This window comes from Semicossyphus pulcher, unplaced genomic scaffold (assembly GCF_022749685.1).
Source record: "Semicossyphus pulcher isolate SPU_LCO1_2020_fin unplaced genomic scaffold, fSemPul1.0.p SCAF_22, whole genome shotgun sequence".
Lineage (NCBI taxonomy): Eukaryota > Metazoa > Chordata > Actinopteri > Labriformes > Labridae > Semicossyphus > Semicossyphus pulcher.
In genome coordinates, this window is record NW_027211696.1 from 21962668 (window position 1) to 22104846 (window position 142179).

The 142179-nt window shown below is 43.2% G+C and overlaps 11 protein-coding genes and 1 pseudogene across 16 annotated transcripts in view; 5 read left to right on the forward strand and 7 right to left on the reverse strand.

The window, feature by feature from the left end:
• atp6v1g1 (ATPase H+ transporting V1 subunit G1) overlaps positions 1-1449 on the reverse strand; it is a 3524-nt gene extending 2075 nt beyond the window's left edge. Inside the window, exon 1 of the mRNA XM_069673919.1 lies at positions 1264-1449. Within this exon, the coding sequence (XP_069530020.1) occupies positions 1264-1345 (82 nt within the window). The 5' untranslated portion in view covers positions 1346-1449. The remainder of the gene's footprint in view (positions 1-1263) is intronic.
• A 4916-nt stretch (positions 1450-6365) lies between these two features.
• On the reverse strand, positions 6366-22234 carry prpf4 (pre-mRNA splicing tri-snRNP complex factor PRPF4). Of its 2 annotated transcripts, none has more exons than XM_069673925.1 (15): positions 22179-22234; positions 17665-17889; positions 17399-17585; positions 17080-17167; positions 14813-14892; positions 11594-11687; positions 11389-11483; positions 11077-11135; positions 10777-10900; positions 10592-10681; positions 8848-8970; positions 7207-7314; positions 6908-7026; positions 6629-6735; positions 6366-6534 (listed from the first exon to the last, which is right to left on the reverse strand). In XM_069673925.1, the coding sequence occupies exons 2-15, from the start codon at positions 17834-17836 to the stop codon at positions 6448-6450; spliced, it is 1533 nt and encodes a 510-aa protein (XP_069530026.1). In that variant the 5' UTR covers positions 17837-17889; positions 22179-22234; the 3' UTR covers positions 6366-6447. The 2 variants fall into 2 exon arrangements, with proteins under 2 accessions (XP_069530026.1, XP_069530027.1); XM_069673926.1 differs by having other exon boundaries at positions 17665-17886; positions 22179-22199.
• A 3-nt stretch (positions 22235-22237) lies between these two features.
• On the forward strand, positions 22238-24019 carry cdc26 (cell division cycle 26 homolog). Its single transcript, XM_069673927.1, has 3 exons — positions 22238-22342; positions 23272-23375; positions 23520-24019. The coding sequence occupies exons 2-3, from the start codon at positions 23295-23297 to the stop codon at positions 23715-23717; spliced, it is 279 nt and encodes a 92-aa protein (XP_069530028.1). The 5' UTR covers positions 22238-22342; positions 23272-23294; the 3' UTR covers positions 23718-24019.
• On the reverse strand, positions 24013-52450 carry fer (fer (fps/fes related) tyrosine kinase). Its single transcript, XM_069673924.1, has 20 exons — positions 52160-52450; positions 51297-51509; positions 45209-45340; positions 42687-42860; positions 42342-42441; positions 42048-42231; positions 40655-40792; positions 39593-39712; positions 39238-39360; positions 36157-36358; positions 35906-36004; positions 34644-34850; positions 34312-34434; positions 34157-34213; positions 33915-34033; positions 33698-33792; positions 33505-33628; positions 29277-29431; positions 26035-26157; positions 24013-25877 (listed from the first exon to the last, which is right to left on the reverse strand). The coding sequence occupies exons 2-20, from the start codon at positions 51363-51365 to the stop codon at positions 25741-25743; spliced, it is 2481 nt and encodes an 826-aa protein (XP_069530025.1). The 5' UTR covers positions 51366-51509; positions 52160-52450; the 3' UTR covers positions 24013-25740.
• An 8056-nt stretch (positions 52451-60506) lies between these two features.
• Positions 60507-66076, forward strand: rnf224 (ring finger protein 224). Its single transcript, XM_069673670.1, has 3 exons — positions 60507-61030; positions 61908-62150; positions 65061-66076. Exons 2-3 carry the CDS (start codon positions 61914-61916, stop codon positions 65394-65396), a joined length of 573 nt encoding a protein of 190 aa, XP_069529771.1. The 5' UTR covers positions 60507-61030; positions 61908-61913; the 3' UTR covers positions 65397-66076.
• On the reverse strand, positions 65537-80316 carry pisd (phosphatidylserine decarboxylase). Of its 3 annotated transcripts, none has more exons than XM_069673667.1 (9): positions 80257-80316; positions 79307-79347; positions 78149-78285; positions 71445-71579; positions 70681-70782; positions 70474-70597; positions 67959-68036; positions 67660-67820; positions 65537-66637 (listed from the first exon to the last, which is right to left on the reverse strand). In XM_069673667.1, exons 1-9 carry the CDS (start codon positions 80298-80300, stop codon positions 66368-66370), a joined length of 1092 nt encoding a protein of 363 aa, XP_069529768.1. In that variant the 5' UTR covers positions 80301-80316; the 3' UTR covers positions 65537-66367. The 3 variants fall into 3 exon arrangements, with proteins under 3 accessions (XP_069529768.1, XP_069529767.1, XP_069529770.1); XM_069673666.1 differs by having other exon boundaries at positions 67896-68036; XM_069673669.1 differs by lacking the exons at positions 78149-78285; positions 79307-79347; positions 80257-80316 and adding exons at positions 73496-73633; positions 74977-75138 and having other exon boundaries at positions 67896-68036.
• Positions 80317-80622: 306 nt separating this feature from the next.
• On the reverse strand, positions 80623-87991 carry LOC138601872 (uncharacterized). Its single transcript, XM_069673153.1, has 11 exons — positions 87867-87991; positions 86971-87102; positions 85893-86864; positions 83598-84057; positions 83177-83515; positions 82956-82979; positions 82556-82730; positions 82225-82313; positions 82083-82154; positions 81875-82005; positions 80623-81713 (listed from the first exon to the last, which is right to left on the reverse strand). Exons 2-11 carry the CDS (start codon positions 87092-87094, stop codon positions 81550-81552), a joined length of 2550 nt encoding a protein of 849 aa, XP_069529254.1. The 5' UTR covers positions 87095-87102; positions 87867-87991; the 3' UTR covers positions 80623-81549.
• LOC138601874 (UDP-glucuronosyltransferase 2A2-like) lies at positions 87599-93188 on the forward strand (annotated as a pseudogene).
• A 203-nt stretch (positions 93189-93391) lies between these two features.
• ythdc1 (YTH N6-methyladenosine RNA binding protein C1) lies at positions 93392-114717 on the reverse strand. 2 transcript variants are annotated; one of them, XM_069673155.1, is made up of 16 exons: positions 114553-114717; positions 112352-112453; positions 110921-111222; positions 108698-109094; positions 108501-108563; positions 105483-105577; positions 105281-105389; positions 103992-104109; positions 101992-102076; positions 101758-101912; positions 97826-97905; positions 97423-97459; positions 97086-97125; positions 96740-96805; positions 96475-96666; positions 93392-94489 (listed from the first exon to the last, which is right to left on the reverse strand). In XM_069673155.1, exons 1-16 carry the CDS (start codon positions 114578-114580, stop codon positions 94301-94303), a joined length of 2058 nt encoding a protein of 685 aa, XP_069529256.1. In that variant the 5' UTR covers positions 114581-114717; the 3' UTR covers positions 93392-94300. The 2 variants fall into 2 exon arrangements, with proteins under 2 accessions (XP_069529256.1, XP_069529255.1); XM_069673154.1 differs by having other exon boundaries at positions 108698-109097.
• Positions 114718-116440: 1723 nt separating this feature from the next.
• ufc1 (ubiquitin-fold modifier conjugating enzyme 1) lies at positions 116441-117363 on the forward strand. The gene has a single exon (XM_069673066.1). It carries the CDS (start codon positions 116554-116556, stop codon positions 117067-117069), a length of 516 nt encoding a protein of 171 aa, XP_069529167.1. The 5' UTR covers positions 116441-116553; the 3' UTR covers positions 117070-117363.
• fktn (fukutin) lies at positions 117300-138047 on the reverse strand. Of its 2 annotated transcripts, XM_069673064.1 has the most exons (10): positions 137807-138047; positions 129933-129989; positions 129506-129706; positions 129198-129344; positions 127689-127819; positions 127470-127602; positions 125672-125801; positions 118848-118981; positions 118556-118680; positions 117300-118378 (listed from the first exon to the last, which is right to left on the reverse strand). In XM_069673064.1, the coding sequence occupies exons 1-10, from the start codon at positions 137906-137908 to the stop codon at positions 118165-118167; spliced, it is 1374 nt and encodes a 457-aa protein (XP_069529165.1). In that variant the 5' UTR covers positions 137909-138047; the 3' UTR covers positions 117300-118164. The 2 variants fall into 2 exon arrangements, with proteins under 2 accessions (XP_069529165.1, XP_069529166.1); XM_069673065.1 differs by lacking the exons at positions 117300-118378; positions 118556-118680; positions 125672-125801; ... (4 more) ...; positions 129933-129989; positions 137807-138047 and adding exons at positions 122455-122973; positions 123216-124670 and having other exon boundaries at positions 118902-118981.
• Positions 138048-138976: 929 nt separating this feature from the next.
• Positions 138977-142179, forward strand: part of apc (APC regulator of WNT signaling pathway) — a 28310-nt gene continuing 25107 nt past the window's right edge. Inside the window, exon 1 of the mRNA XM_069673904.1 lies at positions 138977-139195. The gene's annotated coding sequence lies outside the window, so the exon portion shown is untranslated. The remainder of the gene's footprint in view (positions 139196-142179) is intronic.

Genomic DNA, 142179 nt, shown 5'->3' on the forward strand with positions numbered 1-142179 from the left:
TCTCCACATAACTTCCAGCTTCATGTAGTTTTGACACTCATGTTTACATATTTGACTTCAGTTTCTGAGAATATAAAACAGTAAGATCCTGTTCACGTTCAGGTGTTAACGTCTGTATGATTCTGTGACATCTTCACATCATCACAGCAGTTTATGTCCGTACGAGTGAAAACACAGGAGAGGACACGGAGCTGCTCGTCCTCTGTGCGAGGACACAGACAGGCAGACAGACAGAACATCTGTCTGCCTGTCTCACAGACTTCTGTATAGTGTTATCTGACTCTATTAAAGTGTATTAAGGGGTTTTATTCTGAAGGTGTTTCTGTGACTGAGACCACTTCCTGTCTGTGTCTGAACTGATTTACGAGCTGATTGATCAACTCATTGATCAACTGATTGTTCAGTGCAGTCACATCTGATTCAATCAGTCATCCTCATTCCTTCTCTGTGACTCTTCATCATAAGACTCTGTATCCCATGATGCTCAGCGGCTGACTCACACCAGCAGGAAGTGTGGGAACAAAAAAAACCCTGAATATTTGAACTTGTGTTTTAATGAGCAGAGCTTTAAAAACATGAAGAATAAATGAAACGTATTCAAATAAACACACATTATTCTGTCATGAATAAGACTTAACTATTGAGATATATTTACATGTATCAGTAAGATGTTTACAATTTACACTCGCGATATGATCTAACACACACACACACACACAGATATAGATTTATTGTCCTGATGACTAATCCAAACTCTTCTATGGAAACGTCCTTCAGCCACAGAGACCAATCATGTAGTGATGTTACTCTTTATATATTTACTTCATTAATAGGTTATATTTATACGTATTAGTTTGTATTATGCAGAGAGCTCAGGCTACACAGGAGAAAACAGTGACACTAAACAGGAGACAGGAGGAGCAGCTCCTGGAGGCCGATTTAAAAGAGGAACTAACTGACTCTAAGATGATCTCCTGTTTGAGTCTGAGCTGATTAAATATTAAAACAAACTAAGTTCCAAATATCTCTACACAGAATCCCGCTGAGCTCAGCTACAGGCCGGCGGTCTGCCGTCCAGCAGGCTTTCAACTGGTTTCACTGGTCTCTCTCTCTCTACTGGTGTCTGTCTCCTTCTCTACTGGTGTCTATCTCTCTCTCTCTCATTTCTCACCGACACTTCGTTATTCTGTCCGTTACCAGCCGTCCAGCCTGCGGACAGTGCAGCGGGCCTTTGCTGGCTCGAAGGCCGCCTGTCGTACTCACGTTTGCGGGCTTCAGCCACCTTCTCGGCCGCTCTCTTCTCGGCCTGCAGCAGCTGCTGGATGCCCTGAGACTGACTCGCCATGTCGGATCGGAAGCGGAGGAAACACCGGAGAGATTCACCGAGATGAAGGTCGACGGAGGATTTGTCTTCTTCTGTCCGCAGTCAGCTGATGTCACGTCACGCTAATGGCTGCACACGTGACGCAGTCACGAGGGGGAGAGTTTTTTTCTCCGTTTCATATAAACTTTATTTACAGTCATATAAATGAGCATTTGACTGAATCAGCTCGTTGTTTCGTCATTTAATCAATCAGCAGACAGACAATCATCCTGTCTGTCTCTCTATCTGTCTGTCTGAACGTGATTTGTTTTATTAATAACAACATATAAGGCTCATGTATATCATGTATACATATATCATAAGACAAAGCGTCTGCCTCAGGTGGAGCATACATTCAGAATGAAAAACGGTCAGAAATAAATGCCATAGATTAAACACATCACTAAAAGAAGGGCTGTCTCATATTAATGTTCTTGTCTTTGACCAGATGACTCACTTCACTTCAACACAAACAAACTTCACTGTGTTCACAGTCAGAGGTCAGAGGTCACAGCTCTGCACACGCTCCGACAGACTGCACTGATTCACAGAGAGAAAACAAGTGTTGCACATTTTCACAGAATGAACAACAGTTCAAAGTTCACCTCTTTGACTTCAGGGGGAAGTGGAAACATATCTGTTCATATGTTCTCTACCTGTTCAGCTGCGTGTTCTCTACCTGTTCAGCTGCACGTTCTCTACCTGTTCAGCTGCGTGTTCTCTACCTGTTCAGCTGCACGTTCTCTACCTGTTCAGAGCTGTCTCAGCACAGGAGAGACGGTGGAGTAATGACGGCTCTCAGAGATCCCTGCGGCTCTTATCTTCTGTTGTCGTTCTTCACAGTACATTTTTTTCTCCATGTTGGAACGTGTTTCCATTATCATCCATAAAATGAACGACAGCCTGAGTCTGTTGTTCCACCCCGAAATGTTACGTGGTGTGAAGTTATGTTTATTTGCTTTATTATTATTCCTCTTCCATCACATGTTACCCTTTAATATAACATGTGAACAAATGTTAATATAACAACCATTGTAAACAACACAGGTGAGCTGCCACAGCCTTGACGTGTTCCTCTCTTATCCTGTGCCGTATTCTACAGCTACAGAGCCTTTCACTATACAGCTTCGTATTAGATTATAAATCTCTCTCCAAATCCAAAGTAACGCAGCGTCTCCGGGAATAAAATATGTTCAACAAATTCAATGTCTCTCGGTCTTTAAGGTTTGCATAGTTCATTATTTTGTTTCTCCAGGTCACCGGCGTTCTTTTTACATTCTTTTACCTCCTCTGAGTTAAACTGGACTGCCCTCGCTAAGCTAGCAAGCATGGCGCTGCTTTTTTATTTAATTTCAGTGAACCTGTAACCATGTGACTATCAACCTCGGGTCAGGAGCATGAACCAAATTAATCACACCTGTAGGTGCAACATATGTCACCTGCTGCACGCTATATGTAACTCACGCACCCGCACACTCTCTCTTTTTCTATCCTCCTGGTCGGTAAGAGCTTATACAAGTTTGTTCTCTGTCTTGCCACGCTGGTCCCTCACAGTTCGGCTTGCCTTTTATTGTGCTGCCTTGTATTTGGCACCCCTTTGGTGTGCCGTAAGTTTGGCTGTTCTGTTTTCAGGTGACGTTTGTGCTCGTCACGTGCAGGGCATAATCTCACACATAGATTCGGTAAGTGGGTATGTTGTGAAGATCATTTCTTTAAGTATACTCGAGAGTTAAGAGCAACAGCTCTGCTGTGTCGGAGCCATAGACTGTATAAATAATGGACGTAGTCTCAGTGACGTCACCCATTGGTTTCTGAAGAAGCGCTTTAAAGCCCGAATTGCGCCGCCGCTGGGGGTCGCCATATTGGAAATGCCAGAAACAGCTAATCCAGAGGCAGGCAAAGAGGTGGAGCGCGACCGAGCTACAGCCTATGGATGAGCTCTATGGGCGGGCTGCATGAATCAGCCAGCTACGGCTATGAAGCTAGGCTATATGCTCCTCAGCGTAGCTAACGGTTATTATCCATAGACTGTATAAATCATGAATGAGCTGGTTTGACTTTCCCAGGAGGAGATTCTGTCGGTGACTGACTGCAGGTGTTTAGTTATCAGACTAAAGAAGTAGCGGACTCGCTGCTCGCTCGCCCGGTGAGAGAGCGGCGAGTCGACACGTAACGGGAAACTTAAAATAACCAGTCTTCTCATCACTGCACTTCTAAACACTGCACAGGCTAACAAGCAGCTAAAGCGAGCACAGTATACCTGCTACTTAGTGCTAAAAATATATCGACACAATAACACGAACATTTAACTCGCTTAAAGCTGGAGCTCAGACTGCACGGACACAAAGTTCCATAAACACACAGAGAGATTATTTGTCCTCTAAAGTCTCCAACAACACAAACAGGTGAAGGTAAGCTCAGTGACTGTGTGTCTGTGTTGACGTCTAGCAGACAGCCAGCAGGACCCACCTGTCACTCAAGTGACCCCGCCCCTATGATTTAAGGCTTAATATAATTAAAACGAGTGTTTTATTAAGAAATTCACCCCGTACAGTTATCTTGAACATAAAATTAGCTATTTATAACACAACCGTTTTTTGTACCAGGCTGTAAACATGTTTATTTCAAGTGGCCACTCGAGGAACTGCAGTTTTTTGCATTTTTCAACACCGGATGTTGCCGCTTGGTCGGCGCGCATTAGCTCTGGCTCTGCTGTTTTTGCCGTGGACTGACGTCATGGTCTTCCTTGGTGGTAGGTGGTGGACGCTTCGCATCAACAGGAGTTCTGAGTGTTATTACACTCAGGTTTGTCTCTTTTTCTCATTTGTTCTGATGCAACAGTTTTGTCTAGCATGTTTGCATGTTTCTACTAAGTGTAAAAATTTACTCAGAGTATTCAGTGAGAGACGCATTGTGTTTTTCCTTGAAACAAAGACAGCATGGCGTCTAAGCAGGGGAGTGATGAGAGGGGCAGTGGCCCGGATGAAAGCGTGCCACCTGCCTAGGGTCCAGTTCCACCGAGCTCGCTTGCTCCAGCTGGAGGGTAGAGGAGGAAGAAGCTGAAGTGGGCTGAGTAGGAACAGATCTGTGTGGGCGATGTTCCCAACAATCAATCAAACAGCAACACTTACTTTCTAATGATACTGGAGGTGGTGAGCAAGCGTGACAAGCAGCAAGCGTGACGAGCGGTAAACGCGATGAGCTCCCTTTTGGTCTGTCCCTGTCACCGCGGACATTCACAAAATACATGGATGCTACAATTGTTCCTCTCCGGCAGAAGGGCATTTGGGTGTTCAACTACCTGGACGACTGGCTGGTGTGTGCTTTGTCATAGAACCTGGCGCAGAGACAGGTCAAAAATACTTACCCTCTCCCATGGAGGCCTCAGGGTCCTCACCTGGAGGCAGTCACCGGCCATCCAAGAAGGTGTCCCCCTGGGCCAGGGGGGCTGCAGGGTCACCCTAACAACCAATGCCTCCCAATTGGACTGGGGCACAGTCTGGGAGGGCAGGTCTGTTCGGGGTCATTGGGGCCCTGCACAGCAGGGGCAGCATATAAACGCCCTCGAAATGGAGGCAGTTTTCATGGCCCTGAGACACTTCCTCCCAACTATAAGGGGGAGGCAGGTCATGGTAAGGACAGACAGCACGGCTGTGGTGTATTATATCAACCGTCAAGGCAGGTTGAAGTCTCCATCTTTGCATGTCAGAGTGGGACAGCTGCTCCTGTGGGCTCAGTCTAAGGGGGTGTTCCCGAGGGCATTTCATCTTCCGGGGCCCCAGAATGCAGCAGCAGACCTACTTCCGTAGGGAGGTCCTCACCCCGCTGAGTGGTGCTTGCACCCACAGGTAGTGGACCAGATATGGCTCCGCTTCGGTCAAGCAGAGGTAGACCTCTTTCGGAAGAGAACGCCCCCAGGGGAGGAATGGCTGCTTTAAGGGCGCTGTTTTGCGGTGCGCCCTTGGAAGAAGTGTGAGATGCGACTGGCTGGGCATCCTCGTCTTCCTTCGCCATGTTTTATCGTTTGAACCTGGCTTCATCTACTGTCCCCTGCATTAATTCTGGGAGCTGCAGCGGACGCTTGAGTTCTCCCTTTGTTTTTCAATTGAGCAGCATGGGCTCCCCTCCTCCAGGATGTTTTTGGTTTTCTTTTTACGATTAACCTGGAGAGACTACTTCGTTCACAAACTTTTCAGATGTTGACAATAAAACACTTTAACTGAATTACTTGTGTTCTTTTGATATGGTTGCATCCCCCTCTGTATGGTGACCTGTAGGTGGTGCCACCTTACTCTCCTTGTGACTGATTTGGTACACTGTTGTCACATAGTTAGGTTCACTGAAATGAAATAAAACAAATGTTTACGTATGTAAAAACGGTTTTATGAATAAAAGTGAACCTGTAACCATTCATTGTAACTCGGCGGTGAAGGTTGGCCTGGTCTTTTCCTTCCCAGTTGATAGAAAGAGGGAGTGTGTGGGTGCGTGACATACATATCGTGTGCAGCAGGTGACGTATGTCGCACCCACAGGTGTGGTTAATTTGGTATAATGCTCCTGACTCGAGGTTGATAGTCACATGGTTACAGGTTTACTGTCGTTAATAAAACCGTGTTTACATACAAATGTGTTTTGCCTGCTGCACATCCACTCTGTGGTCAAGGCTTAGAACTGCCTCCAACATTGTGTTACTGGACATCTCAGCACTCTCACCCTCTGCTGTTGACTCTGCCTTCTTACGTGGTGTTGATGGAGTTGAGTCGTCTCTGCGGTCCCTCTGAGGCTACATTCAGACTGCAGGCAAATGTGGGCCAAATCCGATGTTTTTGTTCATATGTGACTCGGGTCTGTTTCTTTCATGACAGTGTGAACAGCACAAATCATATGGGATCTTTTCGAATCGGACTTGGGCCACGTTCCTAATCAGATACAGGTCAGGGACCGCTCGGTCTGAACGCGATGCTTCTGCTGATCTTCATAAAAACACCACACACGTTTTTATTATCTTTATTTAAAAAAGAACAAAACAAAACATTTCACATGTTCATCCTCTGACACGACCTCATCATGACCTCATCGTGACCTCACTCAGACAGCCAGAGTTTGAAGGTTCGGTCATAGGAGCTGGTAGCGATCAGTTTCCCGTCAGGTGACACGTCGACGCCCATCACCTGAGAACAGAAACACGTGACTCGTTAATGTAATGCGAGGTATACCCACCAATTAGCAGTGTCTAATCGACCAATCATTACGCAGCGGTTGTACCTTCCCCTCGTGTCCAGCGAGCGTCTTCAGCGGTGTCCAGCCCGGGTGACTCCAAACCTTCGCTGTGTTGTCGTACGCTCCCGTCAACAGGAAGTGACCGTCTGTGGCTGCACACAAAATAGGAAGTGAGGTCAGGGCAAACAGGAAGTGAGGTCGAACCATGAAAACAGATCATTTAAAAGATGTGAAGTTGAATAAACTGAAATAAAATCAGGAAGCAAAATGTAAAAAATAAAATATAGTAGAATAGAATAGAAACGAGGTGGCGAGGGCGTTTACGCTGGAAGCGAACAGCTGACAGCAGGTTCTGGTGGGCGGGGACTGTGTACAGGCACTTCCTGTTTCTCAGCTCCCAAACTTTACAGGTGTTATCTCCACTTCCTGTTGCCAGGTGATACCTAAGGACACACACACACACACACACACACACACACACACACACACACACACACACACACACACACACAGTTAAACACAAAGACACACATTTAGATTTGATTCTTTTGTGTCTGTGATGAGGAGCGTGCTGCTCTGTGATTGGCTGTTTTTTACAGCGTGCTGCTCTGTGATTGGCTGACCCGTTGGGAGAGAAGTGCAGGCTGTAGATTTCCTTCAGGTGTCCCTCTAGGAAGACAACACAGCGTCCTGTCCGAAGGTCCCACACTCTGCCGAACGCATCCAGCCCTCTGATTGGACAGCAGCAGAGAGGGGACAGGGCAACAGAGACAGAGAGAGGTGATTGGCCAACAGACAGGGGAGGGATGTTTAAGACATTTAATACAGACAGAGAAACACCAGAGAAAGTACTTCAAATATGTTACTGCAGTAGGAGCACCGGGGTTGCTTCTCGCTGGTATCACGTGTAGTTGTCAGCAGATAAAGGTATCAACGGCCAAAATGTCCGGAGGGAAAATATGCCAAATAAATCATTTAAAAATGAGTTTGGCATATTGAATAAGCTATTGTGTTAGTTAAAAGACCAAGTGTTGCCAAGAGAACTTAAATATTAACTTAACTTTACTTCCACTGTTGAAACATGGAGAGATGGACAGGCGGAGATGGACAACAGCACAGCGTTGCATTTGCATCTCGGTACTTGGCCAGGTGCAGTGCTGATGATGACAGCACTGCGTAGCTATGGCGGATTGAAATTCCCCGCGGCCTGTTAAACTATCATCTGGGACTTTGGGGAAAGATACTCCGACTGAGCAAAGTTGGCAAAGATTGCGAGCACAATTCCCGTGTAGAGTGTGGCCGCAGAGCGTGGATTCTCAGCCGGAGACCGTCAACAAGCTCTCTCTCTCTCTCTCTCTCTCTCTCTCTCTCTCTCTCTCTCTCTCTCTCTCTCTCTCTCTCTCTCTCTCTCTCTCTCTCTCTCTCTCTCTCTCTCTCTCTCTCTCTCTCTCTCTCTCTCTCTCTCTCTCTCTCTCTCTCTCTCTCTCTCTCTCTCTCTCTCTCTCTCTCTCTCTCTCTCTCTCTCTCTCTCTCTCTCTCTCTCTCTCTCTCTCTCTCACACACACACACACACAAAACTAAGAGGTAAGCAACAACAAAAAAATCGGTCGGCTGTAAATAAACAACCTTTCTTTGACGGTAACTTTTAGGGAGGCACCGATACCGATACGGAATATCAGTACTTAATAATATCATTACAGTTCTCAAAAAGACGTGTAAATGTCATTATGAGAATGCAAATAAATGTTTCATTTAAAGGGGCTATGTGTAAGATTTCACATATATTCATCAATCAAATTTTGCTGGAACCTTTGGTTACGAAGCACAATGCCGGAGTCATGCAGTGTATTTATGTTAGAGCTAGTTGGCTAGTGTCGCTAGGAATGAGGATTTTCTGAAAGTTACATAGAGACCCTTTAACAAACATGACACTGCCACACATTTTACTTTACTTCTGTTGACTGTGAGACCTGAACAGAGAATACCTGTCAGACAGAGGTCCCAGGAATGCAGAGATGTGCAACAATGCTTTTCTTTTTTTTACTGTTTAAACGATAGAATTAATAGGTCAACTTATTGACGGTTAAAGGTAAATTATTAACATCCTATTAATCAATTAGGTATATACTGCTATTCAAAGCATATGCACGATAGTTTTGCTATATGGTCGGACAATTACTATTCGGAGTATGCAGTATAAGTACATACTGTATACATAATGCAGTATAAGTACAAACTGTATATATAATCAGTACAGTCAGTACCCAGTAGCAGTCAGGGAGCCGTCGGGGTGGAAGCTGAGGTCATGGACTCCTTTACTGTGACCCTCCTGATGCAGAATCTCCTCCTGCACCTCCAGATCCCACAGACGCCACGAGTTATCATAGCTGCAGAGAGACAGACAGGCATGAGTTATCATGGCTGCAGAGAGACAGACAGGCACGAGTTATCATAGATAGAGAGACAGACGCCACGAGTTATCATAGCTGCAGAGAGACAGACAGGCATGAGTTATCATGGCTGCAGAGAGACAGACGCCATGAGTTATCATGGCTGCAGAGAGACAGACAGGCACGAGTTATCATAGCTGCAGAGAGACAGACAGGCACGAGTTATCATGGCTGCAGAGAGACAGACGCCACGAGTTATCATAGCTGCAGAGAGACAGACGCCATGAGTTATCATGGCTGCAGAGAGACAGACAGGCACGAGTTATCATAGCTGCAGAGAGACAGACAGGCACGAGTTATCATGGCTGCAGAGAGACAGACAGGCACGAGTTATCATGGCTGCAGAGAGACAGACGCCACGAGTTATCATAGCTGCAGAGAGACAGACAGGCACGAGTTATCATGGCTGCAGAGAGACAGACAGGCATGAGTTATCATGGCTGCAGAGAGACAGACAGGCACGAGTTGTCATAGCTGCAGAGAGACAGACAGGCACGAGTTATCATGGCTGCAGAGAGACAGACAGGCACGAGTTATCATAGCTGCAGAGAGACAGAGAGGCATGAGTTATCATAGCTGCAGAGAGACAGACAGGCACGAGTTATCATAGATAGAGAGACAGACAGGCATGAGTTATCATAGATAGAGAGACAGACAGGCATGAGTTATCATAGGTGCAGAGAGACAGACAGGCACGAATTATCATAGCTAGAGAGACAGACAGGCATGAGTTATCATAGCTGCAGAGAGACAGACAGACAGGCATGAGTTATCATGGCTGCAGAGAGACAGACGCCACGAGTTATCATAGCTGCAGAGAGACAGACAGGCACGAGTTATCATAGATGCAGAGAGACAGACAGGCACGAGTTATCATAGTTAGAGAGACAGACAGGCATGAGTTATCATAGCTGCAGAGAGACAGACAGGCACGAGTTATCATAGCTAGAGAGACAGACAGGCATGAATTATCATAGGTGCAGAGAGACAGACAGGCACGAGTTATCATAGTTAGAGAGACAGACAGGCATGAGTTATCATAGCTGCAGAGAGACAGACAGGCACGAGTTATCATAGCTAGAGAGACAGACAGGCATGAATTATCATAGGTGCAGAGAGACAGACAGGCACGAGTTATCATAGCTAGAGAGACAGACACGCATGAATTATCATATGTGCAGAGAGACAGACAGGCATGAGTTATCATAGGTGCAGAGAGACAGACAGGCATGAATTATCATAGGTGCAGAGAGACAGACAGGCACGAGTTATCATAGCTAGAGAGACAGACACGCATGAGTTATCATATGTGCAGAGAGACAGACAGGCATGAGTTATCATAGGTGCAGAGAGACAGACAGGCATGAATTATCATAGGTGCAGAGAGACAGACAGGCACGAGTTATCATAGCTAGAGAGATAGACACGCATGAATTATCATATGTGCAGAGAGACAGACAGGCATGAGTTATCATAGGTGCAGAGAGACAGACAGGCATGAATTATCATAGGTGCAGAGAGACAGACAGGTGGAGAGACAGGTAAGTACTGGGAGTACCTGGTGGTTCCCAGGAACCTTCCAGAAGGATGCCAGGACACTCGTGACACTCGCTCACTGTGACCCTCGATGTCCGCTACCGGCTCGTCGCTACGGCAACAAGCAGCAGACAGACAAGAATGAGTGACCATATAAGGAGCAGGGAGGGGTTTATATTATTGCCCCGCCCTCTTGACCCCCCTCACCTCTCCAGGTTCCACAGCTTCACAGATCCGTCTGCAGCACAAGAGGCCAAGCTAACGTCTGATTGGTCGAGAGAGACTCCGGCCTGTGGGCGGAAGACAACCGCGCCCACGTTGGTGTTGTGTCCTGCAGCCAATCAGAGAGCAGGGACAGAGGGAGGGGGCGGAGTGTCAGTGATTCAGTAGAAATACATGTGTTAATATTCTTTATGTCATAATGATAATGTAAATAATAATCTCTCATTATGATCAAACGTGAACATTTGTTTACAACATTAATAAAGAAAATGAAGCTCCGCCCACCTCTGAGCGTACGGATCAGGTTACAGTCGGGGACAGACCACAGCTTACACAGACCACTCCTGTGGGGGGGGGGGTTTAGCATGTTAGCATTAGCTTCATCATAACATTAGCAAGGGTGATGTGTCGCTAACAGACATCTAAAAACTAATAAGAGATGCTTATGCTAATGCTATTTTTACATACTAGTGTTTGTATGTGCCAACGCTAGCTCTTCTCATGGCAATGCTAATTCCCTGTGTGCTGATGCTAACTCTGTAAACGTGTGTGTTGCAGTTTAAGTGTGCTAATGCTAATGTGGGCGGGGCTTGTTACCAGGAGGCGGTGGCCAACATTTTGGAGTCTGGGCTGAAGTGGCAGAAGCTGATTGGTCGATCATCACCGATCTGACTGCAGAAGTTGTTGAGATTCTGAAGAAGAAGAAGAAGAAGACATAAAGACACCTGTCTGTCTGCTCCTGCTGTCTGTCTGTTATTTATACAATACAGTTATTGCGTGTGTGTGTGATGACCCGTCTCACTCTCAGACTCTTGTGCAGCTCCTGCTGTCGAATGGTCCTGGTTGCCTCGGCAACGTCCCTCTGAGCACGTGCAGCCTCCAGACGCCTCAACGCCCTGATCAGCCAATCACAGACAGGATATGTTAGTCACAACCAATCATCTTCCTCCTCCCCTCTGACTCAGGATCAGAAGGAGTTGCTGATAAAAAGGTGTGTCTGGTTCTAAGCAGCACAGAGCGTGAACACGAAGTTGATGTTTTTATAGCTTTATTTATGGAGTGTTGCATTTACATGACACAAACACACACATAAACACATGTACATACTGAACTCTACAGTCTGAACTACTGTACAGACAGTACCACACATGTACAGGTGTGTGTTAAACAGGTAACAGGACACGGACAAACACTGTTACTGTGTTTTATTAGAATGAAATGACATGGTTACGTCCCTGACATGACGTCTCTGACATGACTTTTACATGACGTCTCTGACATGACGTCTCTGACATCACTTCTACATGACGTCTCTGACATGACGTCTCTGACATCACTTCTACATGACGTCTCTGACATGACGTCTCTGACATCACTTCTACATGACGTCTCTGACATGACGTCTCTGACATCACTTCTACATAACGTCTCTGACATCACTTCTACATGACGTCTCTGACATGACGTCTCTGACATCACTTCTACATAACGTCTCTGACATGACGTCTCTGACATCACTTCTACATGACGTCTCTGACATGACGTCTCTGACATCACTTCTACATAACGTCTCTGACATGACGTCTCTGACATCACTTCTACATGACGTCTCTGACGTCACTTCTACATGACGTCTCTGACGTCACTTCTACACGACGTCTCTGACATCATTTCTACACGACGTCTCTGACATCACTTCTACATGACGTCTCTGACATGACGTCTCTGACATGACGTCTCTGACATCACTTCTACATGACGTCTCTGACATGACGTCTCTGACATCACTTCTACATGACGTCTCTGACGTCACTTCTACACGACGTCTCTGACATCATTTCTACAGGACGTCTCTGACATCACTTCTACATGACGTCTTTGACATGACGTCTCTGACATGACGTCTCTGACATCACTTCTACATGACGTCTCTGACATGACGTCTCTGACGTCACTTCTACATGACGTCTCTGACATCATTTCTACACGACGTCTCTGACATGACGTCTCTGACGTCACTTCTACATCACATCTCTGACATCACTTCTACATAACGTCTCTGACATGACGTCTCTGACATCACTTCTACATGACGTCTCTGACGTCACTTCTACATGACGTCTCTGACGTCACTTCTACACGACGTCTCTGACATCACTTATACATGACGTCTCTGACATGACGTCTCTGACATGACGTCTCTGACATCACTTCTACATGACGTCTCTGACATGACGTCTCTGACATCACTTCTACATGACGTCTCTGACGTCACTTCTACATGACGTCTCTGACATCATTTCTACACGACGTCTCTGACATGACGTCTCTGACGTCACTTCTACATGACGTCTCTGACGTCACTTCTACATGACGTCTCTGACATCATTTCTACACGACGTCTCTGACATGACGTCTCTGACGTCACTTCTACACGACGTCTCTGACGTCACTTCTACACGACGTCTCTGACATCACTGCTACATGATGTCTCTGACATCATTTCTACACGACGTCTCTGACATCACTTCTACATGACGTCCCTGACATGACGTCTCTGACATCACTGCTACATGACGTCTCTGACATGACGTCTCTGACATCACTTCTACACGACGTCTCTGACATCATTTCTACACGACGTCTCTGACATCACTTCTACACGACGTCTCTGACATCACTTCTACACGACGTCTCTGACATCACTTCTACACGACGTCTCTGACATCACTTCTACATGACGTCTCTGACATGACGTCTCTGACATCACTGCTACATGACGTCTCTGACATGACGTCTCTGACATCACTTCTACATGACGTCTCTGACATGACTTCTACATGATGTCTTTGACATGACGTCTCTGACATGACGTCTCTGACATGACTTCTACATGACGTCTCTGACATGATGTCTCTGACATCACTTCTACATGACGTCTCTGTCATGACGTCTCTGACATGACGTCTGACATCACTGCTACATGACGTCTCTGACATGACGTCTCTGACATCACTTCTACATGACGTCTCTGACATGACGTCTCTGACATCACTTCTACATGACGTCTCTGACATGACGTCTCTGACATGACGTCTCTGACATCACATCTCTGACATCACTTCTACATGACGTCTCTGACATGACGTCTCTGACATGACGTCTCTGACATCACTTCTACATGACGTCTCGGACATCACTTCTACATGACGTCTCTGACATGACGTCTCTGACATGACGTCTCTGACATCCTTCTACATGACATCATGACATCACAGACATCATGACATCACAGACCCCCTCCTGGACTCCAAACTAAGTTTTATATCACGTCGTCACTCTAGTCCGCGATCACCCACTCCCTCCCTCTGTGCTCGTGTGCAGGAGCTCACCCCCTCTCTGTGCTGCGAGTCTGCATCACACTTTCTTTCATATGTTTTATATTATCATATGATCAGTCTAATGAAGGACACTGAGCCTCCGTGTTTATTTGCATACAGAGCGGGAAAGCGAGATCCCATCACAAGGGGTCTAGATGCATTCCAAGGGCTCTTCAATGCCAGGTGTGAACTGCAGGCTTAGAGCGGACCGCCTGTGATCGGATCATCCAGGACACATGCGTAATACCAAAAGAGAACAGAGCCAGAGAGACAGATATTAAGAGGGGGGCGGGGCCAGCAGCTGTGCAGAGGGTAATCCAGACTGAGTCTACATGTGATGTGCTTCTCAGAGAAATCATTGATATATGCGATTAATTAATTACAAAGCCCGTAATTAATGAGATGAATCCGACATTCAGCGGCAGCGACGTGCACAGCTGCTACGAATTCATCATGAATTCACAGTATGCCCATGGCGCCCGACATCACTTATTTTATAAACATATTAGACTTTTACCCACATATGGCGAGGGGCGGGTGCTAATTATGGACCCTGGAGACACCTGTCAATTCGAGTCTGACAGGGAATGAGACAGGAAGTCATGTCCGAGTCTCTGATTGGTCTGATGCTGCAGACTCACCGTGGCAGAGAGTATTTGGCCAACCAGAGGCGAGCTTCTTTCAGGGAGGCGGAGCCTTCGTGGTACCAGGTCTGCTGACACTGATTGGTCAGAAAGAAGAACATTTTTAAACAGTTTAACACAACGTGACAAAAACAAACCATGGTTTTCTGTGAGAGAAATCTGTGAACCCATGGGCTGTCATCTGACGACCATTCATCCTCTGCCAATGATGGAACGTCTCTGTTTCCAGTGTCGTCCACGGTTACAGATAAACAGCTTCATGTTTACAGTTAGCAGCTTGAGAAGCGACCGTGTGTTCAGATCAAAGGTAAATTCTCCCTCCAGATATGTATATACTGCCCATCGCTCCACTGCCAGCGAGGCTTACACTACAACGACCGTTACACCGTAGAAGACACATGAGGAGAAGTAGGCTAAAGAGAGAGAGTTGGACCGAGTGGCGTTTCTGAGGTGGAGAGAGCTACGGGAGCTGAGAGGATCAGAAAGCGATGCTGAGTTAGACAGGTCTGCTCCACAGGTAATTACCCCAGCTTCATTTCTGCTGTCTTTGTTTCACATTGCTGAGATGTCTGCGGTTACTGTGACGTTACATTGATGTTGCAGTCGGGCTAACGTTTGCTTGTTCTCAATGCTGCTGCTGTTCAGCGTTGTTTCATGGCGGCGTGGCTGAACATGTCTCTGTGACGTGTCCAGGCAGTGTGACCGTGTCAGCCTTTCTCCTGACAGTTCTGTGTGCCTGTGCTCTCACAGCTAAATGTTCACATCAGTGAGTTACTGCTGAGCTGGCTCCGTTTTATCCACAGTCTCTGTTGGCAAACGAAGCGCTGCTGGTTCTGTTAAATAGAATTAGCTGTAGATTACCGTCACAGCAGAAACACTGATTTCTGCTGGTGTGATGTGTCTCTGCTTCGATCGTGTTGGTGGTGAAATACAACGGCTACGGTTGTTGTCATTTCACATTTTTACCAGTGTGTCCACCATATCGTATATACAAACTGACTACAAACGGATTACAAACTACAAACGGACTACAAACGGACTACAGACTACAAACGGACTACAAACTGACTACAGACTACAAATGGACTACGGCCTACAAACTGACTACAAACGGATTACAAACTACAAACGGACTACAAACGGACTACAGACTACAAACGGACTACAAACTGACTACAGACTACAAATGGACTACGGCCTACAAACTGACTACGAACGGACTATAGACTACAAACGGACTACAGACTACAAACGGACTACAGACTACAAACGGACAACAGACTACAAACGGACTACAGACTTCAAACGGACTACAAACAGACTACAGACTACAAACGGACTACAGACTACAAACGGACAACAGACTACAAACGGACTACAGACTTCAAACGGACTACAAACGGACTACAGACTACAAACGGACTACAGACTACAAACGGACAACAGACTACAAACGGACTACAGACTACAAACGGACTACAGACTACAAACGGACTACAGACTTCAAACGGACTACAAACGGACTACAGACTACAAACGGACAACAGACTACAAACGGACTACGGCCTACAAACTGACTACAAACGGACTACAGACTACAAACGGACTACAGACTACAAACGGACAACAGACTACAAACGGACTACAGACTACAAACGGACGACGGCCTACAAACTGACTACAAACGGACTACAGACTACAAACGGACTACAGACTACAAACAAACTACAAACTGACTACAGACTACAAACAGACTACGGACAACAGACTACAAACGGACTACAGACTACAAACGGACTACGGACAACAGACTACAAACGGACTACAGACTACAAACGGACTACGGCCTACAAACGGACTACAGACTACAAACGGACCACAGACTACAAACGGACCACAGACTACAAACGGACTACAGACTACAAACGGACTACGGACAACAGACTACAAACGGACCACAGACTACAAACGGACTACGGACAACTGACTACAAACAAACTACAAACGGACTACAGACTACAAACGGACTACAGACTACAAACGGACTACAAACGGACTACAGACTACAAACGGACTACAGACTACAAACGGACTACAAACTGACTACAGAGTACAAATGGACTCCAGGCGGACTACACTTCCTGTACTAAACAACAACGCCCTGCAGAGTTTATATATATATATATATATATATATATATATATATATAGTCTATCATTATATGTAGTATCTTTAAATAGAGGTGTGTGTGTGTGTGTTTGTACCTCGTCCTGGGATCTTTTTGCTCTCTCTTCGTCTCTCCTTGACTTCTTCAGTGCGTCTGGACCGACAACAGAGAGAACACCACGCAGCCTGATCTCACACACACACACACAGACACAGACACACACAGACACAGACACAGACACACACACACACACACACACACACACACACACAGACACAGACACAGACACAGACACACACACACACACACACACACACACACACACACACACACAGACACAGACACAGACACTGTAACTTCTCTCTGTGTTGATCATTTACACAGGAAGTGAAATGTTTTGAGTGTTTTTTTCTCACCTCTCTCGGCGGTCAGCTGGTCCCTCTCCAAACAATGTGATTGGCTCTCCGAGCGCTCGGAGGCCGGCCTTCACCTCTGCGTCGTCGGTGGAGACGGTGATCTGTCGTGCTCGACGCCGCCTCTCAAACGCAGCAAGCGCTTCCTGCTGCCGCTCGCTGACACGCTCTTCCATCTCCAGGGTCTCTCCTGCAAGGCATTGTGGGAAACTGATTCTCACTCACACATCACCTTTACATCAGTCTGTAGTTTATGATGTTACACTGACCTGACGAGATGTTGATGTTTCCCGCCTCAATGCCCGCCTTCACCGCATCACTTCCTGTCGCCGCACTGCTCGCCTTCTCTGAACTCAGACGCTCGCGCTCTTTTTCCTCCAGGCTTCCGTAGAAAACTCGACTCCTCTTCACGGCCGGAGCCGCATCCTCATCGTCTGACATGTTTATTGACTTCTTCTACTGTTGCTGCTGCTGCTGTCGCCCCCCAGAGGCTGCTGGGAAAAGAACAGAGAGTCAACAACTAAATGATGAACTTGTTTTTCTTTTAATCCAAAACTACATTTAGAAGTGAAGAACACGTAATGACCATGTGACCACACAGAGAGTTACACCCCCCAGTCAGTGTGAAGGAGGTCAGAGAGTAAACAAACACACGTGATTTATAATGTTTAACTGTGTTACATTCAGGACTTTAATGTCACAGACGACGTGAGCGAGCGGGACATAAGGAACACGATGAGAGCCAGGCGGCGGGTTTTATCAGCGTAACGTGATTTCTGAAAGCCTAATCAGTAACTTCTATTTTAGTTTATGAGTCCATAAAAGTGTTAAAATAATAATATATTGTTATTTATGTTTATAATTTTATGGGTCTAAGCAGGACACAGACTGCAGCCTGTTCTTCATGTGCAAGTGTTTGTTAAACAGGATACAGAGAGCAAACACTGTTACTGTGTGTTTCATTAGAGTTCATACAGAGCACGTCAGCAGACACAAACAGCTGTTAAAGCCGACTGACAGCTGATCCAGCTGTGATCACATCATCATCACAAACGGACGTCGCTGTACGCGACACTTTAGAGGAAGGACGTCTCATGTCTCTTAAATCCTATTTCCTTGTTTCCTCTCTCCTCTCCTGGTTTCCTTGCGTCTCTTCATGCATCTCTGTTGGGAGGGACTAAGACAGTGATTCTCAAACTGTGGGGTGCGCAGTTTGAGAATCACCGCTCTTGTGTTTTTTTTTCCGTTTGGAAAATGTAGCAGGCGGAACTATGTTTTGACGTCGGACAACCCGGACTCATTTTCGGGTCGCACAGCACACAAACGCGTTGCCCTCGCATACGTCAATCATTTCTGTGAGAAGCACGTCACATGTCGACTTCCACACTTTAAGTTTTAATTCACAATCTACTTTAATCTGATCACTTTGCTTTGCTTCACTCCCCCAACACACCTGCTCCTCTGCACAGCTGCTGGCCCCACCCCCTCTATCTGTCTGTCTCTCTGTCTGCTGTGTTGACTGCCTTCATCAGCAGTCTGTTTCATTAAGTTACAAAAGTTTAATATTTTCTCTCACAATTCAAAACAGCACGTGAGCCGCGTGTGCACGAGGGACGTTATTAATGACGATGTCGGACCCTCTTTTACCGTTAGAACACTGTGAGGAGTAAACTGGTCCCGCTGTTGCCACGACTTCACGTGTGATTGATGTCCTGTGACTCCCGTCACCGTTTCAGGGCCGCCGCTGCAAAATGTATGCACTGGTGTTCTTAGCACAGATTAGGGATGCACGATATTGGATGTTTTGCTGATATCTGATATGCCGATATTTTACAACTCATTTTGCCGATTACTGATATCGATATTTTTTTCCCACACACCTAATTGCAGAGATCATCAACTCTCTTCTGTATTGGAATTAGTGTACAGTATAATGGTGATACTCTTATCACATGTGTTACAACGGTCGTGGTGACGGGTCTGAGGTCGGGCATTTAATCAAGTATGCAGCCGCCCATTATTTTATCGGTTAATTATATCGGCGGATATCGGCGTGTTGGCCGATTATCCGTTCATTTTTAAAACAATATCGGCCGATACAGATAACATGCCGATAATATCGTGCATCCCTAGCACAGATCGAACTTTATTGTTATTGTTCTGAAAAAGTTATTGCACATTTTATTATATTTCTATTTGAAAAAGTCTGATGGATTGAAATAGTTGGGTTTTTTTGCACAGCAAATGACTCAGAGAAAAGTGAAAAGAACGGTCACGACTTTCTTTCAATGAAAGTTCAACTTCACAGAAAATGTTTGAGAGACACTGGACTAAGACTTAAGTGAAGGAAGCATGGATGTAAGCCGGACCGGACTCTGTCTCCCCCTCCACCCTGAAGCACTGTGCCGATCAGCTGTCTCAGGTGTTCACAGACATCTTCAACACCTCACTAGAGACCTGCCACGTCTCAGCCTGCTTCAAGGCCTCCACCTTCACTCCTGTCCCCAAAAAGCCAAGGACCACAGGACTTAATGACTACAGACCTGTCGCCCTGACCTCTGTGGTGACGAAGTCTTTTGAGCGCCTGGTGCGCTCACACCTAAAGGACATCACAGACTCTCTCCTGGACCCCCTGCAGTTCGCCTACAGAGCCAACAGGTCCGTAGACGACGCAGTCAACATGGCCCTCCACTTCATCCTCCAGCATCTGGACTCAGCAGGAACCTATGCCAGGATCCTGTTGTGGATTTCAGCTCTGCCTTCAACACGATCATCCCGGCTCTGCTTCAGGACAAGCTCTCCCAGCTGAACGTGCCCGACTCCACCTACAGGTGGATCACAGACTTCCTGTCCGACAGGAGGCAGCAGGTGAAGCTGGGGAAACACGTCTCTGACTCCAGGACCATCAGCACCGGCTCCCCTCAAGGCTGCGTTCTTTCCCCTCTGCTCTTCTCCCTGTACACCAACAGCTGCACCTCCAGTCATCAGTCTGTCAAGCTCCTGAAGCTCGCGGACGACACCACCCTCATTGGACTCATCTCTGGTGGGGACGAGTCTGCCTACAGGTGGGAGATTGACCACCTGGTGACCTGGTGTGGTGAGAACAACCTGGAGCTTAATGCTCTGAGGACAGTGGAGATGGTTGTGGACTTTAGAAAGACAGCAGCCACACCCGCCCCCATCACCATCAGCGACTCGACTGTTTCCACTGTGGAGTCTTTCTGCTTCCTGGGGACCATCATCAGCCAGGACCTCAGGTGGGAGCTGAACATCGGCTCCCTCATCAAAAGGGACAGCAGAGGATGTACTTCCTGCGGCAGCTGAAGAAGTTCAACCTGCCAAAGACAATGATGGTGCACTTCTACACCGCCATCGTTGAGTCCATCCTCACCTGCTCCATCACCGTCTGGTACGCCGCTGCCACTGCCAGGGCCAAGCGCAGGCTGCAGCGTATCATCCGCTCTGCAGAGAGGGTGATCGGCTGCAATCTGCCATCTCTCCAGGACCTGTTACCTCCAGGACCCTGAGGCGTGCAGGTAAGATGGAGGCCGACCCCTCTCACCCCGGACACAGTCTCTTTGAGACCCTCCCCTCTGCCAAGAGGCTGTGCTCCATCAGGACCAAAACCTCCCGACACAGGAACAGCTTCTTCCCCTCGTTAACAAGGCCCCGACCTCACCCACCCCCCCACGTGACATGGAGTCTCATCCAGCCCCTCAGCCACTCAACACTTAACGAGTGTTTAAGACTCTAATTCAGACTTTGTGTTACATTAACGCACACAGAACTTTATATTGTCTGTACACTGCACTATTTTTACATTATACTGTAAGCTCTTTACACTGCTCAATATCCTGCACACCTGTACAGTTTTTAATCACACCTGTTGTACATATTTTGTATTATACATATTGCTTTTTATATTTGTATTCTTATTGCCTATTTTTTTTTTATCATATTCTTTTTTTCTTATTTTTATTCTGTTCTGTGTTAATTGTTCTGCACCAAAATCACCAAAACAAATTCCTTGTATGTGTGAACCTACTTGGCAACAAACCTGATTCTGATGCGGGCGGAGTAATACGTGGACAATGAGATCCGGATCTATGAGTGTTATATGCATGTTGTGTGGACTACGATTGGCGGCGTATATTATTAATAAAGTGTTGAGCATGCAGTTAAAGTCAGCCTCTGGATATTCATCTACACAGTTCTCAGGTCAAAGGAAGCTGTTTCACATAGGGGGTCATGTGTGGACCGCACAGCCCTTCTCCAGTGACTCGAGTTCTTCTTCTGCGGTGTCTGTAATATTCCCCGTCTCTTCTTCTTCATTATAATCAATACTTATATAGTCCCCAATACTTTGACAGTTAATACTAGCTCAGAATAACAAAGGAAGTCCATCGGGATCATTTGAATCCTAAAAATCTGATTAACAAACAAGGTGAGTTTTACTGCTGCCGAATCGCAGAGCATCACACACAGGTCCACCTGTGAGGAGAGGGTTTGTTCTGATCGATGAGAAACACGATTTTCAAACGGATTTTGGTGGAAACAAAAAAAGGTCAGAATATAAAGCGAGAAAACAGGAGGGAAAAACGCGGTACACTGCTAATGTTAGCAATAGCATCAGCTCATACTCACACACAAACACACACACACACGTTAGAACAGGCATCGTAACACTGCACCACAATGACAGACACACCTGAGCCGTCACGCGACAGGTTTATCAGACAGGTTAGTTGAAGTTTCAATAAACATTTCTTAGTTGGAAACTTACAAGTGAACAAACGAAGCAGCTGCGTCTCTGTGCGAAATGACCCGGATGTAAACATGTTATCAGCTTCCGGTTCAAAAGTTGTAATTCCGGCTCACTGACTTGCAGCAAACATACACAAGAGGAGGAAAACCCCGGGGAAATACAGCAACAACACACCTTTTAAGGTAATTTTAAACATATTTATTAAAACTGATGAATGTGTCGTGTGCAAGGGAGGGCGGAAACTCTGCTTCCGGTAACATTTCATGTCAATATACGTTTAAACAGACGTTAGCCGGTTAGCTTAGCTTCTCTGTAACGATCAGCAGTTATCGAGGCAGTACTACGAAGGTGGTTCACTTCTTACCGGGGTAGATCACCATAATAACTGATGCTGAACTCCTGACCTGCTCCGGGGATGATAGTCAGCATCTGCATGGCGCTACATAAAGTCCACACCTGTAATCACTGTACTTCAGAGTAAACACATCACGTTGTCTCGTTTCACTGTAGCTCTGATCAGTCAAACTGTTTCACACCGCGATTACTGAATAAAAAAACGTTGCGTCTCTGTGCTGCTCTGACCCCTTTGCAAACGTCTTTTATAATTATAATAAAATAATAAAGAGACAAATCTGTGTCAAAGTCATCATTTGTAGATTTTCCAGCACCACTGCAGAGAGCGCTGAGGTAAGACAAATGATCATTTGTTTGGTCCTCTTCATTTCCTACCAATACAAAAGCAGCCGTTAAGTAATTGGAACAACATTTAAAAAAACGAACTCAATTAAGTTTAATCAATTAAACAGGATTTAGGTGAGAGGACATAATGTATGTGAAATCAGCATTATGTTAGGGATAAAGCTAATGCACATTAAAACAGCCACTGAACTGAGACCCTCCCCTCTGGCAAGAGGCTGCGGTCCCTCAGGACCAAAACCTCTCGGCACAGGAACAGGTTTCTTCCCCTCTGCTGCCAGCCTCGTCAACAAGGCCCCGACTTGACTTTCAGCTCAGGGTAAATCAAACCACAGTCCAGGGTTAGACCGAGGCTTTGTTGAACCTCCTTTCTGAAACTGACCCCTGGTGTATGTGTGTTGTATCCTATGTGAAGGTTTCCTCTGATTTAAACTGAAGATGTTGAGGAGGAAACCGACTCGTCTGGAGCTTAAGATCGACGACACAGAAGAGTTCGAGAGCGTCAAGAAGGAGCTCGAGGTTCAAATCACTTTTATCACTACTGTCTGTATTGATTATTACAGTCTGTATCCATTATTACGGTCTGTATCAATAATTATGGTCTGTATTCATTATTACTGTCTTATTATTATTTTCATTTAATATTTTTGTTTGTTTTTTCAGGCCAGGAAGCGCCAGCGAGAGGAGGTGGAGTCAGGCGGAGGGGCTTCTGTGATCAGTGTTGACATAATCGGGGGCGGAGCCTCTGCTTCGTCCTCCACTGGGGCTTCAAGGGCGGAGCTTATTAATGAGCGAATTGGCTACAAACCCCACCCCAAACCAGCCACGCTGCCGACCTTATTTGGAAGTTTACAGTTTTAATAATAAAAATGTTTAAACAAAAAATCAGTTAGTTTTTTTAATCTGACGTTAAACTAAAGAACTGTGAATAAAAAGACGACATCCTAAAACTAAACTTTCTAATTGCTTTACTTTTAATAGTTTGATTCTAAACATGTCAGCTGTCAGCTACAAGCTAACACTCAACAGTTGCACAGCTGCAGATTAAACCGGGTTTGAAGTGTGAAATCTCCCAGAGTAATGTTTCAATGGAATATTCTGAACGCCATGTAAAGCAGGTTTAATGTGGAATAAAAAACCCTGTCTGTGTGTTTGTATCATTTCTTTTATTTTTATAGTAAATGCCACGATAATGTTCTTATAAAGAGTTTAAACATATAAAATACAAACAGAAGATTAGTGTTTGAACACAAACTGTAAAAACATCTTGAATTTATTTACAGTGACAGTAGGCAGCGCTCTGAGCTCTGACATCACCACCACCACATAGGCTCCGCCCTCATACAGTCTAGGAAGTGATGCTGACCAATCAGGACCCATTCTTATACACAGATGCATTGTTTTTTTCATTTGTAGTTTATTTTGAACTTTTTCAGCTGCTGCAACATTATTTTGGTCACCATGACAACCAGGAAGTAAAGTGCTGGAGAGTTTTCCTCAGATTGTTTTTATTTTTTTCACTTCCTGTGTCACTGTTTTTTTCAACACCTGGAATCACTGATTGGTCAAAAGCATTTCCATACACCAAAGGCCTGTATAGGCATGGTCTTAGTGATGATTGACAGCTGGGTTTTTCAGAGTAAAGGTCAGTTTTCCTTCAGATTCATGTCAGTTTGATCTTTGACAGGAAATCTGAGTAAGATCAAAAGTAAAAACATAATAAATAAAATAAAAACTATTACTTTTAGTGAACAGCTGATTGGTCCTCAGCAGCGGACAGTATGCAAGCATTTGCCGGGGTTACAGTAGTGAGGGGTGGTGTGACAAGGGGCGTGGCTTAATGTACACCTGTAGACGTTTGTTACATTTTAGCTTATTCCGTAAAATGTTTTTTGTGTTTTTAGTGTCAAACGAGTTTATCAATAAATAAAAAGTGTCAAGATTCAGTTTTAATAAAGTTTCTTTGAAGGGATCCACTGCTTCGTTTCAGGAAACTCCGCCTGCACAATCAGCTGCCTGAATGTTGTAGCCACCTGTTGAGAGTCTCTGGCTAAGCTAACGTAAAGTTAACAGTTCAAACAGCTCAGACTGTCTAGAACCAGGTGTGATCAGAACATGCTGTCTTAGTAGAACTTACAAGAACCCTTGCTACAATCACGCTAAGCTGTTAGCTCCATTAGCATCACCAGGATAATTGTGTTCCTGTTTGACAAACAGGTTTTAGTGTCAGTGTGGTCTGAGAGTTAGCATAATGACTGCTTCTAACATGTTTTCAGAGGCTAAAATACCTAGCCACAGCCATGCTAACCTGACAGTAGTGTTTTGGCGTGTTTACTCTTTACACGTATGCTAAATGCTAACTGCTAACTGCCTGAAGAACCACTGGTTAGCATCACTTTAGGACACTGATCTTTAGCTCTTATGTGTTTCGTGTTTACGCTAACAGACATGCTCAGTGTGACGCTGTGACATTATCGAAGTTTAAAAATGTTCCAAAAAGACCACGCCCACCTGCTGACCACACCCACCAAACAAACAAAACTCTTCTCTGCTGCTAAGGACGTGACCCAACTCTCTGTGATGATGTCATCACTTCTTCGAGAAGGCGGCGAGGTGGGATGATGTCATCACTTCTTGATGGCGGCGAGGTGGGATGATGTCATCACTTCTTCGTGAAGGCGGCGAGGTGGGATGATGTCATCACTTCTTGATGGCAGCGAGGTGGGATGATGTCATCACTTCTTCTTGATGGCGGCGAGGTGGGATGATGTCATCACTTCTTGATGGCAGCGAGGTGGGATGATGTCATCACTTCTTCGTGAAGGCGGCGAGGTGGGATGATGTCATCACTTCTTCTTGATGGCAGCGAGGTGGGATGATGTCATCACTTCTTCTTGATGGCAGCGAGGTCTCTCTGCAGCTCAATGAACTTGGGTCGCTCTTCAGGGTTGTACTGCCAGCAGCGCTGCATCACTTTGTACACGTCGTCAGGGCAACGCTGAGGACATGACATCCTGTAACCTAGCAACCAGGAGGAGGAGGGAGGAAGTTAGACGGAATCTTTTTGTTCTTCTGCAAAACAAAACTTTATTTAAACATTTTTGTTTGTTTATCAATCATTGTTTGTATTTAATAACGTAAACTGCTACTTCCTGATTTTTTAAACCCCCCTGTTTACCTTTCTCCACCTGCTCTCGAGCCTGCTGATTGGTCATCCCAGGATAAGGACACACCCCCAGACTGAAGGTCTCCCACAGCAGGATCCCATAACTCCACACATCGCTCTCTGAGCTGTAGCGACCTGCAACAGCCAATCACAGAGGAGGAGACATCAGCAGCCAATCACAGAGGAGGAGACATCAACAGCCAATCACATAGGAGGAGACATCAACAGCCAATCACATAGGAGGTTATCTCTATTTACAGATTCTACATGGAAATGTAGTCGATTTCCGGGAAGGCAAGTATCTGAACTGCGCTTGTAGTCCGAGTAGTATTGACCAATCACGTATCAGCAGGCTGCGGCATATGCAAGAAAAACCAACCGTGAGGAGAGCAAAAGCAGGCGGAACGTAATCCTCCATAATGACATCACAGCTCCCATCAGCGTCATCTGACAGCGATTTATCTTCTTATTAATCTCTATAAACAGACGTATGCATGCTAACAGCTAACAGCTAACAATCTGTTTAGATCTAAAATTTAACTTGACATGAATTCACTTGACGCTGTGTCACCAAAGCCGTTCAGCGTTCAGACTTCCATGGAATCTGGATTTCATTTTAAAAGTGTTCTTCTCCTCTTGAGGACAGACCTGACAAAGCTTGAATTTTTGCTTCTTACAAATCTGCATCATGATATTTAAATCTGGGCAAAGGTAAGACCCGTTAATAACAAGTGAATCCCAAGAGAACGGTTTCTCTTTCTGTAGCGATGCAGCACGTGGCGTCTGGACGGGAAGTCGTTAATCGCTTTCCGCTCGGCACGTTCACCGGTGTCCCCAGAGGCTATATCGTCTCAGACTACAGCCGATAGGATCCGAGATTGCAGAGGAGAAGACATCAGCAGCCAAACACAGAGCAGCAGACCGTTGGAGTTGGAAAGGTATGTGTATAACAGGTGTGTCTCAGGTAAAACACTGTTTTCTGACATTCTTTTGTTTTCTAAGAGGAAATGTAACCGGGGGGTGCACTACGAAGCAGGATTAGGTGTTATCGAGGTAACTTCAGGGTTAACTCAGAGTATTCAGCACTACAAAGGTGGTTCACTTCTTACCTCTTACTTCTTAGATCACCATGGTAACTAATGCTGAACACCTGAACTGCTCCGGAGCAGGTTATGTTGGAGATAAGAGATCAACCTGAACTAATCACCACCTACTGACCAATCAGGTCCCTTGAGTCAGGAACTCTGTGAGCAGATCGTGAGAGGGAGGAGGGAGAGAGAGCGGTCAAACTCTTCCTGTTTACCATCTGATTATATGTTGATTTGCCCTGCACAACATCAGGAAGATCAGACCCTACCTGTCAGAGCATGCAACACACCTGCTGGTACAGGCTGTCGTGATTTCACGCATTGACTACTGCAGCTCCCTACTGACAGGCCTTCCTGCATGCACATTCAAACCTCTGCAGATGATCCAGAACGCAGCAGCGCCACTGGTCTTCAATCAACCTAAAACAGCACGTCACTGCACTGCTCATATCCCTCCCTTGCTCATATCCCTCCCCTGCTCATATCCCTCCCCTGCTCATATCCCTCCACTGCTCATATCCCTCCCTTGCTCATATCCCTCCCCTGCTCATATCCCTCCCCTGCTCATATCCCTCCACTGCTCATATCCCTCAACAGTCAATGCTCACATCAAATTCAGACCCTGTCGCTCGCTTACAAAACAGCAACAAAAACGTCTCCTGCCTACCTGAATGCCCTCATCCAGGTGTACACTCCGTTCCGCCCACTACGCTCTGCCAATGAAAGGCGCCTGGTGCTCCCATCACAACAGGGCTCTAAGTCTCTAACTAGACTCTTCTCCTCTGTCGCCCCCCGGTGGTGGAACGAGCTACCAAACTCCACTCGGTCCGCAGAGTCCCTTTCACCTTTAAGAAGCTAAAGACCCAGCTCTTTATGAACACCTCTGACCTTAATTATAGTGATGCTATTGATGATCCTGACTATATTGACCTTATTGATGTTGTTGATGCCCTGTGCACTGCCTGTCAGCAGCAGTGTCTGATCACACCTGAAGCAGTTTGTTGGCTCTCACTGACTTCGTTCCCTCCTGTCTCGATCGTTGCTTGTGTTGTATTAACTCTCAGATGTACGTCGCTTTGGACAAAAGCGTCTGACAAATTAAATTGTAACACTGTAACAAACAGAGACTGATAAACACACTGAAGCCTGAAGATCTTTTGTACTTAGAAGATATGTGTGTACTTCCTGCATCCAGCAGCTGCAGCTGAGTGATGTCAGTCTGGATTATGTGAAACTTCTTCATCTCTTTCTGAAATCAGAGTTTGCTCTGAGTTTGTAAAATATGCCGATCAGCTGACGGCAGACTCGCCTTTGTTTAGATCGGTCATTAGCTTCAAACACACCCCTTTCATGTGAGCGCGCTCAGAGAAACCCTGGGTTGACTTATCGAGTTGATAACCAGCGTTGTGTGACCGCTCAGTGCGACCTCCTGTGTCAGGTTAGTGAAGCCAGATCACTCGCCCCTGATAAACTCAGTGTGTTTTCATGAACGTGTAAACAATAATAACAGTCATACTGTTTATTTTGTTCTGTTATATTTATAAATTCTTTGGGATTTTTAAGTGTATTTTCTGCTAACAAAACAAACAGAACCTCTCCTACTTTAACACTCCTGGTTCCTTTTTATAAAATAAAATACACACAGCCCTGTGGGCTGCAGTTGTGTTTCTTACACGCTGTCATCATTTCATGTCACATCGTTAAGAACAGTGTTCAAACGTATGTTTAATCGGCTTAACCAGCCCCGTGTTGGTACACAACCTCATGCCGTGTGTGCGCTGCAGTAGTCAATAAGCACTCCGTTAACTGTTCTTTTCTGTGGCCACAACCTGCACCGGGACGAGGAGCATGCAAAGCTGCCTCACGTAACGGAGCGTCTGCCTCGATCATCCCGCCAACAGGACCTGTGACGGCAGCAGCGTCACGTGCATGTTTACAGGTGACACTCAGACTCTGCAGCTCAGCCTCAGTGCAGTGTCGCCATGTGACTACTGCACATGCTCACATCACATGTGACTGCTGTGTCTCAGCCAGGTGTGATACAGCTGTGTCTCAGCCAGGTGTGATGCAGCTGTGTCTCAGGTGTGATACACGTGTGTCTTAGATACGATACATGTGTGTCTCACGTGTGATACAGGTGTCATCCAGGTGTGTCTCAAGTGTTACCATAGTTGAGGGCCTCTGGAGCCGTCCACTTGATGGGGATCTGTTTGAGTCCTGATGAAGAATAAATCCCGTCGTCCTCCTGACGACTCATCCCAAAGTCACTGATCTTCAACACGCTGCCCTCACCAACCAGACAGTTCCTCGCTGCCAGGTCCCTGAGAGACAGACAGGTGCGAGAGAGAGACAGACAGGTCAAAGAATCAGAAGCCCCTCTGACACTGTTCTAGGTGATATTATTACACCTCTGCTACACCTCGTCTTCTGTTAAACGCACAGAGGGCTGAATGGGGAGTGAAGTCGTTCCTCCTCTGAGCCAGCTTCAAAGGTAGTATCAGAGACATATCAGAGACACAACACAGACACAACACAGACATAAAACAGACATATCAGAGACACAACACAGACACAACACAGACACAGACGTAACAAAGACACAACACAGACACAACACAGACGTAACACAGACACAGACGTAACAAAGACACAACACAGACACAACACAGACGTAACACAGACGTAACACAGACGTAAGAGACACAACACAGACGTAACACAGACGTAACACAGACGAACACAGAAACAACACAGACGTAACACAGACGTAACACAGACGCAACACAGACATAACAGAGACACGACTAAGACGTAACACAGACACGACACAGACGTAACACAGACGAACACAGACACAACACAGACGTAACACAGATGTAACACAGACGTAACACAGACGAACACAGAAACAACACAGACGTAACACAGACGTAACACAGACGCAACACAGACATAACAGAGACACAACACAGACGTAACACAGACGAACACAGACACAACACAGACGTAACAGAGACGTAACACAGACGTAACACAGACACAACACAGACGTAACACAGACGTAACACAGACGTAACACAGACGTAACACAGACACAACACAGACACAACACAGACGTAACACAGACACAACACAGACGTAACACAGACGCAACACAGACGCAACACAGACGTAACAGAGACACAACACAGACGTAACACAGACATAACTGAGACACAACACAGACGTAACACAGACATAACACAGACATAACAGAGACACAACACAGACGTAACACAGACATAACAGAGACACAACACAGACACAACACAGACGTAACACAGACACAACACAGACGTAACACAGACATAACACAGACGTAACAGAGACACAACACAGACGTAACACAGACGTAACACAGACATAACACAGACGTAACACTGACATAACACAGATGTAACACAGACATAACAGAGACATAACACAGACGTAACAGACACAACATAGACGTAACAGACATAACACAGACGTAACAGACATAACACAGACGTAACAGACATAACACAGACGTAACACCAACGTAACACAGACGTAAGAGACACAACACAGATGTAACACAGACATAACACGACAAACACTAGAGCCCGACCGATATGGGATTTTTGGGGCCAATGACGATTCCGATATCAGGGAGTAAAAAAATTCTGATATCGATATATCGGCCGATATATTCACAGATGTTCAAAATGTATCTGAAATACATACAAAATTCAAATAAAACAGTGTTTCTGTAGCAGCTTAAATAGCACTAAAATAAAATATCAAATTAAATAGAAGTGAGTTTAACACAAAAACAAACAAAAGTTGGAACAAAATGATGTTCTTGTTTTTCCCACCTTCACACAGTGCTGCTAAAGATAAAAGTCACTAAACACAGACCAGCTCATTTGACAGACTGATGCTGTTAATAATAGTAATAAAAGGCTTAATGAGCAGGATTTTCCATATTAAATATTCCCTGTTAATCAACATCGTGATCCAGGAGAAGTTTGAGCTGGTGTATGTATCTGCAGAGGATCTGACCTCGTCTGTGTTTCTATTCTTATTATTCTGCTCTGTTTGGGGCATTTGGGACGATCTATGGACTGTCTATCGCGGGGCAGAGGTCTGGAGCTCAGCCAACAGTCCGCAGGTCAGGACTCAATCAACACGTAGCATCACGGTGACATGGCTGTCTCTGTGCTCTGCTCTCTGTCTGTCTGTAGCACCGTAACATCGTAACTTTAACATCTTCATTTTCTGTTCTGTGAATGAGAACAGTCCGCGCGCGCGTCTCACTGCTGTAAGGAGCTGCAGGTGTGCTGAGGGCGGAGTAGACAGACGCACACACCTGGCAGCGCGACGATGGCTTCTTAAAACAAAACCCTGTATCTTCCTGCGGGGTTGTACGGAGGTGTAGACGTGTAAGCTTGTTGTTTAGAGCGTAACCGCTGTGAAACTAGTAGACAATAAAGCTTAAAGCTCCTGTACCTTCGTTACTATCGAACTTCAAACTAACTGAGAGCCAGACTGTACACTCTGAAAGCAAGCTTTGGCTGATTACTGTGATTTTAACACGAGTTTGTTGCTCACAATGTTTCGCTCTGTATGGGAAAGATGATGCTTCCTGATGCTTCCCTTCGCTGTGTGTGCTGCTCTGCTCAGCTGTGACGCGCACTCTGGCAGCGATAAGGGATGTCATCATTTCCCATCATGCCTGCCGCCTCGTGCTGACTGAGTAATTTAAGTTGTTAAGTTTGTTATTTATGTTCCAAAATGCAAACAAATATTTTGTTAGTGTTTTTAATGTGTCTGTTTAGAACATATGTTCTGCATATGTTGGTAATTGTCATTTTTGTTTTATAGTTGTAACCACGAGTGAGGTGGCTGTTTCATTTCTTGACTTCAGCTGTATTTTGGTTAAAAGACTGAGGGTCTGGCTCTTATGCTGTCAAAATGAAAGCTACGCCCTCTGCTTGTCAGGAGGTGTAATGGCTTTAACCCACTGCTCTGTATTAACTATACATTAATTTGTATTGGAGCATAATGGAGGACATATACGACGATACTGATTTATCTGATTAGTGCGAAAATTGACAGATAAATCGGTCCGATTTAGACGGACAGAGACACAACACAGACGTAACAGAGATCTAAAGAGGAAATACTTTCTTTGTTGGGAACAAATGGGCTAATTAAAAGAAGTTCAATAAATCCTATGTGTCCAGTTGGTGGCGGTAACGTGGCGCATTGGGCTCCAATACACCACTGAAATACAACAGAAGAAAATGACCAGTCAAATCAATGGCTAATGTAGCTAGCTTCAGCGTGCTAGTCGCCAGCCTGGGAAGCTAATGACCAGCCAAGCCAGTAGCCGATCCAATGGGTTGCTATGTTAGACGCATGACTTGCCGCCCTGGTCGAATGAATAGGCAGCTTCTCATTTACCACCACCGGCCTCTCAGTTACCTGCGCTGGCTTATCATTGGCCAGATCAGTAGCTGGCTTCGGCAAGGATGTAGCCTCCTTCGGCCTCTCAATAGTCTTAATTTTGTCCTTTTCCCTGCGCCAAAATAACAGAGGCGTAACAGAGATGTAACATAGACGTAACAGAGGCGTAACAGAGATGTAACATAGACGTAACAGAGGCGTAACAGAGATGTAACATAGACGTAACAGAGATGTAACATAGACGTAACAGAGGCATAACAGAGACGTAACAGAGGCATAACATAGACGTAACAGAGGCGTAACAGAGATGTAACAGAGACGTAACAGAGATGTAACATAGACGTAACAGAGGCGTAACAGAGATGTAACAGAGGCGTAACAGAGTCGTAACAGAGGCGTAACAGAGGCGTAACAGAGGCGTAACAGAGATGTAACATAGACGTAACAGAGATTTAACAGAGGCGTAACAGAGGCGTAACATAGACGTAACAGAGGCGTAACAGAGACGTAACAGAGGCGTAACAGAGGCGTAACATAGACGTAACAGAGGCGTAACAGAGATGTAACAGAGTCGTAACAGAGGTGTAACAGAGATGTACCAGAGGCGTAACAGAGGCGTAACAGAAACACACTGGGGCGGCTTTACGCCAGCGTTGCTTGGTCCAATGTAAAATGGCAAAGGCTGCATGATGGCAGAGCTTCGTCATGCCGCTGAGGTGGAACCGCAGTGTAAAAAAGGGTTACAGAGATCAGAGACTGACAGACAGAGAGAGAGACAGGCCAGAGACAAACAGGCTCTGAATCAGCTAACCCTTCTCAGCTAATCTGAGAGCTCCAGTCACGTGATACAGGTAAGGTGTTGCTGACACCTGAACAGGTGATGTGTTCACAGTCTGTTGGACACTGCAGCACTCTGATGATTTACCTGTGGATACAGTTCTTACTCTCCAGGTATGCCATGCCAGCAGCAGCATCCACAGAGAAACGAACCAGCTGTTTCGTCTTCAACTCGTCCTTCTTCTTCCTCAGAAAGGACAGGAAGTCTCCGCCTGAGAAACACACCTGTTAGAAACAGACCAATCACAGAACAGCTCCAACAGTGACTGTGCTCCACCCACCAGGAACCAGCTCCATGACGATGTAGATCGGCTGTCGCTGCGTACAAACACCAATCAGCTTCACAATGTTTGGATGGTCGTACTGCTTCAGGATCCTGCAGCCAATCACAGACAGGCATCAGGATACACCAGCCAATCACAGACAGGCATCACAAGACTCTCTTCTTCACCGTTTTAATTTATGTATTTGTTTGTTTGCTGTTATTGATAAGGTCACCTGGCCTCAGACAGGAAGCGGATCTTCAGCTCGGGTGGTAAATCTTCTTTACATGTTTTGACGGCGACTGGCGTTTTGTCACGCTGTAGCGTCCCTTTAAACACCTCGCCAAAGTTACCCTGGTAACCAGCAGCAGCAGGGCATGATGGGACATGGAGGTAGAGAGAGACAGCACTGTCATAAATGTGGACACTAAAAATAACACCTTGTGACTGATGAGAGGAAGCAGGAAGTGAGGTCACCTTCCCCAGCAGGTCCCCCAGCGCAACGTCCTCGTGGTTCAGGATCCATTTTTTATCCTGCACACAGAAACACTGATGAGCAGCTGTTTATGTGTGTGTGACATGTGAATGTAGCCCCGCCCACTCAGATCAGCTGTGACAAATGTAAATATCACCTTGACGACAGGGTGTAGCAGCACGACTCCAGACTTCTTGGTGATGACATGTTTGGAGGAAAAGTGATGCTCAATGAGCTGCGGGATGGTGGAGAAGCCCGTGCCTTCAAATCGATACTGACTCTACCAGAGAGAGAGCGAGAGACAGAGACAGAGACAGTGAGAGAGAGAGACACCTTTTACAGCGTGGACTCACTGTGTATTACTGATACACTGTAAAAAAGTTATTGTATTAAGACTGTTCCCTCATTGAGCCCCACAGGTTTAAATACAATAAAATATCTGTGTGTGTGCCTGTGTGTGTGTGTGTGTGTGTGTGTGTGTGTACCTACGTCTGCGTACTGGATGATGAAGTGGCGTCTCTGCTCATCAGAGAACACAGACAGGACGTACTCCCCAGGTTTGCCATGACTCTCTCTAACCAGGAAGTCTCCCTGTTGCCGTAGTAACTCCTGAGCCTCAGTGCGGGGGATTGCTCCATGGTACCACTCCTGCTCCGCCAGGGGCCGCTCCGAGGTCGGGATGACATCAAAAAACTGCTGCATGGAGACAGGGCAGGGGGGGAGACGGGTCAGAGGGGAGACACACAAACAGGAAACAGGCAGGAGGCAGACAGGAGACAGACAGGAGACAGACAGGAGGCAGACAGGAGACAGACAGGAGGTAGACAGGAGGTAGACAGGAGACAGACAGGAGGTAGACAGGAGACAGACAGGAGACAGACAGGAGACAGACAAAAGACAGACAGGAGGCAGACAGGAGGCAGACAGGAGACAGACAGGACACAGACAGGAGGCAGACAGGAGACAGACAGGAGGTAGACAGGAGACAGACAGGAGGTAGACAGGAGGTAGACAGGACACAGACAGGAGGTAGACAGGAGACAGACAGGACACAGACAGGAGACAGACAGGAGGTAGACAGGAGGTAGACAGGAGACAGACAGGACACAGACAGGACACAGACAGGAGGTAGACAGGAGGTAGACAGGAGACAGACAGGAGACAGACAGGACACAGACAGGAGACAGACAGGAGGTAGACAGGAGGTAGACAGGAGGTAGACAGGAGACAGACAGGAGACAGACAGGACACAGACGGGAGACAGACAGGAGGTAGACAGGAGGCAGACAGGAGACAGACAGGACACAGACAGGAGGTAGACAGGAGGTAGACAGGACACAGACAGGAGGTAGACAGGAGACAGACAGGAGACAGACAGGAGGCAGACAGGAGACAGACAGGACACAGACAGGAGGTAGACAGGAGACAGACAGGACACAGACAGGAGACAGACAGGAGGTAGACAGGAGGCAGACAGGAGACAGACAGGACACAGACAGGAGGTAGACAGGAGGCAGACAGAAGACAGACAGGAGGCAGACAGGAGACAGACAGGAGACAGACAGGAGGCAGACAGGAGACAGACAGGAGGCAGACAGAAGACAGACAGGAGACAGTGAGGAGACAGACATGAGGCAGACAGGAGGTAGACAGAAGACAGACAGGAGACAGTGAGGAGACAGACAGGAGGCAGTGAGGAGACAGACAGGAGACGGACAGAGACAGGAGAGACAGACAGGTGATGGTCTCACAGAGGAGGAGGAGCCCAGCATGGCTTTAGGAGAGCGAATCATCCCAGCCAGAGAGTGACGCAGCGTGTCGAACCGAGAGCTCCTGTCCTTTGACTTATCCTGAAACACACACACACACACAAGCTGTTAAAATGTTAATAATGTATAGATGTATGGTATAGAGACAGTGCTTTAATTTTGAAAGGACAGCTCTTCCTGCCAGCTGTACAGACCTCAGGTTAACTCAGCAGAATTAAAAGATAAATATTTACGGTGGAGCCGACAGAGCGGGCGTCGTCCTCGTACGGCAGTGCGGGGGGAGGCGGTGGCGGGGGCGGGGAGGCTGCAGCTGCAGCCATCTTGGTGTCGAGCAGGGCTTTTTGGGATGCGAGGCGGGCTTCAGAGCTGCGCAGTGATTGGACAGCGTGATGGAGCTCGAGGAGAGAGAGTTTCTGACTGAGCAGCAGGACGCAGCTGAGGGTGAGAGACACTGAGTCAGAAAGAGAGAGAGGGAAAGGACCCACACACCTGATGAACACCTGTTACCCCTTCCACTACAAATGAACAGAGAAAAGTCTCACTGATTACACCAACGCATTTAACAACACTCACATCCAAAACATGCTAGATATAATGTTACAATATCATGTATCAGACACTTTAGTCCAAAGTCTGATCTTCCTGATGTTGTGCAGGACAAATTGATATGACCGAGCAATCGAGGCCACATGAACCTTAAAGGTAAGCTGGTCTTTAATCATGACGCACAGGTTCCGGGCAGACTTAGTGGGTATGAGTTCAGTTTGTCAGAGCTGGATGTTGATCTGTGGTTGCATAGAGGGACTGGCTGGGATGACAAGGAGCTCAGTCTTGGATAGATTGAGCTGAAGGTGGCGTTCTTTCATTATTTATTATTATTTATTATTTATTTATTCATTCCTTCCTTTCATGAAAAATGCACAACATACCACAAAACCGGTACACAAATCCACAATACACATTTCAAAAAAAAAAAAAAATCCATGCCCTTCATGTCTGAAAAGGAAAGGAAAGGAAAGGAGCAGAAAGAAGAATATAATTCTTAAGAAAGAAGAATATAATTCATCCATTTAGAGATATCGGCAAGGCATGAAGAGATACGTGCCGAGGCTGTAGTGTCCTCTGGTGGGAATGACAGGAAGAGCTGGGTATCGTCCGCATAACAATGGTATGAGAAACCATGGGAGCGGATGATTGCACCTAGTGAGGTGGTATATATTGAAAAGAGCAGGGTACCGAGCACTGACCCTTGAGGCACCCCTGTGGATAAGCTGTGGGGTTTGGACACTTCTCCTTTCCAAGTACTCTAACAGATCTCCCTTAGAGGTAGGACATGAACCAGAGGAGGGCAGATCCTGAGACACCGAGCTCAGAGAGAGAAGAGAGGAGGGTTTGGTGGTTCACTGTGTCAAAGGCAGCTGACAGGTCTAGCAGCGATAGAGCTGAGGACTGTCCAGCTGCTTTAGCCAGACGCAGTGATTCTGTTATGGACAGTAGTGCAGTGTCGGTAGAGTGGCCCCGCTTAAAGCCAGACTGATTTGAGTCCAACAGATGTTCTTGGACAGGAAGTCAGAAACTTGATAAAAGACTGTGTGCTGAAGTATTTTACACATACATTTCTGTGCAAGCAGTACCTGATACACATAGACCAGGGGTGGCCAACCCTGCTCCTGGAGGGCCACCTTCCTGCATGTTTTAGGTTTCTCCGCACTCTAACACACCTGATTCTAATGTTTCGCTCGTTACCAATCCCCTGAGACGCTTCAGTTGGTTGATAACAAGCAGCTCATTCAAATCAGGTGTGTTAGAGTGCAGAGAAACCTAAACCATGCAGGAAGGTGGCCCTCCAGGAGCAGGGTTGCCCACCCCTGACATAGACAGTAAAAACCACAAAAGCTCTGAACTACATCTTCATGAATGAGACCGAGCTCCACGTCACAAAACAAGCAAAAGAACAAAAGAACGATGGTTCCACAGTGAATGCTCCTGTTTCAGGGAAGCATCTCAGAAACCCGTCAAACAAGAAGCATAATGACCCTGAAAACCAAGAGTTACACCACGAACACCACAGAGCCCTCCAACAACACAAGAAGACTATCAACCAAAAAAAGGCTCAACACACTGAGAATGAAGGCAATAGACCAACATTTTTTTGGGACCTGTGGAAAAATTTAACTCAACCACATACAGCATAAAGAAAACGTTGCTTTACAGAACGGCAACACTGTGGTTTAAACACAAATCAGATGACCATCGACAAACTGAAATCAGTAGGAAGTCAAAGACAAAGACAACCAGAACACTTGATCAGCTGATCACGATGACAGAGCTAAAAACTGTGTGATGGTAAAAAGGGAAAGGCTCGTGGTTCTGATGGCGTCAGGACAGAGGTGTTAAAACACAGCAGCAGTAAACTAAAAAGTTTTTACATCTGTTTTTACAAAGTGAAATATATCCTGAAGTTTGGAACAACGGTCTGATTACTCCTGTTCTTAAGGATGGAGACAACCTGAATCCAGACACTTACAGGGGAGTCTGTGTACATTCAAACTCAGGGAAACTATTTAGTAATACAATAAATTCAAAACTCCTGCCCTACCTGACTGAATGACAGAAACACAGACACCCAAACACAGAGCAACAGACCACATATTCACTCTGCATGTTCTCATCCAGAAACAGAAAGGACACATCTTTGCTTTGTGGACTTCATGAAAGCGTTTGATTTCATCTGGCACAATGGTCTCTTCTATCAGCTGCTCCTACACACTGCTGGAGGCAAAGATTATGATTACACAGAAAAAGAATGTGCTGCAAAAACTGAACCGAAAATAATGTTTTAAATAATGTCGTGGAGTCCATCAGAGCTGCAGCCTGTCACCAACATATACATGAACCATTTATCTACACTGCTGGAAAGTGTCCAGCATCAGGACTGGACTTCAGGGAAGGATGTGAAGTGTCTTTTTCTAACTGCTGTCACAAACAGAACAAGACCTCCTGAACACCGTCCAGAACTACTGGGAGAACTGGATCAGAGTGAATGTAAATAAAACTAAGGTCATGATTTTTCAAAAGAAAGAAAGATCACAGTAAAACTCATCAGTTTAATTTGGGAGACACAATATTAGATCACACCATGAGTACACACACCTGGGCCTCATTATCACAGCCTCAGGACACTTTAAGGCTGAGTGCACAGGCTGATACAGCTCGTAGAGCTTATTACAGCATCGGAGACAGATAGACAGTCAGAGAGAGAGACAGAGAGAGAACAGCTTCTTCTTCTACTGTGTTTATTTCAGGTGACTCACTCGCTCTTCCTCTCCGTGCTCTGCTGACTCGTCTGGATTTTGATGTTGAGGTCGTCGGCCAATGCCTCCTTCGTCCTCAGATTCTGCTGAGTCAGCGTCAGCTCTTCCGTCGCCGACGACAACCTGGAGACACGCACACACACAAAAATGAACAAACAAACACATACACTTTTACTTTGATAGAGTTTGATCATTTCCTGCCGTATGACACGTTTCTAAATTCAGACGTTGCCAGGACTGTACTGGATGGTACTGGAAGGCTTGGCTACACCCTCATGAGATGCTTTCAAGGTGAAGACTTTTACTTTGGCAGGCTTCAGGAAGCAGCATGTTGTTTTATTTTGATGGAGCTCACATGGCCTGCAGGCTGTCAGCCGTCAACGTATTCCAGAGGATCTCATTGGCCGGCAGGTTGTCCGTCTCCTCCACCAGCGACGAGTCAAACTCCACACTCGCCTCAGGCGTCTCTGGGGACCTGGGGGGGGGAGACACACTATTACCACGGTAACCAGGAGCAGGACCAAGCGGCAACCTCCGGTGTTGAAAAATGAAGAAATAACATTACAGCAGAAATAAACATGTTTACAGCCTGGTACAAAAAATGGTTTTGTTATAAATAATTAATTTTACTGTTCAAGATAACTGTACAGGGTGAATTTCTTAATACCACACTCCTTCTAATTATATTAAGCCTTAAATCATAGGGGCCGGATCACTTGATTGACAGGTGGATCCTGCTGGCTGTCTGCTAGACATCAACACAGACACAGACACTGAGCTTACCTTCACCTGTTTGTGTTGTTGGAGACTTTGGGGGATTTTTTAATTCAAAGTTTGGACAAATAATCTCTCTGTGGGATTTATGGAACTTTATGGACGTGCAAGAAGTCTGAGCTCCAGCTTTTCGGTGAGTTAAATGCTAGTGTGATTGTATTGAAATATTTTTAGCACTAAGTAGCAGGTATACTGTGCTCGCTTTAGCTGCTTGTTAGCCTGTGCAGTGTTTATTTATTTAATCGTCGGTCAGTAAATAGGAGTCAGGAGTTGTTGGCGTTCCCCCAGAGAGATTACAGCGGACCGTAGTGATGAAGAGACCGGTTATTTTACGTTTCCCGTTACGTGTCGGCTCGCTGCTTTCTCACCGGGCGAGCGAGCACCGAGTCTGCTACTTCTTTAGTCTGATAACTAAACACCTGCAGTCAGTCACCGACAGAATCTCCTCCTGGGAAAGTCAAACCAGCTCATTCATGATTTATACAGTCTATGGATAATAACCGTTAGCTACGCTGAGGAGCATATAGCCTAGCTTCATAGCCGTAGCTGGCTGAGTCATACGGCCCGCCCATAGAGCGTCCGTTATTTATACAGTCTATGAGCAGGACAGACGGATATGCTGTTACCTTGGTAACCGTCTCACCTATAGGCGTCGATGAATTGTTGGTACTCAGCGAGTGGGTCGATCTGCTCGACAGCCGCCGAGATCTCCTGATGGACCTTCACCAGCTCCTCCGACAGCAGACTGCTTATCTCACAGTACTCCTCCAGAATACTCTTACTGCAGTAACACACACAATACACACTGAGTACAGAGTGAGTACACACTGAGTACACACAAAGTACAGAGTGAGCACACGCAGAGTACACACACAATACAGACTGAGTACACACTGAGTACACACAAAGTACACACAAAGTACAGAGTAAGTACACACAAAGTACAGAGTGAGTACACACAGAGTACACACCGAGGATACAGAGTACACACTGAGTACACACTAAGTACACACTAAGTACACACTGAGTACACACTGAGTACACAGTAAGTACACACTGAGTACACACTGAGTACACAGTAAGTACACACTGAGTACACACTGAGTACACACTGAGTACACACAAAGTACAGAGTGAGTACACACAGAGTACACACCGAGTACAGAGTGAGTACACACAGAGTACACACAGAGTACACACTGAGTGCACAGAGTACACACTGAGTACACACTGCGTACACACAAAGTACAGAGTGAGTACACACAGAGTACACACTGAGTACACACTGAGTACACAATGAGTACACACAAAGTACAGAGTGAGTGCACAGAGTGAGTGCACAGAGTACACACTGAGTACACACAAAGTACACACAAAGTACAGAGTGAGTACACACAGAGTACACACTGAGTACAGAGTGAGTACACACTGAGTACACACTGAGTGCACACTGAGTGCACAGAGTACACACTGAGTACACACTAAGTACACACTGAGTACACACTGAGTACACACAAAGTACAGAGTGAGTGCACAGAGTACACACTGAGTACACACTGCGTACACACAAAGTACAGAGTGAGTACACACAGAGTACACACTGAGTACACACAGAGTACACACTGAGTACACACTAAGTACACACTGAGTACACACAAAGTACAGAGTGAGTGCACAGAGTACACACTGAGTACACACTGCGTACACACAAAGTACAGAGTGAGTACACACAGAGTACACACTGAGTACACACTAAGTACACACTGAGTACAGAGTGAGTACACACTGAGTACACACTGAGTGCACAGAGTACACACTGAGTACACACTAAGTACACACTGAGTACAGAGTGAGTACACACCGAGTACACTCAGAGTACATACAGAGTACACACTGAGTACAGAGTGAGTACACACTGAGTACAGAGTGAGTACACACTAAGTACACACTGAGTACACACTGAGTACACACTAAGTACACACTGAGTCATTTAGCGTCTCACACAGCATGTTAGCGTGTGCAGTCATGTGACTCACAGGGCAAGCGTCATGTCCTCCTGCATCCTCTGCAGCGCGTCGAGCAGCGCAGGAGCAGAGCGGCGGCGGTGTTCGTCCTGCTGTGTCTGAGCACTGCACACTGCTAACACATACTGGTTGTGAAGGTTGTGGAGCTTCGCCGTCGCTTTGTCATAACGCTCCCGAGCACGCTCAGCCTCCCGACCTGTGATTGGATGAGAGGGAGTGATCTTCTGCTGAAGAGTTCAACAACAAAACTCCATAAAGAGTTTACATAATCTAAAGATTCATATTTTACTAAATTAGAGCAGAAACCTTTAGCCAGAGCTTCTCTGTATTTCTCTTTAGCGTTGTTAGCATCGCGGCTCAGCTGACGATACGTCGCTTTCAGTTTGTCCAGGTCACTCCTGGTTACCTGTCAACAACAAGACAACGTAACCAGGGTTACTGAAGGACAAGAGAGTGAACGGAAATTTTAAAAGATTCTCCTTTCATCAGGTCCACTGTAAAAATGCTTTGAAAGTATTACTGAATATACTGATGAAAGTATTTTATCAGTGTAACCCCACGCACGCGCACACACACACACACACACGCACACGCACACACACACACACACACACACACACACACACACACACACAGTATTTCCCAGCAGACCTTGTGGTTGTGGCTCTCCAGCTGCTGGTGCAGACTCTGGTAACTCTTCTTCACCTGCTGCTTGTCTCGGATCAGTGTGGCAAGACGATGAAGAGGACCCGAGTTCAGGTCATCAGCATGACTCCTCATGACCCGACCCAACGCCTCCGTCTGTCGGATCACCTGAGACCAGGACTGAGACAGAGACTAGGACTGAGACCAGGACAGAGACAGAGACAGAGACCAGGACAGAGACAGAGACTAGGACTGAGACCAGGACAGAGACAGAGACAGAGACCAGGACAGAGACCAGGACAGAGATAGAGATAGAGACCAGGACAGAGACCAGGACAGAGATAGAGATAGAGACCAGGACAGAGACCAGGACAGAGACAGGGACCAGAAGTGAGACAGAGAATAGGACTGAGACCAGGACAGAGAATAGGACTGAGACCAGGACAGAGATAGAGATAGAGACCAGGACAGAGACCAGGACAGAGACCAGGACAGAGACCAGGACAGAGATAGAGATAGAGACCAGGACAGAGACAAGGACAGAGACAGGGACCAGAAGTGAGACAGAGAATAGGACTGAGACCAGGAAAGAGACAGAGACAGAGACCAGGACAGAGACAGAGACCAGGACAGAGACAGAGACTAGGACTGAGACCAGGACAGAGACTAGGACAGAGACAGGGACCAGAACTGAGACAGAGAATAGGACTGAGACCAGGAAAGACACAGAGACAGAGACCAGGACAGAGATAGAGACCAGGACATAGACAGAGACAGAGACAGGGACCAGGACATAGGCTGGGACCAGGAGCCGAGCACTGCAGCTGGATGTAAAGAGCCAAAAGGTCTTTTTTCTTACTCCTGATTTAGCTACAACCGACTTCTTGATTCAAATTTACACCGAGTCTGACTGAAGCAAAACCTGTCAATCAGCTGATCACTGTCCGAGTAGATCTCCAGTGGGTTGGTCCAATCACGGCTGACTCTCTCTTGTCTTAAGGCCCTTTCATTAATCATCCTGTAAACAAGACGTGCTTCCATTTATGTTTGGGACCGTTACTTTTACTGTTTGTTTTACCCATAGACTGTATAAATAATGGACGTGGTCTCAGTGAGGTCACCCACTGGTTTCTGAAGAGGCGTTTTCAAGCCCGAATTGCGCCGCCGCTGGCGGTCACCATATTGGAAATGCCAGAGCCGGCTAATCCAGAGACGGGCAAAGAGGTGAAGCGCGAGTGAGCTGAAGCCTATGGCTGAGCTCTATGGGCGGGCCGCATGGATCAGCCAGCTACGGCTATGAAGCTAGGCTATATGCTAGTCATATACTACATAAATAATGAATGAGCTAGTTTGACTTTGCCAGGAGGAGATTCTGTTTGTGACGGCAACTGACTGCAGGTGTTTAGTTATCAGACTAAAGACATTGCAGACTCATAAAGGGAAACGTAAAATAACCGGTCTCCTCATCACCACGGTCCACTGTAATCTCTCCGGGGGAAAGCCAACAACTCCTGAATCCTGTTTAGACTTAGACTTAGACTTAGACTCAACTTTATTGATCCCTTTGGGATGACTCCCTCTGGGAAATTCAGTCTCCAGCAGCTTATACAGTACAATACAATAGGAAAGAATCAGCACACAGAGGGTAAAAAATAAAGATCAAAATATATATATCTATCTATATAGATATATATATAAAATGTACAAAATTTTTATAAAGTTTACTAGCTGACGATTAAATAAATGTTTGATAAACACTGCACAGGCTAACAAGCAGCTAAAGCGAGCACAGTATACCTGCTACTTAGTGCTAAAAATATATCGACACAATAACACAAACATTTAACGGACTGAAAAGCTGGAGCTCAGACTGCACGGACACAAAGTTCCATAAACACACAGAGAGATTATTTGTCCTCTAAAGTCTCCAACAACACAAACAGGTGAAGGTAAGCTCAGTGTGTGTGTGTCTGTGTTGACGTCTAGCAGACAGCCAGCAGGACCCACCTGTCACTCAAGTGACCCCGCCCCTATGATTTAAGGCTTAATATAATTAAAACGAGTGTGTTATAAAAAAATTCACCCCCGTACAGTTATCCTGAACAATAAAATTAGCTATTTATAACACAACCGTTTTTTGTACCAGGCTGTAAACATGTTTATTTCTGCTGTAAAAGTGTGCATTTTCCAACTGGTCTCCAGTGGCCACTCGAGGAACTGCAGTTCTTTGCACTTCAGCATTGGCTTCATTTTTCTACAGCAGAGGTTGCTGCTTGGTTTTGCCTTGGATTTATGTCTGACTTTCTAAACTTACGCCTGCTCCATTCTCGGCCTAAAAGATAAACCCTGGTGCAGCACAAACAGGGCTTCAGTCTAACACAGGGTGTAGCTTAAAGTCTGTCGTAACATTCAGCTCTAGGTCGGACGTAACATTACACCCAGCTGGTGCACTCGGCTCTAGAACTGAGACAGAGACCAGGGGTGACAGTGGGCGGGGCTTGATGACCTGATGGACATGTGTGTCTCACCTTGCTGACGGTGCTGATGTAATCAGCTGCTTCCTGTTTCTCAGTTTGCTGAGTCATGCTGAGCAGCAAAGCGGCGTACTCTTTATCACTCTTCACCCGCAGGGTCATGAAACGCTTCACTGTCTCCAGCAGCTAGAGGGCGGCACACACACACACACACACACACACACACACACACACGGTCACACACTAAGCAGGAAGCAAACAAGTGTTCCTCTCTGTTAGAAACGCGTTTGCTGTGTTCGAAACCGCATACTAACATACTGCCTACTAACGTACTGCCTACTACATACTGCCTACTACATACTGCCTACTACAGACTCAAACAGTATGTACTGCATACTGCCTACTAACCTGACTATTAGGATGCCGGTGGCATCATACTCAGAGCCGTCTTCTCCGTATCACGTGACTTAATCGTTTACGTATGTCCGCTCTGATCTCCGGTCCATCTCCGCCATAGTAGAAGCTGAATAGCCGCAATGCATTATGGGGCAGTTGAGTACAACCAGTGAGCTCCCGTCTCATACTCAAATATCCGGGCCGATCTAGTATACATCCGGGCATTTCTCGCATACACAAAATTGCATACTATGAGATGGGAACGCATAGCATACTCAATTTGACGTCACGTTTGGTATGATTAGTATGATAGTATGCGGTTTCGGACACACCAGTTGAGATGAGAGTGAAGCAGACACAAGGAGCTAAAACTCTGTTAGCCAAAGAGGATCCTCACAATCAGGTGATTCATGTTTAATGTGTCGTAGCTGAGTCGCTAGTTAGCTTTTAGCTTGCACACTGTTATCAGAGTAACTTGTTAGCTTTAGTTTGCACAATATTAGCAGAGCAGCTGGTTAGCCTTTAGCTTGCACACTGTTAGAAGAACAGCTCGTTAGCTTTTAGCTCGCACTCTGTTAAGAGAGCAGCTCGTTAGCTTTTAGCAGCGCATTAGCTTTTAGCTTGCACTCTGTTAGCAGAGCAGCTCGTTAGCTTTTAGCTTGCACTCTGTTAGCAGAGCAGCGCATTAGCTTTTAGCTTGCACTCTGTTAGCAGAGCAGCTCATGTTCATGCTGGTAAATTAGATGAGAGGGAGACTTGAGCATGAAGCTAACGCTGATGTTCTGGTTGGCCCTTAACACACCTGGTATTAACATGTGGTTTTCTTGATTGGATCACAAGTGGTCAGCTCAAAGCGCTAGTGTTCACACTTTGCATTTAAATGCGGCTTCAAAAGCATCTTAAGTGACCACTTGTGATTGGATCTCACTTTCTCTGGATGCAAATGAACACGGAGCCTCAATCACCTTCATTAGACTTTAAAAACAACATATCACCGGGGGGGGAATGGAGTGAAATGATGACGTGATATCAAACTTTGATCATGAAGCTTGATGTTTATACTTATATTGGATTGGATTGAAATTTATTTCGAACATGTAAAAAAGAAGGTCATACAGAAAACAATAATTACACAAACAGAAAGCATAACTCAGTCAGATTGTCAAACACTTGATGACTCTGCATACACGTCCGAAAAGGAGTGGGAAGAAGTACAAACTTATTTAATCCCACCCCCGTTCCGCTTCCTTATATATAAACCTCAATATTTATTTACATAAACTTACCTATATATAGTTTTAATACAAATTTATTACAAATATGTTCATATCAAATATATAACGTAATTATTTATTGTAACCAAAAATATTAACTTACTATCGATATAAATGTATATAAATAACAAACCAAATAAATAAACAGCAAACAAACACCTGGTTGTAATCACACCTTCATCCCTGTACCTTGTGAAAATTATATCCTTAGACCTCTTTTTGAATTGGTTTATGTTTGGACATCCCTCAAGCTCATCATTCAAACTGTTCCATAGCTTCACCCCACAGACAGAAATACAAAAACGTTTCTTGGTTGTGCGCACCTTATTTTTGAAATTAAATAATCCCCTTAAATTGTAACGTCCTTCTCTTTCAGTGAACATTTTTGTATATTTTCTGGTAGTTGCTTATTTTTCGCTTTGAACATAATTTGTGCAGTTTGAAATCCCACCAGATCTGCAGATTTTAATATTTCTAACTGTAAAAATAGTGAGTTTGTATGATCTCGATACTCAGCATTGTGAACTATCCTTACTGCTCTTTTTTGGAGAATAAATAGTGAATGTATTGAACTTTTACTGCCCCAAACCTCTGCACAGTAACTGAAATAAGGTGAAACCAGTGAACAGTAAAGGAGTGATTTATGATCTAGAACCCGTTTCGCTTTGTTTAATATCGCGATGCTTCTTGACACTTTGGAATGGACATGTTTTATGAGTGTTTGATCAACTGTGATCCCAGGAAATGTATTTTCATTAACTCTCTCAATATTAACCCCATTTATCTGAATCTTTGTTTCTGTGTTTATACTGCTGTTTCCAAACAGTATTATCTTAGTTTTGTTCAAGTTTAATGATAATTTATTACTGTTGAACCATGTTTTTAATTTGCATATTTCTGACGTGATCACCTCCAGTAATTGCTTCAAATCATCACCAGAACAAAAGATATTTGTATCATCAGCAAACAAAACAAGCTTCAATACTTTTGATACATTGCAAATGTCATTGATATATATAATATGAATAATTTAGGCCCCAACACTGACCCCTGGGGGACACCACAAGTGATGTCCAAACATGAGGAGCAACAATCTCCAAACTTCACAAACTGTTGCCTGTTGCTTAAGTAACTCTTAATCCAGTTTGAAACTATACCCCTGATGCCGTAACGTTCCAGTTTATTTATCAATATGTGGTGATTTATTGTGTCAAATGCTTTTTTAGATCGATGAATATCCCAATCGCATGTTTTTTTATCTAGTATTAATACATTTATGTTGAGATTTGTTATATCTATTCTCCGCCTCTTTAGTTTTCTGCTTTATGAAATCTCTGTACAATGCATTTTTCTTTTTACAGACATTTGTAAACCTTTCGTGATCCATGGACATTCTGTGTATTTATGTTTCCTACTATATTGTCTTATTGGGCAGTTTTTATTGTATAATAATGTGAATACTCTCAGGAATAAGCACCATTAATGTCTTTTTTTAGATATATTTTATCCCAGTTCCGTGCCAGTAAGTCATCTTTTTTTTTTTTTTTAAAGATTATTTTTTTGGCTTTTTTGCCTTTTATTTATAGGACAGCTGAAGATAGACAGGAAATGGGGGTAGAGAGTGGGGGATGACATGCACAAATGATCGGCAGACCGGGAGTCAAGCCTGCGATCAGTGCGACGAGGGCTGCAGCCTCTGTACATGGGGCGCCCGCTCTACCAACTGAGCTAAACCAGCGCCCCCAGTAAGTCATCTTTTAAAGCATTCATCGAATCCTCTGATCTAACCCGTCTGAATTGTTTTAGTTTGTCAGGCCTTTTCCTCTTATAGTTTCTGTCATAAACTGTGAACACTGGCAGGTGGTCGCTGATATCATTTATTAATAATCCACTTACTGTGTTGTTTTCTATGTCATTAGTGAATATATTGTCTATCAGAGTGGCACAGTGCGATGTGAGTCTGCTGGGTCTGGTAATGTTTGGATGTAAACTCATACTGTACATTGTGTTGATAAAATCAGTCATTTTGTGTTTATTTGGATTTAACAGGTCAATATTGAAATCTCCACAAATGAAAATTGTTTTGTGACTCTGCTTTGAGAATCATTCCTCCATCCAGTCTGTAAAGACCTCAATACTAGAGCCTGGTGCTGGTAAACAACTAATGATTACGTTTTTAGTTTTTTCTTTGCAGATTTCAATTGTCAAACATTCCAGTGTGTTATCAATCACTGTTGTCATACTGTCGATCACCTTGAATTTCAAAGCCTTGTTCACATACATGGCCACTCCTCCTCCACCTTTGTTTTGTCTGTTTATGTACCCGAGTTCATAACCCTCCAACTCAAAGTCCGTGCCCTTTCCATTATTGATCCAGGTTTCAGATATGGCAATGATGCTGAACGGTTGTGAAAATTGCTGTAAATACTCCTTGATGAGACTGAAATTTGCATACATGCTTCTGCTATTGAAGTGGATAATTAAAAACTTTCCATCTGTCTTTATGCTCCGGCTGTACTGTTCTCAGTATAATAGCAGCAGTTGTTGATGATGGAAGAGAAGAAATTATTGTCTGTGTCTATTTCATATTCCAATCCTGCAATCAAATGATTTCAGGACCTGTTGGTCTTGTTCCTTGATCCTCTGAGATATGTGGCTGTTGCTTCCAGATGTAGCTGAGTGATTTCTTTCAGTGCGTGTCATGGTTGTGTGTATAGTTGCTTGTTACCTTATTTATGGTCTTGTTCATGTTGGTCATTGGTATTTATCCAGATCCTCAATATCTCTGACAACCAATACTTTGGCCTCCTCAGGTGATCCGTTCAGCTTAATGAATATTTTGCAGTTAGCGGTCCAAGTGTTCTGAATTTTCCTCCGTTTCTTCAAGTAGCGTGCCTTTCCAGCTATGTCGGCGTTGCGTTCGGTCAGATGCTCATTCATGAAGACGTTGGATCCTTTAAGCTTTCTTCCTTGTTTTAACAGTGCGGTCTTGTGTTTCCTATTAACAAACCTGATGACAATAGCTGGTTTGTCGCTGGCGTTTCTCCTGGGCAGAGGGTGGCATGCCTCGATGTTATTACAGTCCAGGTCAATCCCCTTGGACTGCAGGAAAGCAGCCAACTGTTGCTCCGTGGAGCTAACATCCAGCTCCCCGGGCTCCCCCCCATTGTCAGCCGTCACCGCCCGAGCGTATGACCGGGGTTTTATATGGAGCCCCGTGACGATAATGTTATTAATTCTGGTGTACTGCTCCAGGTCCGCCACTCTGTTCTCCAGGTAGGCTATCTGCTTGTCCTTCTCCGGGTTCTGAATCCGCAGCGCTTTCGACTCCTCAACCAAGTCCAGAATACCTTTCTGCTGCAGCCTGACAGCAGAAATTTCTTCTGTTAAGAAGTCGAGCAACTTTTTAATGTCTTCGACCTCCTCAGCAGCGGGGATCTTCTTTGGACCCATGTAGCCGGTTGTCGCTAGCTGTTATCGGGAGATATCAGCTGTTAGCCAAACAGCTGTTAGCCCAGCCGGCTTAGCAGCTAGTTCGCTAGTCGGCAACTAGCTCTGCTTCTTTCTTCTTTCTACTTAAATCAGTTTAAGTCGGATCCATTGGTATGGATCCGTGTTGAGGTCGAAGTACTCCAGGAAGCCGGTGGCAAACTCGTTCAAGAATGTGGTTGCTGGAGCTGCTGGTTTGTTTTCCCTCGCTGTGTTTCGAAATGACAAGCGGATATTAATATTAATATATATATTAATATTAATATATATATTAATATACTTATCGCAACATTATTGAGTCAGGGGCAGAACATGAGAAACACTATGTGTCACAATCGGTGTCCTCCCTGCTACATTATTATGTAATAACTACAAGTGGATCACTTGATTTATGAACTGTGATGAAATACTCGTGGACCTGCGCTGCCTCTCCTCCTCGTCAGTTCAGGATCGTCCCGGTACAACTAAAATGCAGTCTGCTTACTGAATAAACACAGACACGATCTGTCTGTGTTTCCATGCACACTCCGCTCTCATGCTTAAACTACGATTACGCTACACATGCTGGAGTGACATGAGAAATAAATAAGATTTTCACGTTACACAATGAGAGGTGAGTGATCTCCTGTAACCGCGTGATTGTTGCTGTGGATACCGGGAGAGTGGGCGGTGCTTAATGTGACCCAGGACATGTGCGTACACACTGCCAGATGTATGTGCATAAATGCGTCCCAGACCACCTCCGTATGTGGCCTGATCGGATCTGAATGCGTCCTCAATCCGTCCTGGCTGTGTTCACACCTGTAGTTAAGGCTGTCCACTTTCAATCCGATGACGAAAACCACATGTTGATACCAGGTGTGTTAAGGGCCTCAGATCTGATTGGCTGTATTGGGGTATTCTGTCAAACAAACGCAGCACTAGGGGGCGGCACTAGGAAACACACTAATTCAAACATCTCTGATTTGATTCATTTGTTGTACCTTTAACTCCCAGTCTTGCAGCTTCAGTAATCCCTCGTGGGAATTCCTCAGATCCCGACCGAACCCCATTCTGGATCCCTCTCTTTCTCTCTCTATCTCTCTCTCTCTCTCTCTCTCTCTCTCTCTCTCTCACACACAAACACACACACACACACACACTATCTCTCTCTCTCTCTAACTGCAGGGTAAAGCAAGGCAAAATTGCATGGTCCTCTGTGGAGAGAGAGGGGTTATCAGAAAGACATGATGTGTAATAATGACACACAGATTCTCAATTAAATAAAAGTCACAAACATGTTACGTTATCAAACTTCCTTAAAAATTTTCCAAGCACATTCAAGGTGACTCCAAAGGATCTAAATTCGATGTTAAAAAGTGAATAAGCTTTCAGACAAAATTAAACAACCACTGAAATGATATAAGAACCTTCAGAAGCCCTGCATGTTTTTAAATTAAATATAGCCTGTCTGTAAGCTGTGAACTTCATTCTGTCTGACTGTCAAACATGCTCCTTCCTTCTTCCCAGCTTTCCAAACACTTTAAAACTCCTTCACAAACGTTGAACGTTGAATGACACCCAACAGTTAAGTTAGTTCTCTTCTTAAAAAACAGTTTTTAATCCCTTTAACGTCTCCGAACTCTTTAAGTTCTACCAGAGTTGCTGTAAAACTGAAGCTAGGCTAACGCTAACCGTTCCCCTATTTAAACTAACGGGAATCTAAAGCTAGCAGGCTAGCGGGATAGTTCGGAAGTTTCCATTAGAACTAAAGGAAAATTGAAGCTAGTATGATAACGACGCCAGTTAAACTTTTTAAAACCAGATTTAACACAAGCTTACAACCTTACAAAAGGACAATACCAACCTCTATCTCTTTCTGTGTTGTATCCGTTTCTCCAGGTAACTTAATAAAAGAAGAGCAGACGGAGGAGGAGTGGGAGAGTCGGGAAAGGTTCGGTGTTTTTCGGCTTCTCCTCGGCACTTTTCAGCAGGTTAAACGCACCGTGAAGAGGTTTGTGTGGTGGCAGACTCGCTGTCCGGTCACCCCGCTCCTCTGCCGTCCTCTGCCGGGCTCATTTCCTCCGCTTCTCCGTGTTTTTCTACCCCGTTTCTCCGGATAGACCTCCTGTCGTCCGGCTACAGAGCTAGGAGGCTAACGGCCAACAGGGAGGGGCTTCCGCGGGAAACGGAATAGGGGGAGAAGGGCGGGGGGGGATTCTTAATTATATTTAACATTTTTTTTATAGATTTTAAAATCTAAATGTGATTATAACGGGAGGGAAACCACTAAGGAGTAAAACCATCTGCACAAATGCCTTTGAACAACATTCATTAGCATGTATTATCAGTATATAAACATTGCTAACACACAGTTAGCATGTATTATGAGTAAACATTAATAACACACTGTTAGCATGTATTATCGTATATAAACATTAATAACACACTGTTAGCATGTATTATCGTATATAAACATTAATAACACACTGTTAGCATGTATTATCAGTATATAAACATCGCTAACACACAGTTAGCATGTATTACCGTATATAAACATTAATAACACACTGTTAGCATGTATTATCATATATAAACATTGCTAACACACAGTTAGCATGTATTATCAGTATATAAACATCACTAACACACAGTTAGCATGTATTATCATATATAAACATAAATAACACACTGTTAGCATGTATTATCAGTATATAAACATCGCTAACACACAGTTAGCATGTATTATCAGTATATAAACATCACTAACACACAGTTAGCATGTATTATCAGTATATAAACATTAATAACACACAGTTAGCATGTATTATCATATATAAACATTAATAACACACAGTTAGCATGTATTATCATATATAAACATAAATAACACACTGTTAGCATGTATTATCAGTATATAAACATTAATAACACACAGTTAGCATGTATTATCGTATATAAACATCACTAACACACTGTTAGCATGTATTATCAGTATATAAACATCGCTAACACACAGTTAGCATGTATTATCAGTATGTAAACATCGCTAACACACAGTTAGCATGTATTATCAGTATATAAACATCGCTAACACACAGTTAGCATGTATTATCATATATAAACATTGCTAACACACAGTTAGCATGTATTATCATATATAAACATTGATAACACACTGTTAGCATGTATTATCGTATATAAACATTAATAACACACTGTTACCATGTATTTTCGTATATAAACATCGCTAACACACTGTTAGCATGTATTATCGTAAATAAACATTGCTAACACACAGTTAGCATGTATTATCATATATAAACATTAATAACACACTGTTAGCATGTATTATCAGTATATAAACATCGCTAACACACAGTTAGCATGTATTATCATATATAAACATTGATAACACGCTGTTAGCATGTATTATCGTATATAAACATGTATTATCGTATATAAACATTGCTAACACACAGTTAGCATGTATTATCAGTATATAAACATCACTAACACACAGTTAGCATGTATTATCATATATAAACATAAATAACACACTGTTAGCATGTATTATCAGTATATAAACATTGCTAACACACAGTTAGCATGTATTATCATATATAAACATTGATAACACACTGTTAGCATGTATTATCATATATAAACATTGATAACACACTGTTAGCATTTATTATCGTATATAAACATTAATAACACACTGTTAGCATGTATTTTCGTATATAAACATCGCTAACACACAGTTAGCATGTATTATCAGTATATAAACATCGCTAACACACAGTTAGCATGTATTATCGTATATAAACATCGCTAACACACAGTTAGCATGTATTATCATATATAAACATTGATAACACACTGTTAGCATGTATTATCATATATAAACATTAATAACACACTGTTAGCATGTATTTTCGTATATATACATCGCTAACACACTGTTAGCATGTATTATCGTAAATAAACATTGCTAACACACAGTTAGCATGTATTATCATATATAAACATTAATAACACACTGTTAGCATGTATTATCATATATAAACATCACTAACACACAGTTAGCATGTATTATCATATATAAACATTAATAACACACTGTTAGCATGTATTATCATATATAAACATTAATAACACACTGTTAGCATGTATTATCAGTATATAAACATCGCTAACACACAGTTAGCATGTATTATCAGTATATAAACATAAATAACACACTGTTAGCATGTATTATCAGTATATAAACATCGCTAACACACAGTTAGCATGTATTATCGAATATAAACATTAATAACACACTGTTAGCATGTATTTTCGTATATAAACATCGCTAACACACAGTTAGCATGTATTATCAGTATATAAACATCGCTAACACACAGTTAGCATGTATTATCATATATAAACATTGATAACACACTGTTAGCATGTATTTTCGTATATAAACATCGCTAACACACTGTTAGCATGTATTATCGTAAATAAACATTGTTAACACACAGTTAGCATGTATTATCATATATAAACATTAATAACACACTGTTAGCATGTATTATCATATATAAACATTAATAACACACTGTTAGCATGTATTATCAGTATATGAACATCGCTAACACACAGTTAGCATGTATTATCATATATAAACATTGATAACACGCTGTTAGCATGTATTATCAGTATATAAACATCGCTAACACACAGTTAGCATGTATTATCATATATAAACATTGATAACACACTGTTAGCATGTATTATCGTATATAAACATCACTAACACACAGTTAGCATGTATTATCATATATAAACATTAATAACACACTGTTAGCATGTATTATCATATATAAACATTAATAACACACTGTTAGCATGTATTATCATATATAAACATTAATAACACACTGTTAGCATGTATTATCAGTATATAAACATCGCTAACACACAGTTAGCATGTATTATTGTATATAAACATTAATAACACTTTGATGCAGCTGTAATCAGATGTGTTATCTGTGTGCAGACTTATTAAAAAATTGACCTTTTGTAAACAAGCCTGTGAACTTCAGCCAATAGGAGCAGAGTGTGGGTGGGGCTTGGTGCCAGGAGAAAGAAAGAAGTTTCTGTCCAACCGGTTAGTGACAGACTCAGGAGGACTGCAGGTACAGACGGATGTTAGAACTTTATTTTTGCATTTATTTGATTTGTTACAGTTGAAACTGTTCTTGTGTTTCATGTTTTATTTCCTAAAACTCTGCCGTCAAACACACAAGAAATCTAATCAAACTATTTTAAAGAGTAACTGCACACTTAAATATGTGTTTTGAGCTGTAATCTGAATTAGATTGCTGTACTGTGATGAAACACATCAATGCTGGTGTTAATAGACAGTTCTTACCAAATTTGTAAAAATGTCTCGACACGCCATCTACTGTTTTAAATCAGCCCTGGACCATGTCAGCCGATGGTGATGTAGAGGTGACCCCCCCCTCCCAGCCCGTCTTTGAGAGGGAGTTTACACTGCTAGCACATTGTACATTAGCCTACTATAGCTAATGGTACCTTACCACTCAGAGACTGCACCCATTCTCTCTTCAGAATCAGAAATAACTGTTACAGGCCGCACTTGAGTTGCCTCAGCTCTTAAAGCTCTGGCTTCAGGCGTCAGGGGTCTGGAGCCAACGGCTAGAACTGATAGGGCTCGGGACCACCACCGTCCTCCACCACACTGAAGTGCTCTTCAGGGGACTCTGGAGGGGAGAAGTCCTTCACCTCAAAGAGCCCTCTGTGGCACATGTGCCTTGTGACTCTGTGTCGCTCTCCATTTTTCTCTGGCCAGGGGAGGGGAGGTCACTGAGCTGCCAGACACACTCACCCCCCTCCACCCCCCTCTCAGCCCTTTGCCCACTTTGAGCATTTTTCAAAATTGTGCAGTGGGTGGAGTTATGGTTAGACCTGTGGGTGCAGTTACACTATAAAGATACACATGTCCAATATTCAGCTTTGTTATTTAGAAAAATTAAGACAATAACCAAAATAAGGTACAAAACAAATTACTAAAATAAAATTCAATATTTTCATAAACAGGAAGAGTCTTCAAACAAAAAACCCCCCCCTTAAATTATGAAGAAAAAAACTGAGAGAGAGAGGTGGAGTGACACCCAGAAACAATAGGTTAGGAGGGGGTGTCAGGGTTAGAGAGGGAGGTGGAGCTCCATAGAGAATGAACAGAGAGAGAGAGGGAGTGTCAGCAGGTAGAACAGGTTTGGGTGAGGCGGTCGAGTGAGCTTCACACACACAGTGAAAAGGAGAGACAGAACCAGAGAAACAGATTTTATTGTTTCTTCACTTCGCAACCTCAAACTCAGACAGTCCAGCAGCACAGGAGAAGAAGAAACAGGATTACAATACAAGAAGTTTGTTTTTCTTAAGAGAAAAGGTTCAGGAACAAGGAAAAGAAGAAGAGCGTGTGGAGGTGTGAACAGGTGAGTCAGGTGAAACTGTGTTCTGTGTTTTTCTCTTGTACTGGAGGTAAATTCTGATTTCACTGATCGTTCAGGATGTTTGATCCCCGCTGACACTCACAGTGATCTCTGTAATAAACACACACTGAATAGCCTCCACAGGGGGGTGCTGGAGAGCTGGAGGGGGACAAGGACACTGCAGGAGGAGAATTAGAGTCAGAACAGACCACAGACGTGAACCACATGTTGATTTAATTCAGTGTGACTTCATCTCTGATGTTCATCCAGAGTAAACACAGATTCTCTGAGAAACCCAGAGAATATGCAGATCTCTGTCTGCTTCAGTATCAAAGTAATCCACAGGTAACAGGAGCTGCTAACAGGAGCTGCTAACAGCTAATTCAGCACGCTGTTAATGCAAACACACAGAACATATAAATAATAGACGTAGCATTATTTGACGTAACCCCTTGCTTTCTGTACTGTTTTGAACCTCGCGTTTGGTGTTTTGGCCATCACCATCTTGTTTTTTCGAGCCAGAAGTGACCATGTTTAGACAAGAGGGTGGAGCTGGAGAGAAGAGAGGAGATAGCAAACACAAACGCAAAAGTTATCAAAGCTAAACAGTCTGTGTCTGTGGCTAATTCATTAGCTCCTTATAAGCTAAAAGACAAAGTCAACAGGCCAGGTATGGTGAGCACAGACACAGCTAGCTGCTAATCAGTGCTAACACATAAATAAAATAAGAAGTGTAAGAACAGTGTGTGAGACGTGTTGGACGGTCTGTTCGTCCAATAAAGCGCACACACAGATTATCTGTCTGATATTTACATGAAAAAATCTCCAAAAGGCTCCAACAGCACAAACACGGCCCAGAGGTTACGTTCAGTGACTGAGTTAGCTGAGGGGACAGCTAGCAGACAGCTAGCAGCTCCCAGCTGTCACTCAAAGAGGCCACGCCCCTAATGCTGCATCACTTTAAGCCTTAATATAATGTAAACAGGTGAGCTGTATAAAGATTCTCCCCGTACAGTTGTCATGAAGAGAGAAATGAGCTATAGAGACCCAAACTGTTTTTTGTACCAGGCTGTAAACATGTTTATTTCTGCTGTAAAGTTTAACATGGGGCTCTATGGGGACTGACTCACTGCTGGAGGCAGCCTCAAGTGGACACCAGAGGAACTGCTTTTGGCACTTCAGAGAAAGTAGCTTTTTGGAGCAAACAGCAGCACAGAGATGTAGCTGACATCACAACATTTTACTGCTGTCGCAATGTTGCTTCATAAACATGTTGCTGCTACCATGTTAGCGTCTATCTGATTAGCAGCAACTTTTGTGAATTCCATGAACAGACTTGTCAAATGTATGTTAAAAAAAACTTGAAATGATTTATATGAACAAACAACTTTCTATTTATCATTCTCTCTCTTACTCTTCTCCACAGAGCTCTCTCACCCTGACTTCCTGGTGTCTTCTGCTTGGACGGCTGCCTGATTGGTTGATTGATTGATCATCTTTATCCCCGCCCTCCTGTGACTCGTCGTTATGTCATCAAACATCAACGTCTCCCCTGAGAACCCGTACGGGGATGTCAACATTCCTCGAGCTAAGCTCCGCCCCTCCGATGACGCCACTGTGATAGCCAATCCAATGACTCTGAGCAATAACGATGGAAACCCCTATGGCGTGTCAAGCTCCGCCCCCCCGCCGCCATATATGGTGAAGGAAGCTGGAGTGGAGGAGGAGGGGGGGAGGTGCCGTGCCTGCTGCTACCGCTGCAGGAGGAGGAAGTGATGTCACAGCAGCAGGAGGACTGTGACCGGCCTGATCATTGTTATTATTATTTTAAGTTGATGTTTCCTTCCTTCCTCTGAGGAAACAAGGAAGGAAACAAGGAAGTAACAAAAGAAAGCGAAGAAGAACAAGGAAGACAGAGAATACAACAAACTACAGAAGGAAATAAAGAAGGACAGGACGTGAAGTTGTTTCCTTGATGTTTCTCTCGCCAGCACAACATTAAAAAACTACAAACTCTGTAAACTTCCTGTGTTGAGTAAAAAATATTAGACAAAGAATTAGAGAAACGGAACTCAACATCCCCTTACTGAATATTTTATATTATATTAATATGTTATTATACTATATTATACTGTATTCTATAATATAAAATAATATATTATTATACTGTATTCTAATATACTGTATAATATAATATAATGTTATAAATAACACTAATAATTATGTCTCCTGCTGAAGTTTGACCTGAAACTAAAAACAAGGAAACAGAATATAAAATACATTAATGATCATAGTGGACAGGCGATCATAGTGAACAGGTGATCATAGTGAACAGGTGATCATAGTGAACAGGCGATCATAGTGAACAGGTGATCATAGTGAACAGGTGATCTTTAATAAAGTAAAAATAAAAATGATGTAAAGGAATCGTGTCCCGGCGTCAGCAGCAGCTCTACACCTGAAAACTGTTCCCTTAAAAAACGAAAGGATTAGCTTCTCCTCCGCCATTGTGGTTGACAAAGTTAATATCTGAAGTCTCGCCCATTCTTGATTTTGATTGGTCGGTGAGGGAGGAGTGACATTGACATGCACAGCAGTGTTTCAGAAGTTGAAGTATTTCATGTGAGAGACAGAGCAGCTGGGGGCGTGTTGCTGCTGAGCTGCACTGCTTTGTTCAGAAAAAAGAAGCTGCCAGCACAAAAACACAGTTAGTGCACATTTAATGATTATTGATCTTTGATTGTAACTTTGTTTGTTTGTCACATTTTAATCAATAATTACATGATTTAATCTGATATACTTTAATGATAACAAGCTTTGTGTCATTAACAGATGATACGCTTTAGCATGAGTTTCTGAGGGGAAGTTTATATTTCATATATTTTATATTTGGTCTGTTTTCTTCGTCAGAGGAAACCAGGATGGTTTTCAGGAAGTATTTATATTTTTGTAACAATGACTTTAACGTTTGTGTGAACGAGTTTTTAAGGTGTAAATGTTCACAGAATGACGTGTGAAAAATAAACTGTTCATTCAGAGAGGAAGACTTTTGTACATGCAGAGCTGAAATAAAGACTCATTATATAAACATCATGATATCTCCTCTAAATGACCTCAGCAGTTATTATAACCTGAGGGTTTGTCTGCAGGCAGCCTGGGTGAGCAGCCTGACAGGTAAAACCCAGGGCATATGTCACACATGTATTCAGATGCTGCTCTTAAAGGGGCAGGACTCAGCATGGTGAACTGTGCTGCATTCAATGACAGATGGGACATTTAGCCCACAGTGCGTGCCTGTGTGTATGTGTGTACATATATACACACACACACACACAGATGTATTTATATTACTGTATATATTTACAAATGTTGTTGCTCCTCTTCATGTGACGAACCTTTGAATGTCTCTCTCTGTTGCTAGGCGACATCAGTCAGTGCACAGTGAGCTGTAACCTGATAGGCTGAGCTGAGAGCAGCTCGTCTTTCTATTGGCTGATCAGGTTTCACTCAGTGTCAGTTTATTGTGAACTTTATGAACATTTTAAACCTGCTGTTCTTTATGATGACTTTAACACACATTCATGTTTATCTTCTGTTGTTAAACTTTCTCTTTGGTTTAGTTAAAGACGTGTAACAAATGTCATCATATATCATATTCTTATATGAGTATTTACATGTGTTGTAATTTCTGTGAAATATCATTTATCATCATTATTTGTTGTGTTATAGTATCATATATAGGCCTTTATATACCTAATATAAAAACTGTTCAAGATAAAAACACATTCAGTGTGTGCGCAGCTGGCCAAGTGAGGCTGAATTATTGATGAAGCGCTCTCTCTCTCTCTCTCTCTCTCTCTCTGAGGCTGAATGACAAGAACGAACAGACAGAAAAGAAGAAAAGAGGGAATAAAGAAGAGAGAAAGCCACAAGAGAAAAGAAGGAAAAGAGAAGTGAAACACAGAAGAAGAAAGAAAAGGAGAGAACAAAAGAGGAAAGGAAGAACAAAACAAGAACTAAGGAGAAAAATCAGCCAAAAAAAACAACAAAAGAAGAACTGGAAATAAAAGACAAAAAGACAGAAAGACGGGAAAAATAAGAAGAAAAGAAGAAGAAGAAAGAAGAGAGAATACATGTTAACAAAGAGGATGAGAGAAGACAGAAAGCTGCAATAAAAGACAGAGAGAAGAAGAGAAGATGTGATGTAAAGAAACAGGAAGAAGAACATCCAGGTGAGTTCCTGTTTCCTTTAAAAATCTAATTTAATCTAATTAATCTAATCTGATATATGTAATCTGAATAATATAATCGGTTTAAAGCTGCTGGGAGGAACTTTGGGTTTGTGTTGATTTTGCCGCCCCCTGTGGACAAAGCCGCACCTCTTATGTCTTTGCTGATTTTGTCCTGTTCATACTTCAGTGGTGGTTTTTATCTAACAGTCTCATCGTGATTTCTTTAACAGTCTAATGTATCACTCACTTTGACAGCACAAAGGCAGCGTGCAGTGAATCACTTCATCTGACACCGAACCATAATTATCTCTGTACTCGTCTGACTGTCCCTTTATTTACAATGTTATTGGAGCCTTTTTTCCCCGTTTGTAAAAACAACTTTATAATTGTTTTTTGATTAACGGTAAGAGAATGTATGTAAGATGTGCTAAATAAATTAAATCAAATCAAATCAACCCCCATTTTAAAAAAACTATATAGAAATAATCAAACTTGTCTCTGATGGTCTGGTTTGCTTTTGTAGCTCATATAGAGTCATCAGAAATCATTTCAGTCTGATTCCATAACCAGTGAAAAACTCCTCACAGGAGCTTTAATGTAATCTGATAATGTAATCTGTTTAAAGTAATCTGATTAATTTAATCTGAGCCTGTAGCTTTAAACAAAAAATATTTCATTTGAATTAATTTCACACATTTGTCTCTGAAAGTAGTAGCATGTGTTCATTGATGGTCCCTTTATAGACGGGAAGTCGTTCCTCATCAGCTCTAATGTGGAAACAAAATGGACGACAATAAAACATGACAACAACTCTTGTACTTAATGTTTGTCTTATTTAAACATTCTTTAATGTTGTTATCGTCTCATCGTCTTTCAGGACAAAATGTCAGATGACAGAACCGAAGATGAAGAAGAAGAGGAAGTGACCTGTCAGCCCCTCCCTCCTCCTCCCTCCACTGTTGCCGTGGAGACGGTGATGTCACTGAGGAGGCAGGACCTGGTGTGCATTGTATGCTTTGGCAGCTATGACCTGACAACCAGATTGCCGCGACGACTGCACTGTGGCCACGCCTTCTGTCAGGCGTGTCTAAAAAGGCTGGACACGGTGATCAATGAGCAGGTAAGTGATGACATCATCAACCCTCACCTGACTAATATGACCTGTGTTTACTACAGACAGGGGTGGTAAAAGTACACATTCTGAAGTCCAGTATAAGTACAGATACTTGTGTAAAAGTACACATACAGGGGTGCTGGTTTAGCTCAGTTGGTAGAGCAGGCGCCCCATATACAGAGGCTACAGTCCTCGTCACAGGTTTGACTCCCGGTCTGCCGATCATTTGGTGCACGTCGTCCCTCACTCTCTCCACCCAAGATTTCCTGTCTATCTTCAGCTGTCCTATATAATAAAGGCAAAAGCCAAAAAAAACCTTTAAAAAAAAGTACACGTACAGATACTCGTGTTAAGTAAAAGTACAGATACTTGTTTAAACTATACGTACATACACTCGTGTTAAGTAAAAGTACAGATACTTGTTTAAACTATACCTACATACACTCGTGTAAAGTATAAGTACAGATACTTGTTTAAACTATACATACAGATACTTGTTTAAACTATACGTACATATACTCGTGTAAAGTATAAGTACAGATACTTGTTTAAACTATACGTACAGATACTTGTGTAAAGTATAAGTACAGATACTTGTTTAAACTATACATACAGATACTTGTTTAAACTATACGTACATATACTCGTGTTAAGTAAACGTACAGATACTTGTTTAAACTATACGTACAGATACTTGTGTAAAGTATAAGTACAGATACTTGTTTAAACTATACATACAGATACTTGTTTAAACTATACGTACATATACTCGTGTAAAGTATAAGTACAGATACTTGTTTAAACTATACGTACAGATACTTGTTTAAACTATACGTACATATACTCGTGTAAAGTATAAGTACAGATACTTGTTTAAACTATACGTACAGATACTTGTTTAAACTATACGTACATATACTCATGTAAAGTATAAGTACAGATACTTGTTTAAACTATACATACAGATACTTGTTTAAACTATACGTACATACACTCGTGTAAAGTATAAGTACAGATACTTGTTTAAACTATACGTACAGATACTTGTTTAAACTATACGTACATATACTCGTGTAAAGTATAAGTACAGATACTTGTTTAAACTATACGTACATACACTCGTGTAAAGTATAAGTACAGATACTCGTGTAAAGTATAAGTACAGATACTAGTTTAAACTATACGTACATATACTCGTGTAAAGTATAAGTACAGATACTAGTTTAAACTATACGTACATATACTCGTGTAAAGTATAAGTACAGATACTCGTGTAAAGTATAAGTACAGATACTAGTTTAAACTATACGTACATATACTTGTTTAAACTATACGTACAGATACTCGTGTAAAGTATAAGTACAGATACTAGTTTAAACTATACGTACAGATACTCGTGTAAAGTATAAGTACAGATACTTGTTTAAACTATACGTACATATACTCGTGTAAAGTATAAGTACAGATACTAGTTTAAACTATACGTACATATACTCGTGTAAAGTATAAGTACAGATACTAGTTTAAACTATACGTACAGATACTCGTGTAAAGTATAAGTACAGATACTAGTTTAAACTATACGTACATATACTCGTGTAAAGTATAAGTACAGATACTAGTTTAAACTATACGTACATATACTCGTGTAAAGTATAAGTACAGATACTCGTGTAAAGTATAAGTACAGATACTAGTTTAAACTATACGTACATATACTTGTTTAAACTATACGTACAGATACTCGTGTAAAGTATAAGTACAGATACTAGTTTAAACTATACGTACAGATACTCGTGTAAAGTATAAGTACAGATACTTGTTTAAACTATACGTACATATACTCGTGTAAAGTATAAGTACAGATACTAGTTTAAACTATACGTACAGATACTCGTGTAAAGTATAAGTACAGATACTTGTTTAAACTATACGTACATATACTCGTGTAAAGTATAAGTACAGATACTAGTTTAAACTATACGTACATATACTCGTGTAAAGTATAAGTACAGATACTAGTTTAAACTATACGTACAGATACTCGTGTAAAGTATAAGTACAGATACTAGTTTAAACTATACGTACATATACTCGTGTAAAGTATAAATACAGATACTAGTTTAAACTATACGTACAGATACTCGTGTAAAGTATAAGTACAGATACTTGTTTAAACTATACGTACATATACTCGTGTAAAGTATAAATACAGATACTAGTTTAAACTATACGTACATACACTCGTGTAAAGTATAAGTACAGATACTAGTTTAAACTATACGTACAGATACTCGTGTAAAGTATAAGTACAGATACTTGTTTAAACTATACGTACATATACTCGTGTAAAGTATAAATACAGATACTAGTTTAAACTATACGTACATACACTCGTGTAAAGTATAAGTACAGATACTTGTTTAAACTATACATACATACACTCGTGTAAAGTATAAGTACAGATACTCGTGTAAAGTATAAGTACAGATACTTGTTTAAACTATACGTACAGATACTCGTGTAAAGTATAAGTACAGATACTCGTGTTAAGTAAACGTACAGATACTTGTTTAAACTAAACGTACAGATACTTGTTTAAACTATACGTACAGATACTCGTGTAAAGTATAAGTACAGATACTTGTTTAAACAATACGTACATACACTCGTGTAAAGTATAAGTACAGATACTCGTGTAAAGTGTACGTCCTGCTGTTAGTAGTGTCCCGCATTCACAGTGCAGCATCCAGGCTCTAAAACATCCTCACAGTATAAAGTAAGACGTGTCCCTCTGAAGGACATTTCTAGCGGCTGTTTCTGCGCTAAGCTAACTGAAGCTAACCTCATATTTGGAGACTATGTGAACTTTAAATAAAAGAATATACTAAAAATAATTTGGCTCCATCCCTTTAGGTGTGGATCCCGTGTCCTCAGTGTCGACAGAACACACCTCGGCCCCGTGGTGGAGCAGCCGGTCTCGACCTGGACTTGGCCTTTTTCCTGGGGGTGAAGGCCCAGCAGACCTGCACCTCCTCCTTCTCCATGTCCTCCTGGAGCTCCACCCAAAGGGAGGGGGCATGGCCTGCAGACACTGGCCGGGATGGGAAGCTGTGGTTGGGGAAGGAGGTGACGGACGACAGCTGGTCGCATGGAGGTCTGGCTGAGCCGCGCTTCCATCGCTACGGCAACTGCTGCCCCCCGCCCTCCTATTGGCTGTGCTGCTGGTTGTGCTGCAGGGGGCGGGGATAAGACTGACCAATGAATGTGCTGCCTGCAGTGTTTGTTGTGAGTGATAAAGTCAAATCTTACTATATTTAAAAAATGCAATAAAAATCTTAAATAAAATTAAAAACAAACATGAACAGATAAAGGAGAATATTTATGTGACTGATAGTTTTTACTGTATTAGCGATAACATTATATATTATGTATTAATATTAGATACAGTATAATCAGGGGTGGAAGAAGGAATCATACACACAGTAGCAATCCAACACTGTAAAAATACTGTTAAAAGCACCATTATTATTAGACTGTGTAAGAGTACATACAGAGTACTTACACATCATTTCAAATCAAAAGCAGCTGAAAAAGAAACATTTATTAATTTTTACATATTTTACAAAAGAAGCAGAACAAACCTCTTCACAGTTTAACACCCACAAATATAATTAACTAATATTAATATGACTGTTTGTTACTGACCAATCACATGCTTCCTGTTCTCTTTCCACCATCAGCTCCTTCAGATGTGTTTGCTAGCTAAATGCTAACAGCTCTGATTGGTTAAATAGAGACAAAAATAAAACCTTTAGAGAACAAGTGAACAATAAAGCTTCAAACATTCAAAATGTTTCAGTGGTTGGACAAACTTTGTGTAAATATGAACTTTAATATTTTAATGAACAATTAAAGTTTGTTAAATTTAATGTAAACGTTCATGTTTTTTTTTGTGAATTCAAAGATTTGAGTTTATTGGTTGTTACTGGGCGAGCGACAGTCAGAATAGAAAAAGAGAGAGAGCGAGAGAGGTCTGGCATTTTCCCCGTCTGAGGCACAAGGCATCCTGGGAGCTTGAGGCATTGTAATAAAAAAACAAAGATGTCTTTCGCTGCTTTTTTGTTTCAGAGAAACGTACCCACGATGCCTTTACTGTAAAAATCTGTCCTTCACAGTCCCTCATCGTCAGGCCCCTCCCCCCAAGTCTGCAGCTTGGCCAATCAGAGGCTGCCAAGCCCCTCCCCAACTCTGATTCGCTGTCCTGGCTGCAGGTTAAAGCTGAAATCTTTTGGAGCCTCGAACAGCAGAACGATGGTGGAGCCCAGGTTAAATTCACCCACCGCCGCCCCTTTCTGTAAGGCCACGCCCCCTCCTTCAGCTGCGACCACGCCCCCCACATCTGCTGCCTTCAACTCCTGGTCGCCAGCACCAACGTAGCTACGGTCATGAAAGGAGCCTTTACTGTAGCGAGGAGCGTTTGTCTGAAGCTCCTGAAGAGGAAACACAACAACTGTTAAATCTACAAACAAATCAATCATATGTATTTATACAGCTCAAATCATGACCAGAGTTATCTCAGGACACGCCAGCAGGTTTCGACCGTACTCTTATTTATGTTTAGAGAGAGATCCAACATGTATATGTATGTATGTAGCAAGTACCCACAAACTTTGTATCTTTACATGGATAAATATATACATCCACACAGTATATATCAGCTTGTTAAGTCTGACGTCTGTGGCGTGAACCCACTTCCGGGTCCAAACGCTCTGTCAGTCGTTGTTTAACAACCTAATTAACACAAGCTTCTTTTTGTTACTGAGGCGTCTTTTAGAGTCAAACAGAAAGTAAACACATTTCATTCTAACAGAGCTGTGAGTGCAGCTCTTCTCCATTGAGGGGCTTGAGGAGGTGAACTAGCTTTTAGCAAGCTAGTGAGATGACTTCTACAGTTGTTATGACATGTTCTGGTTAATGTATTTATCATAAAGACGCCCAGAACTGCTAGAAATCTGTACGTCCATGAAATACAAAGTTCGAACAACCAGGTTTTGGAGGGTGTGTGAGTTATAAGTGATGGGTACCGGGCCGGGGCTAAATTATAAGAGACCGTAGCTCAGATGTGAGCAGGTCTTTTATCGCAGTAAATTATTATCACTATGTAGCCTCCCCCTGCTCTCTGTTCAGGAGCACTTGTAAATAAAAGGTCAATAGGTTATCATACTGAATGTTAGCATGTAGAAAATTTCTCTCAAACAAAGTTAAACAGACTTTGTTTGAATGTAGTCTTCCTGTTTGACTTGTTACATACACGTCAGAGGCACATTAAAAACACGCCAGGGACACGTTACAAATACATCACGTGATGTTACCACTTAACAACTGGATGGATAGAACTTGGAAATGTATAAACCAGTGAAGCCATATTTAGTATCGACTTGATAAACGTGAAAACACTTCATTAAACATGCTGAAAAATAAAACTGTTAAGAAATAACAATAACAAACTCACCTGGTCAAAGTAAACTCTGATGGAGCCCACGTTGGTGGCTCCTACCGCCGTTAATGAGAAGAAGCCATGCTGCCATTGGCCAGTGAGCGCCACTCGCTCGTTAAGGCAGAAGAGCTCTTTGACCAAACGAGCCACGCCTGGATTCACGGACATTAACGAGCCTAACGAGGAGAGAAGACATGAAGAGCAGGTCTATAGCAGGAAGCACACAGGTGAACACAAGGATACGCCCATACCTGGGAAGTGACGCCGAAGCTCCACCCTCCAGTCTGTGGGCGAGTGGAAGCAGTGATAGTCACCTGGTGCCAGGTAGACCACCACGTGGAACAGGTCGTTATCAGGACTTGACAGGAGGAGGTCCCTGAAGGACGACGAGTCTAAAGACAGATACACATGGTCAGGCAGTGGTCAACAAGTCACAAGTCAGGATCAGCAAGTCACAAGTCAGGATCAGTCACAAGTAAGGATCAGCAAGTCACAAGTCAGGATCAGTCACAAGTCAGGACCAAAAAGCCCCAGGTCAGGACTAGTCACAAGTCAAGACCAACAAGTCACAAGTCAGGACCACGCTTGTCACAAGTCAGAATCAACAAGTCACAAGTCAGGACTAGTCACAAGTCAAGACCAACAAGTCACAAGTCAGGACCACGCTTGTCACAAGTCAGAATCAACAAGTCACAAGTCAGGACTAGTCACAAGTCAAGACCAACAAGTCACAAGTCAGGACCACGCTTGTCACAAGTCAGAATCAACAAGTCACAAGTCAGGACTAGTCACAAGTCAAGACCAACAAATCACAAGTCAGGACCACGATTGTCACAAGTCAGGATCAGCAAGTCACAAGTCAGGACCAGTCACAAGTCAGGATCAGCAAGTCACAAGTCAGGACCAGTCACAAGTCAGGACCAACAAGTCACAAATCAGGTTCCACATGGAACAAGTTAGGACCAACAAATCACAAGTCAGGATTCACAAGGCACAAGTCAGGACCAACAAGTCACAAGTCAGGACCAACAAGTCACAAGTCAGGACCAATAAGTCACAAGTCAGGACCAACAAGTCACTAGTCAGGATCAACAACACACAAGTCAGGATCAACAACACACAAGTCAGGATCAACAACACACAAGTCAGAATCAACAAGTCACAACTCAGGATCAACAAGTAACAAGTTTCATTGTTATATTTACTATGACAATGACAATAAAAGGATTGAATTGAAGTCAGGACCAACAAGTCACAAGTCAGGACCAACAACACACAAGTCAGGGACAAAAAGCCCCAGGTCAGGTCTAGTCACAAGTCAGGACCAAACATGACACAAGTCAGGACAAGTCACAAGTCAGGATCAACAATTAACAAGTCAGGACCAACAAGTCACAAGTCAGGATCAACAAATAACAAGTCACAAGTCAGGCCCCACAAGGCACAAGTCAGAACCACCAAGTCACAAGTCAGGACCACCAAGTCACAAGTCAGGACCACCAAGTCACCAGTCAGGATCAACAAGTCACAAGTCAGGCTCAACAACACACAAGTCAGGTTCAACAACACACAAGTCAGGATCAACAAGTCACAAGTCAGGAACAACAAGTCACAAGTCAGGACCAAACATGACACAAGTCAGGACAAGTCTCAAGTCAGGATCAACAATTAACAAGTCAGGACCAACAGGTCACAAGTCAGGATCAACAAATAACAAGTCACAAGTCAGGCCCCACAAGGCACAAGTCAGAACCACCAAGTCACCAGTCAGGATCAACAAGTCACAAGTCAGGCTCAACAACACACAAGTCAGGATCAACAAATCACAAGTCAGGAACAACAAGGCACAAGTCAGGACCAACAAGTAACAAGTCAGAATCAACAAGTCACAAGTCAGGATCAACAACACACAAGTCAGGATCAACAACACACAAGTCAGAATCAACAAGTCACAAGTCAGGACCAACAAGGCACAAGTCAGGATCAACAAATAACAAGTCACAAGTCAGGACCCACAAGGCAAAAGTCAGAACCACCAAGTCACAAGTCAGGACCACCAAGTCACCAGTCAGGATCAACAAGTCACAAGTCAGGCTCAACAACACACAAGTCAGGTTCAACAACACTCAAGTCAGGATCAACAACACACAAGTCAGAATCAACAAGTCACAAGTCAGGATGATCAACAAGTAACAAGTTTCATTGTTATATTTACTATGACAATGACAATAAAAGGATTGAATTGAAGTCAGGACCAACAAGTCACAAGTCAGGACCAACAACACACAAGTCAGGGACAAAAAGCCACAAGTCAGGACCAAAAAGCCCCAGGTCAGGTCTAGTCACAAGTCAGGACCAAACATGACACAAGTCAGGACAAGTCACAAGTCAGGATCAACAATTAACAAGTCGGGACCAACAAGTCACAAGTCAGGATCAACAAATAACAAGTCACAAGTCAGGCCCCACAAGGCACAAGTCAGAACCACCAAGTCACCAGTCAGGATCAACAAGTCACAAGTCAGGCTCAACAACACACAAGTCAGGATCAACAAATCACAAGTCAGGATCCACAAGGCACAAGTCAGGACCAACAAGTAACAAGTCAGAATAAACAAGTCACAAGTCAGGACTAGGTCTTTGCTAAGAGAGAGATAGATTCTACACAGTTTCTTATTCTTGACTTTATTTTTTACAGTGTAAATCTGTGTTGCGTGTTTGTAGTTGAATTTTTTTTTTAGAGTCGACTGACAGATTTAATCATCTAATGATGTATAACTAAATAATTCATTATTGATGAATTGGATGATGGAGGGGGCGTGGCCTCACTGTCGCTCTGCCTCTTCTGTGGACCCAGAAAGCTCTCCAGACTGTAGGTGACCCCCTTCACCTGCTCCACCTCCGAGTTCTTCACCCGACCAAAGTGCAGGATCCTCCCATCAGCAGGAGAGATCTGACCAATGACATGACCGATTCATCAGAGGAGGAAGAGGAGGAGGAGGAGGAGGAGGAGGACAAAGAGAGAGGAGGAGTTACCAGACAGGAGGAGGTGCAGACAGGTCTGACTGCAGGTTTGAGGCGTCGTCTGAAGAACTCTCCCAGGTTCCTGTAGTGATGTAAATCCTCCACGGCAGCCTCCTATTGGTCGACAGAACAACTTAGATTAAATAACCACTCTGCAGCTGTGTGTTCTACACTTCCTGTTCTACACTTCCTGTTGACACTTCCTGTTCTACACTCCCTTTTCTACACTTCCTGTTCTACACTTCCTGTTTTTGATGTCATTAAACAATCAACAGAAACACAATAGCTGTGTCCCAATCCAGGGGCTGCATCCTTCGAAGGAGGCGGTCCACAGAGGATGAGTAATTCAGAGCCTGCATAGATGTTAAGGCCGAACTGAAATGAGACGGACTGGTCTACGGAGGATTTCCTGTTTGCATCACCAGCTGTTCCCGCCCTTACCCTTTCGTCACCAAACGCCGCTCCTATCGCTGCTCTACGATTGAGTTGGAACCAAAACTTTTTACATTTAAAGTGTATTCCTCGGCTGTGTAAGAGTCATCCATCACGTTTGAATTGGTGCGCAATGAATTACGGGATACGTTGGGCCGCGAAGGATGCACCTGATGGATCCTTCGCAGCCCGGGAAAAGGAGGACGTATTTATTGGCTTATCTGAAGGAGCCTTTGAAGTAAGGCAGCCTTCGATGTGCCACTGTGATGCAATCAGCCTTGAAATACGCCCTTCTAAGGCTGCAGCCTTTGGATTGGCACACAGCTAAAGACATATTTTCTGACCTGCATGTTGACTCCAAACGTCCAGATGTAGAGTGAGTACACTGGTTTCCTCAGCCAGGTGGGGAGCTCCACCCCGTTCAGACGCCCCCATGCCCGAGAGAGGAGGCGCGTTGGGAAGGAGCGGTACAAAGCCACCTGCAGCACCAGACATGAAACTACAGGTCAGTTATTATCACCAGGTTTATGATAAAAGATCCCTCTGTCAGGTTATTAATCAGAGATTTATAGTGTTGAAGAAAGAGGAGGAAGAGAAGGATAAAGAGAGTGGAGGAGGAGGTCTGAAGAAAAGGATGAAGAGAAGAAGACCAGAGGGATGTAAGGCATAAAGAGCAGGAGGAGAAAGAGAGAGAGGAGGTGATATCAGTGCTGATAAACTTCATTTAGACTGTAACATACAGACTTTCCAGAGGACACGTGAATGCAGACCAGAGCTGCTGTCTTCACATCACATTAATTGATGTTTCATATCTTAACATCTGGTACCACCTGGTCCAGCTGCTGTCGCTAAGCTAACATTAGCTCGTGGCTGAGTGAGGAGCAGACAGTGCAGAATGGAGGAGGTTATTTAGAGAGCTGCTGTCGGATGTTTGTAAGCATGGGACAGTTTATCATGTTACGCCTGCAGACACAGAGACATGACCGTCTCCCTGATCGAGACCATCAGGAGTCATGGGGTTCCTCAGAGTTCTAGTCTAGATCATAGACTGTATAAAAAGATGGACAACATGACAGCTCCCTAATAGTGAAGCCAAAACATTTTGGGCGCCCCCTGCTGACTGGCTGCAGTATAGCTCATAAAGCCCGCCTCCTCCATGTTAACAGATGGGACATGAGTCAAACTATGAAATCAAAATACACGCCCGATACATTTTTCATTATAGTTAGTTCTTATCCTGCTGATTTACGTCCAAGTGTTCATTTTTCTGACACGTTTATTTTTAATTAGTTATTTGATGCTGTCAAAATGATGATTGACAGCTCTGTTGACAAATTCGGCTCCTGCAGCCGATCAGTTCCAGGTGAGCAGAGCGGAGGACGAACGGTGAGAGGAGACGTAACTAAAACAATCACTACAGTCATTGAAGTTTCCATACCTGTGAACTTTAACCTCAGACCGACACAAGAAGCTGTTCTGCGTGCGGGATCCTTGCTGTAAGTTAAGTGTGTGTTTGGGTTAGTGGAAGTGGCTACGGCCGCTTGCTCGCCGATCTCTACTGCGCAGACTCTGGCTCCGTATGACGTCACCATCGCAAGATGGAGGCGCCTATCACAGGGCTGTTTTGGCATCAATTATGTACAATGGGAGCAGATGGAGACGCGTCGTCCATCTATATATACAGTCACTGGTCTGGATCCATTAAAGTTTACATTCACATGTGAATGAAGTTCTGATCAGACCAAAGGTAAAGCCAATATTTGAGAGGGTTAGACTGATGGATCGTTTGCTTTTTGTATGAATGTTTTTTTGACCATATCTGACGCAACATCAAGAGAATCTGACGGACTTTGTTTACTCAGCAGCTTCTAACAGCTAAATGTTAAACCTGAGAGTCGCTCAGATCTGTGTCCAACTACACGATGATGACATCACACTGTAACAAACACCTGACACTCAGAGAGCTGCTCACCTGACCACTGACAAGACTGAGCTCCAGGTTTCCTACTGAGACCCCCTCACTCATGACCTCACTCATGACCTCACTCATGACCTCACTCATGACCTCACTATGACTTCACATTAGCCTTTTTTACTCTGCGGTTCCGCCTCAGTGCTGTAACGAAGCTCCGTCGTCATTCAGCCTTTGTCATTTTACATTGGACCGAGCAACGGCAGCATTAAGCCGCCCGGTGGGTGTTTTTACAGCCAAGACAGGAAGTGTGATTCAAAACATCTAGCTCAAAGAGGCTGAGAAGCTCAGAGCCATGTGACTGACTGAGGAGAAAGCTACCGAAAAAGGAGAAAACGAATTGATGAAGAAAAGAGGACAATTAAATAATAAACTAAAATTTTTCCTTTGTCCAATCAGAAGAAAGGTGGCAGCCGCTCTTACCCGTTTGGCCAATGGCCGCAGAGCGCTGACAGACAGGATGTAGCACAGGAAGGCGATTGGCCGACGGCGCCAAGGGGCGGGGCGAGACGCACCGCCACTAAGTGCGCCCAGACGGCGACGGAGAGCCAAGCGAGGCACCTGGAGTCTGATTATGGTAACGAGATTCAACGAGATTTCATGAGAGTGTGAATGGGGGGGACAAGAGGAGGGGCGAGGTAAAAAATGAGGGAGACGAAAGAAAACTAAAATATTTAACAAGAAACAACAAAAGAAATAAAAGTTCAGCAAAACACTTCAAAACAAACCAAAGAAGAAATCAAAGACCAAAAAGTATTTTTAAAAAGGTAAAGGAGAAATTAATGTGATGAGGTAAGGAGGGGGCGGGGCCTGCCTGTGTAAGGAGGATGAGGAGGAAGAGCGGATGCTAATGTAGCACACTGTTGCTAACATGCTATGTTGCTGTGAGCTAGTAGGAACGCGAACGTGCTAACACAAATTGCAGAGAAATTAAAAATCAGCAAAAATAAAACGTAGATTTATTCATAATGTAAAGCACAGCTACACACACACACGTACACCTGTATATAATAAACAGGTGCGTATATAAATATAAATTAAATCAATTGAATACAAGAAAATAAATAAATATACATATGTAAAATATAAAATACTTTTTTAATTTGTTCCTAAATTTTATTCATTAAAAAACATTATGAAGTTATTTCAGCACACTTCACATGAACAGACTGACTGAGTGTGTGTGTGTGCGTGTGTGTGTGTGTGTGTGTGTGTGTGTGTGTGTGTGTGTGTGTGTGTGGAACTAACTGGGTTAGCAGGTTAGCACAGGATCAACTGAAAAGAGGCTAACGCAGGCTAAAGCTAAAATAGCTGACCTGTTATGGTAGCCATCGTCATAGAAACCACACACACAAACACACTAATCTGCTCTCTCTCTCTCTCTCTCTCTCTCTGTCTCTCTGTCTCTCTCTCTCTGTCTCTCTCTCTCTCTCTCTCTCTCTCTCTCTCTCTCTCTCTCTCTCTCTCTCTCTCTCTCTCTCTCTCTGTCTCTCTCTCTCTGTCTCTCTCTCTCTCTCTCTCAAGTTTAACTGTATTCCTCCTGGTTTTTTTTCTGTTTGTCAGAAATGTTTGTTTTAATAAAGTTTTGTCATGTATATTTGGTTTGTAGTCTTTCTGTTTGTAGTTTAGTTTGACCTGTTTACTCCTCCCTTCTTCTTCTGCAGTTTCATGTTGGACTGATGCTTACACAGGTGTAACACATTTCATTAAAGTATGAATCATAATGTTAATAAAAGAATAAACAACACTGTTACTAAAGTGTTAATAACAGCATCAGTAGCTGTAAACAGTTGAACCCTTCACTGAACTCTTCTGTCACTGAGTTGTTTAAACAGGAAGTTGTCATCTCTTTTCTGCATCAGTATTTTTCTGCTCCTCTCTTCTTTATCTACAACACCTGAAACACCTGTGCTCTTCCTCTCCCACCTGAATCGTGCTGTCTTCCTCGGGCCTCTTCCTCCATCTTTCTCGCTCTCTCTCTCTGCGTCAGTCGCACGCCCCCGCCTCACCTGCCGCAGCAGGTCGCGCTCCTGACGCTGGCAGCCGCGGGGGAGGAACCTCACCATGAACGGGGGGTTACAGGAGACAACGAGCGGGGAGACGGCAAGGCACACATGCTGACCGTTAGATCACTCAGGTGAGACAGACAAGTGAGGGAGAGAGGAGAGAGAGGGAGGAGTGTTCACTACGAGGAGAGGAGAAGAAGTGAGAGAGAGAGAGAGGAGAGAGAGGGAGGAGTGTTCACTACGAGGAGAGGAGAAGAAGTGAGAGAGAGAGAGAGAGAGAGGGAGGAGTGTTAATCCTGAAGAGCACCTCCCCCCTCTATATATATACTGTACTGTGCTGTGTTTTAGGCAGGTGTGAAAAAATGCTGTAAACTAAGAATGCTTTCAAAAATATAAATAATTGTTTATTTTGATCAATTTACAAAATGATCAGTGAGCGAACAAAAGAAAAATCTAAATCAAATCAGTATTTGGTGTTACTACGCTTTGCTTTCAAACCAGCATCAGTTCTTACAGGTACACCTGCACACAGTCAGGGATGTTGTAGGATTATAGTCAGGTGTATGATCAATCAATTATTCCAGACAGGTGCTAATGATCATCAGTGTCACATGTAGGTTGAAACACAGTCATTAAGTCAAACAGAAACAGCTGTGTAGGAGGCTTAAAACTGGCTGAGGAACAGCCAAACTCTGCTACCAAGGTGAGGAAGTGAGCACAGCAACAAGACACCAGGTAGTTATACTGCATCAGCAAGGTCTCTGCCAGACAAAGATTTCAAAGCTCACTGGGGTTTCAAGATGTGCTGTTCAAGCTCTTTGGAAGAAGCACAAAGAAACGGGCGACGTTGAGGATCGTAGACGCAGTGGTCGGCCGAGGAAACTTAGTGCAGCAGATGAAAAACACATCGAGCTTATTTCCCTTCCAAATGGGAAGATGTCCAGCAGAGCCATCAGCTCAGAACTGGCAGAAACCAGTGGGACCCAGGTACACCCATCTACTGTCCAGAGAAGGCTGGCCACAAGTGGTCTTCATGGAAGAGCTGCAGCCAAAAAGCCTCCGACATGGAAACAAGGCCAAGCCACTCAACGATGCACGAACACATAGGAACTGGGCTGCAGAGAAATGGCAGCAGGTGCTCTGGACTGATGAGTCACAATGTGAAATATTTGGCTGCAGCAGAAGGCAGTTTGTTCGCCGAAGGGCTGGAGAGCGCTACGATAACGAGTGTCTGCAGGCAGCAGTGAAGCATGCTGGAGGTTCCTTCAAGTTTGGGGCTGCATTTCTACAAATGGAGTCGGAGATTTGGTCAGGATTAATGGTGTCCTCAATGCTGAGAAATACAGGCAGATACTTATCCATCATGCAATACCATCAGGGAGGCGTATGATTGGCCCCACATGTATTCTGCAGCAGGACAACGACCCCAAACATGCAGCCAGTGTCATTAAGAACTATCTTCAGCGTGAAGAAGAACAAGAGTTCCTTCAGAAACTGTGTGCAAGTGTACCGAGAAGAACTGATGCTGTTTAGAAGGCAAAGGGTGGTCACACCAGATATTGATCTGATTTAGATTTCTCTTCTGTTCATTCACTGCATTTTGTTCACTGATGGAAAGAAACTATGAACACTTTCTGAAAGCATTCTTGGTTTACAGCATTTCACACTTCGCTTTTCAAACTTTAGCACAGTACTGTACATAGATATAGATATATGTATATAGACTTTTTAAATTATTTGTGTATTACATTTTAGCCTAGTCTACCACTATTATTGGCATTGTAACCATAAGTATGTGTCTGTTGTTGTTGTTGTAAGAACATATGTTCTTGTTGCTCTCTCTGCCTGTCTCTATCCTGCATCTCCTTCTATCCCATGTTCATCCAGTCTCCTCAGATGTTCAACATGAGTCTGGTTCTGCTCGAGGTTTCTGCCTGTTAAAGGAAGTTTTTCTGCCAATGTGCCGAATGTTGCTAAGTGCTACTCATGGTGATTCATGTTGGGCCTCTCTTTAAATGACAGAACAAAAAGTCGGTCTAGACCTGCTCTGTCTGTAAAGTGTCTCGAGATAACTCTGCTTATGATTTGGAGCTATACAAATAACATTTGATTGAATTTGATGGATTACATTTTCAGCATTTATTATATTATCATTGTCAAATCTGCAAACATTTGTATTACTATATATTTTACGTATCTAATTAATCTATAAACTAAATATGAATTAATATTTAATTATTAGGGAAAACATTGCAAACATTACCGAATTGGGCTGAAAACACATGAAGAAAGCAAAGTAAGAGGCTCTTGTCCAATCAGAGCCTCCCTCTGCCCTGCACAGTTACTGAGTGACCAATCAGGACAAGTCCTCAGTGAATGGACCAATCAGGACGCAGGTGGGGCAGTGAAGAGAATTGGCGGGGCCTGGCATCACTGTGACCTTTCACCCAGTGACCCCAGCTAAAGAGGCACCACGCAGGCTAATGCGAACACTTAATTAATTTAACAAACACTTTTGTCCAAAGCGATGTACACCTGAGAGTTAGTAAAACACAAAAAATGATCAAGACAGGAGGGAACAACGTGACTAAGTGCCAACAAACAATGTCGAGTGCGCTCGGTCACAGGTGCCAACAGGCAGGTGAGGTAGCTAACGTGACAAACTGCAAACGCTCAGTAGATCTGCACCTCTAAAAAGTTTGTTGAAAATAACACATAGGGCCTTTCCCCTCCCTCCTCCCTCTCACTCACTGTACAGTAGAAGAAGAATGTGTGGTCGAATTAGAAGAAGAACAGAAGAAGACAGGAGGAGGAAACAAGAAAAACCAAAGAAGGTGAACTCTACTGCACAGCTCCGGCTCCAAAAAACATCACCATCGCAAGATGGCAGCGCTTATCACAGGGGCTATTTTGGCTTCAACTTTGTTCAATGAGAGCACACGGAGTCGTCCATCTTTATATACAGTCATTGACTGTGACGTGTGAGGGTCAGAGGTGCAGTATTGTATTACATGGAAGTATGACCGTGTATACTCTGTGTACTGATTGTGAAAGGTGTCATTTCTCTGACCTGTGTGGGCGTGGCCACAGGGGGTGGAGCTCCATCCTCCTGTGGGCCCCTCCATCTGTAGTGCTGGTAACCAAGGTAACCACCACCTGTCACTAACAGAAGGGGAAGGGGCCGGGGGCGGGGCAGAAAGCCACGACCTGTAAAGAGAGAGGAAATTAATTGTCCTGCTGGTTGCAATAGTTCTCATGGTAACAATGGTTCCACTGGTTCTAATGGTTCCATGGGTTCTAATGGTAACAATGGTTCAACAGGTTCTAATGGTTCTAATGGTTCCAATGGTTACATGGGTTCCAATGGTTCCAATGGTTCCAATAGTTCTAATGGTTCCATGGGTTCTACAGGTTCTAATGGTAACAATGGTTCTATTGGTTCTATGGGTTACAAGGGTTCTAATGTTTCCACTGGTTTCAATGGCTCTAATGGTTCCAAGGGTTCTAATGGTTCCAATGGTTCCACAGGTCCTAATGGTTGTAATGGTTCTACAGGTCCTAATGGTTGTAATGGTTCTAATTGTTTCAATAGTTCTAATGGTTCCACAGGTTCTAATGATTCTAAAGGTTCTAATGGTTCCAATGTTTTAATAGTTCCAATGGTTCTAAAGGTTTTGATGGTTCCAATGGTTCTAAAGGTTCCAATGGTCCTTAAGGTTTTAATAATTCCAATGGTTTCAATGGTTCTAATGGTTCCACAGGTTCCACAGGTCCTAATGGGTGTAATGGTTCTAAAGGTTTTAATGGTTCCAATGGTTCTAAAGGTTTTAATGGTTCCAATGGTTCTAAAGGTTTTAATGGTTCCAATGGTTCCACGGGTCTTAATGGTTGTACTGGTTGTAATGGTTCCACAGGTCTTAATGGCTGCACTGGTTGTAATGGTTGCAATGGTTCCAGTGGTTCCACAGGTCCTGGTTCTACTATGAGTAATACTCAAATTACATGGTGGAGGAACAGGAAGGAGTTAAGCAGGAGGAAGAGGACGTGAAGGAGGTGAGGGAGGAGTAGGTGGAGGTTCAGGGGCAGGAAGAGGTTTAGCAGGAGGAGGAGTTTGCGATTCAGGAGGAGCCTAGGAGAAGGAGGGGGAGGTTCAGGGGTAGGGGGAGGTTTAGTAGGAGGTCAGAAGGAGGAGTATTAGGTTCGGGAGGAGGAGGAGGGGCAGACTGACCTGTGTGGAGGCGGCTCTGTTGGCTGCAGCTCAGAGAAACTCTGAAATAGAAATATTTAATCAGATGAATGTGAGTGTTTTATAATTTTCTTTATCAATATAATAACAATAATGATAATTACATTAATGATAATAATAATTATTAAAATTCAAATTAAAAATTCAAATTATTTCATGGAACTCTATTTTTTTTCTTCCCATCACCATGAGCGACACGATCATGGTAATCTCACCTGTTCACGTGATGAAAACAGGTAAATACCTCGTCTGCCAATGAATGGCGCCTGGTACTCCAATTACAAGCACCTTTAAGAAGAAGCTAAAGACCCAGCTCTTCATGAACACCTCTGACCTTAATGATGTTGATGCTATTGATGATGCTGACTAGGATTTTCATGATGATGATGATGATAATGATGATGACTACACTAATGATGTGGTTATTATGTATTATTATTATTTTTTAAAAACGCCTTACACACTGCCTGTCAGCGCCAGTGTCTGATCACACCTGAAGCTGTGTGTTGGCTCTCACTGACTTCGTTCCCTCCTGTCTCGATCGTTGCTTGTGTTGTGTTAACTCTCAGATGTACGTCGCTTTGGAGAAAAGCGTCTGCTAAATGAAATTGTAACATTGTAAATAAGTAACAACTGAATGAATATACTTGAGCCGATACTTCCATCACTCTTACTAACACTCTCATCACCTATATGACGTCACATTTAACATAATGTTGGCTTTTAGACACGATTAAAGATTAATTTCATATAAAATATGCACACAGGTTGGTGTAATCACGGGTCAACTGTGTCAACACACAACGTCACTACTCTACAAACACGTTATACTGTCGTTAAGTTTCATCCACGCGACCACAAAGATAAAACGTCACTAAGTGATGACTCGATGTTCACTTTTAATTAGGTAAATTTAAATAAAACATAATTACTTCGAAGTGACTCCGCTGCACACCCTCCGCAAGGCCGCCGCCATGTTGGATCAGTGTTCGTGACGAAGGGACGTCATGAGTCAAGAAAAAATGTACTTTGGACACATTTACCCCGAACTCGTCTGTCAGGTAATCTTCTCTTCACTGTGATTGGCTGAAATATGTCATCTAAGGCATTTGATTGGTCAAAGAGGAAGCTTCTGCCTGCGAGGATAAACTGAGGGTTTAAAAATATTTTAACAAAAAATCGCAACACCCCTTCAGAGGCTCCGCCTCCTGAATTCATGGACCGGCATTGCCATGACTTAAACAACTAATAAAAAAAAAACCAAATGAAATAAAATACAGAAGTTTATTTTTGGTTAAATCACTTTTTTACAACAAGCAGTATGGAAGATCCTGGAGTGTCAGTTAGCCATTAGCATCATCAGGAAAAGCACAGATATAAAACAGATCTATCTATTGTAAATCTATACTTCTTTATAGATCAAAGGCTTTTAGGATTATTATTATTATATTTGATGTCACAGATAAAACACGTGGTGATGATGAAGAATAAGGATTAAAGCTGCATATTGACCGTTTAGTAACTGATAAATGATCAGGCCTGTTTCTTCTGTTTCACTCTTTACAGTGTTCATCACGTGACTCTGAAGTACCAAAATAAAAGCATGAAATAAATGAACTCTTCTGATTAACATTCACTCACAGTCTCATTGTGACCCGTTTACCAGTGAAGCTCAACACATCTGACACACCGACCGGAAGTTGTCTCTTTACAGGTCTCATCATAGCGGTCAAGCGAACTGATCAACAATAAACAAACTTCAGAGAAACAAACTTTATTTGTTCCAAAAATAGACACATTTTCAGCAGAAATATATATTACACTTTAAAAACTCCAAATACCCCCCTATCTCTCTCTGCAGTACTTTAGAGTACTTCATGGTACTTTAGAGTACTTCATGGTACTGCAGTGAAGTCTTTTTATACTTTATGAAACAAAATAAAATAATAACACCACCTGGGCCCTGCTGTGGGCGTGGCCTCCTGAAAGGTCACCTGTTCTCCAAACTTCCTCCACTCTGTTAAAAAAAAACTGTTAAAAATATTAAATATTTCTGAAAATTCACATTTTAAACAGTCTACACTGTAAAAAAATCAAAAACAAACAAGAAGTACACAGCAAAGAAAAATCCCGCTACATCATGTGCTGAGGGCGTTGCCGTGGAAACGCAGTTGTAGCGGGCATGATAGCAGCTCTATTGATTTGGCCTTAAGTCATGTTACAGCTCACACGTCCAGGCCCTGCCGTGTCAGGAAGTCTTCGAGCGCGCTCAGTCGCTCCACCAGCATCACGTCCAGGTCAGACTCATCATCAGCTGTGCCGCCACCATGGCAATGTCGCCGTGCAGCCGCCCGTTTCCTGGCCACTGTGGCAACAGGAAGTCCCGCCCCTAAAATAGAGAGTTTTCTTTTTTAGGACAAACCAGGATCTTTTTCTAACCTCAGATTATCTATTTTGAAATTTTGATGACTCAACGTGACCCGAGACGTGAGCCTCCTCCCACAGAGGAAATATTGTGATTTTAGGAAGTCCCTTTCTTTCCCAGCATACCTTGTGGCCTCTTCCTCTTCCTGGGCTGAGTGAAGTCAGGAAAAAGGAGGAGCCTGCGTCTCTTCTGCTGGCCAATCACAAACGGCGGTCCGTCCTTCTCGCGCGGCTCCTCGAAGATGGTCTCCAGACTCCTGCAGGACGACTGTTTCTTTATATTTATAATTGGACTCATTCACCTTTGTCAACTTTGGGATTTGTAGTTTTTTACCTGTTAGTGGTGGGGGATTTGTAGTTCTTGTTGGTGTAAATCTCCTCCAAACTGAACTCTTTCTTCTTTAACCTGAAAAAGTCGTTTATTTGAATATCTGAACTGACTTTTAACAGATTTTCTGTTTATTTCCTCTCCTGACCTTTTGACCTTTGGCAGCCCCATTGGGGTGAGCGGCGTTTCCCGTGGCGACGCCCGGCGGATTCTTATCTGTGAGACACATTTCCCACGCTGACAGAAAAAACCAAAGTGAATAATACATTAAAAACACATTTGACATTTGAGCTCCATCAACAGGAACAACGTAAGAGAATTACAGAGCAGAATATTCTGGATCATTCAGAGAACATTTAAATATTCAGGGGAAAAGAAAATACGAAAGAATTATGAACAAACTAAACATTTTCATATTTCAGCTAAATTTAAAAAAAACGAAAAATCTTTAAACTAAAAATCATTTAAATAAGCTCCACCTCTCCATTAGTGCTAAGAAACTTGCAGCCCGATGATTGGCTGATGGGGAGCGGCGCAGACAGGGCATTGGCTGAACATGGGGGGAGGGGAGAGGCCCGTCGCCGGGGCAGGTGGATGCTCCGGGAGCTGTGATTGGCTCGTTGCTTCTGCAGTCGCCGGGCGGGAAAAATTGGGCTGAAACACACACACACACAATTACTTGATCTTATACGAGTAATTTTTTAGCACAAACATGAACAAAAAAATGATGAAAATAATGATATAATGAAAGAGACCAGATTTAAAAAAGAAACTTGACGCTATTTTTTTATGAAATTTAATTTAAAATACAAACTATAGCTGTAAATGAATACAATTGAAAACAATACAAATTAATATATGTCATTATATATCAGTTACCTTGGAGACGGTGTGCGCACGTAACTGCAAAAAAAGCCAAAGGTTTGATTTCTTTATGTTCACAGTGCATCAGAAAGATTAAACTTCATGTTTGAGTTCAGATGTAAGCTAATGACTAAAACAGGAAACATGTCACTGTTACAGAAACACACACGTTTATGTTGATATTACTGACATCATGAACATTACTGAGGTGAATGTTCACACGAGAGCCGACCTACCAGTGGTCAATGCTCAGACTGGGCGGGGCCGTCCAGTCCTTCAGGGACCGCAGGGGACTTACACAAGCTCCGCCCCTCATGGACTCTGACAGCATCTCCACGGCAACCGCTGACAGGTGCAACAGGGGGGCAGAGTTAAAGGAGGAAGAAGAGAAGGAGGAGGAGCTTAGCCATAGATTGAGGGCACTGTGACTGGAGGAGATGGAGTGGGGCTGGGTGAAGTCTGAGAAACGCCATTGGCCTGAGGAGACGCTGAGTGCGTCTGATTGGCTGCTGACCTGCCCACTCTGGAGTGACTGCAGGAGTTGCAAGGCATGCTGGGAAGAGGAGCTGGAGATGCTGGAAGGAGAAGAGGAGAAACATTTGATTGATTATTGATTATTAGTTAATGTTGATCTCTCTCACTCTCGCCCTGTCTCACCTGTGAAGCTCTCTGTAACCATTCTGCCTGACGACACTGACCGCCTTCTCTGATTGGCTGGCTCTGCCCTTCTCTCTGCGTTTCCTGTGGTTGAAGTTGTGCAGAGTGAGCGGCAGCTCCTCCTTTGCTCCTCCTCCTCTGACGGAGACCACCATCCGCCCCACAAATCTCCCAGCATCCTCTTCTTCTTCTTCTTCTTCTTCTCTGTTTTCAGGAAAAACTCTACCCTCTCCTCCTCTCTGGTTATTCCTCCTCCTCTTCCTCCCACGACCCTCCTCCTCTCCTCTGCTGCTCCTCCTCCTCCTCCTCCTCCTATGCTCTGATTGGCTCAAACTAGAGGAAAGAGGGGGTGTGGTTAAGTCCTCGCTATCTGATGATGAAGGTGATGATGGGGTGGTAACAGGTGGCAGATGGGCGGAGCTACAAGTGGAGGTGGAGCTAAAAGGGCAGGCAGCGGAACCTGAAAGAGAATAAAGAAAAATGACTTTAGTTTGTAGTCCGGTCAGTTGTAGTCCGGTTAGTTTAGTTCGGTTAGTTTAGCCCGGTTAGTTGTAGTCCGGTCAGTTTTAGTCCGGTTAATTGTAGTCCAGTTAGTTGTGGTCCGGTTAGTTTAGTCCGGTTAGTTGTAGTCCGGTTAGTTGTGTCCGGTTAGTTGTGGTCCGGTCAGTTTTAGTCCGGTCAATTGTAGTCCGGTTAGTTGTGGTTCGGTTAGTTGTAGTCCGGTTAGTTGTAGTCGGGTTAGTTGTGGTTCGGTTAGTTGTAGTACGGTTAGTTGTAGTCGGGTTAGTTTAGTCCGGTTAGTTGTGGTCCGGTTAGTTGTAGTCCGGTTAGTTGTAGTCCGGTTAGTTTAGTCCGGTTAGTTGTAGTCAGGTTAGTTTAGTCCGGTTAGTTGTGGTCCGGTTAGTTGTAGTCCGGTTAGTTGTAGTCCGGTGAGTTTAGTCCGGTGAGTTTAGTCCGGTTAGTTGTGGTTCGGTTAGTTGTAGTCCGGTTAGTTGTGGTCCGGTTAGTTGTGGTTCGGTTAATTGAAGTCCGGTTAGTTTAGTTTGGTTAGTTGTGGTTCGGTTAGTTGTGGTTCGGTTAATTGAAGTCCGGTTAGTTTAGTCCGGTTAGTTTAGTCCGGTTAGTTTAGTTCGGTTAGTTGTGGTCCGGTTAGTTATAGTCAGGTTAGTTTAGTCCGGTTAGTTGTGGCCCAGTTAGTTGTAGTCCGGTCCGTTTAGTCCGGTCAGTTGTAGTCCGGTTAGTTTAGTTCGGTTAGTTGTGGTCCAGTTAGTTTAGTCCGGTTAGTTGTGGTCCAGTTAGTTTAGTCCGGTTAGTTGTGGTCTGGTTAGTTTAGTCAGGTTAGTTGTAGTCAGGTTAGTTTAGTCAGGTTAGTTTAGTCCGGTTAGTTGTAGTCCGGTCAGTTGTAGTCCAGTCAGTTGTAGTCCGGTTAGTTTAGTTCGGTTAGTTGTAGTCCGGTTAGTTTAGTTCGGTTAGTTGTAGTCCGGTTAGTTTAGTTCGGTTAGTTGTGGTCCGGTTAATTGAAGTCTGGTTAGTTTAGTCCGGTTAGTTGTGGTCCGGTTAATTGAAGTCTGGTTAGTTTAGTTCGGTTAGTTGTGGTCCGGTTAATTGAAGTCTGGTTAGTTTAGTCCGGTTAGTTGTGGTCCGGTTAATTGAAGTCTGGTTAGTTTAGTCCGGTTAGTTGTAGTCAGGTTAGTTGTAGTCCGGTTAGTTGTAGTCCGGTTAGTTGTAGTCCGGTCCGTTTAGTCCGGTCAGTTGTAGTCCGGTTAGTTGTGGTCCGGTTAGTTGTAGTCCGGTTAATTGTAGTCCGGTCCGTTTAGTCCGGTTAGTTGTAGTCCGGTTAGTTGTGGTCCGGTTAATTGTAGTCCGGTCCGTTTAGTCCGGTTAGTTGTAGTCCGGTTAGTTGTGGTCCGGTTAATTGAAGTCTGGTTAGTTGTGGTCCGGTTAGTTGTAGTCAGGTTGGTTTAGTCCGGTTAGTTGTGGTCCGGTTAATTGAAGTCTGGTTAGTTTAGTCAGGTTAGTTGTAGTCAGGTTAGTTGTAGTCCGGTCCGTTGTAGTCCGGTTAGTTTAGTCTGGTTAGTTGTGGTCCGGTTAGTTGTAGTCAGGTTAGGATCTTTGGCTTTGCTCAGACAAGTTTCCTGTTTCTCTGAGTGAAACTGAATCAGCTGATCTGAGGTCTGTTGTTTAACAGTGTAGTGATGTCAGCTCAACACAGATCAGCTCCCCAGGAGGTCTCAGTCAGTATCAGGTTGTCCAGAGGAGGAGGAGGAGATAAAGGAGGAGTCAGACTGAACTCACCGGGAGAAAAGGCTGCTTCTCCTTCTTCTTCTCCTCTCTGCCTGCTCATCTTCTGCCTCCTCCTCCTCCTGCTCCTCCTCTCCAGAGAGTCCAGACGACGACCCAGGGAGGCAAGAGCTCCTCGTAGTAGGCGCCGCACCTCCAACCGGTGAGCTGAGAGGAGGCGTGGCAGGAGGGAAGAGCAGGGGCAGCAGGGAGGACGAGGAGGAGGAGAAATGACAGAAGATTGGCTGTAATGCAGAGGAGGTAGAGGAGCAGGAGGAAAAGGAGTAGAATTATGGGGAGATGGAGGAGATAAAGGAGAAAAAGAGACAGGAGGAGGAGAATGGACAGATTTAAGAGGTGAGGAAAGAGGTGAAGGATGAAGAGTTAGGGGGACAGAAGGAGAGGAGGGAGAAGGAGGAGAAACACTAAGAGAAGGTGAAGTAGGTGCAGCAGGAGAAGCGGGAACGCTTGATAAAGAGGGAGCAGAGCAGGAAGAAGAAGGGAGCGGAGGAGCAGGATGAGAAAGAGAAGGGGCTACAGAAGGGGGATGTGAGATAAAAGGAAAAGGAGAAACGGAAGATGAAAGGGGTGGTAGACAGACGGAGAGAGGGGAAGGAGGAGAGGATGATGAAACAGAAAAGGAGGAAGAGGTAGGAGGAGTTATAGCAGTAAAGAAGACAGAGGGAGGAGGAGGACAAGTGGAGGGAGCAGATGAAAGAAGAGAGTGAGCATAAGAAGGAGGAGAAGATGGGGGAGGAGGAGGATTCAAAGAGGAAGAACTTGAGGAGGCGCTGGGAGAAAGAGAAGAAGGAGGAACGAAAGACAGTGGAGAGGAGAGGAAGGAGATAAAAGGACTTAGAGAAGGAGGAGAGGAGGTGCTCAGAGGAGGAGGCGGGGGAGGAGAGAAGGTGCAGGAAGGAGGACAGGAGGGTGATATGGAGAGGGTGGAGCATGAGCTCCAAGGATGTGCAGGAGGAGAAAAAACTCCTGAAGGAGGAGAAGAAGGAGTCAGTACTCTCCGTCTGAATATTCAGACTTTTAATCCAAACACTAAAACAAATCATTCCATGAGTCATATTCAAAAACAACACACCTGTTTGTGTCTCAGTGACATCATCACCCCCATCAGCCAATGGGAGAGCAGGAGGTGGGGTCACAGCTACCAGGCCCCGCCCCCTGTCATCAGTCTCGGTCAGTGTCAGTGGTCGAGTGAGCATGGCCAGGACTGAGAGAGAGAGAGTGGTACAAATTTAAAAAATTAAATTTAACATTTTAAAACAAAATTACTTTATTTACAATGAAAAAATAAATTATTATATTTAATATTAATATTAAACACAAAATGATAAAACTATTAACTTTTGAACTACAACATTCAACGTCAGGAAGTTTGTAATTATGAAATATCTTAAATACATTTTGTATTATATTATATTATTACATTATATATTACATACATATATTATATGTTACAACAATGTTATATATTATCATAATATATTCGTACATTGTTGAGTTGTTGTTATCTTGTTATATTTTATCTTTATAGAAACTGTTCAGATAACTGACATCACTCAAACGGTTTCACATTACATCACAAACTGTTATAAAACTGCTTTTTAGTCTTAAGTCGATCAATAACGACATTCAGGCAGACCTCTTCTCACTTCCTCTCGCGAGATTTTATTCACTCCTGTTGTAAAATCCCACAAATATTCCAGTAAATCTGAACCTGTTTTCACTGTTAACAGATTAACGGAGGATTTTCACGGTTTTGTTGCGTCACAGCGGGATTTTGTGTGACGCAGCACGAAGGAGAACTCAGGGAAAACGGGAATGTTGCGGGTCGAAGTGAGGATGAGACGGGATTTAGGGGGGAATAAAGGGAAACTGATCGAGCTAGCAGCGGCTAACTGCCACTAGCAGGCGTTCCTGATTGTGAGGCTGTTAAACCGGCACAAACTGGGACATTTTAACGGTCCATTTTACCTTTTTTTAGCCCCGCGGGTCCGTTAGTCTCCGTTAAATCTTCTTATCTCTCATTTTCGGCGGTTTACTGGCCGGGAAATGCCGAGTCTGGACTGTGTTTCCAGAGGAATCGATGCCTCTGTTATCACCGCAGACCGGCGTCAAGTTAAGACATGGCACACCGACGGAACTTCCGGTGGAAGTTTCAAAATAAGAGCTCCTCGCATGCGTTACCTGAGGAGAGAGGTCTGAGCTACTGCATTTGGGCCCTCTTGACCAGAACATCACTGATACCACTTGACCCAAGACGACAGACCTGTCTGCAGACTCCTCCACCCTCTCTCATGAATCTTTATCTGTTTATCTTACTTTCTGTCTCTCTGTCTGTCTGTCACTCGGCCTGCCTGTGTCTCTGTAACATTATATGTGTGTTGCTGCAGTGAGTTCTTGTCCAATCAGATCGCAGCTCTTATCTTTTGGACTTTGATCTTCAGTTTTTCACTCTGAAACCAAACTTTTTTTCTTATTTGACTCGTGATGAAGGTTTTCCCTTCTCTCCTCCTCCTCCTCTTCCTCCTCCTCCTCCGTCCTCTCCCTCCAGTGGACAGCGGCCATGTTCTCGTTTTTCCAGGTGAGTACAGTCATTGGTTGAACATGAGGAGCATCCTGGAGGAGCTGCTGAGGAGGAACCACTCTGTCACCGTGTTGGTGTCTGACGCGTCGCCGTCCATCCACTTCAACAACCCCCCCGACAACAGGTTCCACTTCCTGGTTTACAAGGTCACTTCCTGTTTCTAATGTTTCTACTGGTTCTAGTCTGTTCTAGTCTCTGGTTCTCGTCTCTGGTTCTAGTCTCTGGTCCTAGTCTGTTTTAGTCTCTATTTGTAGTCTGGTCCTAGTCTCAGGTTCTGGTCTGTTCTAGTCTCTGGTCCTAGTCTGTTCTAGTCTCTGGGCCTAGTTTCTGGTCCTCGCCTCTTGTTCTAGTCTCTGGTCCTAGTCTTTGGTCCTCATCTCTTGTTCTAGTCTCTGGTCCTGTCATTTCAGGTCCTGTCATTTCAGGTCCCGTTCAGCAGAGCGGACCTTCACGGTCTCACTGAGGAGTTTATTCACTTCTCAATGTTCGAGTCAGTCGAGTCACCGTGGTTCCAGAGGATCTGGAGGACTCAAACTTGGCTAAAGCGCTCGGTGGACTTGGGTCTGCTTCAGTGTGACTCCATGTTGAAGAACGATCAACTGATGGCGACTCTGCGTTCGATGCCGTGCTGCTGGACCCCATAGTGATGTGTGGGGACTTGGTGGCAGACGTGCTCGGCCTGCCGCTCGTTGTGTCGCTGCGCTTCTCGTTTGGTGGCGTCGTGGAGCGACACTGCGGACAGGCGCCGGCACCGCCGTCCTATGTCCCGCCCCCTCCGCTGCCTTACAGTGACCGCATGACATTTGCTGAGCGGCTGATCAGTGCTGTGATGTACGTGTGGATTTCGGCAATGGCCGAGCTGTTCTGGAGGCTGAACGTGGATCACTACTACAGCAAGGTTAAAGGTCAGAGGGCCCACACAAAGTTAGACATATGAGAGCTGTTCATCAAATATCCTGTAAGAAGATAAACAATGAAATTGCTTCTTTCTGCTGTATGGAGGCTCAGAAGGGACAAAATGTTCTCAAAGTCTGAATAAAAAAATACATTTTACATAAAAATAAAAAAAATGTTTTAATTAAACTTAAAAACAATTAAAAAGGTAAACAAATAAAATGGTGATGTACGATGACCCATCCTTTCAGAATAAAAGCCTCAAGGTGCTGTTTGCTGTGTGGACAGGAAGTCCCAGCAGTGTGTGTGGGACTCTGGGAAAGGCGGACGTCTGGCTCATCAGGACGTTCTGGGACCTGCAGACGCCACGACCTACCCCGCCTAACTTCAAATACGTTGGCGGGCTGCACTGCAAACCGGCCAATCAGCTGCCAGAGGTACAAGCATCACTTCCTGCTGAGATGTGTCGCAGGAAGTTTAACTTTGAAGTTAAACAAACACATAAGGACTGATGCTGATGTTATGATGATGTCACTTCTTTTAGGACTTGGAGGCATTCGTCCAGAGTTCGGGCGAGGGTGGCGTGGTTGTGGTTTCCTTCGGCTCCATAGTAACCAACCTGACAATAGAGCGTGCTGATGTCATCGCTGCCGCCCTTGGAAGAATCCCGCAGAAGGTCAGAAGCTCCACCCACTCACAGACACAGTGCTGTGTGTTCTTGCAACGATCCTGTCCTGAAGCTCCACCCTCAAACTTTCACTCTGAGGCACACAGCCACCATGTTGTGATGTCACAGAAAAACAGTTCGCCTCCATCAGGCTGTCAGAAGAGCTATAAGAACTGTCAGCCATTCAGTGGGCTCGTAATTGACATCAACATGTATACTCTAGACTGTAGAATGTCAGTAGCGCCGTTCTAGGCTTGAAGTATATTATCAAGCATGGCATGTCAGTCTGACGGCCTACCAGTCTAGGATGTCAGCTGTGAAGGCAGCCTATTATTCTAATTTGATTGTGAATAACAAGTACACTCCTAGACTGTTATTTGTTATTGTTGCTAGGCTCACACAGTTATCAGTTGGTCATTAGCACCGATCTGTCTGCGCACGGTTTTATATTGTATTTCAACGATAGAATAGAGAATAGAATCAGAATAAGAATACTTTTATTGGAGGATCAAAGGGTGAAATTGCTGCGATACCCATTTGCACAGGACAGGGCTTCTCTGAGTTTGAGCCCATCTCTCAGGATCCTCTGCCAACATGGGCTGTTAAGGAGCTATAGCCAACATTATGTGTTATCAATCCTGAACCTATCGCTCTCCACTGGAGTTTTTCCAGCTTGTTTTAAAAATGCAGTCATTATTTAAGAAGCCAGGCTCGGATGCGAACTCCCCGATGAATTACAGACCCGTCTCAAAACTGGCTTTCCTGTCAAAAGAGAGAAAGTGGTCTCAAACCAGCTCTCAAAATATGTCATTAAACGATCTATTTGAGCCGCTACAGTCTGCCTTTTGAGTTAATCACTCTACAGAAACAGCACTTACTAAAGTGTTGAATGATTTGCTTTTGGCTGTAGACATAGATTCAACATCTGTTTAATTGTTGTTGGATCTTAGCACTGCTTTTGATACGGTGGACCACTGTATACTTTTGGACAGACTTGAGAACTACTTTGGCATCTCTGGCCAGGTGCTTCAGTGGTTGAGATCTCAATGTGTTTTATATAATAACATAACTCTGAGTCCTCTGCAGTTAGGCATGGAGTCCCACAGGGATCTGTTCTAGGTCCACTGTTGTTTTCACTGTACTTGGCACCACTGGGTCGGATCATGCCTTCTTTTAGGATTGTTTTTCACTGCTATGCTGATGACCTACAATTATGGGTCTGAAACAGCTTGGCTTGAGGCCTGTCTGGCTGCTGTTAGAAGCTGGTTGTTGTCAAACTTCCTGCTTCTTAATTCAGCAAAGACAGAAATGATTGTGATTGGACCTTTGAGACTGAGTCATCAATATGAGCACTCTGTCTTTGTGTTATTCACATTTATTCAGACAGAGTTAAGAATCATCTTTTTTAGAGAGAGGACAGTGGATAGTGGCTGAAATGGGGGAAGAGAGAGTGGGGATGACACGCAGCAAAGGGCCGGGGGCGGGACTATAGCCTCTGTACGTGGTCGCTGATTTAACCGCTGAGCTAAACCGGCGCCCAGAACCTGGGGTGCTCTTTGATCAAACACTTGAGGTGACAAGAGTAGCCTTTTTTTCACCTGAGAAACATCGCCAAGATTAGATCTATCCAGTTGTTTACGGATGCCGAGTGTCTTATCCATGCCTTTGTATCCTCTAGATTGGATTATTGTAATGCACTTTTGGCAGGTTTGCCAAAGAAGAGTTTTTGAGGTCTTCAGATGGTTCAGAATGCAGCTGCCTGTATTCTGACCGGATCATGTAAATATGATCATATTACTCCAGTGCTGGCCTTCTCCATCGGCTCCCTGTTCATGATAGAGAAGACTTTAAGATGCTAACTTATAAAATTAGAAATGGCAATGCACCTTTGTATTTATATGACCTTGTGCGCCCATAAGTGCCTTCACGGGGCACTGCGCTCCCAGGGGATGGGTCTTCTGAGTGTCCCCAAGGTTAAAAAGAAGACGTTGGTGAGCGGGCATTTTTGTTTCGTGTACCAACATTGTGGTGGACATGCTCGGTGGAGGTATTTAAAGCAAAGCTGAAGACCCACTTGTTTGCTGTTGTTTACGCGTCTTGAGGTTGTTTGTAGGATGTCACGCTGTGCACATTTTCAATGTTGTCACTCTGATCTTAAACTTCTGTTTTCAGGTGATCTGGAGGTTCAGCGGAAAAAAACCTAAAACTTTATCAAATAACACGAAGATTTCTGATTGGATCCCACAGAACGACCTGCTGGGTACACACACACACATACACACCAACACAATATCACAAAGTGTGTGTGTGTGTTCATTTTCACAAAATGTCTTGTTTCAGTTCAAAGTTAAAGTTTATCTTCACATCCTTTCACAATAAAAGTCCTGCTTTTCCTCCCTGTCAGGTCACCCGCAGACGAAGGCTTTTGTGACGCACGGAGGCACCAACGGGTTGTACGTGGCCGTGTATCACGCTGTGCCGCTGGTTGGAGTCCCACTGTTTGCTGATCAGCCTGATAACCTCGCTGGTCTGGGCCGCCGAGGCGCTGCCATCGTCCTGGACTTCCACCAGCTGACGTCTGACGAGCTGACAGAGGCGCTGCACACCGTTATCAACCAGCCCAGGTTAAAGTGATGTCATCGGAAGTCTTATTTTTAATGTCAGATATGTAATTATACATTACACATTTCACATTAAAAGCTCCAACTACCTGCTGAAGCGGGAAACTTAATTCCTTGTAATTTAATACTTTTTTGTATTTCCTGTCTCTCACCCAGCTCCTTCACAATAAAAGAATCCCAACATCTGACAGTGAAACATCAGTTTGACTGTTTTTTTCCCCATTATGCTCAGCTACAGGTCCAGCATTCAGCGTCTGTCTGCGCTGCAGCGTGACCAACCGACAGCGCCGCTGGATGCTGCCGTGTTCTGGGTGGAGTTTGTGATGCGACATGGCAGAGCACCACATCTGCGACTGGCGTCACATGACCTGAATTGGTTCCAGTACCACAGCTTGGACACCGGCACTGCCCTGCTGGTCGCTATGGTGGCAGCTGTGGCCCTCTGCTGGCGGGTCGTCCGCTGCTTCCTGCTATGCTGCTGCAGACGGCGAGAAAAACAAGACTAAGCAGATTTAATCAGAAATCATTCAAAATATCTTAAAATTAAATATTATTAAATATTTACAATTTTGTTTACAAATTATTTTAAGTCGGCCTGAGGGGGCGCTCTTTACACACGCTTCCATTGAAAATGCCCTATTGAACCATTTTATTCAAATGAACTTTATTACATAAATAACATTCCTAGAAACATAAATCAGCTGATTGGTTGAAAATCCAACAAGACAAACACATTTTGTTACTTTTATTTTGTAGAAAAACAGACACAAGCTCCGCCTCCTTTGCTCACAAACAGGAAACAAAAAGAGTTTCACCTGCTGATGATGACGTTTGGTCACCACGGTAACAACAAATCAGAGCGGAGCAAAGAAAAAAAACAACGTAATTTAACTTTGAAAAACAGGAAGCAGATTCTTTAAATGTAAGCGGACGTGTCGTCACTAGCAGGAGGCGATCACGAGTCAAAAAACTATTAAAAAACATGATTCAGAGTTCAAGAAGTAAAACTAATTTAAACAACATAAAAACTGAAACAGGAAGAGCTCATAAAAAATACAGAATAAAAATGTTTAAAAGAAAATTTAAATTAAACAAGAATTTACAAGAAACTGTCCGACCTTTCACAATAAAAGAACCGATGAAAAATAAAAATATAAAACACGTTCATCTTCATGTGACCTCTCAGAGGCCTCGACCCTCATGTTGGGAACCTCTGGACTACAATATAGGAAAACATGAAAATAATTTAAAATACCTACTTCCTGTTTTAAACTGAGGCTCCACACAGAGAAATCTGGGAAATTAAGTGTGAAGGTTCAAGAGAAACTACACTGTAAAAAAAGAAGTTAAAACTTTTTTCAAATCACGTGTTGTAAACGTGTGCAGAAACATGTATGACGGGGCGGTGACCCTCGGTTGTGATGTCACTTCCCTTTTACACAGAATCAGTAAATTAAAAGCTTCGACTGAACAGACTTTTATTTTTTACAGTTTTTCAAATATTTTATTCACATAAAAACTGATGTCACTTATTTTCATTTTTTATTATATTTCAACAAAAAACAGAAAACCAGCCCAAAACACTGCTGACTGTCAAAATAAAAGCCCCTGCAGGCAAACAGGATGTGACATCATCGGATCACCTGCGGTACCGCCCCCTCTCCTTGTCCCTCTCTCTGTCTCTGTCTCTGTCCCTCGCCCTCTCACGCTCTCTCTCGCGACGCGGCCCTCCACGCTCCCGCTCACGCTGCCGCTCGCGCTCACGCCGGCTGCTGACCACCGCCTGTGTCCGCCGCAGGAAGTCGTCCACACGCATGTCGTAGTCGTGCTGCATGAAGGGAAAAAAACATCAGAGAAGACAGACGTTAGATGTAGAGAGACAGTAAAATACGATAGTAGTAAAAAAAGTAAAGACAGCAGATAAAGTACAGACAGTAGATAAAGTAGAGACAGTAAAGACAGTAGATAAAGTACAGACAGTAGAGACAGTAGATAAAGTACAGACAGTAGATAAAATAGAGACAGTAGATAAAGTAGAAACAGCAGATAAAGTAGAGACAGTATATAAAGTGCAGACAGTAGATAAAGTAAAGACAGTAAAGTAGAGACAGTAGATAAAGTAAAGACAGTAGATAAAGTAAAGACAGTAGATAAAGAAGAGATAGCAGATAAAGTAGAGACAGTAGAAAAAGTAGAGACAGTAGATAAAGTAAAGACAGTAGAAAAAGTAAAGACAGTAAAGTAGAGACAGTAGAAAAAGTAAAGACAGTAGAAAAAGTAAAGACAGTAGATAAAGTAGAGATAGTAGATAAAGTAGAGACAGTAGAAAAAGCAGATAAAGTAAAGACAGTAAAGTAGAGACAGTAGAAAAAGTAAAGACAGTAGAAAAAGTAAAGACAGTAGATAAAGTAGAGATAGTAGATAAAGTAGAGACAGTAGAAAAAGCAGATAAAGTAAAGACAGTAAAGTAGAGACAGTAGATAAAGTAAAGACAGTAGATAAAGTAAAGACAGTAAAGTAGAGACAGTAGATAAAGTAAAGACAGTAGATAAAGTAAAGACAGTAAAGTAGAGACAGTAGAAAAAGTAAAGACAGTAGAAAAAGTAAAGACAGTAGATAAAGTAGAGATAGCAGATAAAGTAGAGACAGTAGAAACAGCAGATAAAGTAGAAACAGCAGATAAAGTAGAGACAGTAAAGTAGAGACAGTAGAAACAGCAGATAAAGTAGAGACAGTAGAAACAGCAGATAAAGTAGAGACAGTAGATAAAGTAAAGACAGTAGATAAAGTAGAGATAGCAGATAAAGTAGAGACAGTAGAAACAGCAGATAAAGTAGAAACAGCAGATAAAGTAGAGACAGTAAAGTAGAGACAGTAGAAACAGCAGATAAAGTAGAGACAGTAGAAACAGCAGATAAAGTAGAGACAGTAGATAAAGTAAAGACAGTAGATAAAGTAGAGACAGTAAAGTAGAAACAGCAGATAAAGTAGAGACAGTAAAGTAGAAACAGCAGATAAAGTAGAGACAGTAAAAACAGCAGATAAAGTACAGACAGTAGATAAAGTAGACAGTAGAAACAGCAGATAAAGTAGAGACAGTAGAAACAGCAGATAAAGTAGAGACAGTAAAGTAGAGACAGTAGATAAAGTAGAGACAGTAGAAACAGCAGATAAAGTAGAGACAGTAGAAACAGCAGATAAAGTAGAGACAGTAAAGTAGAAACAGCAGATAAAGTAGAGACAGTAGAAACAGCAGATAAAGTAGAGACAGTAGAAAAAGCAGATAAAGTAGAGACAGTAGATAAAGTAGAGACAGTAAAGTAGAGACAGTAGATAAAGTAGAGACAGTAAAGTAGAGACAGTAGATAAAGTAGAGACAGTAGATACAGCAGATAAAGTAGAGACAGTAGAAACAGCAGATAAAGTAGAGACAGTAAAGTAGAGACAGTAGATAAAGTAGAGACAGTAGATACAGCAGATAAAGTAGATACAGCAGATAAAGTAGAGACAGTAGATAAAGTAGAGACAGTAGAAACAGCAGATAAAGTAGAGACAGTAGAAACAGCAGATAAAGTAGAGACAGTAGATAAAGTAGAGACAGTAAAAACAGCAGATAAAGTACAGACAGTAGATAAAGTAGACAGTAGAAACAACAGATAAAGTAGAGACAGTAGATAAAGTAAAGACAGTAGATAAAGTAGAGACAGTAGAAACAGCAGAGTAGAAACAGCAGATAAAGTAGAGACAGTAGATAAAGTAGAGACAGTAGATAGAGTAAAGACGGTAGAGACAGCAGTAACGCGTTGGACTCACAGGGCTGGAGGTGAAGGCGCGGTGTTGTGGCGCACGCTGCTTGTCTCTGAAGCGGGGGGGTGGAGCCTCGTGCGGCGGCATGGGGGGATGGTGGTGGTGATGGTAGGCCTGGTGAGGGGGAGGCGGGGGGTGGCTGTGGTGGTAGTAGGGGGGGTGGTGGGGAGGCGGCTGCTCCACACCGGGATATGCCGCCTGATGACACATGCATGACATCATTAGTTAAGTGAACCTGATTGGTTAATATTGGGATCAATAAGAGTCGTACCAGAGTCTGCCAGGGAGCTGGAGGGCCGACGCTGTGGTGATAATCTCTCATGTAGTCGTTGTATGACTAAAACAAGGAAACACACTTTAGCACCTCAACACATCTCAAGCTAACACGCTAACGGCTACAGAAAGGCAAAGGTAACATGCTAACAGGCTAATGAACAGCTTAGGTAGCATGCATACAGGCTTCAGAAAGCTAAGCTAACACATTACGGCTAAAGAAAAGCTAAGCTAACATGCAAACAGGCTTCAGAAAGCTAAGCTGACGAGTAAAAGAAAAGGTCAGGTTCCACCTAATTGGCTAAAGAAAGCTAAGCTAACATTCTAACATGTTTAAGACTCACCCCATTGAGAAAAACATCTCGTCTCACGCTGGAGAATCGTCTGAAAACAAAAATCATTCAGTTTTATAAAGTTTTTAACGCGTTCACTCAATAAAGTTTTTATTTTCTGTTGATTAACTTTTTCTGATTCACCTTGAATAAAGGTGAGTATCGAGATGTTCTGTTCATCTTTTCAAAGTAAAGGTTTTTACGTCTTTAAATAATTGAACAAACTGTTTACAAAAATAAAACATAAATCTGTAGAGAAATAAATCTTTCCCATTTTACTAATGAATGCTGCTGTAGCTCCACCCACTTCCTGTGACCTATTTCATATGAGGGAACAGGTGTGTCTCACCTGTCCACTGGCTGGTTACGAAGATCCTGGATGAACCCTGAAAGTAAAATTAATTCTATTAAATGTTACTTTTCAAACTGTTTCTAAGCAGCCAGCAAAATTATATTTTTGCAAAAATACCTGAAAAAAACCGCCAACTAAATAAAAATAAATGAATTCAGCTCACAAACATACAAAACATAAAACATTTATATACTATATGTATATAATTAATTATTCAACAATGAAATTAACATGTCAGGAAAATAAAAAAATGAAATAAAAAAAAAAACTCAAAAAGATTTCACTTAAAAATAATATCTAAACTTGAATATATACAATATAAAAACACTTAAAAGAACAGAATTCGCTTCATTACAACATTTTTAAAATAAACGTAGGTCGGATTTTTCTGATTAACGACCTGTTCGCTGATTGAAGTCGGGCGGACCGTCGGCTCGCGGTCGCTTCCTGCCGTGGAGGTCGTACTCTTCAGGACGACGCCTACGTGGACAAGTCAACAAGTAAGACACACACATGCACACAATACTCACTCACACACACACACACACACACATCCACATTAAAACACACTAAAAAAATCATGCAGGTCAAATTTCAGACAGAAGAAGAAACTCTGATCATCTGTCAACTCGACCTTGATGTCTGACATCACTTCCCGTTTAAATTTAACATTGGGTATGACCTGCGTTAGCCTGGGGGGTATACTACGAAGCGAGTTCAACAGACCCAGGGTCTCTTTTCTTGATCTGCTTCACTAACCTGACACAGGAGATCGCGCTGAGCGGTCACACGACGCTGGTTATCAACTCGATAAGTCAACCCAGGGTTTCTCTGAGCGCGCTCACATTAAAGGGCCGTTGTTTGGAGCAAATGACCAATCTAAACACGGGCGAGTCTGCCGTCAGCTGAACGGCATATTTAACAAACTCAAAGCAAACTGTGACTTTAGAACGAGATGAAGAAGTTTCACATAATCCAGACTGACATCACTCAGCTGCAGCTGCTGGATGCAGGAAGGACAAACAGCAACAAAACACAGACTGTGTGAATGTGCATATAACTTATGATAATATCACTGCTCCATCATTAGAGCATGATATATTTATAATAACACTCAAGTGTTACATTAGATTAATATGCTGCACGGATGTGTTTTTGTTAGTGGCAGATTTAGACTTATTCTCTCAGCTGTATCAAACAATATGAACAAATATAAAATAAACAGCCTATAAAAGCACAATTTAAAGCTGTACGAATGCTTCCTGCCATATCTTATGAGAACAAAAGATCTTCAGGCTTCAGTGTGTTCATCAGTCTCTGTTGTAGATGTACATCAGTAAAGCACGATGAATATCTGTCACAAATACATTTTAAAAACTCCTACGGTAAAGTGGAAGTGTTTGACCGCTCTCTCTCTCCCTCCTCCCTCTCACGATCTGCTCATAGAGCTCCCAAATCAAAAGACCTGATTGGTCAGTGGGTGGTGTGTAGTTCAAGTTATTCTCTTATCTCGGACATAACCTGCTCCAGAGCAGGTCAGGTGTTCAGCATACGTTACCATGGTGATCTACCCCGGTAAGAAGTGAACCACCTTCCTAGTACTGAAAACTCGGAGTTAACCCTGAAGTTACCTCAATAACCGCAAATCCTGCTTCATAGTGTACCCCCCTGGTCCAATTTCTAACATTTTGCCTTGTAAAGTTTTTATTCTTTAAGTTTTACTCTGTAAAGTTTTTCTCAATTAAGGGTTTTATTTTTATTTTTCTTGGTAGAGTTTATCCCTGTTAAGTTCATCTTTGTAAAGTTTGTGCCTGTAAAGTTCATCTTAATAAAGCTCATCTCTTTAAAGTTCATCTTTGTAAAGCTTCTCTCTGTAAAGTTCATCTTTGTGAAGGTTATCTCTGTAAAGTTCGTATTTGTAAAGCTCATCTCTTTAAAGTTCATCTTTGTAAAGCTTCTCTCTGTAAAGTTCATCTTTGTAAAGCTCATCTCTGTAAAGTTCATCTTTGTAAAGCTCATCTCTGTAAAGTTCATCTTTGTAAAGCTCATCTCTGTAAAGTTCATCTTTGTAAAGCTTCTCTCTGTAAAGTTAATCTTTGTAAAGCTCATCTTTGTAAAGCTCATCTCTTTAAAGTTCATCTTTGTAAAGCTCATCTCTTTAAAGTTCATCTTTGTAAAGCTCATCTCTGTAAAGTTCATCTTTGTAAAGCTCATCTCTGTAAAGTTCATCTTTGTAAAGCTCATCTCTTTAAAGTTCATCTTTGTAAAGCTTCTCTCTGTAAAGTTCATCTTTGTAAAGCTCATCTCTTTAACGTTCATCTTTGTAAAGCTCATCTCTTTAAAGTTCATCTTTGTAAAGCTTATCTCTGTAAAGTTCATCTTTGTAAAGCTCATCTCTTTAAAGTTCATCTTTGTAAAGCTTCTCTCTGTAAAGTTCATCTTTGTGAAGGTTATCTCTGTAAAGTTCGTATTTGTAAAGCTCATCTCTTTAAAGTTCATCTTTGTAAAGCTTCTCTCTGTAAAGTTCATCTTTGTAAAGCTCATCTCTTTAAAGTTCATCTTTGTAAAGCTTCTCTCTGTAAAGTTCATCTTTGTAAAGCTCATCTCTTTAAAGTTCATCTTTGTAAAGCTTATCTCTGTAAAGTTCATCTTTGTAAAGCTTATCTCTGTAAAGTTCATCTTTGTAAAGTTTCACTTTAAAACTTTGTGTAAAGTGCTTTCCCTGTTTCTTTCTGCAAAGTGTCTTCCTTTTTGTCAAGTCTTGCAAAGATTTATCTGTAATAATAATTCTTGTTACATTTTTCTTGTAAATATTTTCTTCTTTTAAGTTTTCCTTGGTTAATTGATTTCCCGTTTTGCTGGGTGTACACCTAGTTACTTTTGTTCCAGTAAGGCTTTTGACAACTTTTGCGTCTCACACACAACAAGAAAAAAAACAAACAAACAAAGAAGAGGAAGCCTCTTAAAGGGACAACATACCGCTTCTGTTGCATATGTGGGAGGGGCTGTTTGATTCAACAACACTTTGCATTATAAAAACAGTTTTTCTCCTCATCAGTCCATGTAATTTTTTATAAACCCTCTTATTTTGAAAGGGTGGAGGGGGGTGGTGGTGATGATGATGATGATGCAGTCCTGTCAATCAACATAAAATCCCACCCCTCTCAGCCCAGCCCCGCCCCCTCCAGACCAGCAACAGTCCTTAAACAGAAACCAGAGAACCTCTCTGGTTTGTCGCTCCGTTGATTATTCTGATTTCTGTTTCCTGCCTCCTCTTCACTCACACACACGATTTAATCAGTTCATTAGAAACACACACACACCGTCAAATACCAACAGTTTAACCACCAGCTCTGAGTCCTGATTCAGTGTGTGTGTGTGTGTGTGTGTGTGTGGGGACGGGGGAGGAGGGAGAAATACAGGTGTCCTTTCATGGGGGGGGGGGGGGGGGTTCTCAGTCCGAGAGGATCTTTTTTTTCTTTTGAAAGAGTCTCTTTTATCTTTATGTATTTACATTATTTTACCTGAAATCAACCAGTGAGGAAACTCCACGCCCTCTGACACACCTCACCTTCTCACTGGATAGAGTCCAGAGGCCCCTCCCCATCCATCACATCTCACCCTCTCATTGGATACAGTCCAGAAGCCCCACCCCCTGCTCGACCAAACTGCCCCCTTCTCAAAAACGGAACAGTCCGCTCTGTGGTCCTCTCTCTCTCTGTGTGTTAGTTCTACCTTGCTCGCCCGTCACCCACCCACCCCTCCTCCGTCAGTCCAGCCAGAGATGCTCCTCCTTTCTGCTCTTATTCTGAAAGGGTCAGCCACAGTCCAGCTAAAAGCCAAACCGTTTGATTTTTTTACTTCCAAAGTACGACCCTCCTGCAAAGAAAAAGCTTCAAAAGGAAAAATTTAGCAACAACAAATTTTAGAAAAGTAAATTTCTTAAACTTCAACTTTCAGCTGAGTTCAATTAGAAAACTTAAAAACTTTGGATTCAGTTCTGCTTAACCATTAATAAACAATAATTTGTGATTATGATTTCCACTTTAAATTGTATCTCAGAGCTAACGAACACGCCCTGCCGAGGATTCCAACTTCCTGTCTGACTCTTTTTTGCTTCAACCTAAGACGCAGAGCGAGGCATCACTCCGGCAGAAAAATCCAAACTGAGACCGACAACAACCAGAGAACCAGCGATGCTAGCCACGGCAAAGCTAGCCGCCGGCTAAAGACAGCTGCCGTCTCCGTTGTCCAGCAGCAGGTGGCGCCGTGGTCGCAGGAGGAGAAGAAGAAGAACAGGAAGCAGGAGTAGGAGCTTGGTGATTGGCTAACCTTCCCGGCTCACGCTGCGGCGGTCGGCCACGAGGCCGTGGCTCCGACGGCGTCCGACGCTTGTGACGGACACGGCGAGCGACCTGGTGGACGTCCACGTTCTCATCGAGGGGGAACAAAGCGCAGAGCTGAGCACCGATGTCGGGCTGGATCTCCTGAAAGAAGGAATAAACAAAAACTGTACAACATTTTAGCACAAATTAAATTTGAACAGAAGCAGAAGAAATAAATCACCTGTCCGTCTCGTCCAATTTTCACTGGCTTGTGTTCATTCCAGGGGTTGGACAGGTGAGCCGTCTTCGTGAAAGGTAGATCCCTCCTGTACAAAAACACAGGATGATTTAAAATGTCTGACTGAACTACAACAAAAAAACTACAGAGACAATAATCCATCAGTCAGGTGGTCGTCACTTCTAGTGAACTTTGATTCATAACAGGAAGAACACGACGACATTAAATCAGTCCTTCAAGTCAAGAATCTAAAATACAAAGAAATCAAACATTTTTAAAATAGGTGGGAAAAGAGGTGGACAGGTGTAAGACTGGCAGGAACGAGCTGCACTTATCTACTGTGAAGGATGTGGAGGTGTTGTCGGTGGGTAAGAAAAGTTTGTTTATTGTGGAGAGTCTTGGTGTTGTTGGAGCCAGAGTGTATGAGGTGGGAGTAGTAGGTGGACCGGGCTGTGTTGAGAGCGTTCTTGTACTGTTGCAGGTAGTCTCAGTCGGCCTGGACGTGAACTGTTAAACCGGTTTACTTGAAGAGTCTTTCCAGCTGACGCTTATGTGATTTCATGTGATGGAGTTCAGGAGTGTACCATGGGGCTGAATGTGTGAAGGAGACGGTTTTGGTTTTAATAGGAGCCAGCTGATCAAGACAGGAGGAGAGGCTGTTGCTGTAGTAGTTACCAAGATCAGCGGGATTACCCGAAAGTGGGGGAGGGGAGGTAGATATTTGAGTAGAGAGAGGCTGAAGGGGCTGAGGGGGTGATGGACTTGAGATTTCTGAATGATACTTTGCACTTGTCTTTTGGGAGGGGGATGGGAATGTCAATGTCCATAGTGATTGCCAAGTGATCGGAGATATGGAGGATGAAGCTGGAGAGTTGTTGTAATGTGAGACCAGTTGAGCAGACCAGATCAGGATGTGGCCACGGCTGTGAGTGGGGGAGTTGATATGAGTTGAACTAATCTTCACCCTAGTCTACCACTATTATTGGCATTGTAACCATCAGTATGTGTCTGTTGTTGTTGTAACAAGAACATATGTTGTTGTTGCTCTCTTTGCCTGTCTCTATCCTGCAGTTTTTCTGCCAATGTGCCGAATGTTGCTAAGTGCTACTCATGGTGATTCATGTTGGGCCTCTCTTTAAATAACAGAACAAAGAGTCGGTCTAGACCTGCTCTGTCTGTAAAGTGTCTCGAGATAACTCTGCTTATGATTTGGCGCTATACAAATAAAATTTGATTGATTGATTGATTGATGATGTAAACAGAGCAGACAGGGAGAGAGAAGCAGGAAGAGCCGCTGTGTGCAGTTACAGCAGGTGGGGGTGTGTCCAGGTACAGCAGGTGAGGGTGTGTGGTGGAGGAGAATGAAGCACAGCTATAACGGCATTACGATATAACTTTCTTTAAACATAGCGACGTGTTGTTCGCCGTAATACCACAATTGGGAAACGGTTGTCATGTGAACAGCGAGGAGCTCTCATTGGTTCAGGGTCAGATGCTTTTGACACCATATTTGGTCCTTTTAGAGAGAGCGTTGTTTCATCAGCAAATTTACTAACTATGAATTGCTACCCCAGTATATACATTCCATTGCTACCTGTGGAGGTTATTAGGTAAATTGTCTCTGCAGCTAGAATGAATAATAAAGGAGTAATCAGGCACCCCTGGCGTATACCCCGTTTAACTGGGAACCTCCTGGAAAAGCTGTGGGACACACTACTGTTCATGTCATTATACAGCATTTTCATTATATCAAACATCGTGGTCCAAAACCTTCAAATAAAAAGGAGTGCTCCAACTTATCAAAGGCTTTAAAGTAACCTCAGAAAAAGGTGGAGAGTTATAATCAGGTTTATCTAAGACTGAAGAGCTCGGTTACGGATAACAATCAGTGATCTTTCCCAAACCTCCCTTCAGTCTATGAGCACAAACATTAAACCAATAGTTCATAGTCACCCTCACCAATGTTCCTGACTTTCACCTGATGTGTTCACACATCGGCTTACCTGCAGAGCCAGTCGATCTTGAAGACTCCGCCCAGCATTTTGGCGTTCATGCCAGCAGGAAGAACCCAGTGGATTGGAGAGCCGCCATGATGAGACTCTGACGCCAAACGAGCAAAACCTACAGACGGAGAGACGCAGGAGGCCGTTGAATTTGAACTTTGAAATTAAATCGATTAAAATCGATTATTAAAATAGTTGGCAACGGATTTCATCATCGATTAGTTGGGTCTTTGTTATGATGCACGGCGTGCGCTGTGAAAATGTCACTGGGGGCAGCCAGCCAATGGCGCGGCTTGTGTAGCTCATGTGATGAATACAGGAGGTTAAAACGTCTCCGGTCTCCTCTGAGACAAACATGAATTATTAGGAGGACTCTCTGTTTGTTGTGCAGTGCTGATGATGTGTCCGCCGCGGTAGATCAGTGTCCGTTTACACGGACAAACGCACGATTACGGTTTCTAACGTTCATTTAGAACCAAACGTAACGGACTGAAACTCCGTCTGTTTCCTCTCCTCTCCGCTTTGTGATGGGCCCACAGCCGGGCCGCTGGTGAAGCAGCGGAGGACAGTATACCGTGGTAGTTAAGCTGTTAATAAGCTAACACCACTGGTAAAGCTAATTTAACGCTAACTCTTGATAAAGCTAACGCCCAGCTTCATTAAACATCACAACATGGAGAGTAAACTGACGCAGAGTATTTCTGTCCGTCACTTTGTGTTTAAATGAACTTGTAATCGTGTGTTTGTCCGTCAGAGAGGACGCTAAGCTATCGCTAATTAGCTGAAGTTCGGTCAGAGAGACACTGGAGTGTAACATAACGTCAAAGGAGTTTTTGAATACTTCATGCCGTTAGTCAGAGACGGACTAAAGTGAATCTTCTATTTATTCACAACAGAAACTTGAGCAGTGTCTGATTGGTTAGTTACATTTCCCTGTTACACTCAGCTCATGGCTTCATCCCCAATGTCCTTTATTGTCGTGGCCTCGTCTGAACTTTCCTTTTTCATGTACAATTTTTAAGTAAATCAAATCGATATTGAGTTGCATAATTGATATATTAATATTGCATTGTACAAGAAAACAAGATATATTTGTGTTTTGAGTATAATGGTAATACTAAAATTGAGCTTTTTTTTAATCCGATTAATAATCGATTAATCGTAGAAATAATCGACAGATTAATCGAGTATCAAAATAGTTGTTAGTTGCAGCCCTAGAAACTAAGAAAAGAGGATGGACAGAAACATGGCGCTCAGTGATGAATCTATAAATATATGATTTCTGTCACCTTGGAATTTCCCGCTCTCCCTCACAGAGAAGACGAGGACGACGCTGCGAGCCGAGCGGAACGCTGCGTTCAGCTTCTTCTCGTTGACTGGCAGCGTGGACCACACGCCCTGAAAACCACAGACAGGAAATAGACATCAACATAAACAAACAGAGCGTTACTCTGTAGTAACCACGGTAAACACATGTAAACATTAGCATACCTTAGCTTTAGCCAGAGACACGTTCTCGTGGTTGTTGCTCTTTATGAGGAAGAAGCGAGCGTCTCGCAGGATGTAGCGCAGCTTACTGGTTGGAGCTGAAACAACACAGGAAGTGACTGAGACAACACAGGAAGTGACTGAGGCATCACAGGAAGTGACTGAGACAACAAAGGAAGTGGCTCAGGCATCACAGGAAGTGACTGAGACAACAAAAGAAGTGGCTCAGGCTCTCAGTCATCCAGACCAGGGTAATTCTCGGTTTAATCCAAAAGGCAACTGGACTTGAAGTTCCTGAAGACGTTTCACCTCTCATCTGAAAGGCTCTGTAGGTCATTAGTATGCTAATAGATGTTAGCATTATTAGCTAGAAATATAAGCCTCTGTAGGTCATTAGTATGCTAATATACAGTGCTGTGCAAAGGTTTTAGGCAGGTGTGAAAAAATGCTGTAAACCAAGAATGCTTTCAGAAATGGAAGTGTTAATAGTTTATTTCCATCAGTGAACAAAATGCAGTGAATGAACAGAAGAGAAATCTGAATCAGATCAATATCTGGTGTGACCACCCTTTGCCTTCTAAACAGCATCAGTTCTTCTCGGTAGACTTGCACACAGTTTCTGAAGGAACTCGGCTGGTAGGTTGTTCCAAACATGTTGGAGAACTAACCACAGATCTTCTGTGGATGTAGGCTTCCTCAGATCCTTCTGTCTCTTCATGTCATCCCAGACAGACTCCATGATGTTGAGATCAGGGCTCTGTGGGGGCCATACCATCACTTCCAGGACTTCTTGTTCTTCTTCACGCTGAAGATAGTTCTTCATGACACTGGCTGCATGTTTGGGGTCATTGTCCTGCTGCAGAATACATGTGGGGCCAATCATACGCCTCCCTGATGGTATTGCATGATGGATAAGTATCTGCCTGTATTTCTCAGCATTGAGGACACCATTAATCCTGACCAAATCTCCGACTCCATTTGCAGAAATGCAGCCCCAAACTTGAAGGAACCTCCAGCATTCTTCACTGTGTTCTGCAGACACTCGTTATCGTAGCGCTCTCCAGCCCTTCGGCGAACAAACTGCCTTCTGCTGCAGCCAAATATTTCACATTCTGACTCATCAGTCCAGAGCACCTGCTGCCATTTCTCTGCAGCCCAGTTCCTATGTGTTCGTGCATCGTTGAGTGGCTTGGCCTTGTTTCCATGTCGGAGGCTTTTTGGCTGCAGCTCTTCCATGAAGACCACTTGTGGCCAGACATCTCCGGACAGTAGATGGGTGTACCTGGGTCCCACTGGTTTCTGCCAGTTCTGAGCTGATGGCTCTGCTGGACATCTTCCCATTTGGAAGGGAAATAAGCTCGATGTGTTTTTCATCTGCTGCACTAAGTTTCCTCGGCCGACCACTGCGTCTACGATCCTCAACGTCGCCCGTTTCTTTGTGCTTCTTCCAAAGAGCTTGAACAGCACATCTTGAAACCCCAGTGAGCTTTGAAATCTTTGTCTGGCAGAGACCTTGCTGATGCAGTATAACTACCTGGTGTCTTGTTGCTGTGCTCACTTCCTCACCTTGGTAGCAGAGTTTGGCTGTTCCTCAGCCAGTTTTAAGCCTCCTACACAGCTGTTTCTGTTTGACTTAATGACTGTGTTTCAACCTACATGTGACACTGATGATCATTAGCACCTGTCTGGAATAATTGATTGATCATACACCTGACTATAATCCTACAACATCCCTGACTGTGTGCAGGTGTACCTGTAAGAACTGATGCTGGTTTGAAAGCAAAGCGTAGTAACACCAAATACTGATTTGATTTAGATTTTTCTTTTGTTCGCTCACTGATCATTTTGTAAATTGATCAAAATAAACAATTATTTATATTTTTGAAAGCATTCTTAGTTTACAGCATTTTTTCACTACTGCCTAAAACACAGCACAGTACAGTATGTTAGCATTATTAGTTAGAACTATTAGCCTCTGTAGGTCATTATTATGCTAATAGATGTGTAATCAGGGTGAGTCGTCAGCCTGAGCTGTGAACCCAGTATCACTGAGAGTCGTTAGTACCCTCTGGTGTTGATGGATCGTTAGGCTCACATGATCCTGAGTGTGAGTGTGAGCTCAGCTGTTTGAGCAGAGTTCAACACTGCATTGTCAGTGGGTGATAGGTGGTGTCTAAGGCCACCACCTCTGTTAAGGGACGGTTTTTCCAGCTTAACAAAGATGGCTTCCTTGACACCTCTTTCAAAGCAGCGGCCTTCTCCGGCTGGATGTGAACCTTGCTGTCTGCAGAGGAGTGTCCTTTGTCCTTTTGATGCAGGTGGACAGCTGAGTCGTGACCTGAGGAGCTGGCTCTCCTGTGCTGGGCCATGCGTTTGTGGAGGGGTTGTTTTGTTTCCGTGATGGACAGGTCCCTACAGTCCTCTTTGCATTGTCCTGCATACACCACATTGCTGTGTTTGTGTCTGGGTGTTTGGTCCTTAGGGTGGACAAGCTTCTGCCTGAGTGTGTTCGATGGTTTGAAGTGTACTGGGATATTGTGTTTGATTAAAATCCTCCTGAGTTTCTCAGATACTGCAGACAGGTAGTGATTCATGCTGTGGCGTTTGTTGTTCTCCTCCTTCCTGTTTGTGTTGTGTTTTTTAGAGGTTTTGCTGAAGGCCCAGTTTGGGTAGCCGCACCTCTAAAGTGCCTCCTTGAGACGTTCCTAGTGTGGTACATTTTGAGCCCTCTGATGTAGGGTTCTACTGACCCCTAGCTTGTGTTCTAGTGGGTGGTGAGAATCATAATGTTGGTATTGGTCTGTGTGGGTGGGGTTCCTGTAAACATCAGTGTTGAGGCTTCTGTCCTCTTCAGCATGCACTGCACAGCCTCAGAGGGCCAGGCTGTTTCCTGTAACGTCCTCTCAGGTGAACATGTTTCTGTCTGCTGAAGGCTTTACGTCTTCACATCACAACCTTTGAACAGCTCTAATTCAACAACATTCACTGTATAATAACACAAAATAAAAATGGCCGCCTTACTCTCCATCCCTTTGCGTACAGCTCTGACAGACGATGAAAGCTTCTCCCGTTTCTTCACTGAACCTTTCAAAATAAAAGCACAGAATTACATCACAGTTACAGAGAAGAGACAGAGCAGTTAAGTCAAATTGGTTTCAGTTTAAGGTGAAAGATTTCTTATGAATGTTTAACATGTTCTAGGTGATTTGGGATGTTACCAGAAGCCTCGGAGGCAGAGCCTGAGTGCACCGACTCGCCGTCGTCAGAGAAACTGACGGAGGAGGCGGAGCGTGAGTCTCCCGCCTCACTGCGGGTGTCGTAGTCATTCCCCTCAACGCCACCGCGACGCTCGTACTCCTCCTCTTCCTCTTCTTCATCCTCCTTTTCTCCTTCCTCCTCCTCCTCTTCCTCCTCCTCTTCCTCCATTCCCTCCTCTTCCTCCTCCTCCTCCTCTTCGTCAGGGTCCTCCTCGTCCTCTTCTTCTACGTGGGAGGCAGCAGGGGAGGAGCTTCCTGATCCCGCCTCTGAGCCGTACTCCCCTGCTGCCGCCTCTTCCTCTGATTGGTTGTCCTCATCATGGGGGATGGGGCTTGCCCGTCGCTCGTCACGCCTGAACTTCTAAAGACAGTAAATGAATATGATTGGCTGTAAGACAGGAAGTGGTTTGTGCAGTAGCTAGTAGTACTTCTGGCAGTAGCATCAGTACCAGTATAAGATGATGTCATCGTAGTAGCAGTAGAACTATTACTAGTAATAGTGTTAGTAGGATATCAATCAATCAATCAATCAATCAGGGTTTCCCACACGTAGACTTTACTTGGGCGGGCCGCGGAATGGTGCGCCACCTTAATGTGCCGTGCTAATCAAAAGTTATGGAAGCTACGCTACATTAGCTTCACTATGGCAGACGGACCGAGCAGCAAGAAGTAACCGAGAAGTGACAAGTGAAGTCGGCAGTGTGGGGGCATTTCAGGTCCACCAAGAAGGAGCAGGGAGTTATTCAAGATGACGGATCCCCCGTCTGCAAAACCTGCCGGAAAAAACACGAACCGATGCAGCATCTGCGGGATCACCACCCAGCACTACACGCCCAACATATTAACGAGCGATAACGTTCCATACTACGATGAAACTTTGAGTTGGTAGGGAATTAAATAAACATGTCACTTACAATCAATGGTATATATAGCGGTGAAAGTTGTGCTTTCAGTACAACGTAAACAAACAGCAGTAAAGCGGCATGTAGTCTATGGAAGACAAAATAGTCCTCTCAGGGGCTTCAGTCAGTGATCGTTTAACGCTGCTTTCTACCGTCAGTGTGGAGTAAACGCTGCCATTGTAGGTTTATATACATGTCATCATGGAGCTTGTAGACTTCCAGCACTCTATCATGGGATTAAATCAAGCAGCAACTCCGGTGTTGAAAAATGAAAACAATGCGGAAGTGCAAAGACTGCAGTTCCTCGAGTGGCCACTTGAGGCTGGCTCCAGAAAACAAGAAATAACATTAGACCAGTTGGAAAATGCCCATTTTTACAGCAGAAATAGACATGTTTACAGCCTGGTACAAAAAACTGTTGTGTTATAAATAGCTAATTTTATTGTTCAAGATAACTGTACGGGGTGAATTTTTTTATAACACACTCGTTTTAATTATATTAAGCCTTAAATCATAGGGGCGGGGTCACTTGATTGACAGGTGGGTCCTGCTGGCTGTCTGCTAGACGTCAACACAGACACACAGTCACTGAGCTTAACTTCACCTGTTTGTGTTGTTGGAGACTTTAGAGGACAAATAATCTCTCTGTGTGTTTATGGAACTTTCTGTCCGTGCAGTCTGAGCTCCAGCTTTTCAGTGAGTTAAATGTTAGTGCCAAAAAAATATCAATACAATAGCACTAATTAGCAGGTATACTGTGCTCCCTTTAGCTGCTTGTTAGCCTGTGCAGTGTTTATTTATTTAATCGTCGGTCAGTAAATAGGAGTCAGTTAGGAGTTGTTGGCGTTTCCCCCGGAGAGATTACAGCGGACCGTAGTGATGAAGAGACCAGTTATTTTACGTTCCCCGTTACGTGTCGATTAAAAGAGGCATGATGACAGTCGATGACAAAAACACTTTAGTTTATTACCCACATTAGTAAAGTTTCCCCCAGGGGGATCAATAAAGTTAATCTTATATATTAGTAATTAGTTTAAATTTATTAATCAATCGTGAAACCGTGATTATTCCTCTCATTGTAATCGTACCATCAAAATCTCTAATCGTCGCAACTCTAACTCATTTCAGCTGATTTCTCCTTTTACAGGTTTTGTCCTGTATTTGTTAGAGAATGTGAAATAATAGAAATATTGATAAAATACTATATTTTAACTGTTCTTGTTACAAAACAACAACATATGTTCTTGTTCCAACAACTGATTAGTACATGTCGAAGCAGTACCTGGCTCAGACCCTCCAGGCCTCTCTGGGACTCTCTCCGTCGGGCGTCCTCTCCTCCGCGGCTCCTGGTCGCCTCTCGGGCCCCTCGTCGCCCTTTGCGCTCCTCGTAGTATTCGTGACGGTAGCCGGTCGCTGCGTGGCGTCCACGAGGACTGTGCAACGCCTTCTTTGAGGATGAGGAGGACAGAGGTGGACCAGGGGCTCTCTTATTGGTGGAGGAGGACCTGGAGGGGGCATGGCTTGACGAGGAGCGGAGTCTCTTCAGATCTTGGCTGTCTGAGCGCTCACTCTTCCTCTTTGTTCCTGAGAGACAGAGTGCAGGGAATAGAGGACACAGTGACAGAATGTTATCATCAGGCATTCAGCTGGTCCACACACAAATAACATTTCAGTAGTGTTATTACTGTCGTGTCAGCTGTTAGAAACGTGAACTAGTCGTTGGTGGCCCGTGAGCTTCCTCTCCTTACTGCTATGTGTCCTTTTGGACAGTCACACAGCCACCTCGGCTTCCCGGTGCTGTGCCGCGGCTCTACGGGGGCTGCAGGACGGGGAACTGATGCTAGCAGCCCACAACGGCTAATGGGGTCTTTCTAGCTACAGCAGCTTATTATTGAGTTTCCATGTTGTGGAGACGCATTTCCAATTCACTTATCCTCGCCATCACTGCATAAAAACTACAGTATTAACGTGTACCACAGTCAATACTCGAGGCAGAGGAGAAGCTAAACATCGAGACACCTAGCAGGAGGCAGCAGAGGCTGTCGCTAACAGCTGAGCTACAGTACTGTCACTAGCAGAACTGAGGAGCTTGTAAATGACTGTCGGATGAGCGAGAAGGAGAGAGCTATGAGTGCTTCATCAGAACAACAGCAAGTGTCATTGTGTAGTGGATTAAAGAGCTGCACTAATGAAAAGTATTTTGTTGCAGTGATGAAATAAGTACTAAACATAAGAGTAATATCAGAGTGTATTAACACTCCATCTCAAGCAAAAGCCCTGCAACAAAAACGTAAACAAGAGTTAAAAGGACGGGAATCTAAATATTCTTAAGGGAACCTAGTCATTGTGAAGGCTGGCCTATTTCAGGGTAATGTTTAACATCAGTGGATTATCATTAAAGCATTACTGCGTACACCACTTGTTGCAGTTTTTAAATGTGGAGCTGATTTTAACTACTTTATATTTTTCTTTAAATTCGGTTGAGTAATAGTATTTAAATGAATACACAAGCAAAGTACATTACCCCAAAATTACACAGCTGCTATGACTTCAGTACTAAAGTCAATGTATTTGTTTATTATTAACAAACAACATTAACATTATATCTAACAACGTTTTTATGGCCGGTAAAACAGTTTTGCTTACCCGCCAATGGCAGGTAGACCAAACACTTAAATGTGGATCCTGGTCAGTACAGAAGTGTCGATAGTACCTTTCTTGTCGCTGACGTCGCGCTCGGTCTCAGGGTTGTACAGCTCGTCGTCCTGATCAGGAGCTTCAGTCAGAATGTCTTCTAGAACATTCAGCTCTCCATCTGAAACAGACAGGAACATTTAAACCATCAGGAACCTTTAGACCATCAGGAGCCATGAGACCATCAGGAACCATGAGACCATCAGGAACCTTTAGACCATCAGGAACCATGAGACCATTAGGAACCTTTAGACCATCAGGAACCTTTAGACCATCAGGAACCATGAGACCATCAGGAACCTTTAGACCATCAGGAACCATGAGACCATCAGGAACCTTTAGACCATCAGGAGCCATTAGACCATCAGGAGCCATTAGACCATAAGGAACCTTTAGACCATCAGGAGCCATTAGACCATCAGGAACCTTTAGACCATCAGGAACCATTAGACCATCAGGAACCATTAGAACTTTAAGAACCTTTGGACCATCAGGAACCTTTAGACCATCAGGAGCCATTAGACCTTTAAGAACCTTTGGACCATCAGGAACCTTTAGACCAGGGGTCTTCAACCCTGCTCCTGGAGAGCTACCTTCCTGCATGTTTTAGGTTTCTCGGTACTCTAACACACCTGATTTGAAAGATAAGATAAGATTGTTCAAAGGGTCAGTATTGGGGCCTTTACATGAGCCTTGAGCGCCTCTTTCTGGACTTACAAAATAGTCTTTTCAATTTGTTCATGCTCTGCCTGCATGCAGCGTTAATTACCAATTAAGTCTCAGCCAATCAGGGAAGGGCACCTGTGGCTGCTGCCCAGTTTCCAGCTTCATGCTCAATAGAAACCGTCTGTGGCTGATAGTTCACCACACTATGGTTGCCTCCTTGGCAGGATATGTTATTCAATAATTCCCTCCTGGGTGACTTTATTTGGAGACTTTGTGGTCTGAGAGGTCCCGTGCATCCATGAGAGTTTACCAACTGATTCTGTCTGAAGTTTAATATTTTAATATTGCTATATTTTCTTCTGTATTTTGATTCATGACTTTGGTGTATTAATGCAACCTTTGTGTAATCCTCAGTTATTACATGTAATGTACATGTGGAACAATTCAGCTACAGTTTAATGGCATTACTGCAGTAATTTCTTTTCATAACTGAGTAAGATCTGTGTGCTTATGTACCTGCTGTTGATAAATCAGGTGGATTTGTATTTTCTGTAAATTATAGTGACAAAGCAATTTTGTGTTTGTTAAATATTGGGGAAATTGCATAATGATATGATCATTAATATCTGTTACTCTGCCTTTCATTATGTTGCAAAAACCACATGTCAGTTCACATTCCTGTAGAGAGTGGCTTGCATTATATGTGTGTGGTAATTAATATATGACCATTTGAGGACATCCTCGTCTCCTCCAGTTCTTACCGGACTATCTGTGGCGATTGTAAATTCATTATCAAGATTACACCTGGGCATTCTTCATAAATAGGAGGTCTTAAGCTTGGGCTCACGTAACCGATCATCAGTACCTGCTGACGTCACTGAGACTTCTTGTTTTCAGTCACCACAAACTGAATAAAGTTCATGTTCAACGTAAGTTAAATTTAAGGATCCACGTGTCACCGCACACCTTCACCTCTGAACAAGTGTTTAACACAGTGACCAGCCTGAGGCCTCTGCACAGTACAGTATAATCATTAACATGTATTTAAAGACACTGTGGGTCAGCGTCAGTGATCATGAGTATGTGGAGGTCTGATGTGGGTCACAGTCTAGGGTCCCTGTGCTTCCGTCAGTGTAACAGTCTCACATTTAGGAATCAGCACAGAGCTCAGACTGATCCTGTTTATAGTGGTGAAGTGTTTGTTAACTACATGCCGAATTGACCAGGAAACAGTTTTCATCAGTTAAACACTGGTGTTTTTTAACAGACTGAGGCGACAGACACGGCGGGTTGAGTCCGGTGTCACGTTATCATTTGTTAGCTTCAGCGGCTAATGAACGCCACAATGAGAGCAAGAGAGAAGCCGCCAAGTTAGCCGCTGCCGCTCGTCCACTAACCTGTTTACTGCCCTGTTAACTAGTTAACATTATTTTCCGGCAAAAGATGCCCCTTTTCAACAGCTGAACAAACATGCTTCTCAAAAGAACAAAGATAGCACACATGCTAATGCTAACAGGTAGATGCTGCTAACAAAGCAGCCGGCTCGCGCCTCACCTTTGTCCTCGCGCCGGTCAGCCGCCATCCCAGCCGCTGACTCCCACTCAGGTGACGCTAAAGATAAAATTTATATTCTGTTCAATTCCAACACGAAATAATCAGAAAAACAAAGTGAAAGCAGCTGAAGGAGAGAAAATGGTGGACAGTCTGTTGTTGTAGCGCCTTCTTCTTCTTCTTCTTCTTCTAGTACAGAAGCAATGTACAGATAAACTACGGCCACCTGCCGGACAGCGGAAGCACCAGCAGCTCTGTCCTCAGTGTTCATTACATGTAGGGCTAGTAGTTCATCCATTGCAGTCTATCAGGGACGTCCTTAAAGGGGAGAACCTTTTCCAGGGACCCCCTCATAATCGTAATACCGATTTAGCATATGCATTTTACACTCTTGATGCAACTGGAACTATTTGTATTGATAAACAGAAAAACATTTCAATTTGAATCATGTTAATATCACTTATATACTTTAAAACAGAGGGTTATTTTATTCAAAATGCTTGTGGACTCAACTTGACAGCATTTCTACTTTCACAAAATTAACAGCAAGACACAGGAACGGTTCGCTGTGACCTGAGTGAGTTGAGTGATTTATGACAGATCGACGTGATGTGTCACAATCATATCAGTTTTTACTGGTCCAAGCTAACATGGGTGGGAGTAATGGACACAATATGCTTGTTTCATTGGTGCAAATGGTCGTCATCTGTAGACATGTAGTTTGTAATGATACAGCACTATGTCATAATTTATTATAATTATTTCACAGACCCCCAGGCTACGGTTCGCGGACCCCACTTTGAGAACCACTGCTCTAGACCTTTGTAGTTTTTTTTTATTTTTATCAATGATTGATTTTTGTCTATAATTTGTAGTTTTTTTGTCTGTAGTTTGTGTCAATAATTTGTAGTTTTTATGTCTGTAGTTTGTGTCAATAATTTGTATTTTTTGTCTATAATTTGTAGTTTTTTGTCTGTAGTTTGTGTCAATAATTTGTAGTTTTTTGTCTCTAGTTTGTAGTTTTTTGTCTGTAATTTGAAGTTTTTTGTCTCTAGTTTGTAGTTTTTTGTCTATAATTTGAAGTTTTTTGTCTCTAATTTGTAGTTTTTTTTCTATAATTTGTAGTTTTTGTCTGTGATTTGTAGTTTTTTGTCTGTAGTCTTTTCTATAATTTGTAGTTTTTTTGTCTGTAGTCTTGTCTATAATTTGTAGTTTTTGTCTATAATTTGTAGTTTTTTGTCTATAATTTGAAGTTTTTTGTCTGTAGTCTATAGTTTGTCTATAATTTGTATTTTTTTGTCTATAATTTGTAGTTTTTTGTCTGTAGTCTTTTCTATAATTTGTAGTTTTTGTCTATAATTTGTAGTTTTTTGTCTGTAGTCTATAGTTTGTCTATAATTTGTAGTTTTTTGTCTATAATTTGTAGTTTTTTGTCTGTAGTCTTGTCTATAATTTGTAGTTTTTTGTCTGTAGTCTATAGTTTGTCTATAATTTGTAGTTTTTTGTCTGTAGTCTTTTCTATAATTTGTAGTTTTTTTGTCTGTAGTCTTTTCTACAATTTGTAATTTTTTTGTCTGTAGTCTTGTCTATAATTTGTAGTTTTGGTCTATAATTTGAAGTTTTTTTGTCTGTAGTTTTTTGTCTGTAGTCTATATTTTTTTGTCTGTAGTTTGAAGTTTTTTGTGTATAATGTGAAGTTTTTGGGCTGTAGATTTGGGAAAACTAACCAATTTTAATCACGGAGTCAAATAAAATGAATAAAATAAGTCATCAAATGTTTTGGATGATTCTTACATGAGACGTCACATTAACGGCTTGAAACGTGTGGGATTTTATTTTGAAAACCCCGTGCAGGAAGTGGTCTGTGTTGGCTCGAAACGGGTTCCGTCATTCCGGAAATCCACGTCAGTTCAGGAAATTGGAGTCATCGAGTCAGCACAAACTGTGCCCGTGAGGATCTAAAGCCGTTTTAAATTCAAACTTCTTCACTTTGCAGGACACAAAATGGCGGACGATGCCACGCGCAGGGCCGTGTCGCAGATCCCGCTGCTGAAAACTCACGCGGGGCCGCGGGACCGCACGCTGTGGCCACAACGGCTGAAGGAAGAGTACCAGGCTCTGATCCAGTTCGTCGAGCAGAACAAACAGGCCGACAACGACTGGTTTCGCCTCGAGTCCAACTCGGACGGTACGCGCTGGACCGGGACGTGCTGGTTCATCCACGAGCTGCTGCGTTATGAGTTCCGGCTGGAGTTTGACATCCCGGTGACGTACCCGGACACTGCGCCCGAAGTAGCTGTCCCGGAGCTGGACGGGAAGACCGCCAAGATGTACCGCGGCGGGAAGATCTGCCTAACTGACCACTTCGCGCCCCTCTGGGCTCGGAACGCGCCACGCTTCGGCCTCGCGCACCTGATGGCTCTGGGACTCGGACCGTGGCTCGCCGTGGAGGTGCCGGACCTGATCAGTAAGGGTCTCGTGGTCCACAAGGAGGGACAGCGCGAGGCGACGGTGGAGTGACGTCACCTTAAAAACTCTTAAGACTGAAAAAACTGAACAGCAGGAACTAAAACTGTTCTCAGAGAAAAAATGGTGAAAGAATTAATAGAGTCTGATGAGGAGGTGTCTCCTGGAGGAGGGGAGGGGGAGTAACAATCTGGTGTTTGATTTTCTTTCGTTAATGTTATTTCAGTGCTGATGAAGAGCGGAGTGTTGGTGGAACTGGAAACGGTGAATAAATGAACAGGGTCTGGTGAGGAGGTCACAGACTGTAAATATTCAGAGAAAACAATAATAAAGAATAATCACATCAGACCGTGCTTCAGGGTTCAAATGAAGACAAAGTGAGCAGAGTCTAGTCTCCAACATGCAGACTGGAAACATTCAGAGAAAATACTGTGCGTTACTGTGCAAATAATACATAACCTGAATGTCACAGTTTGTGGTGAAACAGGAAACTGTTCTGAGATCGAATTTCATTTCAAACAGCTGAACTCAAATTACATCAGAGACCACAGAGAAAAATCACACATGAAAATTACCCTCAACAAAGTGCAGTTCGTCACGTTCAAGTGTTTGTGATTATTTCAGCTGAGATGTGATGATGAAGAGACCAAACCTTTAAAGTCTGACACAAACTTCACATATTTAGAGACTCATATTCACTGTGAAGCTTCTTAAAGAGACAGTGTCCCGCTCAGTGAGCACATACATGAGGAAATCAGGAGAGACTGCAGAACGTTCTTTGCCCGTGCACTTTTTTATATACACATATACACTGTGTGTGTGTGTGTGTGTGTGTCTATATATGTGTATATATATATATATATATATAAATATAATTCTCTGACGGTGCCATTTAATTATTATTTATGTGAAACGACTGACTTCACATGAATCCAAATTAAAACAAAAAACACTGAGGATTAATAAGTAGTTGTGTGAATGCTTGAGCGCCATCTCTTTACAGTTCAGACATCAAATACTCTTAAGTATTGTCATCATCATCATCGTGTCACAGAAAGTTTTCAGATTCTCACATAACAACAACTTTGTTGACATTGTTTATTTGTAGTTTTTTGTGTATTTGTAGTCTAGTCCCTGATCAGTTTCCTGTCAATACACTTGGATAAGCTCCGCCCACTCAGCTGGAGGCCACACCCCATTCTCCTGCACATTGCTTGGCGATGACTTCCAGTCCCAGCTCCTCACGGGGATGCTCCAGGTGGCGCCGTAGTTTGCTGTCACGTAGTCCAGTGTTTCACACGGAACACGAACTTTAAGCTCCAGAAGCTCCGCCCAGCAGAGCGAGAAACGAGGGAAGATGTACCTTACGGGAAAACACGACACATGATTTCAGTTAAAAGTGTTTTTAACGGTAAATATAGGGTGAGCAGTTTCATCTTAAATCTTAGTAAAGATTTACCTTTCGTATGAATAAATGAATGTTTGTGTGAAGAGCAATGGTGAAACAATAAAATATTTAAAGTAAAATCATTCTATTCACTTGAACTTCTTGCCGCTCTTGGCCTGCGTTCCTCCGTTCCAGACGACGTCTCTGTCCTCGTAGAAAAAGAAAATGTCCAGTTTGACATCTTCACTCAGAAAGGAAAGTTCCAGACTGTCTTCCACCTGCATGTCAAAATAAAACACAAGCCTCCAGAATAAAACACATGCAGTCAAAGTTTCGAAGCACAGCGATGAAGTCAGAAGCAGAGTTCAAAGTGAAGGAGTGAAACAGTGTCAAATTATAGTTTTAATAATTAAAAACGACGAAACAAGAAAATTGTGTTGTTTACTTTTCCAAACTTGTGTTTGAGCGACAGGCCGGCGTCCCTGAACGCTGCGATGATGTCAGATCTGAAGTCCACAATGAAAATCCCGATATCCACATCACGACTGTAAGAGATGACGCTGCACTGCCTGAACCAGCCTGCAGGGGGCGAGAGACACAACCACAGAGAGCGACGTTAGCATGTTATTTGTCTTTACACTGCAACATAATAACCTTAGCATGTTCCTATCCACTTTACATAGCATATTTTAAAAAACATCAAAGTTTACCAAAGTGCTGCACAATGAAATTAAACACTAAAATACAGTAATAACAAAGACCACAAAAACTGTCGTGCTGGTTAAAAGCCAAAGAATGAAAGAAGCTTTTAAGACGTGATTTAAAAGTAGGTAAGGTGGGGGCCATCCTAACGTTGGGGGGGCTCTGAAAAAGCACGGTCACCCCTGGTTTTCAGCCTGGTCTTAGGAACGACAAGAAGCAGCTGATCAGAGGACCTCAAAGACCTCGAGGGGTTATAACATGCAGGAGGTCAGAGATGTACTTCGGTGCTGACACATTTAAAGATTTAAAAATGAACAATAAAATCTTAAAATGAATCCTAAAACGAACAGGGAGCCAGTGGAGGGAGGCCAGGAAGGGCCTCATGTGTTCTTGCTTACAAGTACCTGTTAAAAGACGAGCAGCAGCATTTTGGACCAACTGTAAGCGTGCAGTGAGGCCTGCATGCCAACACAAAGAGCATTACAGTAGTCCAAACGAGTAGAGATAAAAGCATGTATCACAATCATTAAAGGTAAAACCGACTTAATCTTAGATAAAAGCCTCACATGGTAAAAACTGGATTTAAAAACAGAGTTTATCTGTTTAAAATCACGCTCCATTTTGACGCCACGGTTGGTAGCTGTTGGTTTTACATGTGGTTGCAGAGCGCCCAGGTCCATAGACGTAGCATCACCAGCGCCATTTTGTCCAAACACCATCACTTCACTTTTACTCTCGTTACAGTTTAAAAAGTTTGAGGCTGTGATGTCTTCAGGACACTCCAGGAAAGGCTTCATGGAGCTGCCATCGTTTCTTTTCAGGGGCAGGTACATGCGAGTCATAAAGGTGGTAAGAGAAGCTCTGTAAATCTGTAGTGAGGACATCGAAAAAGTGGACAAGTGAAGCTGTGGAGGATCTTCAGACGTGCTTAGAGGACAGGACTGCTACTAACAGTCTGGATGAGTACACAGAGGCTGTGACGTCAGCTTCTGCGAGGACAGCTGTGTATCATCACGCATCACGGTGACTTAAAACAACCACGAGCCCTGGTTCACAGCCAAACTCAGACGGCTGAGGCAGTTAGAGGAGGAGGCGTTTACGAGTGGGGACAGAGACGGCTACAAACAGTCTAAATACACCTTCAGCCGGGCGGTGACAGAAGCTCAGCGTCTGTACTCTGAGAAACTACAGCAGCAGTTTTCAGGGGGAGATGCTGGCTCAGTCTGGAAGAGTCTCAGACAGCTCACCAGCTACAAGCCGAAAACCTCCCACTCTGTTAATGACCTGCACCTTGCCAACGACCTGAACAAGTTTTACTGTCGCTTTGAAAGACAATGGGACAGTCCTGACACCGTCCCCCGTGACTCTATTCAACAACATGAACCACAGCTTATCACCTCCACCTGCCCCAGCACCTCAATGCCGCCCCGCCCCCCCCCCCCCCTTATTCTATTTTCTTATTTTTATTCTGTTCTGTGTTAATTGTTCTGCACCAAAATCACCAAAACAAATTCCTTGTACGTGTAAACCTACTACAACAAACCTGAGTCTGATTCTTTTTGAAAATCAGACCCAGAGGAAGGAGGTAAAGAGAAAAAAGGATGGGCCCAAGAATTGAACCTTGGGGGACTCCACATGGTATGGGGGCAGAAGAGGATGCAGAGTCAACAAGTCTAACTGAGAAACATCTCTCGGACAAGTAAGACCTGAACCACCTTGAGGCTGCACCCTTTAGACCCACACCGTGCACTAAGAGAGAAATAAGAGTTGTGTAGTCAGCCGTGTAAAAAGCAGCAGTTAGATGAGATTAGATGAGATTTCACTGAAAATCTGACTCAAGCGTTTGACCCACAATCTTTGAGAAATACGTAACAGCCTAGCAAGTTGGCTTTAAATTGAGCAGAAAGACAACTATACCAAGCTGATTCCATACTGCATAACACTCTGTATTATAGACTGGAAAAATAATAACAGGATCTGCTTGTTTGCTCCAAATGACCTTAATCTTCTAAGAAAATAAATACGTTGCTGTACCTTGCTGCAAATACTATCTATAAGTGCACTCCAGGATAGAGAAGCATCCACATAAACGCCCTAATATTTGTAGTTAGAAACCATGTAGGTAGACCAAAAATGTCTTTCTCTTTCTTTTGTTTTCTTCGAATTAATAATAAGGGAGTTATTTTCACTCTGAAATCTTTGAAATGAGCGGAAGCTTCGAGATAGGTCTGAGTCCAAATTAGGTTTTTTAATCAGAGGTTCCACAATTACAATTAAAATAAATTCGTACCACGCCTGAGACAAGACTGCTGTTAAGGATTTTTTGGGCTTGAGGTCCAAAAGTATCCAAGGCCTCTTTAAAGAAGCAGGGCGAGACAACATCAATGGGACAGGATGCAGGTTTTAATTGGGTAACAATTCTTTCGAGAGAAGAGAGGGACATGGGCTCAAACTGGTGAAAAGCAGCAGAGCAAGGGACAGCTATGGAGGGGTCAAAGCAGGGGGTGAGATGTTGGCTCTAATTATAGGAAGCTTGTTAACAAAAAAGTGGAGAGATTTTTCACAGACCTCTGAAAAAGCTTCAAGACAGGTGGATTGTAGATAGATAGATATCACCTCCAGCTTTCCTTCAGAAGATTATGAGACACATGAAGCTTGTCTTTTTTATACTTGCGTTCTGCTTTCCTGCACTCGCACCTAGCAGCACGAGTAATGTCAGTTGGTAATGCCATGGTTCAGATTTGGGTTTGGGATGCATGGCTTTAAGAGGGGCAACAGTGTCAAGAATAGTGCTGCAAGTAGGGATGCACCGATCCAGCTTTTTCAGTTCCGATCCGATACTGATACCTGGGCTCAGCGTATCGGCCGATACCCGATACCGATTCGATACTACTGTTGAATTAATGAACTGTATACCTTGCCATGTGAGTGAAGGCATCAGGCTTGACATAAACATTGCATTCTAACCTTGTTAAAAAAAGGTAACAAATTAAAACAGATATAAATGTACTTAATGTTATTTATTAACAAATAACAAATTGTGCATTAGCAGCAAAAAGAAATCACACTTCTGTGTAAACATTTAGTGCAAACAGATATTCAAAATCTGATATAAAATATAGCAGCTGAAACCCAACAAACAAGTCGCTTAATGAATTTGGTCAAAAATACAAAATAAACAGAAGTAACACTTCCATGTAAACATTTAGTACAGACAGATATACAAAATCCAATATAAAATACAGCATCTGAGAACACACAAGTAGCTTATCAGAATTATAACTAACTTAAATAAAACTTTGTAAACATTTTGTGCTCACACTACTCAGTGACCTGCTCAAAATACTCACCTGAGCAGCAACGGCAGGTTCTTTCTCATGAAAACAAGCATTTCTGCTCTCTCTGGTGTCAGTCTGTTTCTCTTCTCATCCACAATGTTGGAGGCTGTGCTGAAGAGTCTCTCACTTTCTACACTAGTGCAAGGGGCACAGAGGTACTTTATGGCAGTGGCAGCAAGGTCAGGAAACCGATGTCTGTTGACTCCCCAGTACTGGTATGGATTGTCTGAGGTAGCAATTGTTCTCTCAGTAAAAAAAGTATGCACTTGGACAGCAGTGCTTGAGCTGCTTGCTTCACCGGGATCCTCATGCTCCTCCAGAATCTGATCAAATTCCTCCATAAAGCTGCTCTTACTTGGTGGTGGTGGTGGTGCTGCTGCTGCTGCTTCCAACCGAGGGGCCTTTTCTGCTGGCTCTGAAGCTTCTGATGCTTGATGCATGATAGCTGTGCTGCTCCTCAAGTCAGCTTCCTGAAGTTCCTGAGTCAGTATGTCTTTCACATGCTTTGTGGAGTCTGCACCTGTAAAGTATCTGAAACAAAAATAAAACAGGTGAAATTATAGGCTATATATACACAATACAATGCACACACAATTGCTGTTTAAAAAACAATATAATAACATGTTTAATATTTTATATGTTCTACTTACACTCACTTTAAATGTACAGTACATAATGGCATCTTATCACATTCAAATTTGCACACAACTGAGTGTTACTATGGAGAGAGATAAAGAGTCTATAATGTAATGTTAACAGGTTTACTATCTCACCTGTCTTTATATCTCGGATCCAGCAAGGTGGCAAGTGCGTACAGGGGTTCATCTTCCACAGTGCTGAAGCGTTTGTTGACGGCTTGTAGCAGGGTCGTTTTCATTGTTTTAATACCAGAATCAGCCTCATTTTCCTTAGCCAGGATGCGCCTGAGGACGGTGACGGCTGGAATGACATCTGCGGCGGAGGCGGTGGATGAGCTGACTTTCCTAGTGAGCTCTTCAAATGGTGCTAAAACAGTCATAGTTTTTTCCAGCAAAGTCCACTGGTTGACTGTCAGTGTCGTGGGCAGGCCATGATCAGCAACATAGGCACCAAGGGCTCGCCTCTGCTCCAGAAGACTGTCTATCATAAAATACGTGCTGTTCCACCTCGTCCTGACGTCTTGTTGCAGGCGTTTAGGTTGCATTTGCATTTGGATCTGGATATCATGGAGCCTTGAATATGCAAGTGGGGAATGTTTAAAATGTCCCACAATGTGTTGGCAGCTTGCAACGGCATCACTCACGCTCCGTTGTGACAATAGTCCCTCGTTGACTACGAGCTGCAGCGTATGAGCAAAGCAGCCTAAACTGCGCACTCCCATGTTGTCCATGGCTTTTTTCATGTTGCTGGCATTGTCCCTCAAAATGACGTGCACTTTTGTCAACGGAATATGCTACTGATCAAGCATTTCCTTTATAGCAGCCGAAATCGCGTCTCCGGTGTGCGATCCATGGAAGTTTTTTGCCTGGAGCATTGCGCTGTGAGGTGAACAACTCGCGTCTAACCAGTGGACAGTTAAACTTAAAAGTGTCATGGGGCACACGTCGGAGCTCCAGATATCTGTGGTGAAGCTCATTGATGTTACATCCTTTAATTTTTCTGATATGTGTTTGCACACTGTCTTGTACAGTTCAGGCAGAGCGGTCTCCGAAAAATATTTTCGAGATGGTAAACTGTACCTTGGCTCAAGATGCTCAACTAGGCGGCGGAATCCTTCGTTATCAACAACAGAGAGGGGCTGCGAATCCAAAACAATAAACTCCATGACCTTCTCTGTTATGTTTGTTGCTTTCACGCTGTCGGCTGGAAGTTTGTCCCGTCTTTGCAGTGCACCCACCAAAGTTAACTGCTTCGTTGTGCTCTCCTGCTTCGTTTGAAGGAGCTCCGCGTGCTCTTTAGCATGGTGCTTTTGGAGGTGCTTATTTAAGTTTGTGGTATTGTATTTAGCAACTTTATCACCACCCCTCGCAATACTCGCGTTGCAGATATTGCACGTAGCAGTCGGACTTGTTGGCGTAACAAGCTTGAAATACTTCCAAATCGCAGACTTGGCTCGCTCCATGTTGCTCTGTGTTTGCTTATCGGCATGCTGCGCGTGCTGCCGTCACGTGACGTAACCAGCGTTACAAACATAGATTTGAAGTGAATAGATCGGCATCATGGATCGGACTCATTTATCCGATGTCCGATCCATCTATTTAATCAATATCTGAGCCGATATCCGATCCTAATATCGGATCGGTGCATCCCTAGCTGCAAGTGGCAAGAAATTATGAAGTCAAGTCCTCAGTATTCACACAAGTAGACAAACCAGTGTCAGACCGAGCTGTGTTAATAAAAGCCGACGAGAAATGTGCAGCGGTGGAAGGTTTAACCATGCGACACAGATGTGCAGGAGCGCATAGTTTAGTAATATGACAGAGCAGAGTACAATCTAATAAAACAGGCATGTAATCGGAAAAAACTGCATCACACACTTGGAAATGAAAAATAGGCAAACCACATGATAAAACAAGATCTAACGTGTGTCCGTGCTCTTGTGCGGGACCAGTAACATACTGCACAAGATTAAAAGCACCAATAAGGTTTAAAAAGTCTTTAGCCAGCGGCTTAGCAGGACAACAGACATGCACATTAAGATCTCTGACAATTAAACCCTGTCATGTTATTTGTCTTTACACTGCAACATTAGCATGTTCGCATGTTATTTGCCTTGACAATGTAACGTTAGCATGTTATTGGTCTTTACACTGCAACGTTAGCATGTTATTTGTCTTTACAATATAACGTTAGCATGTTAGCATGTTATTTGCCTTGACAATGTAACGTTAGCATGTTATTGGTCTTTACACTGCAACGTTAGCATGTTATTTGTCTTTACAATATAACGTTAGCATGTTAGCATGTTATTTGTCTTTACAATGCAATGTTAGCATGTTCGCATGTTATTTGTCTTTACACTGCAACATTAGCATGTTATTTGTCTTTACACTGCAACGTTAGCATGTTATTTGCCTTTACAATGCAATGTTAGCATGTTCGCATGTTATTTGTCTTTAATATATAACGTTAGCATGTTCGCATGTTATTTGTCTTTACACTGCAACATTAGCATGTTATTTGTCTTTACACTGCAACGTTAGCATGTTCGCATGTTATTTGTCTTTACAGTGCAACATTAGCATGTTACCCAGACAGGTGCCACTGCTGAGCCAGAATGGGATGTTGAGCTGAGCGAGCGTTCTCGCGGCCAAATGAAGCAACGTCTTCACTTTTCTCCGAAAATCCACTGACTCTGGAGACGAGTCATCAGGGTAGAGCTACATACACACACAGTGGAGAGAGAGAGAGAGAGGACGACATGTTCAACATCTTCGAGGAGGAGATTAACCTTTTCCAGGCTCACAGCCACATGCCAGGACAGGATGAGAACCTGACACTCTCAGCACACAGGGAGACAAACATGTACCAGGAGGTGAAAACATCCAATGAGCCCCCCCAGACACAACTACGACAAGCAACCAAAAACATGAGTCACAACTCCTATAGCTCTGTCGTTCATTGGGCCTGTACATAGTCAAAGGCAGGCTTCGAGCGGACTCATAAGGTAGGCACACCTACAGCTCACATCTGGGCAACAGTACAGTAGAGTACTTCATCACTGACCTCAGCCTGGAGTTTCTGAGAGCTTTCACAGTCAGCTCACTTTCACCCCTGTCCGACCATAGCAAATCCTTGATTTACCTAAACAGACCAACACCCAATCCTGAAGCTCTAAAGCCAACCAAACTGTTAGACCAGTTTCTGGAAAATAACCAACCCTAACCCAACAGTGAAGGTGTAAACAGGGCAGTAGAAAACCTAAATAACACATTTGACCTTTCAGCGTCCTTATCCAATCTAAACGCCTCAAATAGAAAAGCCCAAAAAATGAGCAATAAGGACAAATGGTTCGACAGTGACAGTAAAAACATCAGGATGCAACTAAGGAACCTATCAAACCAAAAACATAGAGACCCAGACATCCTGAACACACGCCTTCACTACAGTGAAACATCAAAACTGTATAAAAATACACTCAGGAGAAAAAGGGACCAACATGTCAGAGGTCAGCTAAATGCCATTTTTGGGAACATCAGAAAACTCTAAAACAAACAAAAACACGGACCTGCCCATCCAAAATGGAGATGTATGGGTAAAGCACTTCTCCAACCTCTTTGGTCCAGCAGAGAAGAATGAACAGCAAAAACACAAACAAGATAACCTGCAAAGTCTAGAGTCAGCCATTAAATCGTCGGACTCCCCAATCACACTGAACGAACTACAGGACAAAATAAAGTCCCTTGAAACCAAAAAGGCCTGCGGTGTCGACGGCGTCCGAAACGAAATGATCAAATTCCCAGACCTCAATGGGGCGCTGTTTGGCTCAGTCGGTAGAGCGGGCGCCCCGTGTACAGAGGATACAGTACTCGTCGCACTGATCGCAGGTTCGACTCCCGGTCTGCCGATCATTTGGTGCATGTCATCCCCCGCTCTCTACTCCCAACTTTTCCTGTCAATCTTCAGCTGTCCTATAAATAAAGCCGAAGGCCAAAAAGTTAATCAAAAAACGAAAAAGTAAAACAAAAAACAAAATTCACAGACCTCAAATTCCAATGGGCGATCCTAAAACTCTTTAACATCGTCCTTAGTTCAGCGATCCGCCCCGATATTTGGAACCAAAGGCTGATGACACCGCTCCACAAAAGTGGAGACAAATATTTAATGCAACAAGCTTCATTGGCATCAATGTAATTGTTACAATATTGCCAAAGCATCATGTAGTTAAAAATATATACAAAGAACATTTCAATAATGAAGCAATAATAAAATAACAATAACAATAATAATCAGATTCAACTGAATTTCATATTTAATATTATATTTATGTACACTTGGTGTTTTATTTGTTTTTCCTTTCACAATTTGAGCTCTTTGTTTTTTCTGACCTGCAGGAAGTTGCGAGCGTCACGGTAACGGCACTCCAGGAAGCGGGCGTGTCGCTGCTCTGACAGGAAGTGGGAAACATTACGTGGGATTCGAACGTCGAGGCCGTCCACGACAGTCAAGACCAGCTCCGGCCTGCAGAGGGCGACACACCGAACGCACAATAAATAATACAGACTGTCTCACCTGTCCAAACAGACCAAACAGACTTCCTGTCTCACCTGTCCAGAGCTCCAGTGTGGCGTCCAAAATCCAGCTGTTTGAACGGAGCAAAGCTTCGGTCCACGTCAGCTTTGAGGCGTAACTCTCCGTACCACAGGTAATTCCCGCTGCGCTCGTACAGGAACACCACCTGGACAAAATACATCCATGACATCATTAAACATCTGGATAAAACACACCTGAGACCGATCACACAATCACACCTGAAAACAAAGTAGACCTGGTGGTTCTTGCAAAGTGTTTGTCAGTGGACCAGGCGGGTCAAGGTGGCTTACAGATCTTGGGCATCAACATTACAAGAAAACCTGAATTATTACTTGAGACAAGCAAAGGAGAGCGGCCGAGCTTAAAGAAAATGTTGTGGAAGACGTTCCCTCCGTCCATGGCAGGAAGGGTTAATGCCATCAAGATGGAAAGACATCCTTCATACCATTCAAACTCTTGAAACTGCTCTACATAACGCAGGTGGAGAGAAACCCTGCGAAACTATTAGTGAGCATTGAACCATTGATGGTATGAACCAACACAATGGATCGGGGAGCGAGCTCCTTTTCTTACACAACAATGTAAGCTCAGGTAATATCACATTACAGAGTATTCTTTAAATGTTAGACATTTATTAATCCAATTTCAGTATAAAAATCCAAGTGACACAGGATATACCCTGATGTGTCCCCTACCTGTAATACATGTGATGCATCTGAGGGTACTGTGTTCCACTCTCGATGGTCATGCCTAAAGATCCAGCCGCTCTGGATAAAAGCATTTTAATGTCTGTCAGAGGCTCGTGCAGCCTCTCTGGAGCCAGATCCTCTGAGAGGCACCCTGACACCACAGTGAAGTTTCATGATGTGTGGCGTTAGTGAAAAAAGCCATACTTCAGAAGAGGAAAAAGGAGCCCACACCCACCGTCGAGGGGTGGCTGCAGGAACTTAGTGATGTGTTACACTGAGAGCAGCTGAAATGTAATTTAAACAAAGTGTGAAAGTTTGGCAGCCAATTAAAACCTTTATGAAGCAGGTATATCGGTGATCTGAACATTCTGATCGTGTCACCTGTATTTATTTTGTTTGGCTGTTGTTTGTCATGTATTCTATTTTATTTCATAACAGCCTGTTAACAGTTCCTCAGGGAGTTAGCACACCCCATCAGAGGGCAGTCGACTGTAGTTTGTCCTCTTTACTGTGCACTCAGTGGTCTGTAGGACGTCAGTACATCAAGTACTGTCATTACCAAAGTGTGTGTGAGTGGTTGCCAGGTGTGTAAGTGGTTGCTAAGTGTGTTAGTGGTTGCTAGGTGTGCGAGTGGTTGCTAAGTGTGTGAGTGGTTGCAAGGTGTGCGAGTGGTTGCTACGTGTGTTAGTGGTTGCTAGGTGTGTGAGTGGTTGCAAGGTGTGCGAGTGGTTGCTAGGTTTGTGAGTGGTTGCTAAGTGTGTGAGTAGTTGCTAGGTGTGTAAGTGGTTGCTAGGTGTTTCTACCTGTTTTTTGGGGCGATGTGGCCCCACCCACCTGGATGATGTGATCATTGAGGCGGAGCAGGATGTGCAGGGGGATCTCCTCTCCTGATAGGCTGTCCAGACTGGCCAATCGTGGGTCGTCTCCTCGCAGCTCCAGCAGCTGGAAGCCTTTCTGCTCGGCAGCCGACAGGAAGCCGGGCTGTAAGAGAAGAAGAGAAAGTTTCATATTTGACACAAATGAAAGAAATAACTAAATATTTCAAATGTTTACCGACAAAATAACTAGAATAAATAAAGTTTTATTCAAAACATTTGTTTTTCCTACGTTCTCTGGGCACCGTGAACACATCACACACTCACGTCGTATTTCCACAGGTTGGCGTGCAGAGCGAAAGATGTGATTGGCCGGCCGGTGCACAGGAAGCTGCAGTGCGGCTCACGCACCAGCCGGTCGCGCTGCCTTAACGCATCCTGGGAGAGCAGCGTCAGGGCGGTGGTATCAGCAAGGAACAGGGGCAGCCTAAAGCGCCGAGCTAACGCCAGAAACGTCTTTACTGTTTGCTAAATCAGACAGAACAGGATGGTTACCATAGAGATGACTGTCATAACAGAAAGGGGAAGTGACAGGCAGTTTGAAAAATTAAAGAAATACGAGAGAAAACACAAAGGACTCAGATTCAGAGTCATGACATCACTGCCAGGATGCCAACAGTGATGCTAACATTGAGACAGCGTTGGTAGATTGAGGCTAACAACAGTGCTGCTGCTAACATTAACGTTGACTCACCCATTGGACGTCACTGGCGGTCAGGTGACCTGTTCGGCTCAGGATGTGAGGGCCAGGCTGAGGAAGAAAGGCATGCTGGGACTTTTTTTTGGAATGATAAAAAATAATAATAAAAGAAGCATGCGAGTAGCTTCCTAGCTAACAGCTGTACATGTGTTACAAGCAGTTCTTTCCTGTTTATATTTCAGTTTCTTGATATTTATCACATCGACACAAAAAGAACTTTCATGAAAATAAGTTTGATGAAATAAAAGCTGTCGTTCCTGCGCAGGCAAACATGAAAACACGCAGAGGACGACGTCAGACCGATTCAGAGTGTTCTTCATCCTCTTAAGAAGCTCAGCGTGTAGAGCAGGCACCACACACACAGGCTACTCGTCACACTGATCACAGGTTCGACTCCCCATCTGCCCATCATCTGGTGCGTGTCATCCCCCACTCTCCTCCCCACACTTCCTGTCTCTCTACAGCTGTTCTATCAAAATAAAGACAATAAAGCAAAAAATTATCTTATAACTGATCAGCCATAACATTATGACAACTGCCTAATATAGTGTAGGTCCCCCTTTTGCCACCAAAACAGCCCTGACCTGTCGAGGCATGGACTCCACTAGACCTCTGAAGGCAGGGGAGTGGGAAGTAGGGGCTCTGAGGGCACTGCAGCGAGGTTACAGCCACGTTGAATGACTGGTACGTATGTCTGTAAGAAGTTAATGAAACTTCCCACAAACTGATGTGACTCTCTGCAGCACAGAGCTTTCCCACGGCTCGCCAACACATTAAGGTGATTTCCAACTAAAGCAACAGAGGACGTGTGGGCACTGATCCTCGTGTCAGACAGAACAGCAGGGCTCGCTCCAGGGACAGCTGCGTCGCGTTCATTGTAATACTGCAAGTGTACAGTGGCACTGTGTTATATGAGGATGTGTAATGTTATTTGCTGTAAAGTAACTATGTGTTTCTCTTAAATTATGTGTTTTAGTAGGTTATTTATTTAATAATGTCTGACAGAAAGAGAGACAGAGCTCATATGGACGAGCGAGTGAGGGAACGTGCCAACATGCACAGAAGTGGAGACAAGAGACTGATCTCCGTTTGACCATCTGTCCTAACTTAGTTTATTAGTGAAGTGTGTGAACTTCATGTCAGACTGAAGTCTCTGCTAACACGCTGTCTCATATATGGCTCCAATGGGGGTTGAGTGCATCTATGTCCACATATCTGTTAGTCTCCATTAAGAAGGACTGTATCCCTTCTGTGAGGTATAAACTGTGATGACCTGGTCACAGGCTATGGACGATATTTTGGGTCATAATTCAAATTAAAAAAATTATTATTTTACTACACTACTGGGAATAATCAGGTCACATTTGAACTTAAAAAGAAAAAGGAAAATGTAAAAAGTCCATTTAAAATGTAAAATGTAAAGTGACAATGAAAACAATGAACGGCTGAAATGGAAAAGACGAAAATTATTTATTTTTTTAAATTTAATCTTTTATTTTCCATGAAGCATTTGGCTTTTGCCTTTTTCAGTTTGCCGTTTAACATTTGGGAGGTGTATGTAAATGAGGAGGCGTGGCCCAAAGGCTGGAGGGGCGGTTCCAAACGGCCGGTGTGACGGATTAACTGGTGGTTCAATTGACTGGTTATTGTACAGCAGATGTTTTGTGGGCGTGGTCTTTTAGGACCCCTTGCCTACTAATCAGGAAATACGTTTTGATAACTATAGTCTTTCCGCTGTGTCTTGAGACATGATACGATTTGCTTCAACATTCATTTTGGTCTCAACCAGAATACATGAACAATCAGCTGTCTTCATTTCCAAAATAACAGTCATCTGTCCACAAAGTAAAACTACGATTGCTGGAGTCGAACTCGGGAACGCCCAAATTCACCCGTCACCATTAACATCAGTACTAATATTTATCAAAGCCACCGCAGACATCGAGGACGTTGGAGACACACGAGAGTACGATTCCCTGCGCCAGAATTTGACTTTTGTAAATGCTTGAACAAAATATCCAAGGTGAGCGATTCGTAGCACTTTATATTGTAGCCAGACGACGAAATAGTTTCACAATATATTCTAACTGAACTGGCTACTTTTTCTACCCATCATCGTTTAGACAGAAAATATTGCAGATCTCCAAACTGGGTGTATGTTACATAGAAGCTGGACCTGCTCACTAATCTCCCTCTGTAGACAGATTGTGTAGTACCATGTTGTCGGGTTCACTCATCCAAAGTACGATACCAAAGTACAAACGTTATAAATTATTCACAAACACTTTTTGTTGTCGGTCTTATATTAGTTTCTACACCTGTGTGACAACACACCTGTCACCCCTCAGGCTACATGTCCAAGTGTCCTTGGGCAACACACTGAACCCCAAATTGCTCCCGGTGGCATAGCCAACGGGTGTGAATGTGACAACTGATTGACAGTTGGGCACTTTCCGTAGCAGCCTCTGCCATCAGTGTGTGAGTGGGTGAATGTGACATGTAGTGTAAAAGCAGCTTTGAGTGGTCGCAATGACGAGATAGGTGCAATATAAGCACAGTCCATTTACCATTTACCATTCCATCTGACTTTGAGCTGAATGTGATCATGTACGTTCACAGGCTGCATGAAGGTATAAACAGTTCTCAAATTAACTTCTCATCAGATGATAAAGACAAGCGATAGTAATATAAGACTGACAATAAGAAGTGTTTGAGAATAGTTTATTGACGTTTGCATTGTTGTGAACAGGCATCGACAAAGTCACCACGTTGACGTTCCATAGTCTTCGCTCTGAACTTATCACAACTTAATTCAATACCAATAAGATTTCGATTTGACACACAGCCTCGAAGCAAAGTCTTCAACTTGTTGATAGTTTTCTAACATTCCTTTCCATTGGGCCTGACCAATGACTATACAAAAATGGACGACGCGTCTTCCTCTGCTCTCATTGTATGGAATTGATGCCAAAATAGCCCCGTGATCGGCGCTGCCATCTTGCGATGGTGACGTCATACGGAGCCAGAGACTGACACAAGAAGCTGTTCTGCTGTTAAACACGCCGGCGTGCGGGATCCTTGCTGTTTTTTCGGTAAGTTAAGTGTGTGTTTGGGTTAGCGGAAGTGGCTACGGCGGCTCCACCCTCCGATCTCTTTTTTTTTCTTTTTTGTGTCTCTATTGACAAACGTTGTACATATACAGGTAAACAAGGATCAAACAAGGAACACAAACAGCAATGCCAGGGGGTTTACAGACAGCCACAAGCAAAGCACATGATGATACACAGTATTAAAGTAAGAAGTCACAATTTCAGTTCATGCATATTTTAAACATTGTGCATAGATTGGAAGTTTAAATAGCTTTTTTATTTGTAGAGCAGCCAATTAAAGAAATGTATTGTTTGAATTCATTTTTAAAGCACACGACGGATGGCTCATGGTTTGACAATTTAGATTTGTGGATATGTGATTTTGCAAAGAGTAGGATCAGGTTGATAATATAGTCTTGATTTGTGTTAGAGGGTGGATAATTAAAAAAAACAATCGAAACATTTTCATATGAGAGTGAAAAATCTGATTCAACATGTTGACATATAAAAGAGGAGATCTCAGGAGTGGGAACATGACCAGAATAAATGTTTTAAATCTTCCTGAACGATTTGACAAAAAGAACGGTTCACATAGATATCCTTGTTGAATCTTTGTAAGAATAGTTTGGAGGGATAAATGCGATGAATGATTTTAAAAGATACTTCTTTAGATTCATTTGTGATCAGATATTTAGAAGGTATGCACCACATTTTTCCCCACTTCAGGTTTGGAATAATATTATTCCAGTAGAAGACAACATTGGGAACACACATTCTTTCTCTTTGAAACATGGCACGTACATTACGGTTGATATTACATTCTGTAAGAGAAAAACAGGTCCGACCAACATCAGAAACAGCCGGCTCCAAAGGTAATAAAGACAGTTTTACAACACCAGAGGGGGCAGCATCAAACACTACAGCGTGTTCCTTTGGTGGAATAGGAATTTTGTAAGTGTCTAAGAATTCTGTGTAAGACAGTAAAGCATCATTTGAGTTAAGGAGCTGGCTTACAAGATAAATACCATTGCTGAACCAGTTTTCAATGAATAGTGACTTGTGCTTATACAGTATGTCTGTATTATTCCAGATGGAATACCTGTGAGGGGAGAAGTTCTGTTTCTAAATTAGAACCTGAAAGAAGCATCTGTTGGTGAAAAGCTGATCATTTTAAAGAGATTTTTTCAACTTTATAGCTGCAAAGTAAAACAAGCTTAAGGCCTCCAAGTTTAGTGAACAAATAATTGGGAATAAAATTCCAACTTGAGGTTGGGTTTCTTAGAAACTGTCTCATCCAGTTGATCTTGAACATGTTGGCAGAAGCAGATTGGCCTCCAGTTATCAACGTAAAGAGATCTGTTTTAGGTTTTGGAATGAGAGTTAAAAGTCCTCGGTAACAGGTAGGAGGAGTCTGTTATTCAATGCTTTCTATGAACTCACTGTGGAGGACGGGAGCTAGTTGTTCTGCAAATGCAAAATAAAATTCAGATGTTAAGCCATCAACCCCCGGAGATGTATTCAGTTATTGGACTATCACAAAAATCTTTCTGTTCAGCCATAATTGTTTGTTTGAGGGATATTTTCAAGGAAACAGTTTGTTGCAGTCTCATTGTTTTGTGATTTATAAAGATTTTCATGTGGAACAGTAGTTCGCTATCTCACAGGGATCGTCTGTTACAGCTCCATTGATATTAAGCTTTTGAATAGAATTTACTTTGCTGCGTGCTCTTTCTAATTGAAAGAAATATCATCTAATTTATTTTGCTGTAAAATTAAATCTTGTTTGTCATTTTCTGATAAATTCTCAGGCGTAATTTGAGTGACAGCAGTGATTTTAGCAATCACCTCTATTTCTTCCATTTTCCTAGATTTGGATAAAGAAGAACTTTAGTCTCTTAAAAATTGTGCTACCTCGAATTCTAAAAGCTCCCAATTCCTGCAAAAGCTTTTTTTAAATAAAGCCGTGTTCCAGAAACATCTTATTAGAAATTGGACTTTTGAAGTTACTGTGTCATGTTTTAAAATGGAATTGCTAAGTTTCCAGAAAGAGTTTCTGAATGTGTTCTGAGCGTTGGAATTAAAACTGATCCGAAGAGAAATGGCCCTATGGTCAGTTAGTGGAGTAGTTACAGTGTTAACATTATCTCTGTCTACAGTCAGATACTAACCAAAAATCTATGCGTGACATGGATGTACAAGTTTGATTGGACCATGTATACAGCTTGCCATTGGATTCTTTTGTCTCCATATATCTATTAGTTGGATTTTTTTGCATAAATAGTAATAGGTTGGAAGGCGAGGATTTGTTATTGTTTGGAGGCTATCTGTCTATAGACGGCAATATTGAAGTCACCACCGACAAGAAATACTAAATCTGGGTATTTAGATAACCAATGTAGTGCAATGAGTGCAAAACAATACCATTAAAATGATTCTTTAAGGTAGTGACCCCTGCAGACCTTTCAGAACCGTGAGAGAACCATATATCATTTCCACACTGTGCTTTCCAAAAAGAAACATCATTTAACAGAACTGAACGTGACTCAAAAATCAGACTTTTGCTGTTTAGCTAATAAAAATAAAGCTTTACGCTTGTTGTGTTGTCTCTTAAACGCCTGGCATTGAGCGAAACAACTGATAAAGACAATGTAGAGTGTTGTAAACAAGGGTAAACAATTTTCACTCCTCAAAATATGCTTGGTCTAACCTAAACACAAAAAAGGCATCAAAGTCTCCCACGATATGAACCAGGTTACTACGAGTGCAAACCAACTGAGCTGGTGACAGTCATTTGTCATATGTTTAAATTAATAAAATTACAAACAATTTAACTAAAGTCACTGAGGTATTAGTGCTATAAACTCGGTTGTCTGTATTGCAAATATTAAGTTGAAAACTGTTCATTAGTGAGGTCTTAAGCAACCATCTGAGAAGGTCCCATTCATTTATCTTAACATAAAAATATTTAACCACAACTCTTCCTGGCATTAGGGTTATAGACCATACTCTACCTGGTAACAGAGAGTGTAAAAAATAGAGCTGTTCATCAGGAAGGAGTCTTATTGTGTGTATTTGAAAAATAGTTACGTTTTTTGTTTTGTTTTTTTTCAAATCAAAGCAAAAAATAGTCTTTGTCAAAACCTTGTACTCTTACTTACTGGTGTGACTAGTACTTAAATCCATCACGGGGGTCTTGAAGTGTCCATCCAGGCAGGTGTCAGGCGTGTTTCTAGTAGAGGCAGTGGTGGGCGTATTTCTTTGCCTTGTATTATCACTCGAACTTCAGCGAAGTGGGCTCTTTTCCCTTCTTTCTTGGCAGCGTCGATCATTGGCCAGAGTTTCTCCCGTATAGCTTTGTCAGCAGTAGTGAGATCTTCTGTGAATCTCAGCTTCTTTTCTGTGAGAAAGTTACACCCCTTTGTTTTTCTCCACACTAGATCCCGCGTTGATCTGTTGGAGAAGCGGATGATGGTTGTCCTCGGCCTCTTCTGTTTGTCGACGTAGCGTCCTAAACGATGAACAATGTCAATGTTTTCTTTAATATGTGCTTGGCTCTCCCCGATCACAGCATGGCAAATGTCGGTAACTTTCTCTTTGATGTTTTCCTCATTGTCTTCGGGGATACCATGAAGTCTTAAATTCCATCTACGTTGGTATCTTTCTGCTTCGTTGATCTTTATTTCCACCTCTGACAGTCTCTGGACATTGTTCTCACCCGTAGTTAAAATCCACTTCATGTCCGTTTTTAATGTTTCGATTTCCAAAAACACAAAGTCAATCGACTTCTTCTGGGCATCAATACTGACCGTGTTATGGTATATTATCATGCTCTCCAAATTATCGGCACGGTCGTTGATAATGGCAACAATGTTTTTTTGTAAGTCGGTGAGGGTTATGTCACCTTTCATTCTCTTTCCATCTGGCCTGGCAGGGGTATCGGGGTCGGAGTCTGGCATAGGAGAAAGCTCTGGGCTCTGGCTGCGGTTGTAGTTGTGTTCGTACACCATGTGGCTGGTAGTTGGAGAAATAATTTCGCCACGTGAAGTTGTGGTCGTTGGCTTCAGGTTTTTAGGTGAAATTTTCATCTTGTGTTTTGTAGGGGGCATTTTCCCTTTATCTTTACGTTTTACACCATGCACAGACGTAAACATGGCGACAGCCCAGCAATAAGTCTAGGTTACTAGACTGCTACCAGGTTGCTAGCAGCTAGCAGCTAAACTTGGCGGATTTTCGTAATTGCCTTTTAGGAGAAGCACTTTCCCGATAAAATAAAACAGGGAGATGCAGAAAGCAAGTCACAGATAGTACTGGTTTAAAATGTCGTTCCAGTAGCTGGTATTGAGGAATGAAAATTGAAAACTCAGACTAGCTACGAAACTGTATGTCCTCATGTGGCGCCATCTTGGAAGCCACTCCCACCCGCCGATCTCTACTGCAGACTCTGGCTCCATATGACGTCATCATCGCAAGATGGCAGCGACTATCAGGGGGCTATTTTGGCATCACTTGCGTACAATGGGAGCAGATGGAGAGGCGTCGTCCATCCATATTACAGTCATTGGTTCTGACACCTTACTATCAGAACCAGCATCAACTCTTTCAGCAGTTTGAGCTTTAGTAGCTCTTCTGTTGGATCGGACCACACGGGTTCACTTGCTGCTTAACAACAGAACGTACTAGTTCAAAACATAAATCAACAATTTTTAAGAAGGTACTGCAGAGACATTTAAATCAAAAACAACAAAGCAGCAGAACTTCATGTTATTTTAACTGTCTCACCTTGCTGACGTAGTTCCGGTAGTAATACAGCTGGAACAGCAGGAACACGGAGCTGCTGACGATCAGCAGCGTTAAAACGGCCGTCCGGTTAACGCGAGGCATCCGGTAACCCTGCACGTGTACCTGCTCCTCATGACGTCAGAACCGACCTTCTGTGTTCGTGATTAACGGCGGCAAAACTACTTAACGGCGCGCAAAACACCAAACTGTCTACGGCGTCAAGAAGCGCCGCCATCTTTAAAACAACCAACAACAAGGAGAAGGTCGAGTTCTTCCTTCAGGGACCTTCACAGTAAAAGCATTCGACAGACGACGAACCAACCCAGGGTATACTCACTTACCCTGGGACCCTTCACAATAAAAGACCGGGACCCTTTTTAAATCTCCACTCTACTTCTGCATACAAAACAGCAGACAAGTGAGACAACTTCGCCGCCACATGGCAATGCAAGAAAAGGACAAACAATATGAATTACAGCTAACACAACTCACAACGAGCGAAGAACAAATAACACATGAGAGAGAAGTGAAAATATTACAGAGATGAAAGAGAATGTAGTAAAAGTATCATGTGAAAACTTTGATATAAGGTGTTCTTTTAAAGCAGCAATGTTTTGTTACTAAATATGAATATAATGAATATGAAGACAAATAGCATTAGAGACACGTTTGTGTTTATTTTAAATGTCGAAATATTTTTTTAATTAACTCTGGGATAAAAATGAAAAACTATGACGGACACTTACGTTAATCTCTTTTAGCTTCTGTTCTACATTATCTATCTCTATATAGATGACCTCTACCTCTACCTCCCTGTAATGTTTGTTTACATTTAAGTTATATGTTATAAGTTTTATATTTGTATTTACTTGTGTAGGTTTATGATATTTGAGATATGTTTATATTTAGTTATATGTTCGATATAGTAGAGGTTATTATTTATTATTGCTGTTTGAATTCCTAGATGTATATATTCCTTCTTGTAGTGTTAGGGTTATATTATCTCTATATATTATATCTACATTATCTATCTATGTAGGCTACATCTATATGCAGGACGTTCACTCAATACGTGTCAAAACTGTTTTTACAGCGTGGTAAACCCCCCCCCCCCCCCCCCATACACGCACAAACACACGCACGCACTACACACACAGACGCACACACAAGATGGCGGACCGCAGCAGTGTTTCTCCACAACAAAAAGGCCGAGTTGAAACTTCTCGCGGACTTTGTTAAACTTTAACCGGTCCGACCGGAGACATGAGCGGCCTCCGGCGCCTCTGACTGTCCGTTTACCGGCTGTGTCCTCCCGGCCGCCCGCCCCGGTGATGTTCCGTGAACCCGCCACCTTCTGAAGCGGAACTTTGGTCGTTTCAAACTGGGAAGGTAAGAACGGCCGTGTTAGCTTAGCTACATGCTAAGAGTTTGTTATGGTGGCATGTTGGAATTTGGACACACTGCTGACGGTTACCGGGTTTAAAGGAAACCGAGAGAACAACAGAGTGTCTGATTGACCGACAGACTGTGGATATTTCCGGGTTTGTTGTGGGGAAATGACGGTAAAGAAGCGGTTCTGTGCTAGCCGGACTGTGATGTAAATGTTCAGCTAGCTAAAAGAGCAGCTGCTACTGTACACAAGAGCAGTACCACTGTTACTGTGTTCTACTGCAGTACTACTAATACTGTTACTGTGTTCTACTGCAGTACTACAAATACTGTCACTGTGTTCTACTGCAGTACTGCTGTTCCTGCTGACAGTGCTGATTCTTTTAACTGGGCATGGACCGAGTGACCGTCATCACCGCTTTTTTATTTAGTTTTTAAATACCACAGACCTTTAGCTCGCCTACTTAAAATCCCCGGTTCAATAAGTTAATTGAAACATAATGATAATGAAAATAAAAGGTCCAATGTTACAGTTTCATATAGTAGATGCTTTTGTCCAAAGCGACGTAAATCTGAGAGTTAATACAACACAAGCAACAATCAAGACGGGAGACCACAAAGTCAGTAAGAGCCAACAAACAGCTTCAAGTGTGATCTGACACTGGAGCTGACGGGCAGAGCACAGGGTGTATAGACGCTTCATCATCATCAACAACATCAACATTGTCAATATAGCCGTCGTCGTCGTCGTCATCATGAACATCAGCCTCATCCTCAATGTCACCATCATCAATATCATTAAGGTCAGAGGTGTTCATAAAGAGCTGGGTCTTTAGCTTCTTCTTAAAGGTGAAAGGGACTCTGCGGGCCGAGTAGAGTTTGGTAACTCATTCCACCACCAGAGGACAGAGGAGAAGAGTCTAGTTAGAGACTTAGGGCCTGTTGTGATGGGAGTACCAGGCGCCTTTCATTGGCAGAGCGTAGTGGGCGGGAGGGAGTGTAGACCTGGATGAGGGCGTTCAGGTTGGCAGGAGCCGTGTTGGTTGCTGTTTTGAAAAACGAGCAACAGGGTTATGAATTTGATGCGAGCGGCAGCTGGGAGCCAGTGGAGGGATATGAGCGGTGGAGTGATGTGCTGATATTAGCAGTGAAGCACCGTTTGTTTCCCTTGACTCAAACGGCATGCGTCACATTTACTGGTTGCTGTGGCGGCACGGAGTAAACAGGAGGACCTGAATGCTGTCAGGTGTTTGCTGAAAAAAGATCAGGAGAAGCAGCAGTGAGGCACTTCTCCTGATCTCAAGATAGTGAGAAGAAAAGTAAATCTGAACCAGGGTTTCCGTTCCGAAGCTTTCAATGTTCCGGACAAAAGGGTGAAATTACTAGGGCTGCAACAACTAATCAATTAAATCGATTAAAATCGATGATTAGAATAGTTGGCAATGAATTTCATCATCGATTTGTTGGGTCTTTGCTATGATGCACGGCATGCGCTGTGAAAACGTCACTGGGGGGAGCCAGCCAATGCTGCGGCTTGTGTAGCTCATGTGATGAATACAGGAAGTTAAAACGTCTCCGGTCTCCTCTGAGACAATTGACGGAGAGTATTTCTGTCCATCACGTTGTGTTTAAAGTCGAGGTGAAATGAAAAATGTCATTTTAATCCTTTTAGATCACATCCCCAGTAACATTGTGCATCCATTTGACAATTTAGGCCAAAAAAATACAGAAAATCCATTTCTTCGTATTCTTATATCAAAATCCGATCATTTTTTCTTCTGGTAAAACTAAATTTCACGCGTGCTTACGTAAGTTAGCACCAAACAATTTCAACCAATCAATCTGCCACATTTAGCCGCAGAGCACCAAGAACGCTCGGTCAGTTAGCTAGCTACTGCGCTGTGGAGAACGTCTGTCTACGCCCACTTCTCAACGATCAAATCAAATCCCTCTAATGATATGTCCCGCCTGCACGTCCTGTTTCACTCGGAAATACGTCACGATATGGAAGCTAGATACTCTTGAAACGCCGTTTCAGCTCGACTTTAAATGAACTTGTAATCATGTGTTTGTCCGTCAGAGCGGACACTAAGCTATCGCTAATTAGCTGATGTTCGGTCAGAGAGACACTGGAGTGTAACATATTATGGAGTTTTGGAATATTTCCTGCCATTAGTCAGAGACGGACTGGTCTGATTGGTTAGTTACATTTCCCTGTTACACTCAGCTCACGGCTTCATCCCCAATGTCCTTTATTGTCATGGCCTCGTCTGAACTTTCCTTTTTCATGTGAAATTATAATGTAAATCAACAAGATATTAATTACTTAATTGATATATTAATATTGCATTGTACAAAAAAAACAAGATATACTTGTGTTTTGAGTATAATGGTAATACTAAAATGTTGCTTTTTTTTTATCCGATTAATAATCGATTAATCATAGAAATAATTGACAGATTAATCTAGGATCAAAATATCATCTGCATTTATTTAGCTTAAAAACAATTGATAGGCAGGCTATGTCAAGGGCGTAGAATTGATAAATTAGTTAATTGTCCCTACAAATATTTTGTCCAAAAATGTATATATCATACACATAATGTTGCACTTTCAACCTTCGGGGAAGTAGTGCATGAGACAGCGATCACAAATTTATAGGCTACAGCAGAACAACATGTCTCCTGGCTCAAATGGCCACTTTCTGCTCTGAGTCCGTGCTGTCCAAATGCCTACACTCTCTTTCTCTCTCTCCCTCCCTGAGGGAGTGCAGTTCGTTTTACATACTAATATTAATGAACTTAAGTGAATCTGGATAGCATGTATTCCACTGAAATCCCTGATGAGGACTTCGCAGGCCGTGGATAAATGCCAGCCTCCATAGCCACGGAGCGCTGGCATCTCGTGCGCTTGTGGCATCGATGAGAGGGGCTGTGGCTGATGCGTCCTTGGTGGTAATATTTTGCCAAAATGACCAATAATGG

Bases quoted from the DNA above. Each gene is read 5' to 3' on its own strand.
- prpf4 (XM_069673925.1), bottom strand. From the start codon at position 17,836: ATGTCAGACGATGAGGATGCGGCTCCGGCCGTGAAGAGGAGTCGAGTT. The intron at 11,136-11,388 runs GTAACAAGCCCC...CCCCCCCCACAG, and splicing joins ATGTTGGCCACCGCCTCCTG to GAGTGGTCTGTGTAAGCTGT. The intron at 7,027-7,206 runs GTCAGCCAATCA...GTGTGTCCTTAG, and splicing joins CTGCACTTCTCTCCCAACGG to GTATCACCTGGCAACAGGAA.
- cdc26 (XM_069673927.1), top strand. From the start codon at position 23,295: ATGTTGAGGAGGAAACCGACTCGTCTGGAGCTTAAGATCGACGACACA. The intron at 23,376-23,519 runs GTTCAAATCACT...TTGTTTTTTCAG, and splicing joins GCGTCAAGAAGGAGCTCGAG to GCCAGGAAGCGCCAGCGAGA.
- fer (XM_069673924.1), bottom strand. From the start codon at position 51,365: ATGGGGTTCGGTCGGGATCTGAGGAATTCCCACGAGGGATTACTGAAG. The intron at 34,214-34,311 runs GTGATATTTACA...TTCTGTGTGCAG, and splicing joins TGCTACACCCTGTCGTCAAG to GATAAAAAATGGATCCTGAA. The intron at 34,034-34,156 runs GTGACCTCACTT...GCTGGTTACCAG, and splicing joins TGGGGGACCTGCTGGGGAAG to GGTAACTTTGGCGAGGTGTT.
- rnf224 (XM_069673670.1), top strand. From the start codon at position 61,914: ATGTCAGATGACAGAACCGAAGATGAAGAAGAAGAGGAAGTGACCTGT. The intron at 62,151-65,060 runs GTAAGTGATGAC...CCATCCCTTTAG, and splicing joins ACACGGTGATCAATGAGCAG to GTGTGGATCCCGTGTCCTCA.
- pisd (XM_069673669.1), bottom strand. From the start codon at position 75,138: ATGGTGAGGTTCCTCCCCCGCGGCTGCCAGCGTCAGGAGCGCGACCTG. The intron at 68,037-70,473 runs GTGAGGCCACGC...ATCTGTCTTTAG, and splicing joins ACAGAAGAGGCAGAGCGACA to ACTCGTCGTCCTTCAGGGAC. The intron at 66,638-67,659 runs GTGAGTTTGTTA...TTTCCTCTTCAG, and splicing joins TCAGAGTTTACTTTGACCAG to GAGCTTCAGACAAACGCTCC.
- LOC138601872 (XM_069673153.1), bottom strand. From the start codon at position 87,094: ATGCTCACTCGACCACTGACACTGACCGAGACTGATGACAGGGGGCGG. The intron at 82,980-83,176 runs GTAGGTCGGCTC...CTTTTTTTGCAG, and splicing joins AGTCTGAGCATTGACCACTG to TTACGTGCGCACACCGTCTC. The intron at 82,314-82,555 runs GTGGAGCTTATT...TTTTTCTGTCAG, and splicing joins TTCTTAGCACTAATGGAGAG to CGTGGGAAATGTGTCTCACA.
- ythdc1 (XM_069673154.1), bottom strand. From the start codon at position 114,580: ATGGCGGCTGACCGGCGCGAGGACAAAG. The intron at 105,390-105,482 runs GTATGCTAATGT...TGTGGTTTTCAG, and splicing joins TGTCTCTGGCTAAAGCTAAG to GGCGTGTGGTCCACGCTGCC. The intron at 97,460-97,825 runs GTCGTTAATCAG...TTTTACTTTCAG, and splicing joins CGACTTCAATCAGCGAACAG to GGTTCATCCAGGATCTTCGT.
- ufc1 (XM_069673066.1), top strand. From the start codon at position 116,554: ATGGCGGACGATGCCACGCGCAGGGCCGTGTCGCAGATCCCGCTGCTG.
- fktn (XM_069673064.1), bottom strand. From the start codon at position 137,908: ATGCCTCGCGTTAACCGGACGGCCGTTTTAACGCTGCTGATCGTCAGC. The intron at 125,802-127,469 runs GTCAGAAAAAAC...GTGTGTATGTAG, and splicing joins ACGCTCGCAACTTCCTGCAG to CTCTACCCTGATGACTCGTC. The intron at 118,681-118,847 runs GTAAACAACACA...TTTGACATGCAG, and splicing joins TCAAACACAAGTTTGGAAAA to GTGGAAGACAGTCTGGAACT.